Source organism: Coturnix japonica, chromosome 2, assembly GCF_054131305.1.
Source record: "Coturnix japonica strain WE chromosome 2, WE-NBRP24, whole genome shotgun sequence".
Lineage (NCBI taxonomy): Eukaryota > Metazoa > Chordata > Aves > Galliformes > Phasianidae > Coturnix > Coturnix japonica.
The window spans coordinates 31141647-31285825 of record NC_140664.1 but is presented as its reverse complement, the minus strand read 5'-3'; the positions used below and the strand labels follow the sequence as shown (position 1 = coordinate 31285825).

At 40.6% G+C, this 144179-nt stretch overlaps 4 protein-coding genes across 12 annotated transcripts; 1 reads left to right on the top strand and 3 right to left on the bottom strand.

The window, feature by feature from the left end:
• Positions 1-15496: 15496 nt before the first annotated feature.
• Positions 15497-44195, bottom strand: ARMC1 (armadillo repeat containing 1). Of its 4 annotated transcripts, XM_085539506.1 has the most exons (8): positions 44056-44195; positions 41262-41463; positions 41000-41025; positions 38353-38444; positions 21916-22105; positions 18520-18636; positions 18318-18392; positions 15497-17772 (listed from the first exon to the last, which is right to left on the bottom strand). In XM_085539506.1, the coding sequence occupies exons 2-8, from the start codon at positions 41326-41328 to the stop codon at positions 17581-17583; spliced, it is 759 nt and encodes a 252-aa protein (XP_085395632.1). In that variant the 5' UTR covers positions 41329-41463; positions 44056-44195; the 3' UTR covers positions 15497-17580. The 4 variants fall into 4 exon arrangements, with proteins under 4 accessions (XP_085395632.1, XP_015711173.1, XP_085395633.1 ...); XM_015855687.2 differs by lacking the exon at positions 41000-41025; XM_085539507.1 differs by lacking the exons at positions 38353-38444; positions 41000-41025; positions 41262-41463; positions 44056-44195 and adding an exon at positions 23696-23716.
• A 359-nt stretch (positions 44196-44554) lies between these two features.
• Positions 44555-64178, top strand: MTFR1 (mitochondrial fission regulator 1). Of its 2 annotated transcripts, none has more exons than XM_015855685.3 (8): positions 44555-44694; positions 48709-48851; positions 52838-52936; positions 57337-57455; positions 59527-59768; positions 61472-61733; positions 61907-62075; positions 62713-64178. In XM_015855685.3, exons 2-8 carry the CDS (start codon positions 48786-48788, stop codon positions 62770-62772), a joined length of 1017 nt encoding a protein of 338 aa, XP_015711171.1. In that variant the 5' UTR covers positions 44555-44694; positions 48709-48785; the 3' UTR covers positions 62773-64178. The 2 variants fall into 2 exon arrangements, with proteins under 2 accessions (XP_015711171.1, XP_015711172.1); XM_015855686.3 differs by lacking the exon at positions 44555-44694 and adding an exon at positions 45248-45268.
• A 1463-nt stretch (positions 64179-65641) lies between these two features.
• On the bottom strand, positions 65642-143796 carry PDE7A (phosphodiesterase 7A). Of its 5 annotated transcripts, XM_015855681.3 has the most exons (14): positions 143101-143796; positions 98854-98914; positions 93071-93103; positions 92493-92576; positions 80835-80986; positions 79088-79151; positions 76680-76775; positions 73634-73734; positions 73101-73232; positions 72724-72815; positions 71986-72130; positions 71092-71188; positions 70122-70202; positions 65642-67965 (listed from the first exon to the last, which is right to left on the bottom strand). In XM_015855681.3, the coding sequence occupies exons 1-14, from the start codon at positions 143236-143238 to the stop codon at positions 67754-67756; spliced, it is 1488 nt and encodes a 495-aa protein (XP_015711167.1). In that variant the 5' UTR covers positions 143239-143796; the 3' UTR covers positions 65642-67753. The 5 variants fall into 5 exon arrangements, with proteins under 5 accessions (XP_015711167.1, XP_085395630.1, XP_015711168.1 ...); XM_085539504.1 differs by lacking the exon at positions 76680-76775; XM_015855682.3 differs by lacking the exon at positions 93071-93103.
• LOC146761758 (uncharacterized) lies at positions 109396-112724 on the bottom strand. Its single transcript, XM_085539503.1, has 2 exons — positions 110649-112724; positions 109396-110612 (listed from the first exon to the last, which is right to left on the bottom strand). The coding sequence occupies exons 1-2, from the start codon at positions 112579-112581 to the stop codon at positions 109609-109611; spliced, it is 2937 nt and encodes a 978-aa protein (XP_085395629.1). The 5' UTR covers positions 112582-112724; the 3' UTR covers positions 109396-109608.
• Positions 143797-144179: the final 383 nt, after the last annotated feature.

Here is a 144179-nt window from a genome sequence, read left to right as displayed (position 1 = left end):
GGGGAATCAACCATTCTTCTCCCACTACACTGGCAAACCTCAACTATGCAGGTTACACACAAGGATGGGATGTTCTCCATCTTTACTGAAACTATGGCTGCTTGTCCCACTGCCTTCAAGATTCATATACCAGTAAACAAACAGTACTAAGCGGAAAACAGGGAAGGGTTCTCATTCACAGTTTCTGTCATACAGAGGTCAGTTCAAAGGAAAAACATGAAGCCCCCTTGTCTTTGATTAGCTGGTGTCCAAGAAGATAAGACAAGCAAAAACAAACAAAAAAACAAAGCACAAATTAAAAACAGCAACAACACAGACCAGTTAACAGATTGGAAAATGTGCTTAGAGTAATGGGAGACCCTCACAAGATGATCACACTGGCTTTTTCCTTGGGGATATACTGGCCTTCATGTATGAGTTATTTAGGGAACAGTCAAAGGTCTATACTATGCAAGAAAACAGATTAGATGGTCATAGCAGTCCCTTCTGGTCTTAAGCAATTAATCTCTGACATGATGTCAGAAGGTTGTTTCATCATAGCCAAAGATGGCAATTTCCTTGCTGATAAATGAAGAAATAAATCAGTTTTTATTCCAAGGCAAGGGAGGAATCCCACCACTCCCTGGGGAGATCTTTTTCTGTCCAGGCACTGACCAGCTGAGCAAGGGGCTGTTGCAGCAAACACAAAGGAGGGCATATGCTCCTACCAGGACCTCCGTATATTCTCCTTGTTTCCAGAAAAATATTGGCCACTAAAGGTAATTTCTGGCCTCTGATGACACTGATACATTTAGATGAGGTCTTGGCTTTTGAAGTACAGAATTTCCACTATATGCATCTAAATAAATGATGGAAATCAATGAGGAAAAATGGGCTGATATTTATGTAGCGCAAACTAGGAGAAGTGTACCCCTGAACTGCACACAGTTGTAGCACAGCCTTGGCCATGTCTCTTTGGTCCGCATTTCCATTGCTGATTTAGTTCCTCAGGTCAAGATTAGACACTGACAGACAATCTCCAAAAAGTTTTACTACGGTAACAGTGTAGATATTGAGTAATTAATTCTCAGATGCCTGTACTGCACTCAGGACCCTTTCCTTTTGTATCTCCAGTTCACCAGGGAGGGAAATAAAATGTGAGAGGAAATGCCCAAGGGCCAAAAAACAAGAAAGCCATAAAAAACTGCTTGAACAGTTCCCCGTTCCCAGTCCCATAATCCTACCACCGAAAATCTCTGCCTTTCAGAGGTCACTCCTTCCATTCCCAAAACTAATGTGTTAAAATTCTGAAAATTTACCTTGCATTTAAATAACATGGTTTCTTCTTTCCTGTACTAAGGAATAACTATGGGCAGAGTCTGACCTCTCTGAGTCAGGAATGGCTGTAACTCAAGATGGCAAAGGAAAGCAAAACCACCAAATGAGTTATGCACAGTCATCCACAAGGAATGAAAATAAGTACTTCACACTGCCTACCATTACATACTTAGTGATAGCACTGCCAAAAGGGATTTCTCTACAGCAAATGCAAATGTAAAATTTTCACTAACATGGTTGTAGAATTAATTTATTACATTTTTCTTCTTTCTCATTGGTTAGTTTTAGGTATAAGACAAATATATTTCTAAAGGGCTCATACAAAGAAGACACCCAGAAATAATTGGAAGAGGGGCCAAGAAACCTTTATTTTAGCCTTTATTTTGTATTTGAAGCATCTTCCCAGTCAACGAACCTTTGTGAAAGATTAATATAGTTTGAACTTTTATTGTGGAGTATCATTTGTGCACTGTCACACGTAGCACAAATGGCGCTTCAGTCACACTTCGGTAATATTCCAGCATATTATTTCCAAGGCATTTGAGAGTTTAGAGAATTGTTGAAGGGCACATTGTACTCATTTGGTAATAAAGCAGAGTGCAGTTGCAGTCTCCATATGATTTTGACAAATGGAATCAATGTTAATTTCATTGAACGTAGCAAAATTGTTGTGATAATAACCCTAGTGAAATATTCCACTAGAGAAAATAGATAAAATACTGTGTTACAGGGTTTTATGCCATCTCCACAAAGGATTCTGGAATCATCGTTCCTTTTTCACCAATGATACCTGCATTTAAGGCACTGTAGATGTTTCAGTTTGGCATTTTTGTTTGTACAGATACATGTTTTACTGATCCTGAAAGTAAACACTTCCCAAAGCTATGATTTGTTAGCACGGCCTTCACATGTTAAAGCCAATTAGTCAACAATTAGTCAAATAATTAAAAATATAATTATCTAGCATGTTGTCTTTTTTAAATGAAGAACTCATTCACAATCTGATTCCGCTTTTTGATTATCTGGGTGCTGTTGGTTTTTTTTGCTGCTACAGTTTAAGTGAATAAGCCTTGATTGTTTTTTCTCTCCTTTTGAATTAAAACAGGATTCTGTTAATAAACAGACAAGTGCTTATTAATATGCTATCACCAGTAAAGACACAAATATCCAGCTGAATACTTATTCAGCTCCCACCAGATGCAAATATATCTCCAAGAACCATCACTGATGTGCTGGAGACCTCTAGAGCTGTAGCTCTTCTCAGGAAACTACATTTGCTGATATTACTGGTTATCAAGACTACAATTCAGGTACTCAGTATCAGACTTAAATTAAAACAAAACAGAACAAAAATGCAAACAAGAAAACAAAAAAGCCAGGAGGTTCATTGTAGAACTGTCAAAATATCTCTGACATTTCATCAGAAACAGTATAACATCCTAACAATCACCATATTTTCAGTGTCTTTAGATAGTTGGAGCATAAGAATGCCAGCCTTCGGTAAGGACCCGATGCCACACACAGGTTCTGAGAAAAATGCCAGAGAAGAACGACAATGAGAAAGGTGTCAGTGGTATATGTTGGTACCCAGAAAAGTGGCTTATAAGTAAGACAAAACATTAGAGTCACAGGACAATCAAAATCAGGATTTCTGAAAAGTTTTAACCACCCTTAATTATCTCCTGTCTAACTTTACCAAGACTGTGTGATTTCCAGTTTGTAAAGTCTGCATGAAAGGACTGACAGACTGAAAGATATCTGTGGATCGAGGCAAATGCTTAATCACACTCCTCTGAGCTAAATGTATGTTATTAATTTAAAAATCAGAATATATAACATCAATACTTCCCAATGATGGTGCTCACACTCTTACATACCTACCTTTTGTAGTTGTGTTAACACTTGATGAAACTCTAATATTCTGAATTCTTTCATCTGGGCACAAATTCAGCAAAAGGAGTAATAATTGTATGTATGTTCTATCCCATGCTCTATTTCAGCCACTTCCTTCACGTGCATATTTTAGGGGTGAACTGCCGGATGGCTGTGTAGCCATCACAAAACCAAATAGGTGTTTTTGTTATTGTACAGGTATGGAAGCAGTAAAGAACAGCAACTATAGATGGAAATGAAAAGTAAAGGCAGGAGAAAATGTGCGATTTGAACAAAATTCACACCATTTATCTCAACTCTTTAAAAAATACAAAATATTTTTATTTTACCAGCTGCGAGTCAAAAATTCACAAAAAGCCTTTCAAACTTAACCCTTATGATTGCTTAAAATCTCCTGTTATAATCATAGACAGGCTGAATTAAATCTCCATTATTAACACATCCTAACACTGGAGAGTTAAATACTAAAGATGTACGCTTTTCAGACCAATTAGGTGAGCAAATTTCTTGCCTAAACAAGAGTGAATTAAAGAAATCAAGACTTTTAACTACAGTGATGAGGACCAGCATGTGATTCCGGTCAAGCATAACTTGAAACTTCTATACTAAATAACTTTCGTAATCTATCTGAGAGATTTATTTTGTAACAGTGTTGTTTTTCCAAGAAAATGTTTGACCATAATTGGTACCAAGTTGTGGGTTTGGCAGGTGTATAGAAAACTCAAATTTTGTCTCTTAATATGTAGTACTAGAGATGGGAAACATTTTTGCCTTCGTACAGGACCCAGATGGCAAACTGTGAAAGCTTAATTTCAAGAGCATTCAGGCTGACAGCTCTACAAGCAGCAAGCTGAATTTAACTTATGTGATTATGACACATACACAAGACTCTTCAACCAAGTGGTCCAGTGCTCCACCTATTAGAGGCATGCTTACAAGATCGCAAAAGCCTTCAACATACAGATAATATCCGATTGCTATACTAGAAACCACATGCAAACATGCATAGAACGTACTTCCATGGGCTGCAGTGGTCAACAAGGGTAATAATTCTGTTTCTGTTTTGCAAAGGTTACCACAGAGTTTCTACTGTCTCATAGGTAGAACCCCTTTTGCTCTGCATTTTGCCTAAAAGATTTCACTCATGAGCGCTGTGCCTTACTCAATTTCATGCTGGCACACCACCTACTGACAGCCCTGCACAGCTTTCTGTATGAAGTGTTTCTTAAAATCTTGTCACTATGTGAGCCCACAAGCTCTGATCTTGTGATGCCTGGCCGTGCACAGCAAGTGCAGCAGCATTTGTCAGGACTCTGAAAAGAGAAAGAAATGAGAAAAAAAGAGATTGCAGACCCTTAGTGATGTACTGATAAAAAAGAATAAGCTAACCCATTCAGTGTTTCAAGCCAAGCAGTGAAAATGAATTGTCTCCCAACCAAATGAGAATCAAGCAACCAGACAGCAGGCAAGTGCCAAAGTCACTTCAAGATTCTTTTGATTTCAAATTATTTTAAGGTGTTTGAGCATTTCAGTGGTTGCAGATTTTCTGTATTGTGCACAGTACACAAATGCAGCAATGCACCATTTTCTTTCCCTGACTTTTCTTTATACTGCACAGCTCAATAAGGTTGACCTTCCTACTTTCAGCAATGTTTGATTTTCTTTACAATGTACTTAATACTGTATAGGCAGCACCTTTGCACCTCACAGGTTACTCTACCAAAGAGGAAACCACGCCAAAAGAGTTAATCTTTGTAATGAAACTAAGATTATCTGAAAACAGTTGCCCACAGCACACATTTCTCAGAGTTGTAACTGCCTGCATATCAATTTAAACAAGTCTTTCTTGATTTAGAAATGCTACATTTGAGATACATGCCCTCTCATTCTGTCATCGGTTACACATCTGGAACAAGAGCCTACCAGGGGTGGTGAACTGCTAGACCTGTTCTTCCCTAGCAGTTAAGGACTGGTAGGAGATGTGAAGGTTGGGGACTGTCTTGGGCAGAGCGACCATGAAATTGTAGAGTTCTCTATCCTTGGAGATGTCAGAAGGGTGACTAGCAAAACTGTCATCCTGAACTTCCAGAGGGTGGAATTTGACCTGTTCAGGACGCTTGTAGCATGGGTCCTTTGGGAGTGGCTCCGTAAGGGTAAAGGGGTCCAGAAAGCCTGGATGCTTCTCAAAATGGAAATCTTAAAGGCATAAGAACAGACTGTCCCTAAATGCCACAAGGTGAGCTGTAGCGGAAGAAGACTGGTATGGATGAACCAGGAACTATTGTTGAGACTGTGAAAGAAAAAGAGAGAGGTCCCAGAGGACTGGAGGCTTGCCAATGTGACTCCCATCTACAAGGAGGGCCCTAAGGAGGATCCAGGGAACTACAGGCCCATCAGCCTGACCTCGGTACTGGGGAAAGTTATGGAATAAATCATCTTGGGTAAGATCTCATGACATGTGCGTGATGTCCAGGGGATCAGGCCATGGGTTCATCAAAGACAGGTCATGCTTGACCAACCTCATCTTCTTCTACGACTGGGTGACCAGACTGGTAGATGAGGGAAAGGCTGTTGATGTAGTCTACCTAGACTTCAGCAAATCCTTTGACATGGTCTCTCTCAGTATTCTTCTGGGGAAACTGGCTGCCCATGGCCTGGACAGGTATACCTTCCTTTGGGTAAGGAACTGGCTAGAGGGCCGTGCCCAATGGGTAGTGGTTTAGAAACCTTGAGGCAGCTAGTTGTCTCCCTGCCTGCCCTCCTGCCACCTCTGTTTGGACTGACATCTCCAGATCTCAGTCTGTCTCTTTTACCTTAATGCAAAACTTTCTTAAAAACCCTGTTTCTGGAATTTCTGATGCTAAGAGGACACCGGTAATAAAGCACAGAGTGAAAGGCTGTTACATGTCTGACAGACCTGAACAATCATGTGACCACCCTCCATTTTCTCATAACACGAAGTGCACTCAGTCACACCAGTGGGATTAGTGTTCCCACTGCAAAGACCACCAGTTGCTTGTCTCTGTTAGATGCTATTTATGGCAATATATGAAGGCACATTTGCTCTAAACATCTCTAGTGTTGCAGTCTCCCTAAGAAACCACTTTCTTGTCTAGACATTTTGTGTGTCTAATCATCTCTCGGGTCAATTGGAAAGGAGATTAAGGCTGATCTGATCCCATTACAGGGTATTTGATAAGGAAGCAAGAAAAAAGCTACAGATTAACCTTTAACAAGTTTTACACAGAAGTCTAAGGCATTTATACAGATTCTGCCTAGCTGTACAAGTAGGTGTTCATTTTATTATGTATGGTCTTAGTGGTCATACCTCTGCAAGGGGCTTTGTTCTCCACTGGCATTTCTCTATTTGGAATGCGTACATCAGCTCACAGCAGAAGATCCACCAAACTATCAACTCCCATTTTATCTGAGCAATGCCATTAATGTCCACATTCAAAAGGAAAACACAACAACGCCCTCTCTTGCCCAACTGAAGCATGAAAGGTTTGATGACTTCCCCAAGTCAGATGGGGACAGCAGAGAACAGAACTCTGGGATCGCCAAACAAAAATTGCTGCTATTTGATACCAACTGGCTGTTCTACCGAGAGAATGAAGAAACAGCAAGAGTTAATGCTAAACTGGCACCACAAAAACCAACAGCAAATATGTACAGGTTCCTACTGCACAAAGGCCTTGGTATTGGTAGGAAAAACACTCTCTTTACTTCATTTTTAAATGTTGCTGATAAAATTTCATGAAATCAAACCATAACACTTAAACTAATGAAGATCCAGCAGATGTTGAATCTGTGTTATTTTACAGCATTGTTTTATTTGGGGAAAGAATCCAGTTTTGCTGAAATATTAATGAAAAATGCTCATTTTGCTTCTGGATTCACTGAATGCCCATGTTCAATGGTTTGTTCCTGTTTTCAGCTCCCTCTGTGGCTTCTTAATCTTACTAATCAGATAGCAATAGCATACATTAGACATATAAGAAGAAATGGTAGTTTTTGTGTATTAAACTACTAGATGTGTACCATGAATAGGACAACACAGAAGCTGATATCTACCAGTGTTCTTTGGAAATTTGTTCATTTGAAGCCGAATTGAATTTAGGTCACTTTAATTTCCTTTCAGTGTTGTCCATACAAGACAGACAAAGGTCAAAGGAGATTTTCTGAGTCTTGAACTCCAGACTAAGAATCTCACTTTGAGTAAAATATCAAGAGTTTATTTGTTTTCTCTAGGTATCTTGGAAGTCTACATACAAATCATGAAATGAAAAAAAACAATTAAAACAATTTTAAAAATAGTAGTGAACAATGAAACTCATCATAAGCCAATGGTTTGCGACCATCTAACTTTACCATGAGTCCTTCCCACTTGGGACTTTTGTTAAGGTTGTGTCAGAATTCTCTGCCTGACTGATGGGAGAAAATGTCTTCTGTCCTCACATGAGAAAACTGTTTCTGCCATCTCCATAGCACACAATCCTATGCCTGTTTGTTTTTTTCTGAATCACTCTGCTATACGTGCCTCTCTGCTGTTATACATCTGTTGTGGCACTAGCTCATATCCCCACTGTCATTTTCTGAGTCAGTATTTGTACTTCTGTCTCATGCTGCAAAGAAAACATCTCTAGTGGCACTACACTTTAATTGGTATCAAAATATTTGATAGCATAGTCAGTAACACCCACAACTTCATTTATTGTTCCTCTCTGTAATGGAATATTGCTATCTTCATCTTTATGGTATAGTTATAACCATATTCTTTTATTTTACCAGTGGGATCCCTGGCTTTGAGCAGTTCGTTCTGGTAGTATGTGTCCAATCCTCAGAAAAATATCTAGATAACTCAGAAGAGTATTTAACTCTATTGATATTACATCAACATCTTCAGTTACACTGACAAGCAAGGTCAGCGAGTCTAATGCAAGGCCAGGTGGGGCCACTGCACAAAGGCATTCCAAAAATTACTGCATGGTCGATCTTCTTGGTCAATGGCTTTGCCCACCCACCAAGCTGACTTCTGTTGGAAAAGTCCCATGATGGAAACAAGGCTAAACACAGTCATGTGTCCCATATGCAGTCATCCTGCTAAAATGCTAAAAACATTTACTGCTGTAACAATGGGATAAAATTTAGCAATTTAATATATTGCATAGAACATGGTTGTTGAATAAGCACTGGAGGGTTGAAATCTATAAATAGGTTGATGTCTATATTGGAAAGTCCAGGTAACAAGAGCTATTTGAACTAATAACCACAGCATTTATCTTTCCAGTATGTACATATATTCACACACATGTGACCAAGTTAACTGGTTTTTCAGTTATACTTTTTAAGTGGGACCTTCAGGAGGAAAAAATATAGTTGTTTCTGCTTGGTCTCCTTTAGAATAAAATAGTTACAAGGCCCTGTGGAAAAAACAAAGGAAAACATCATTAAATCTCTTCTGTATCCCAAATTAAAATACATTTTGGAACCTTTACTACACTAATTTCATGATTAATTTCTCTATTTTCTGGAAGCTAAGCTACAAGCTGCAAGAAGACTGAACTTTCTGAAGGATAATATACAGCAGTGTAACTTGGATCTCAGATTTTGCCTACATTAACTGGGGATATTTACAATCCAAAATTAGACCAAACACAAACAGAACTGTGACCACTTTTTTGTGCCTCTCATTAATTCCTCGTTTATGTAGATGCCTCTCAAGTATGTACCTACTGCCAACAGGAACACTGGAATTAATGAAGAAGTGGGGCATTACTCAAAGTCATGTATTTAGAAGGCAACTAGAGGAGACTGAGAGGAGGCCTCACAGCAGCCTATAGCTCCTAACAGGGAGCAGAGGGGAAGTGCTGAGCTGTTTTTTCTGGTGGCAGTGACAGGGCAGAGGAAATGGCCTCAAGTTTCACTAGTGGAGGTTTAGATTGAATATGAAAAAGAGTTTCTTCACAGAAAAGGTGGTGAGACACTGGAACCACCTGGCAGCAGCACTGAGGGGCATGGCTTAGTGGTGGAGTTGGTAGCATTAAGTGCTGGTCAGACTCGATGCTCTTGAAGGTCTTCTCCAACCTAAATGGTTCCACGTATGTGCTAAGAGCCTGGGCTAAATTCTGATTTCAATTGTACCAGGATCATCTGTTTACAGAATAACACAGAGATAAAATCAGCCCGTGCTTGCAGCGCTGCCAGGTAGGTCACCTTAGGGCTAATGGCACTCACGCAGGTGTGCGTGGAACACAGATACACAGTCTGACACATGACCATACAGTTTCAAGTGTACTTGAGATTGTCTTATCAGTTACGAATCAATTAACTGCGAGAACAAACAGTTCCCTTTACAAAACCTCACCTCCCCGAGAAGCTTTCGTTTTAAAAACAAACAAATAAATAACAATACAGGCGACAGGGGCAAAACTCAACGCCAACTCTCTCCCAACTGCATGAAACTCAGCAGTAAGCGAGCAGCAGCTCCGACCCGCTCACAGCGGCACTGCCATGCTGCCATCTAGCGCCCGACTGCAGCCCGGACCGGCCTTCCCAATGAGTTCGAGGAGCCGTTTTGAATGAATAATAGAGAAAATGAAAGAAAAACCTCAGTGAGTCTAACTTCTATTCGTGGTTAACTACAGCTTCATATTTAATAACACCAAGATGGAATGATTGAAGGAGTATTTTAAAAGTATTGTAATGATAAAAGCCAAAGAAATGAACAAAACCAAACACGGTATACAGGAGAGGAAACCATTACCTGAGGACAAAGTATACATACCATTTTCACTAAGTGAATTTGACTTATGAGGGAAGTTTCTCATTAATACATGATGCTGAACAGCTCACAGACTTCTTTAGAGTCTGCTGAAGGAGAACACAGCAATCACAACAGCATTATGTGGGGGGCACTTTTGTCAGCATTGACAATTTTTATCCTGTACAAATGGTGGTGTTTAACAAAGACATATGTTTACACAGATGGAGGAGGGAGGTTGTAGTAATGGTGTGATTGAAAGTAAATGGGATTGGTTGAGTAGCTGATGCCAGCTGCCATTTCAGCCTAAGAGTAGGTGGCTACTCAAGATGGGCTGCAGATACCATGATCAGACATCGGAAGTTTGCTGGGTACTGTTACCATGCACTTCATCGATTCCTGTGTCATTACTCAGCAACTGCTGTAAACCCCAGTAGTGCTTAGTTGCTGTTTTGCTGCTGTCCACTTGGCTACAGTGCAACAGGCTGCCCAGGGAGCTGGTAAGTCACCACCCCTGGAGGCGTTCGGGAAAGCTGGCACTAAGTGACACAGTTAGTGGGCATGGTGGTGATGGGTTGGGTTGGACTAGATGATCTTCAAAGTCTTCTGCAACCTTAATGATTCTATGAATTCTGTAATTCTACAACCTTCTGCTTAGCCAGAAGAGTATGGCACTGATCTTGAATGAGAGATGCAGCTCTTGGAGCTCTAGTATTAAGGTTGGTCATAGGGGTCTTCCTAAAAACAAAAGTCCATTTTCAGGATTTGGCTCCCTGTGAGATACCGATACAGGAATATTAAAGCAGTAACAGCAGTAGACCTAATGGAAATAACACCTGTGGGCCCAACTGTTTTTCTCTTAATGACAGTCTTGCAGAGGGTATCATCCTACCCCACAGTCATCCAGCAGCATCTCACCTCTGTTCACAGGGCTTGCTGCAGACTGATGGGGACAGAACAAGGGACAAATAAGTGATGGGGCTATGCTGCATCCTAGCTTTTCTTTTGTGGCATTAGTTTTTGTCCTCTCTTCTTCCCATTCTGATTATTGTAAATAGTGAAGATTACTTTTACACATTAAAGGTCTTTTCTTCATAAGTAAAAATCAATTCTAGCTCTTAGAGTATTTTCCCAGATGTCAATCCACTCTACAGAGAAGTCAGCATCATGCTTCTGTAACGTTATCTTGTATATTATGAACAGTGTATCATAAAGCATTTATTTTAAATTTGGATGTATTACAACATTTAAAGTCCTAGAACTACTTTTGGTGGTTTTCCCCATTAAGTATAATTTCACAGAATCACAAGGTTGGAAAGGACCTACAAGATCATCTAGTCCAACCGTCCTTCCATTACCATTGCTACCACAAGCCACTAAACCATATCTCGTAGCTCCTCATCCAGACGCCTCCTAAACACTGCCAGGGACAGCAACTCCACCACCTCCCTGGGCAGCCATTCCAGTGCCTGACCACTCTGTGCAAGAAAAAGGCTTACCTTATGTCTAATCTGAACCTCTTCTGGTACAACTTGTGGCCATTTCCTTGGGTCCTGTTTGTTGCTTAGGAGAAGAGGCCAAGTCCCTCATCACAACCTCCCTTCAGGAAGTTGTAGAGTGCAGTGAGGTCTCCCCTGAGCCTCCTCTTCTCCAGACTGAACAATCCCAGCTCCCTGAGCCGCTCCTCATAAGACTTGTGCTCCAGACCCCTCACCATTCCCTTTCTGAGTTTACACAGCCCTGATTGAATTGTGCCTATTTAGTTAGCTATAGCACTAGTGAAAGTTGAGCCAGGGTTCTTTATCGTCAGTACAGTATGCATAAATGCACATTGAAAACTGAAGAAAAAAAGAAAACAGCTGAGTTTTCAATTCATCTTCCCCAGGCACACAAATACAGACTGCAGGCATAACCCCAAAGAAGTCATGACTCTTGAGACATTCCAGGTGAAGGATGAGCTTTAATTTGCAGGGCACTCACCTTGAAATGGGTATCGTGCATCTCTTACTTTGGTAATAAGCAATGCAAAGTTGGACTCAGTGATCCTTATGTGTCCCTTCCAACTCAGGATTTTCCATGATTCCATGAAAGTCCCATTTCTAGAAGCTGTTCTCATTGTGAAGGCTTATATACAAGAGCATGATTTTATCTGCTCTGGTTTATCTTAGAACAAAATTTATAAGGATGGCACAAGGTGATTCTGTTGTTGAAATTACTGCAAAGGAAGAGATTCCCAAACCAGCCATTATTTTACTTTATTGTGCCAAAGGGTCCAGGTAAAACTTCATTTAAAAAGCAACAGCATCCTTCTAGCTCATGTAATTTACTGTTACAAAAAGCAATGCATTTTATACACCAGAACGTCTACACATATGGAGAAACAAAAGCAGCTTACATTCACTATAATAATAAGATTGCTTCAGCAGCGTAAATGACAGCCTTAATGCTCAACTGTGTTAAATGGCAGCTATTTCCCTATTATAGCCAGTGATATATCTTCATCATTTCAGTAATGTGGCCAACAATTGAGAGCTAAGTAGTAGCCACTATTCACCTCCAGTAAGCTTTACAGCTATTTTATATGCAAAGAAATAGACTCCTTAAAATATGCCATTTACTACATCCCCCTGAATTACAGTGTATAAACAATAATGGCTATTTGCTAAAACATTACAGCACATATTTTAGTAAAGGGGTAAAGCCATGAAAACAAGGGACAGTGTATAAGCTTTTAGTTTCATACCAAGGTAATGAACATGAATGACTTTGTCAGCATTAACCATGGGACTTTCACATTAACAATACAGGCTTTTATAATAAAAAAAAAAAATAAAAAAATAAAAAAAATATACATTATGGTAGTTCAAGCCTTTATTCAGAAAAAAAATATATTAATTTTGCAATAATGTAAGGTAAACCATCACCCTTTGACAGTCTCATCTAATGTTAAATCAGCACTGTTCCTCTGGTAAAAAGGAACAGCTTTCCCCAAGTATAAATCTTGTTTTCCCTTGGAACCTGCTTCCAGCTTCCCCCTGCCTCGCTCCCACAATTCCCATAAATAGGATTCCCCATCCTGCATCTTCTCCCTGACCTTTCAAGTTCAGTACAAATTAACACACACTTTGGGTTCTTCCCTAATGAAGGAAACATCACCAAAAGTTCATAAACAATTGTGACATCTTTTTTGTGTTCAACCTGACAGAGGGAAGGAGAGGAGCTGAAAGAACAGCTCTTGGAAATAACTAAAATGAATATGTTCAAATGAGTTACCTGAAAGTGCGTATACAGGAAGTTAAAAGGGAGATGGCACCTTCTTTATAGAAGTGTTTAGGTATCAGAAACGGCTAACCATTAATTGTGGGAAAGGGAGCAAACACCACTGTCAGGGTCATGCTCTAGTATATGTGAAGACTGCTTACTGTGTGTTCGCTTGCCCTCCATTTTTGTGAAGGAGCAGACAGCTGGGCCCAAGAGAAGCTGTTGTGGCAGCTCTCCATAGCTACATGCCAGCACACCCACAGCCTGAGACTCCTCAAGTGGAGAAGGCCGTAGAGAGCAAGGCAATACTCAAAAACAGCTGAGCTGTACACCTTTGTCCTCATCATTTACTGGCCCTGTCTGTGGCAGAGGGGTCAGAACTTGCTGATCCTTGGGGTCCCTTCCAGCAGAAGCCATACTGATACTACTATGGCTGATCAGAAGCCATTCTGATACTGAGGCTCGGCAGGCCTCAAACATGAAGTGCTGTGAGCAATGGGCTGTGCCCAGCCTTCCTGCAGGCCGAGGCCCAGCCACTGGGAAGGACCTGGAGAGCATCTTTTACGTGCTAACTAAACAGAACCAACTCCTACCACAGCAAATGGCACAAAACCATGGTAAAAGCGTGCATTATCTCTGAGATACTTCTGTATTTCTGAACAATTATAAGCTGTTTCAACAGATCTGAATTGATTCCACAGCTCCAGCTCTTCCAATCACTAACAAACGTAGTGTAACGTGCACATAAATGAACATGAGGAAATTTTAATACTTGAATTCTGTATGCCTCAGCTTACACAGGTATACATTACTCTCTCTGTTTCAACCAATACACATGCAAAGTACTGACCACTTAAATCAGATTTTTTCAATCCTTCATGAAAAGCAGACAAAACAGGTGGTGCACTGCCTGCTCCATGTAAACAAGAAATAGGACAGCTGTACCCTAAAGCTTTAGAGAAGGAATGTTAACAGCAAGTCTCACCCCTGAGGCTAATTAGCTGCTGTACCTGACTGAAGAAGTCTCCAGTGACCCCATCACTGACCCCTTCTGCCAAATAACAGCCTTTTAACTTTTCCTAAGAATTACAAACGGAACATGAGATGATTGAGAAGATACTTTCATCCCTATCTTTATTTATTTGCATAATCCTTAATTTTCAGCAATAGATTTGTTCAGATTTTAGGAAATCGAAATAGACGGAGAAGAAACAAGACAGCCTTCTGGAAGAGAAACACAGCACAGAATGCTGCTGCTAATTTTTATTACCTGTGTTTTTCAACTCCGCTGGCTGACAGCTGGAACTGTTCACAGGCAAAAAGGAGCACCCACATTTTATTTTCCATTGCATGCAGTTATAGGAGTACTTCACACCTGCCACTTTGCATCTGCCTAGGTATTCAATGTTTTCTTCTGCATTAGCCCCACACAGTACGCTTGCCACCAGCTTAAACGGCCTATGGCAAAGCTCAACATCATCAGCTATTTCTGTACAAAATAAGCCATAGGTGTTTGTGGAGCAGGAAAGCAAGACCGCGTTGTATTTCATAATACTTCAGAATGCTTACAGTGCTCTGACAGCTGTTCACTGAGGCACAGCTATGAATCTCAATTTTGCCTCTACCTATCCCATCAGCATTTGTTCTTATTATGTAGAAACATGGTAGTGATTATTCTATTATGTTTCGCATTGCTATTACCTTAGGACAATTCAGGATCTTAAACCATCAATGCAAGGCAGTGAATTCCTTGGAAAGCAAGGAATAGCTAAAGCAACGTGAGCCCACAGCTGTCTCCCAGTTCAAATTCCTTCTGGAAGCCTCTATTTTATATTTACTTGTTTTGCATCTTTTTAAGTCAAAGTGCTTTCTTACCTTTCATGTGACCTCTGAAAAAGTACAAGCATAAAATCATCAACAAAAAGCTTTTCAGGACCAACTACCACAGTGAAGGTTGCTTATTTTCCCTAACGAAATACACACCAGATACCATCAAGTCATTGAAAACTAATGTTCTAAAATAAGATAGCTTAAGAATGAATTAGAGACAGTATCCTTAAGTGGTTTCTACTTACCTACTCTTTACAAAAGCTTTGTTTGAAACTAACGTACACTCTAAACATACAAAAAAACTCATTGTGATATGCAGCAAAGGTCTAAGACTGTTAACTTGCATTGCACCATTAAATAAGATAACAATGTCCTTTTAGTACCACAAAAAACTTGAATGTCACAACCTTTAAGAAGCCAACAGCAGTCAGATTTTTAGTTATATTATCCTTTATTATTTTACAATATATTTCAAAAACTTTTACAGATGCCTTAAACTGTTCTACAAGAGCTGCAATACTGTCATAAAAGCACACCTACAGACCGAATGCACAAACAAACTTAATACCTACTGGTATCGAACCATTAATATCCAAAGGGTGTAGTCTTTTAGTAAATAGATGTGCAGCAATGCAAATGCAAACAGATGTTAATGCAGAAAAACAAACTCTGCATTCATGGCTATAGAACAGAGGACTTTTTAAACACATTTGGTACTGTAACATTCTAGACAGCAATATGAGTAATATTACATATTTAAAGCAATACATGCTCTGAAAAGCCTGTATTTTCAATCTGTGCGTGTAAACCTGAATCAAAAATAAACTAGTTATATTAAAAAACATGAGACACCTAGTCTGCCAACAAGCTCTTGTTTTTGTCCTATCCGATAACTTGGGTGGGTGAACTCTAATCTGCGTTATTATTTTACATTACCATCCATTCTGTAGTATTATAGCAGCCTGTGAATTTCCTTTATTCCTTGTGCACAGGCACAGGGGAATAACTTTAATGCATTAAACTTTATCTCTGAGTCTCCAAAGTGGTTAAAAAAAACAAAAAACAAAAAAAAACAAAACAAAACAAAGGAAGTTAACATTATAGCAAATACATTACCACCAAAAAAAAGCATTGGATAATGAGGTTTATATTATTATTTAAAGTTCTCAGCTGTACTTCTCTAGTGCAACAAAGCTGTGGCACTGCAGTTTTCAAGCACTGTGTATTGTTGAATCCCCTCAGGCACACAGTGAGTACTAACAGCTCAGATCTATATTAGTCTATCTACAAAAGTTTTGCTTTTATTATCATTTCTGGTCACATAAATTACTAAGAAGACATCTTTAAACCTATACTGTCTGTAAATAACAAGGTAAAGCCCATTGTTTGCACATTTTTAAGCCTGTCCAAGCTGATGTACTTCTATGGGAACCTCATGAAGACACGAGGAGAGAACTTACATGTCGTGTCTGTTAGGTAAAAAAAAAAATAAAAAGGGTTATTAAAGTCTAAATTTATGAGTGGCACTGTGGCAAAAGAGGCATTCAATTCATTCAATCCTGCTTTATTCTTCAAGTTCATTAAGTTTCAGTTACCATTAAGTATTTCCTAACAGGGAACACCATTTCTCAACCAAATACAGCCTCCATCCCTCTTCAGACAGAGCTGCAATAGGCTGTCACTACCTCAGACCACAGCTTTTTTGCTACAGTCTTCCCAACTAGCCTGAAAAGCAGTCAGTGGTATTTATTATTTATATACATGAGCCAGTCACATCCATCATTACAAATATGTTCTAGTTTATTTACTGTACAATGTATGTACACATTCTTGTGTTTACTCAATCCCTTATTCCTTAATCTCGAGCACTCCAATGGTTAAATTCAGAATGAAAAGAAGAAAAAATAAGCAATACACATAAAATGGTTATAAATTTCAAGTATGTAGTGATGCCAGCTTAGTAGCAAAAAGAGAGCATCATGCTCATTGTGTGAAAAGGGTTGGCAAAAATGAAGGTAAAAATAGAGGCAGATATATATTTTTTTTTCTCTATAGTCAGAATACAGAAAATTGAATCAAATTAGTCCTAAGGGATGCAGAAATGAAAAGGGCATTTTACGTAATACGCATTTAGTCCTTACAATTTTCATTCACAGAGGCCCTGAGTCTTAAGTTGAACGGATTCTCCCTATCATGTGTTTTACGTGAAGTCAAACTTAAAGCTCTATACACAGAAACGTTTGGTATATAATAGTGGACCCATTTTCTTTTTAAAAAAGTGAAGCAATAAAATCTACATGGAAAACAAATAAAGGAACAATTTGATTGGAGGCCTCTGTCCTTTGACCCCTGTCCTATCAGGTCAAATGTCCAATAAAATGTAAAATGCAGCATACGTTTGCGTAATCTAAAATTTTTGTGATAATTTATTGCAAATTGCACTTGGCAGTTCACCACACCAATGGAAAACTGGCCCCCCTGTTGGCTCACACAGTCTTTTAACACCAAATACAAGTTCACCAGTAGAAAGATCTGGATAGAAAGTTTGCTGCTGTGCTAAGCCAGCTTGCTGCACCTTCTGGATGTGACCCAACACGAGACACTGCTTTATCCTGTTCCTTACTAGGGCTTTCGTCTTCTGGTAAATACTCGGGTAGATCTGTATTCTGTTCTACTTCCACTGGAGTATCTTGGAACGGAACGAGCATCTGATAAAACATAAGAGATTAAAATCACGTCAAGTGTTGCAACTTGAAAGAAAAGAATGGAAGGTCACGATTAGGCACAGATGCTGTGAGAATCCCTCTGCCCATACAGTGAGAACAGAAATTGACACATCTAGAATCTACCATGCTTAGAAGATATACACAAAAAGCTCTGGTTTAACATGGAAGAAAGACACGACTCCAAAGACATAACTCTTCTACTAAAGTTATGAAATTAAAACATTTCAGTTTCAATATGATCCCTTTCATATCAAGAAAACATAATTAAGGATATAATAAAATTACAGTATTTTTGACCTCTTTCTAAACAGTTCAATGATAAGATCTACAAAAGTGTTCTATGTATACGTGGCCTGACATATAATACTCTTTGTTCTCCTTACAAGTGGGTATTAGTCCCAGTTACAAGATTTTGCGTGGTTTCCAGTGTTATGGAAGCAGTGGTGTTTATATTAGAAACAGAGTGAAGCAAAGTGAAAAGGTTTCAAGAGTAAAGAAATATCTATTTAGAGAGAGACACATCCTACCTCCTCACCACTTTCACTTTTTACAACTTGCTGTGCCTTCATAACTTTGGTTGATGCTATCGCTGTTGCCAAAGCCTAGAACAAGCACAAAGAAAAATAATCAAGAACAAAAATGCAACAACATGAGGATAAATAACAAAGTGAAAAGAAAAATAATCATAACAAAAATACAGGAGGATCTGGAGAATTACTGAGCACTTACCTCCGCTTTTAAGTCTGAGCGAATTCGGACCACACATCTCTGAACAGCCATTTGAAAAGTAAAACTAATAACACCTTTAATTTTCAGCAAAGCTTCTTCACAAAGATTTCTTCGAGACTAGAAAGAAAAAGAGGCCCACATATGAAGCATTTACATAATACGCCGTGTAAAAGTTAGCAATTGCTAAGGAATTTCTGTACATCTGAAGGCAGGTAGTTATTCAACAGCAATTACATAACATAGAAAAGACTTATATTTATGCGCACAAATATTAGACTCTCTTGCCACAAAAAAGAAAGACAGAAAGAAAGGGAAAAAAAAAAAGAAACTGCTTACACTTTAGAAATCAAAGAAGGATGGAATCAACTGTAAATAATTAGAGAAAAATGCTGAAAAGCAAAGAATGTTTTTCTCCGTATGATCAGCTAAACAGTCCCCTCTGGTTAAGTTCTGATTGACTGAAGTGCTCATTGATGAGTAGTTAGTGTTTAAGTTGCTATTTATCAGACACCTTGCATCCATACTGACTGAAAGCATCAGAGCAGCTGTTGTATCTTGCAGTTGCTTTGTCTGTGGCAGCTCATGGACATCACTACATAGCGTTATTTCAAAAGGGAAAATATTTGGTTGATAACCCTAGGGAGGTTATGTTTAAAGCAAGTGACATCACCTACTGTGCTGTAGCATTACATCGATCTGTACTAGTTGCATCTGTTCTATATTATCTTAGAATGTTCCATTTTTCTCTCCTTTTTAGTATTTGCATGACAAGACGGTTGTAACAAAACGCAGCAAAATATATTTGGAGAGACTGCTAACACAGAAGGCAAAAAACTTAACGATGCACTGTATCAGAAATAAACTCACTGTATTACAAAGTTCAATGTAATGATGCATTTAATTTTTAGTCCAAGTTTTGGTGGTGTTTTAAATGATAAGTTGTTTCAAAGCATATTAATGTTAGTTCCCAAATACCTACTGGTCAGAACCTGGGACAGTTTCATGCAGAAAAGGTTAATAAACTTATTTTAAACTTTCCAAGAACTGACTGAAACAGTTTGTTGTCAGTAGTTTAACATACGCAATGAAACTATTCATTTGTGTAAGTTTATGCACTGAAACAATTGACATTTTTCACAATTAAAATTAACATCGCCAGATACGCTGCATTTATTATATACAAGAAGTATCTGATGCAAAGATCATGGCTGCCTTCCATGAGTGAATGTCTAAGCTACTTTTAGACACAAGAAGCAACTCATTTGCAGCTTCTTGGCCTAAATAACTAATAGTTGTATGGCAATGCTGTAATAGAACTTGACTTTTTAGTTTGAGATCCCAAGCTAAGTTACCTTAGGCACCTCAGTTTAATTCAGAACAAGGTTTTCAGTGATCAGGTACTCCATTCTCTTGAATAAACATCTTAAGGATAACCCTTACCAACATCCATTCAGAGCCCTGAACAAGCTGGAAGTTTGGTATCCTCCAGCTTTAATGCACAACCGTCTTTTGCAAAGTATGCCTAACTATAACAATGAGGCTCAAAGCCCATCAAATTCCTGAACAACTGCTTCTTTATTCTTTTGTTTAATCTTCAAGCTTACAATCTAATTTGGTAATTAGACCTTAAAACAAAAACATCCTGCCGCACACTAAATAACAACTGACCCTTCCCCTCTCTTGCTGCAGTAATCAATACTTACTATTTGAAGTTTCGAAATACACAGTAACGTTAGGACTTGTCACCTTTCCTAACAGCGGCTTTTTGTCTCTAATCCAAATAACTGAAAAACCCAGTGGTAAATTGAGAACACAGTATTTACTGCCCTGCATTTATTCACTATGCTGCCTGACACTCCTGTGTCTCAGATAACATTCTTCGCTGGTTAAGGTGGGTATAAACTGTTAAATGAAACTAAGCTGCTTTTATTGTTCACATCTTTCACCATTTTCCAAGTCCCCACCTTATTCCAACATTTTTAACAGCACTACAGGGATGTTTAAGTGTTGGATGGGAATCTGGAGCATCACTAGATTTCTTTAATCAACTGATGAAATACAGAGCTATTTACACTGCATATCGCCAGCAAGCACGCAGTCAGATTGTTCTTTTCTTCAACAATGAGCTAAGAAAGCATGCTGGTGTGCTCCAGGCAACAACAGAACCCTGCAGTTTTGCTCTCTGGATCTGAATATCTAAATCTCATACACTTTTTCAGAGTAACAGCAAATACCTCTGTCTCAACATCTGAAACGTAAAGCTCCAGGTTTTATGCTCAGGTTGCATTTATCAAAGTACACATAAAAAATGTTTTTAAGATAGAATTGGACTACAGTAAGCACAACTAAACTCACAGTCAAAGAGGATGAAATTTCTTTCTTGGAAAGACCTATGAATAAATAAACCAAAAAAAAAAAAAAAAGAAAAGAAAAAACCCAACCAAAAAAATAACAAAACAGGTCACAAACACTTCAGAGTACAAAAAAACAACAGTCTTGACAAAGAGCTGCCTTTATAGGCAGAGCAAGGGGTGGACAGACAAAACTGTAAAAAATATTTACTCTGCATAAAGTGAGCTAGAACAGCATGTTATTTCTAAAGCAATTAACTACGATCTTACGAAAACAGTACGGCGGGCGTTGCTGTTGATAAACTGGGCTTGTGGACACGCTTACTTGGCAAAACGTAAAGCAACAAAGCAAAGGATCAGGTTTGATCATTTAAAATGGGTACAAAACCAAAGATACAGAGTCCGGAGGGCACTTGTGGATAACATGCTTAAACAGTCTACATGCTGTTTGGCAGCCGTAAAAAGGCAAACATGGCCCTGGGGTGTTATCTACAGGGGTACGGTAGATAAATCCGTAGAAGTAATTCTGACATTATATAAAGACTCAGTGAGACCTCATTAACTCAAATGCCATTCTGGTCACTACAGTAGAAAAGATCTCACAGTCAATGAAAAGATGTAGCAAAACCAACCCAAAAAACCATTGTTTCCAAATTAAGGCAAATTAAAAAAGCTATTTTGATCTCTTACACATAAGTAAACTTCTCCTTTTTTAAGACTGCTACAAGCACAAGATACTGAGTGAAACTGCCAAAGGTACCTTGTTTATTCTATTCTTTCTTGAAAAAGAAAAGAAAGGAAAAGCAGGATCAAAATAGTTTTTACAGAAGTTAAAAAAGGAAACTTGCCTTAAAAATGTCCTTATACATTCTGAGTATGCTCAATTTATGCAAGATTTTATATCAATCCTGTGGTATGAAACATAATTCAAAGAAACTGCTGATGATTATCACATGCACAACTAGCACGACCACGTTACCTATGTGTGCAGAACACATCTCAGTACAGTACGCCTTATTTACAGAAGCGCAGAGGGTTTCCTTACCGAATCATCAAGGCCATCTATATGTAAAACCACTGTCTTAGCACGTTTATTTGTGCTGCCAAGGAAAAACTGTGCTTTCCGTCGACGATAATTCATTTCATTCACATTGTCCATGTCTGACATGTTGGAAGACTGCAGGATGTCATAGACTTCAGAAGCCAGAAGTTTAGTCTCTCCAGGAGTAGTGGTCCTTAAAGAAAAAGGGTTTAAGACGTGTAAAGATTTATTTTGACATTAGCTCTTCAGCTGTCCTAGCAACTGAAATGCTATACTCCACACGCTACAAAAATACAATTACACAGTCAATACATAGCAAAAATGTTAAACAGGACTTCTATAAAGGAAAACAAAAAAAATATCCAACAGCACTTGAGTCAATGAATGGCATATTCAATCGCTGTCTGTTCTCTGTATCTAGTTGAAAATGAGAGTCTTTAGGCCACTTTTGTACTTTTGAGTTCCTGTTCTACCATTCACATTTTAGCACACTCAACTGAACAGAACTCGGTCATGCTTGTTTTCACTCCTTACAAGGTGTCATACAAATGAGAGACCAAAAGCTACGACTGAAACTTCAGTGGGGCTTGGAATTACAGAAATCTATTTCCTTATTACTCACACTCCAAAGTTTTAAGCTGCTTTAATTCTTACATAACCATAAACAAATCATGGTTCTTAAACTATATGAATACAGTTTACATTAGCTGGACAACTAGAAACAAAAAGCAGTAGATTCTCAGCACACTAATGTTACTTCAGTCACACCAAGCCTTGTTTGTTTTCAAATAAAAAGCCTCAATAGTTTTGAGATACATTTTTTTTCCCCACTTCCATCATTACATAATAAAAATTATCTCTCCACGGAACTGTAACCTTTGCAAATGTTTTCTTCTCAAAAGTTGTTGAGCAACAACAATGAAGTAGAATCCCAGATTATCTTAAAAATCTGAAGGATATTCACTTCTTAGATAGAAAATGCAGATTTAGTCTGAACATATATTAGTTCCTTATGATTAATGAAAACTAATTTTAATAGAGAATATAAATCCATTGTCCAAACTCATCCTTATTTTAATTACAACACTGATTCAAATCCACGTTCAGAAACAAAATTAATATACCACGAGCAAGCAATTAATCTTAAAACAATGAATGGGAGTTTCACTGTTTTCTTTAGCAAAGGCCAAATAATTAACAAGTACATTTAGATTTTTTTGTTTGTTTGTTTCCTATTTTACTTTCTTAACTACCATACGTTAAACATCTTCTCCATCATAACACATGTTCAAGAAAGAACAACAAAACAAGCACATTAAGAATTGGTTGGATGCCAGGAAAAACTTCTTCTCAGTGAGTGATAATGCATTGGAACAGGCTGTGCAGGGAAGCCATAGAGTCACCATCCCTGGAAACGTTCAAGAACCATGTAGTTGTGGCAATGAGGAACATGGCTTAGTGGGCATAGCGGGAATGGGTTGAAAGCTGGAGTAGATGATCACAGCGGCCTCTTCCAACCTTAGTCACTCTATGAATTCATAACCTGTGGGATATCTGTTAGCCTTCTTCCCTTTTCCTTCTGTGCACACTGATTTAGGCAGCATGCCATCAGGGAAGAAAACCTGAGTTCTTGTGGTCACTCAGAACATTAGTGAGTATTAGAATTCAAGGAAAGAAAAGGAATAACAAGTCATTGCCTAAACCTAATTATAATAAAGAAACAACCAAGACCAGAAATAGCAAAGTACTTTAGCACACGTGCAATTTTTAAATACACACTTACATTCTGCCTTTCTACTGAGGAAATAAAATGCTTAAACCACAAGGGCACACTGCTTGTTCATGGCCAACCTCTTGTCCACCAGGATGCACAGGTCCTTCTTTGCAGAACTCCTTTCTAGCAGGTCAGCCCGTAAGCTGTACTGATGCATGCAGACATTACTACCCAGGTGCAGGACTCTGCGCGTGCCCTTGGTGAATCTCATCAGGTTCCTCCTCACCCAACTGTCCAGCCTGTTGCTCTTATTTGATACAAGTACTTTTAAGTTATTCCCAAGACAAGTCTATACAGGTAAATATGTATACAGACACAGAGCACTCAGATAATTTTCTGTAATTTTTACCTGAAAGATTAATGCCATCTATCACAAAGTTACAAATGATAACACAAATTATCCCTTCTACATTTAAAAATGTCCCAAACACAAGATTTTACTCTTAAAAAAGTAGAATCTGTTGAGCTAAATGAGCAAGTGTGAAACAAAAAGAGCCTGAAGTTCACATGCTACAAATAACATAAGAATATGCGAGGTAAGAATGTCAGATTGCAAGACAATCTCAAGAATAATAATAAAACAACACACAGTTCTGTTTTGCACTAATGCAATACAAGATTTTCAGCAATGCATTTGTAACAAAAATCAAGAAGATCTCCCACAAAGCCTTCTACAATCAAATGTACTAGTAAAAGGAGTGAATAGAAGTTCTGCATCAGTCGGTTACACATTCATTAAAGCAATATACACAACGGCTATGGAAACAAAAGAAGCCTTAATTTTCCTTAGAAAAACATCCATCTGTAAATAAGCAAGTCTAATAAACCCTTTCCTCTGTTAAACCAAAGTGGTACTCAACACTGTTTTTATGCACTATATATGTAACAAGATAAAAACCAACAAAACTTCATGTACAATTGAAAAATATTAGAATAACAAAAGCATTAAAAAAAAAAAACCAAAAAAAAACCAACACATGGGCTGTGGTTTTGTTGCCTGAAATGAGGGAAAAAAATGAAACTTTAAGAGATGAGTGTTTCCAAGACACCACTACAAGCCCCTCTCATCAATTGTGTTTCAGTGGTTTCTGACAGCCTTACTCATAGCCATTCAATCCAGCCTACCACCACTGCCAGAGCAGCAGAAGCAAACTCCTGCTTATTTTTCTGCCGTTTCTCTTGTACGGTACTTCATCACCACAGAAAGCTTAGGAACTTACTACTGAGTCACTATGCAGTACCCAGTTTTCTGCTGCTAGGGAAAATTCCAGTCCCTGGCTGGAGTAAAGTGAGAGTAAGTAAGAGTTGGCGGTAACATCTTACATTACTTCAGCAAGATTTAGAAGATGCCTGTCAGAAACCCAAACCTTTAATTTTAACTGTCTTCTTGAATTCCTGTCATCCTAGATTGCTGCCTGTCCTTCCATTATGCTCACTCAAAGCTGGCTGTGTAAGTATGATGGACACAGAATCCAAGTGACATGTGCTGTATCTGTGAGAACAGGATAAAAGAAACATTTCTCATTTTCTTTGGAATTAAAAATAACCTTATAAACGTGGTCCAAATGCTGCAGATGTTTTTAACATATTTTTAAAATCAGGACTCAGTATTTTAAGACAGACTTAACACTAATGGCCACAACTTCAAAGGTATATTTGATGTGCGTAAAGTATGTGTGCTTGGATAGAATGGGTAAGCAGCACATAGCATTATGGATGTATCATCAGCTTGTGATCTAAGCACACATACAACATCATAAGTGATAACAGAATATTCCCAACAGCCCTCCCTGTACAGTAATATCTGACATAAATGTAACGTAGACAGTTGTGCTTCTTCCTTTGGAAGTATAAAGGTTGAGGAAGACTAATGTAACAGAGTCTTTCTCCAAGCAGGGAAAACACAGGACACAAATATTTATTTTTATATAATTTTATGTATGTATTTTACGTATTTTCACGTATGCGTGTGCATGTATAGATGCACAGAAACCATTATGTGCATTTCCTTAATGGCATACATTATGCTTTAAAGAATAAACCAATAACAGAAATACTACAATGGAATTTTGTTAGAATATTCTACTGAGCTTATAGCCTATACACTGGAGAGCTTCTAGTTAGGGAGGGTTTGCCAGAGATTCAGTGACATCTCAGATTCTATCAAAAGGACTCGTGTCATTTAATTCCATACTTAAAGCCCAGACACACTTATACAATGGCATTGCTTTTGGTTGTATCTAACCAACTTGTGATGAGAATTCAAGGTTCCTGAAAGTCTCTGAATCATCACTGCAACTGGGATAGGTGCTAGGGAACTAGAAAAACTAGGAAAGCAACTGTCACATTCATCTTCAACAGAGGCAAGAAGGACAACCCACAGAACTACCAGCTGGTCGATCCCTGGCAAGGTGGAAGAGCAGCTAATCAATTCTAATCAATTTCCAAAAACATGAAGGAGAAGGTGATTAAGAGCAGTCAGCACTGATATACCAAACAGAAGACTTACTTGGCCAAGAGTGTGATGGTCAACACAAAGTCTGACTGCAGGCTGCATTCCCCAGAAGTTCATACCAGGTCCAGATCTGTTCAGCACCTTCACTAAAGGTCTGGATGATTGAGTGAAACCTCAGAATGTTTGCACCCTCACCAGAGGGTCGTGCTGCCAACCAGAGGGACCTTGACAGCCTGTAGAAAATGTGCTGGTGGACACCAACTTGAACAAGAACCGGCAGCATACCCTTGACAAAAAGAAAGCTAATGGTATCCTGTGCTGCATTAGGCAAATTCTTGTCAGCAGGTCATGGGAGGTAATTCTTCCCTTCTGGTGAGGGGCCACACCTGGAGTGCTGTGTTTAGGTAGGCCCAAAACTGAGACTGTTTAATCTAAAGAAGAAAAGGCTTGGGATGATTTTATGCAGGATGGAGCTTGGCTCTTTTTAGCAGTGCCCAGCGAAAGAACAAGAAGCAATGAGCACAAACAAAAATACAGAAGTGTCTGTTGGAACATCAGGAAACACTTTATTTCTCTGTGAAGGTGTCTGAGCACTAGCATAAGCTGCCTAAAGGGAATGCAGGATTTCACCCTTCTCCAAAAGCTGCTCGGACATGAGCCTGGGCACCCTGCTCTGGGTGTCCCTGCTTAAGGAGGATTCATACCAGATGGACCTAGAGGTCTTGCCAGCTTCAGCTGTTCCACGATTCTGTGAAAACCTTTAGAAAGTTCAACTGAATGCCATACTAATTTGCCTACTCATACACATCTAACATGAATTGAAAGTGAAAACAATTCCAAGATTTCTGTAATATCATTCATTGCAGTAAATGTGGTATCCTAAATGGAAAGAAAAACAAAAAAAACCCACAACAAAAAAACTTAATGGACTGCCTTGAATTCTTTCCAAATTTACTGGGCAAATGCAACTGTATTATGCCCTTAAGGCCACTGATATATTTTATTTCTAGGTGACCAATTTCTTTCAGAGTTCATTCTCCTTATATACAAAGGCAGAAACTGCTGCTACCCAAAGGAGAAGTAAATTGCAAAGAACTGCTATATTCCATGAAAAAGAAAAAAAAAACCACACCACTAATCCTTGATTCTAGAAGTGAGACACAATGATTGACACGGTTTTGATGAAAACTTTGAGCATGAATGACAAGCCTAAAGAAAGAGCATGGTATTAGAGAAAAAGCAATCTGTTTCAAGACAGTTATCTGATCTGGCTGTTTTTTCGGGCTGTTCTGCTCCAGTGCCAGGGCAGGATTCTTTTTTATCTCCAAGAATGTTGCTCTTTCTTGTGTGCTTTTTGTGCATCCCATGATATGTTGGTCTCACAAGCGTATGGCTGCTCTCCTGACTCATTCCAGGCAACAAGGAAGGCATTTGAAAGCAACTCAAAAATGGAGTGCTACTTCAGTGTACACTTTCACACAGTCCCAGGAAGGTGCTAGCACTATGCTGTCCCTTCTAGTCAACCACTTGTTCAGTTTCCTCTAGCCCCAAAACAGACAGTAAAAGCCAGATAACATCATAAAATAGTTGTTGAGGATAACCACCCACTTTCATTAAAATAAGTCAGAATTCTCAAGTATGTGGAAAGCAGGATGTTTACCTATCCAAAAGCAACATATCAGCAGGTTAACGATCAGAAATCATTTCATAAGGAAAACAGTAGAGTCAATAGGACTGAGAAGTCTGAAGTGACGCTCAGAGCTGCAACACTACAAGCCTCTACATCCAGAAATCAAGCAGCTACACTGCTCGATGTCTGAGAGCAGTTGTGCATGTGACAGTACCCTAATGGTATCAGCCAAGTGCCAGCTATACATCACCTTTATTTACGCCAAGGCTGGCACACAATGCAAACAAGGCAGGGACAGACAGACTTTCCTAGAGTGATTTCCAGACCTGTAAGTTGCTAATCTTCCAGTCTCTACTTGCACTACTGGCCTTGAGAACTTGACCACAAGATACTAAGCTGGGAAACGGCTGGAAAAGAAACAGGAAACCAGATGTCTTCAAGAGGATTTTGCACTAAAAACAAGAGATGCTTCACCAATGTTAGGGATGAGGACTGCATTTCCCAGGGCCACTTCCAGCTCAACTTAAATCTGATCTCAGAAATTCAGAGAAATATGTAAATATCGTGACCGATGGTCTCAAGACTGTTAAACAAAACAAACAAAAACAAAAAGCAAAATACTGTAAGTATTAAACACAAGTTGCAAATCTGAGTAAAATCGAAGTATAATTCATTAGCTACGGTGAAGTCAGTGACCACAATACAATCTTAAACATCTAGCAAACAGAATAATTACCAAGTGCTTAGACCATTCCCTTGATTTATTCTATTGTCCTCTGATCACAAGAAGAGAACAAACTTAAAAGAATGGGATAACAGATTTGAACATATGCCATATGCTTAACCCATCTATTCATCCAATTTTGTTTAACTCTTGCTATTTATATGCTAAATGGAGATCAACTTTTGATCTTCCACAGCTTGCTTTCTACCATATGGACATATTCTCCATCACAAGAAAAGAGGAAAAAAAAAAAAAAAAGGAAAAAAAATCCAGGCTCAACTAAACTCAAAAGGCTTTAGAGTAGCATTTGCTAGACAAGAGTCTGCATAACAGACACAAACTCCACTTCAGATTTCACAGTAGCTAGTCTTAACATCTTGCCTGCTAATGAACAGTAATTATTTAATGGCCTTATATGACAAATCATGTTCATTACATGGCTTCAGCAAATTGCATTGGCGTTAAAAAAGAATCTTAAGGGTAACATTGCTCTTCGGTCCTTTCCACTGCAAGATATCAAATGCTGGAATTAGAAAGGTAATCCTTCCCAATAATAATGCTGTAGCCATCAGGTAGAAATACTGGCAATACTGAATTTAGGCTTTGTCCATAAGATTTTAGGAAAATGCAAGAAGCCAAATGCCACTTGCTGTACTACCACGTATTCTAATTAAACTACAGCACCAACCAGCAGAGGAGGAAAAAAACCAGACTTAGTCTTCATGGGCTTATTTGACCAGAAGCTTTGTTTTTTATGTATTTGCTGATATAGTTAATATTTACCTATTCAGCAGAAACTTGAAGTAGGTAACTATGAAAGCAACGACTAATTTAGACATCTTGTTTCTGTCTCGAACTACCTGTTTGCAATTGTGAGGCTGTTTGTTATGTATGTTTTATAAAGCGAACCAGTATTACCAGCAGCTTCGATGACAGCATGTTTCTTTCTATTTCTTTTGTACAGACACTTTGCATGACGGTCAAAAGCCAGGGACAAGCATCATCTGCATACTGCAATCCAAAAGCAGACATCTGATACTGGCAAGAGAGATGAGAAACCTTGCAGAGATAAGCATCTACCTCCTCCCTTTTCACAGATAAATGGCTCTAGACTACAATACTGTCAATCCACACCTGCAGCACTAAATACTTGACAATAACATTTGCTATTTTCATTTCAAAGCACCTTAAGCTTCCTTTGCTCTTTATTTTAGTGAGCTGTCAGGAAAAGTCAGGGTATCATTGAAGAACCCACCTCAGCACTTTTCCTTGTAAACTCAATAGCAACCAGCGAAGGTCACTGTTTCTAAAACACTTCGACATCAGCTGACTACAAGGTTTATTGAGTGTTAAAGGCACCCTGAGTTGCCACTATTCCTGTCTCTTCTGCCAATCCACATAAAATCTTTTCCCTCCCACCTCAGTAATGCATCCCACTACAAAAACAGAACATTCTCCTTCTGGCAATGCCACACCAAGTTTTGATGCACTTAAATTCAACACAATAGTAATTTTTTTTCTTGCCATAGTTTACACAATTTTCAATGTAAATTTAGATCATACTGTTTACCACGGGGACTCTTGCAAGATTGCAAATAACTTCATTTTTTTAATATTCAAACCCACAGCGCTTCAAGAGACCATTATTTGTTTAAATACAAAGTCTGCAGAAAAAAATATGAGTTAAAAAACACCTTAAGTTCACACTATGTCAAACAGTTAACTTTATGCTCCAGGAAGTTTCTAAGTAAGGAAGAAATTGGAAAGAGTACAAACACACAAAAAGCCTGATTTCAGGACTGAAAACCACTTCAATGGCTGGAGAAGACACAGTACTGATTGCGAAGAGCACAGTAAGCAAACAGGCTGTGTAGAATAAATGATGACTTGACTAATGCCACTTTGACTGCAAGAAAGTCCCAAGATGAAAGGAATAATGTTGAATGTAAACTAAGTCCACTGCATGTTATAGTGCACAGAGTACAGATCCTTCCATTTGGTCACACATTCAGACTCTTCTGTGACCAACTCCACACACACATCAAACGAAAATATCAAAGCGACACACCTTCCCCTGAACTGCATCCCTCAGAATAATGGTTGAGAGCAGGTTTTTAACTGCCAACTTCCATTAAACCCTGAAAAATATTAGTCCATGCTTTGATATTTAAATGACTACTTGCATCTGAACCACTGGCCATCAAGTCTTTGACTGTTCTTACAAATGACACTCAGCTACTAAGCTTTTACACTGTATTTTGTTAACACCACAAAAATAATTAACGTTCTCTCCCACAAAGTCCATTACACCATAGCTGATGTCCAAGGTTTTGGATGCCGCATCATTTTAATACCTAATGCTTTTTGTGTTTTATTTGTTGTGTATATTTTATTTTGATACTGTCCCCCATGACATCCTTATAACAAAGCTGAGGAAGTATGGGATAGATGAGTGGACGGTGAAGTGGGTTGAGAATTGGCTGACTGGCAGAGTGCAGAGGGTTGTCGTTGGTGGTGCGGTGTCTGGCTGGAGGCCTGTAACTAGTGGCATCCCCCAGGGGTCTGTACTGGGTCCGGTCTTGTTCAACATCTTCATCAACGACCTTGATGAGGGGATCGTGACCACCCTCAGCAAGTTTGCTGATGACACGAAGTTGGGAGGATTGGCTGACGCCTGAAGGCTGTGCTGCCATTCAGTGAGACCTGGACAGGCTGAAGAGCTGGGCAGTAAGAAACCAGATGAGGTTTAACAAAAGCAAGTGTAAAGTCTTGCACCTGGGTAGAAATAATTGCATGCACCAGTACAGGCTGGGGGAAGACCTGCTGGAGAGGAGCTCTGCTGAGAGGGACCTGGGCGTCCTAGTGGACGACAGATTGACCATGAGCCAGCAGTGTGCCCTTGTAGCCAAAAAAGCCAATGGCATACTGGGGTGTATTAAAAAGAGCGTGTCCAGCAGGTCGAAGGAGGTGATCCTCCCTCTCTACTCTGCCCTGGTGAGGCCTCATCTGGAATATTGTGTCCAGTTCTGGGCTCCCCAGTACAAAAAAGACAGGGATCTCTTGTAGTAGTGCGTGGGGATAGGACTAGGGGTAATGGGATGAAACTACAGCATAGGAAGTTCCGCACGAATGTGCGGAAGAACTTCTTTACGGTGAGGGTGACGGAGCACTGGAACAGGCTGCCCAGGGAGGTGGTGGAGTCTCCTTCTCTGGAGATATTTAAGACCCGCCTGGACGCCTACCTGTGTGACGTGGTGTAGGGAGCCTGCTTTGGCAGGGGGGTTGGACTCGATGATCTCTAGAGGTCCCTTCCAACCCCTACAATTCTGTGATTCTGTGATTTGTTACATAAATATTTGCATCTGTGTTTGGATCTGTGTTCATAGCTCCCTATGCCTTTTGTAACACTAAGTGTATTACAAGAATACAAAAATATTTTAAAAGCATTTTAAAAACAACTACTGAATTCTTCATAGTTTGCCACGACTCAGACTAACAGAGAAAAAACTTGACTACACATACACACACACACATATATATATATATATGCCATAGTGAGGTTGGTAGCCTATGACATTGAACCCATCTGCTCCCTGATCCCTCCACTCCATACCTACATATAATCTCCAAATACCAGGAAGTTGTTTAGCAAACAAAAGTAGTATTCGACCACTTAGAACAAATATAATGGTGTATTTATAGAGGACATATTGATTTTGCTTATAATACTTCACTGCGTGTAGGACTGTGGGTTTGTTTCTTTTTTGGTTTTGACACAAGATGCTTCTCCAAACTTCTGAAAAGTAAGATTAACAAAACAGGTGAAAAGCCATTCCTTAAGGAAACTTAGACACAGAGGAGTGAGATATTTGGCCACTTTGCTTAACAACACTGAATGAAGCAGCCTGCAGACGTCCTCCTGCTGTGACCATCTATTATTAATAAGCACATTGTTACAGCACTGAATAGGCTGGAACCCCACAGCCCAAAGAGATGCACCAACAACCAAGGATATCATTTTCTAGAAGCACTTCTAATAGACAAAACAGAGCATGTAAAGCAAATATGCTTGGAAAAATAACAGGAAAGGAAAGATGAGGAAGGAGAACAGGGAATAGAGCATCTTCCAGGGCAGGAGTGAAAGTATGGAAGAGACAAAGTCATCCAGGCGATGCAATGTACATTAATTTCTGGAAACAAAATTGTTTAACCTTCTGATCAAGAAATATTTCAGACACATGAAAACAATGATTTTCAGGGAGAAAACAACTCAGAATCAAAAGTACAGAACAGTTCAAAAACAATCGTGCAATAGAACCAAGTGTCACACTACCCAATCCTCAGTCATTTCTCCATTTCAGTGTTAAGCAAACAAAAAAAACCCCGCACAATAAATGCCAAGAATGACAAAACTACCAATACACCTACAGACAATTAAAATCTCTCTAATCCATAAAGAACAATTTCTTTCTTATTTTCATATTAGAATTTAAGTACTCCAATCAATAGCATAAATTCATAAATGTAGAATGTGAGAAGTTGTCACCATTTTTTTAGCTACATTTCCACACAAAATATTATCCTGTGGCCCATTAGGATATGGCAACATCCCCTCCACCGCCACACATCCCCTTAAAGACGTGATTTGTTTTGTTGTTAATTAATACATGGCCTTTACCCTGTCCATCCAAGCCATTCTTTCTTTCTCACAAAGGAGACAAAGCATGTCATACAACTACGATGGCAAAGCTGTTGTGATGCTACATTCCTACTGTTTTCACTTCAGCAAATACTATTCTGTTCTGTTGTGGTGTTTTTTTTATTATTATTTTCACATCATAAATTTAAACTTGGCTGCTTTCAATGAATAATTAAATTTTCAAAAAGTATAGGTAATTAAGACAACCAGAAATTAAAATTGAGTAAGAAGTCAGCAATTATAGACTGCATGTATTTTACCATATCTGCAAGGGACTCTAATTAAGCACATATTAATTGCCCTAATCTTCTTAGGCAAGTAATAAATTGAAAGAGCTGATTAATGCACTGGATTTAGTTCAGCTTGTTAAATCTGACACCCTGGCAAAGGAAGACTATCTTGAAAAGCTCTTTTAGCTAACTAATTGGAATTTTACCCTCAGTAATTTCCTATTCCATAATAAGAGCTATTCAGTATCTACTGACTCATTGTTTTTTTGTGTTTTTTTTTTTTTTAAATACACGTTAGTTATATTTATGTTCCATTATGCTCCTCATAAAGATCAAGAAAAACTATAAACTTTGACCTTTACTGTCCATGAAAAGTCACTTTTGTTCTGAACACTAATTAGTATATTTCCTTGTAGGCTATAAATCCTAATTAATTTTAATTCTAGAAGCTGCTAATAACATTTTATAAAGTCCATACGGACACATTAACTACTCCATACAATTCATAAAGCCAGCAACCAAACCAGTTTTCAATATTAAATAACTGCTGATGACTACTAGAATGCAATGAAATGCATTTCTTCAATGAACTTCCACCTCTACTCTCCATTTTATTTATTTACACAAATGTTTGTACACATACAAGTTCTCAGACAAACGCAAGACAAACATTTTTGATAAAAATGGAATAATTAAAAAAAAAGAAAAAAGACATTTGGAATCACAGAATCGTAGGGGCTGGAAGGGACCTCTAGAGATCATCAAGTCCAACCCCCCTGCCAAAGCAGGTTCCCCACACCAGGTCACACAGGTAGGCATCCAAGTGAGACTTGAATATCTCCAGAGAAGGAGACACCACAACCCCCCTGGGCAGCCTGTTCCAGTGGAATCCTCTACGTAAGGATTGTAAAGGTCTGATTTCTCTCCACCACACTTCTTACTCTAGACTGCAAAACTCAAAGATGCATCAAACTTCACCTAAAACTAAGCAGATCTGGATGCACAAAGAAGGAACTTTCCCAGATGAGAAAAGCAGCAAGTTGGGCAGTTACTGAAGTTCTGCTGTAATGTTAGAACAAAATTAATTAGCAAGCCAGCTATTTTCTAGTTGATGGCATCAACCATTTACATTTTCAGATCTGTTAGATCAGTTTGGTGTAGATGGGATACACACAGCTGTCAAGAAAATCCACTCATAAACCTAAAATCCCACTACAGAGTTACAGGGCTTATCAAGAGTCACTTAAAATTCAAGACAAGCATAACAGAAGTGTAATTCTAAAACTCCTGACATCCTAAACTCAGTGTTTGTTAGTTCAGTGCTAAACTGGATTAAGTCTAACTGCATAGTTGTCAACCTGACTCTTTGTGCAAGCGAGCTACACCTCACTGCTTGGGAAGTATTAACACCATCAGTGATGGGATACAGTTCATCACAGCACTGAACAGGGAAAGCCCACGAATATTATGCACATAAGAGAGAAATCAATGAAAGTAAATGGTGACAGTTAAAAAAATTCTTGATAAAAAGGCACAATTCACACCACTGGATGCATTTAACCTGTCAAGAGAAATGAGCCAGTGGCTACAAGTGCTGCTATGGAAAACAACAGAAAAAAAATCCTCAAAAATCCAAATCAAGTTATGGGTTAGAGTGATGAGTTCAATATTCAGATTCCAGAAAGAACACTGGAATGCACAGAATGAAGTCACCAAGACCACAGCATTTATTAGTGCATTTATTAATGTTTAGTTTCAGTTCAAAGGACAATATTTTTTGAGAAACTGAAATCACGTTAGAAAACAGACTTTCCATTTTCTAGAGCAAAACTGAAGAAGACCTTGCTGTCTCCCCTACTGACTTTCTAACAGAGAAAAAACACAGACTTTTCTTTTTTGTGACACATTTTTTTTTATCTAGCTTCTCAGCACTTTTTACCATCTTTCTCCATATTTCTCCGGGCAAAACAAAACTTAGCTTCAGCATTTCTTGTCAGCATTACAACCGAAAATCCTGACAAGCACATGACAAAGTCTTGTGTTTGAAGATGCTACATATTTAAATTTTCATCATATCACACATTCCAAATGTTACAAGCACATAAATCAAATGTATGTTCTTGCACTTGCCAAAGAGCCTTCTAGAAAAAAATGAATCTACAAGATACCCAGTTTTTAACCGTCTTTTCTCTCCTCTTCAAGCTTCTGAACTTTATACCCTTTTAATCCCTGAATCACAAAACCGTTTGGACTGAAATTGATCTTACAGATCATCTAGTTCCAACTCTGTGTTGGAAACTCTGCCATGGAACCTCTAACTATATCAGGTTGCCCAAAGACCCATCCACCCTGGCCTTGAAAACAGCTTCTCTGGACAGCCTGTTCCAGTGCCTCAGTACATTCACAGTTAAGAATTTCTTCCTTATATCTGATTTAAATCTACCCTCCTTCATATTAAAGTCCCCACCCCATGTTCTGGTCCCACACACAGTCCATCCCCACCTTTCCTCTTTCAGGTACTGGAAGCTACATACAGGCTCTCCCCAGATGCCTCACGTCCAGGAGGAGGAAGCCTAGCTCCCTTAGCCTGTCTTCATAGCAGAGGTGTTTCAGCAATCTGGTCACCCTCATGACCTCCTCTGGACTCATTCCAACAGGTTCACATCCTTCCTACACTTGACGTCCCAGAGCTGAATGCAGTATTACAAGCAGCACCTCACAACAGCAAAGCAGAGAGGGAGAATCACCTCCCTTGCCTTACTGGTCACATTTCTTTTGATGTGGCTCAGGATATGGTTTGTTTTGGGGGCTGCAGGAACAATCTGCCTCTTCAAGTTGAAATTCTCATCTACCAACAAGTCCAACTCCTTGTCCTCAGGGCTAGTGTCAATACTCTCTCCACTCAGCCTATATGTGTGCTTGGGGTTGCAGCACATTGTACCTGGCCTTGTTGAACCACATGCTGCTCACACAGGTCCACTTCTTGAGCCTGTCCAGGATCCTCTGGACAGCACCTCTTCCCTCCAGCATGTCAACCATACCACGCACCCTGGTGCTGTTGGTAAACTTGCTGAGTGTGCACTCAATCCCACTGCCAATGTCACTGACAAAAGTGTTAAATAACACAGGTCCTGGCACTAACCTCTGAGGAATGCCACTTGCCACTGGTCTCCACCTGGACACTGAGCCACTGACTGAAACTCTGAGTGTGACCAACCAGCCAATTCCTTACCCATCAAGTTGTCCATTCATCAAACCCATGTCTCCCTAATTTGGAAACAAGGACTTCATGTGAGACAGCGTCAGAATACTTTGCACAAGTCCAGGTAAAAGACATCAGCTGCTTTACTCTTATTGCCCAATGCTGTACTACCATCGTACGAATCCACCACATTTGTGGTGGACATCTGTCATTTGTGAAGCCAGGCTGGCTGTCATTAATCACCTCCTTGTTTTCCATGTACCACAGTTACCAGGACAATTTGCTCCATCATCTTGAGTGCTGTCATTCTCCCAGTCTTCCTTTTCTCCTTTTATAAAAACAAGAGTTTTTATTTTTCCCCTTTTTAGTTGGTAGCAACTTCAACAGGCTGTTACTACTTCTCAAATACAATGGATAGTGGGGTTAGCAGCTTCATCTGCCAGTTCACTCAGGACCTGCAGATGCATCCCACCAGGTTCTGGAAGATCTGTGCACCTAAGATCACCACAAAGCCTTCTACAGCGGATAGCTCTTAATTCTCTCCCACCCTGCCTTTGTGTTCTGCATCTTGCCAGTGTGGCTAGAGAGCACTTCCTGGTTAAGAATGAAGCAAAAAAGCCATTGAGAATCTCAGTCTTATCCATATCCCAGATAATTAACTCTCCCATTTCTAATCATAGAGAACACATTTGTTTTCCTTTTACCACTAGCATACTTACAGTAGCCCTGTACTTATAGTTGGCCATGATTTCCAGGCCAGATTTAATTCTATCAGGACCTTAGCTTTCCTAGTCCAGTCCCTGATTGCTCAGATAATTCTTCTGTGCTGCTCCTGAACTACCTGTCCTTGTTTCCAACCTCAGTAGGCTTGAAGTTGAAACACAGAAGAAATGATGCCTAAGAAATTTCCATAACGTTATTTAAACAAAAATTTTAATTAAGACTGCTTCCTCAGTACTATTATGTAAGCTACAGAAGCCAATAACAAATACTACTCCCCTTTTGCCATCTTTGTGTAGATTACATAAGATGCTAAGAAACTTCTTTAAATAGACAACTAATCTGCACTAAAGGCAAACTGGCCTGCAAGAAATGCTTCTAATACTACCTACACATTCCAATTTTACTGTTACTATAAAGTAGCAAGCAGAGACTCCAGTATATTTAACTTAATTATTCTTGTCCTTTAAAAATGCCAATACTGTAAGATTTAATTTGATTATTTTTATATACACCCAATATAAAAACCTGTCACTTAAACCTCACTAACTTCTCCATCAGCAAAACACTTCCTGAACACAAACCTGTAGATACAAACTTTCTAAAACATATCAAGACAAATACATTGAATACACCCTTTCCTAAAAGAGGGAACCAAAGAGAAACACGACAGATTGCAATCATTACCATTAAACGCACTAGAGCAAGAAACCCTTAAAAAATTATTTAGGTTACAAAAGAACCTGAAGGGATGAGGTAAAATTACCTATTTGTAATAACAGCCAGAAATCTGTGGTGTGGCAAATGACTTTCAAAGTATTATTTATTCTATTCTTGCTTTGTCACACTACAAAACAAAGAGCATTAATTGCTTGCAACTTCAACATTGAAAAGGAAGAATGCAATAATAAAAATTCACTACACAAAATGATAGTTGAAATTTTACTTTGCGATACCATGTTATAATTTTACTGTCCTTGGATACAACAACTCAACATAAACTTACTTTTGTATAACATTCTGTAAGCTGAGCATCATACCCAATTCACCTTTCATCTTTTCTCTGTTGGCACGGCACTCTGCCAAATAACGGAGAGCCTAAAATAAAAAGGACATATCAGCAATATTTCCAGTACGTTATTATTTCTTTTTATCACTGTAAAACTGCAAAAGATTCACAATGCCATTTCTAGTAAAAGCATTATCGCATGCTGTAAATATTAAAAGAATTGTAATATTAATTGTAAATATTAAAAGAACTCTCAAATATACAGAAAGCAAGGACTATCCAATCTACAAGTAAAGATCAAGAGGCCAGGTTTGCTTATACTAAGCGAATGTCTACAACTAACCCACAGAGCCTTTACAAAGATGAAGGAGACAAACTTTCCTCTACAGCAGCAGAAAACATAACAAAGAGAAGGAAAAATTACAGAAGTTCAGGTTAGACATTATGAAAACTTTTTTTCCCTCTATGAAGGCAGTTCATGAAGTGGAAGCAAATGTCTTCCAGAAGTCCTTTCCAGCCAGCATAGAGTATAAAAAATTACATTAGATCTTGGAACATAGTAGTGTTAGAGAATCACAGAATTATCAAGGTTGGAAAAGACCTAGAAGATCATCCAGGTTCTATGTTCCTACTATGTTTCCAGTAGTTCTGTGGATTCACACCACCAAGTTTCTACTGTCCACAGAAACAAAGGTCTACTACACTAATAAGCTTCTAAAGATCAATTCCAATACTGGAAACAATAAGAGCAAAAAAGGTTTATAAAATTTAAAATACATCTAACACTGAAGTAATTAATCACTCCATGTAAGTACAGGAACGCAACAGCAGTAGTCAACTGCTTAGGTTGCTGTTACCTCAGCTTGGAACCAACACTTGCATGTTGCCCAAGGCTTTGTTTATTTGTTTTTTGAGGTAAACTTTGAAGAACTTCACACTGTTGACTCCAGCCAACAACTATATGGTTACTCTTAATGCAATACTCTTGCGGTTGAAATTTCAAGTCCTATTCATAACGCATCTCTCAATTCTCAGTGCTGTCAAACTATTCTTAGAAGGAACCTCTAAAGATGTATTTTGCGTTGTGCTTTTATCTGTTTTAGTCACGTAAGTACAACAACCACATACAGAAAATCCTGCAATTCACAAATGCAATGGGCTATCAAATTAGTTTTGTGACAGCAAGATTTAGAAGTAAATTCTAATTCTTTACATAAAGTCATATAATAACTACGCTGCTCACTAGCTGCTTCAAAAATAACGTGCTCCTTATTCCCTTCAGAGATAGCTAATTAATCACCTATCTTTCTTTCTAAATTGTCTTCAGCACAGAGTAGGTAAAATTCAAGATCATCCTATTACCTTTTGAGGAAGTCTGGCTCTTGCCTGACGTGGTACAAACATTTCAGAATGATAAAATATCAAAAAGGATGACTAAAAATCTGTCAGCAAAGAAATTAAAAGCTATAGTACCTACGAGGTGCGGGAAGTCACAAGCACAAATAGTTTGGGTAGCAGACAAAAACTTGTTTTCATAGCAATTTCTGATTACAGTCAGGGTCTCCTCTAAATCCCTCCCCTTAATTCACTCTACCTGTAGGCTGCCACTAAATAAAACAACACAGCTGTCTCTCACCCATCAAGATGCCTTTACCATAACACTTCAGTAATATTTGGGTTTGTGGAACCATACTGCATTACCCTTCATTGATCTGATAAATTCAGTTCTTTTAATGTAGGGTTAATTTTTGCAATGTGATCACAGAATGATTACTAAGTTTCACGCAGGCTGTGAGAATACGCAGCCCAAGAAAGCAAAGGAAGGAAAAGAGGGATCCAAACAAAACCCTCCATGACCTAAGGAACCTACAGTAGAATGAAAAACAGTGCAGCATATTCCCAAGAACTGTAACATCAACTCATAAGTCATCCAGTTGAGAACATTTAGTCTGGCAAATGCTGTGGCAAAGCTGTTTTGAAAACCAATTAGCAGGACATACATCTCCTGGATTATGGGATGTCATTCCCTGTGCCCTGAAGAGCACTGGAGTCATTCCAAGAAATGCACAAATATTCCTTATGGAAGTAAAACAAACAAAAAAAACACATAGAACTACAGTACAGACTAAATATTAATGATACAGGAAATAATGAAGAATTTAATGTAAAAAGTCAAAGCTCTGCTTATAATTTAAAATAAAGAAAAAATTATATGAAACGAAAGAATGGCAGTTTTTACTAACTTAAAAATCCTATTAGGAGAACTGAATCAGGGTTCTAAGGAAATCTTCATTTTTGCTTGCCCTGTTTCTATGAAAGAAATGCACTTTATGACTTCGAACAAGAAGAAATGAAGAGAAAATGGAAAACATTGGCTTAGACATCAACAGATTTCATGACGGTGGGCAAATGCTGGAGCAGGGTGTCTGAGAGGCTACAGGGCATCTAAACAAACACAGTCCTGAAGTGTGTTCTAATTTGTCTCAGCTTGACCATGAGATTAGACTACATGACCTCGGGAAATCATCTCTAGCCAAAACTGCCCTATAATTTATGATCTTTTTCTTACGCGAGCATTTTATCATTGAATATATTTACCAAGTTCCAGGGCTTCATCTAAAGAAAAAGATTTAAGCATGCTTACCTCCCTCCACAATGAAAGTGAAATGGCTGTATTAGAGAAAAAACGCAAAGCAAATTAATCTCTTCCAATTACTGTGAATTCCCCTGGAATAATGCTACATGGCTAAACAACATTTGAATTGTGTGCTTCTTTTAAGAAAGTGAAAATTAATTGTGATTTACCATAAAAACAGGTTTTATCTTCTACATTACTTGATTAAAGACACAGAAACAAAGGAACAAAGTGTCCTAATGACATACAAACTTATCTCTGGAATACTTACTAATAAAGCTGAATGAACAACTGGAGGGCTGGGATGGTCCAAAAACAGAATCAGACCTGGCAGACATCCTTGATCCTGAACAATGGCTCGCCTATTCAAAGGATCAGCTGCTAGATCTCGGAGTTGATTAACTACAGATAGTGCATCAGGCTCCTCACTCATAGTGGAATTCATTTTTTCCTACACCACACGTACAAAATACCTGTTAAAAAAATGTATATGGTATTAATGTTCGCTATCAATTAGAGCAGAGAGAAGGTAAGAACATAAATGCATTGATTTGTTACAGGCATAAGAGTACAAAAAAAGAAGCCTCAAGGAACAAAATTTCTAAGGATAATGATCTTAGAACTTTTCAGCTGGAAACTTAAATTTCCCCTGTGGAAAGCAGATAGGGTTTGGTTAATCACATTTTCTCTTGTTTCCTTCAAATACATGCACCGATATGTATAACAGTACATAGTTTATAGCACTGATAAAGATGATCAGAAACTCCATAGTTGTCTCACACCCAATATGCAGACTACAAGTCTACAAACATCCTTCTGTATAAACATGCAAAATAAAACCTGAATTTTCAGTGCCTTTAGCAGTAATCAAATTTCACATAAAAGTGAACCAAATAAGCAGCAAAAGATTAACCCAGTGTCAAGCATGATCATAGAATCATAGAATTACCCAGGTTGGAAAAGACCTTGAAGATCATCAAGTCCAACCGCAGCCTAACCAGTACCCTAACTCTAACAACCCTACACTAAATCATATCCCTGAGCACCACATCCAAACGGCTCTTAAACACAACCAGGGATGGCGATTCAACCACCTCCCTGGGGAGCCTATTCCAGTACCTAACTACCCTTTCTGTAAAGAAGTTCTTCCTAACATCCAACCTAAACTTGCCCTGCCGCAACTTGAGGCCATTTCCTCTTGTCCTGTCATTTGTCACTAGTGAGAAGAGACCTGCCCCACACAGCTTGTGTAACACCATATCCATTTAAAGCTACAAAATACTTAGAGGTGTTGTGATTTTTTTTGAAACTTCTGACTAGTTTGCATTCAATAAAGAAAAAAAAAGCAGGTCACACCTTGCTTCAGCCAAAGTGCAAGCCAATATTAATTTCAAATGAGACGTGTCAGTGTCTGATTCCACAGTTGTTTTAATGAGGGGTAACTACTTAACAGGCCACAGAAGCATAAGCTTAGATAAAAGAGAAGGTCTGCAGCTTGATAGTGACAGAACGATGGGGAATAGATTCAAACTAAAGGAACGGATTTCAGAAAGCAATTCTTACTTCAGAGGGTGGTGAGACACTGGCACAGCTACCCAGAGTAATTGTGGATGCCCCATCCCTGTAGGTTCAAGGCCACATTGGATGGGGCCCTGGGCAGCCTGAGCTGGTGGGTGGCAGCCCTGCCCACAGCACAGCGGTTGAAATTTATACGGGTATTTATATATTATAATGGTATGGGTAATTTGTAAGAACTCTTCCAACTCAAACCATTGTATGATTACTTCAAAAGACCGACTGTGTGCTTCCAAAACTATGGAATGTGGTCCTTGGTGCTGCCACTAGAAACTCATGTAAGTAGCTTTATTTTAAGGCACAAAAGCATGAATAATGACATATTAAGTTGCATTCTTTTTCCCCCTGTATAGAAATAAAACTGAATTTGTAACTGGTAACAATCTTTTACCATTATTTCCCAAACAAATAATACCATTCATATATTATATTGTTCTCTTACTGCTGGTAGATGCACGTGTAGAAGTGTCCAATAGTTTCTCACATTTTCACATTAAATAAAAACCTGCTAATTTCTCTGTCACTGGTTCTTCCTTTGGGAAAGGAAATGTGAGAAGTCAATCATTCCCCTCCTTGTTCTTCCCTTTGACTGTTTTAGCGAGATCGACTGGGAACTTCAGACCATAATTAATACTTATATTCTCAAAATAGATGGCTCTAAATTGGTAAAAAGTCTCTATGAAGTTCAGTGTTATTCGGTACATTCTTTAGCTGATCAACAAAACTTACTCAAAGCCTACAAATGAAATGAGTTGAAGTTAATGTGAACAAAAGCCTCTGACTTCCAGTCGCGTCCTGAGCACCAGATCCCTCCTCCAGCTCTATTCATCCTTATCATCCTTATTGTTATTCTTCTGATCTCACACACAAGAAACAGGGGTGACCTCATTGCAGCCTTTCAATACCTGAAGGGAACTTACACCCAGGAGGAGAGTAAACTCTTCGAAAGGGCTGACAACAGCAGGACACGGGGAAATGGTTTTAAGTTAAAAGAGGGAAGATTTAGGTTGGATGTTAGGGGGAAGTTGTTCACTAGGAGAGTGGTTAGGCCCTGGAACAGGCTGCCCAGGGAGGTTGTGGATGCCCCGTCCTTGGAGGTGTTCAAGACCAGGTTGGACGGGGCCCTGGGCAACCTGATCTAGTAAATGTGTATGTTTGGTGGCCCTGCCAGGCAGGGGGGTTGGAACTACATGATCCTTGAGGTCCCTTCCAACCCGGGTCATTCTGATTCTGTGATACAAAGTTCTACCCCTCCTCACCATGTCCCACTCTTTTCCTTCCACCCCCTTCTGTCTTCTCAGTCACAACCAAAGCTAAAACCGAAGTTCCCATCTCCTCCACCCCCAACAACACCGTTATTACAGCCGGGAGCCCCGTGGCCGCTGACCAAAGGCCGGGTCCCCTCGCCGCACCTCCCTCCCGGCCAGCCCAGCTCCTCCCGCTCCCACCCCTGCCCCCCGTAGCGGCCTGCACTGCTCCCGGCCTCGTACCGCTGAACGAGCCGTCCTCAAACCGCCACAGCTCAGCCTCAGGCCCCCATCGCCATCAGGGGCCACACACCGGGACACACACAGAGCTCACACCTCTCCCGCTCCGCCACCGGGCCCGCTCCGACCCCACACATCCCTCCACGCCGCAACGCGATTGGTGCGGCGCCGCCCTCTCCTCTCCGCCAATCACAGCGCGTCTTGTTGTCGGCGAGGGGGGATTGGACGACGGCTGCGCCGCAAGGTACTCTGGGAACTGTAGTCCGCCGCACGGCAGGAGCACAACGACGCAGCCAACGGCGCCTTCTGCAGCGCCGCCTCTTATTGGCGGAGCCCGGTCACGTGTCCGATGGACGCAATCAGACGCGGTGGCTGCCGGGTAAGGTCGCTGGACACCCAGCCGAAGGGCGGTTGAGGTCCCGCCTCCCCTCAAGCCGGCCGCCTATTGGTCGGGGAGGTGCCGGCGCGGCCGCTGATTGGCTGCTGGTGGGGTCGCCAGCTCAGTGAGAGAAGCGGGTGAGAGAGCGCGGTGCTGGGGGTGGTTCGGAGCCGGCCGGGCTGCACACGGCCCCACCGGGCGGGAGCGGAGCGTGAGGGGACGGCGGCAGCGGGAGCCGCAGCGCGGGGTGACACTGCAGCGCGGTGAGAAACAACGGGGGACATGGGGAGGAAGTGGGGTGGGGTGAGGTGGGGTGCGGGTGCGGGTGCGGGGAGGCCCCGAGAGGAGGTGGCGGGTGTGACGCGGCTGTTTGCGGATTGAACGTGTCACAGAATGACCCGGGTTGGAAGGGACCTCAAGGATCATGTAGTTCCAACCCCCCTGCCTGGCAGGGCTACCAAACATACACCTTTACTAGATCAGGTTGCCCAGGGCCCCGTCCAACCTGGCCTTGAACACCTCCAAGGACGGGGCATCCACAACCTCCCTGGGCAGCCTGTGCCAGTGTCCGAAAGCGAAACCCGCTGATGTTGTAGTGTCAGTTATGGGAAGCAAAACATGGAGTTTTAAAGCTGCAGTTAGCTGCCGCCGGATCAGAACCAGCCCGGTCGCCATTTACATTGTGTGGGAGCCTGAAGTTGTTACTAAGAGGCATTATGGCAGAAAAAAGCATAGAACGTTCGGAATGCTTTTCCAGCCATGGACACCCTTCTGTGAATAGAACCTTTCTCAAAGGGGGAGCAGGGATGACGCTGACAACAGCAGCTGGGGAGCTGTGTAAGTCTGGCAGCAGAGTGTGGCTGTACGGTTCTGTCTTTATAACGCCTCACTGCCTGGCTTAGAAATCGGGGAGCACTTCACAGATGGGACCTCAAGGATCATGAATCCCCAACCCCCCCATCACAGACAGGGCCACCAACCTCCCCATTTAATACTAGAACAGGCTGCACAGAGCCCCGTCCAGCCTGGCCTTGAACTCCTTTTTTATGTGCTTGGTGCTTCTTTGAAATAAATGTACTTATTTATCACAGAATCACAGAATGAGCCGGGTTGGAAGGGACCTCAAGGATCGTGTAGTTCCAACCTCCCTGCCTGGCAGGGCCACTACATACACTATTGTATAACGTTTATGTTATACAAACCTTTTCAATGTAGAGACTAGACCTTTCGTGGTCTTGTTTACTCTCCATATGTAGCTGATCTGCTGCACCAAGAGCGTTAAAGCATTCTCTTTCATTTTGGCTTGGATTTTAAGTAGAGAAACTTAAATACAAATATCACGTTTCTTTTTAAGAGAACTCATCATTTGAAAGGGCCTTGTATTTTCCAGCGTTGTGCTTATCCACCTAGAAATATTTCTATTTGAAAGTGCTTGCATCTACCTTTTCTTTCTTTTCATTTGCCATGTGTATCATCCACTTGAAAGCCAAAGGGTTTCATTTCCATTTCCTATTAGTTGACTGGTCTGCCTGTGTGTGCAGCTTCCCCAGCCTTTGTATTTACCTCATGAACGTTTGATGAGGTGGTGTTATCTGTCAGCCTTGTAGACTGATAACTGATATGAAAAGATTGAGTGGAAACTACAAAAGCGATTGGGGTTGTACTTAGAAGCATTTTCCTTTTAGATTTCTTTATAGATGAGTAATGATCTGGAGGTTATTAGCACACAGTTGTCCGTAGTGCTGTGCTGGTATCCAGGGGGGTACTTTGCACTCTCACAGAGTGAGTTCTGGGCTGACAATAGCAGGACACGGGGAAATGGTTTTAAGTTAAAAGAGGGAAGATTTAGGTTGGATGTTAAGGGGAAGTTCTTCACTAGGAGAGTGGTTAGGTCCTGGAACAGGCTGCCCAGGGAGGTTGTGGATGCCCCGTCCTTGGAGGTGTTCAAGACCAGGTTGGACGGGGCCCTGGGCAACCTGATCTAGTAAAGGTGTATGTTTGGTGGCCCTGCCAGGCAGGGGGGTTGGAACTACTTGATCCTTGAGGTCCCTTCCAACCCGGGTCATTCTGTGATCTGTGATCAGGGTAGAAGGAGTCATCTCTGCCCTTATGAGGCCCCACCTGCAGTATTGCATCTGGATGTGGGGCACCCAGCATGAGGAGGGTGCAGAGCTGTTGGACTGGGACAGGAGTAGAGCCACAAGGATGGTCTGAGCACCAGAGAGCCTCTCCTACAAATAAAGGCTGAGAGAGTCGGGCTTGTTTGGCCTGGACAGAAGGCAGCGCTGGGGAGACTTCATGGTGCTCTTCTAGTACCTAAAGTGAGGCTGCAGGAAAGCTGGAGTGGGGGGCTCTGTCAGGGACTGCAGCTTATAGGCAGCCCATTATTCTTTTCTGTTGCTTTTCCATTTAATCTCTTAGAGATTAGTTCATTTTTGTCTCCTTTTTTTTTTTAATAAAAATACCCTAATGTTAGTCCTCTGCAAGCTGGTAGAATAGTGCTTTTTGCCTGGTTTATTTGTCAATAAAAGTAAGTCCTGTTAGGAAACTTTATTCTTCCTGTGATGATGAGAAACAAGCAGTTTGGATGTGGTACTCAGGGATATGATTTAGTGGAGGGTTGTTAGTTTAGGTTGGATATTAGGAAGAACTTAGTTACAGAAAGGGTAGTTATGTACTGGAATAGGCTCCCCAGGGAGGTGGTTGAATCGCCATCCCTGGATGTGTTTAAGAGCCGTTTGGATGTGGTGCTCAGGGATATGTTTTAGCGGAGGGTTGTTAGAGTTAGGGTTCTGGTTAGGCTGCGGTTGGACTTGATGATCTTTAAGGTCTTTTCCAACCTGGGCAATTCTATGATTCTATGATTTAAGCCTCACTGGAAAGAATAACGCCAAAAACCAAACCCTGTAAGGTTACGTGGTTCCTGCCAAGTTTCCACAAGAAGTAGATTCTCACTAAGGAGCTGCTGGGGGGAAAAAAAAAAAATCTAAACAACAACCCAGTAACGTTTGTAACGGAAACAGTGATGATTGAACTGTAATGCTCGTGGGCACTTTCAAACTGCACAGCTTTTCCATCCCCTGACTTTGTAACTTCCTAACTAACAGTTCCTCGCTGCCGCGTTGCCTTAGTCATCCTTCTGTCTGTCATGGCTTTAGCAACACGGTTGTTCATGCTGCAAATATTTGGTTCAGGGCGCTTCAACAGAGCGTTGTTTGTAGCCTCATACACAAAACAAACGCAAACCCAAAGCAATAGTTATTTTTGGTGTTTATTTTGTTAGTTTGTTTGTTTTTAAGATGGCACACAATTCTCAATGGCATCCAAGCTGTGACTGTTGTAGAACATGTTTAAGCTGAAGATACGCAATAAAAGCATCTTTAGCGAATAGTAGCGTGTATATAAATAGACGCAGTTTGAAATCTGGCCAACTTTATAAGTCACTTGAGTATTTTCAGGTCCCACATCGCCACTGTTTCCTGTTTCTTTTCTTCTATTAGTCATATTTCCATGTTTCTGTTGTGGGAAACAACAAAGCTGTCAGAGAATGTAAGTGAGGAGAGGGGCTCTGCTTTCTGCAGTTTGTTTTTGCATAGAGAAGAGTTTCAGCTAAGAATGTGGTCCTTGAATCACAGCATTGCAAGTTGGTTGCAAGTGCTCCATTCAAGTCCCAGTATTTTAGTCATTCACTTTGCAACAGCTTTGACTTCTTAAAAATCATACTACAAAACTCTCTTGCTTCTACTAGATGATTTGTCTTTGGGATAACTATACTTTGCAGTACTAGGAATTACAGAATCACAGAATGACCCGGGTTGGAAGGGACCTCAAGGATCATGTAGTTCCAACCCCCCTGCCTGGCAGGGCCACCAAACATACACATTTACTAGATCAGGTTGCCCAGGGCCCCGTCCAACCTGGTCTTGAACACCTCCAAGGACGGGGCATCCACAACCTCCCTGGGCAGCCTGTTCCAGGGCCTAACCACTCTCCTAGTGAAGAACTTCCCCCCAACATCCAACCTAAATCTTCCCTCTTTTAACTTAAATCCATTTCCCCGTGTCCTGCTATTATCAGCCCTTTCAAAGAGTTTACTCCCCTCCTGGGTGTAAGTTCCCTTCAGGTATTGAAAGGCTGCAATGAGGTCAGTTCCAATTGCCTGGAAGTGTCTTGTTTTCAGCAGCTGCCTCAGAAGCTTGTTTTGAAACACATGGAACAATTTTCTTCTCTGTATGACCACTGCTTCTAAAATGTTTGTTTCATGTTTCTTCTTTCAGAAGGACTATGGAACCTCTGCAGCCCTGTAAATTTGGAAGGCTTAAATCCAGGTTTGGAAGAACCCTTTCCAGTCCAAATGATTCGCTGGTTTAAGTGCTTAATGAGGATGATTTTTGAGCAAGTTGGACTTAATATGGAATCAGTAAGTGTTTCAAACTTGATCATTTTTTTGCCTCCCTTTTTTTCAGAAAATCAGGTATTGAAAGCACTTCATATGTTTTAGTTCACTGTTGTCCATTCTAGCAGAGCACTTTAAATACACTCAGTATCTGTATGATTCTGCATTGCTGAGCAGTTTTACAGTTCCCTACTGAAGACATTGAAGTACTGAGTAATGTACGCATTAAAAATACCATGTAATTCCTTCTAGCTCTAACAGCAAACTGTTTCCAGTGTAGATGATGCTTTTCATTCTCCTGCTTTAGGTGTATTTTGAAGATGAAGGAAAACTTTCAACTGACTTTTGACAACTGAATCCATTCTTAAATGTCCTTCCTTCTTTGCTCTTATCTTAGAGAGATAAAGAGCCCCATGAAACTGAGATCATAGAATCACAGAATTACCCAGGTTGGAAAAGACCTTGAAGATCATCAAGTCCAGCTGCAGCCTAACCAGTACCCTAGCTCTAAAAACCCTACACTAAATCATACCCCTGAGTAAATCCCTGAGATGACGATTATTGTGGTGTATCTACCTCTCCTTTCCTCCTGAACATGTTACTGTATAGGAGAGCAACATGGCTGTGTGCTTCACTAGGGAAATAGAAGAATGTGCCTGCATAGGTTTCCTCCTGAACAAAAGAATATGGGGAGCTTTTTGTCAGTGCTTAGACAGGTTTGCTACATATCACCTACTGTCTCACTGGGATCTTTTGGAAGCTGTTTTGAGTAGAATTGCTGTGTCCAATGCAATAATCTCTTTAAGTTACATATTTTAATAAGATGGAATTCCATACCAACTACGTGCAGTATTTATCTGGGATGGTTCTTACTTTACAGATTGTGATAGATCACTCAGGCATTTACAGACAGTACAACTGATACTTGTTGTAGGTTACCCGTAAGAGGTGGTATTTTAGGATTTTATTAGAACTTAAATCTGAGATTTCATGGATACGTATAACATGGATTTCATAACACTGAAAATCCAGAGCACAAGAATGTGGTTACTACTATGGGTGCTAGCATGGTTATTGTTAGCAGCATCTTTAGTCTGTACTTTAAAACAAGTTTATAACCTCTGTTTCCCCCTATTCTCTGTCTCAAGCCTGGGATAATGTGTTTACGTTTCCTAATGTCAGTCATCCCGGAGAACAGTAAAACACTGATGCAATAAGAGGGTATTACTAAGTAATAGTCTGCAGACTTGCTCTGCCAGTGCTTCAAGTCAACAAGAAGCTGTGCAAACAGGACTAGAGCAATGCTGAGACTTACTAGCTCAGCTGGGCAGACCTTGAGGCACAACTTGTGTGCAGTTTGCTGAAAACACCATCTAGGCATATCTTGAATCGCCCAAACTGAGTCATTCTAAACCTGAAACGCATTTAGGCACCAGATATTATGGAGGATATCGGTCCCAGTCAACCTTTTGCCTGTGGTCTGAGCAATCCCTAAACAAGTTTTACCACTTGTTTGAAGTGTACTGCACTTAGGTTGGCAATACAACACACAGTCCAAGCTCTTTGCTCTTGTGGCAGTACTTCCATAATTAATCAAGCATTCTTTTGACTAGTATTTTTTTCCAGTGCAACATCACTTTGAGGCTGTTGTCAACCATTCTGCTTTTAGTAGCAGAATCTACTATGAAAGCTGAGACTGTTACTGCAGTACTGCTATCAGTGGCTTATTCTTGAGGGCTTCAATCTACTTGCATTTTGTTCAACTGTATAGATTGCAATAATGCGGTCGTCACAAATGGGAGGCTGTTCTTTGTGGCATCTAAAATGCAGTTCCCAGAGAGGACTCCGTAGGTTAACTTAACTTAAAGGGCTGACAATAGCAGGACATGGGGAATGGTTTTAAGTTAAAAGAGGGAAGATTTAGGTTGGATGTTAGGGGGAAGTTCTTCACTAGGAGAGTGGTTAGGCCCTGGAACAGGCTGCCCAGGGAGGTTGTGGATGCCCCGTCCTTGGAGGTGTTCAAGACCAGGTTGGACGGGGCCCTGGGCAACCTGATCTAGTAAATGTGTATGTTTGGTGGCCCTGCCAGGCAGGGGGGTTGGAACTACATGATCCTTGAGATCCCTTCCAACCCGGGTCATTCTGTGATTCTGTGGTCTGTGATTAACTGCATATTAAGCAGGAGTTTGGATTTCCTATAATGAAAAACTGAGTCTGAGCAGGTCGTTGGCAACGATGAGGATCTGATGTGAAAATCTATCATACCATATGTGTTGTGCATCTGTGCATTTATTTAGTCAAAATGTATACGTTCTATTAAAGCCAGAGGAAAGAAAGATGCTTTAGCGTGGAACTAAGCAAAATGTTTTTGTGAAGTTTTTGAAATAATATAATCTGGGGATAAATACTGTGAAGCATAATATTTTGTTCTTAATAGAACCTTCTGAATTTGAAGAGTAACGATTTTTGTGTACTATATCAAAGTGTTATTCAGTGGTGTGGTGTGAAACTCCCACAGCTTCACTATGCAAATCACACAAGCAATACAGCCATGCCCTATCAGGGTTGTTTTAATAAATCCGATCCATGCTATTCATACTTAGATTAGAATTAAGATGAGGCAGCCTTCTAACAGGGTGTTGAATTCACTTAAAGCCATAAGCCTTTAAAAACTAAGAGCTGAATAGTCAATTTGTACCTACAGTCAGAAGTGAATACTGTCCAAGTATTTTTAATTACCAGACAGTGTTCTAATTGTTTATTAACCTCATAAACATCATTTATGAGCCTTCCCCTCACTCTTTCCTTCCAGTACCTGAAAGGTTCTTACAGTGAGAGTGGGGCAGGTCTCTTCTCACCAGTGACAAGTGACAGGACGAGGGGAAATGGCCTCAAGTTGCACCAGGGCAAGTTTAGGTTGGTTATTAGGAAGAACTTCTTTACAGAAAGGGTAGTTAGGTACTGGAATAGGCTCCCCAGGGAGATGGTTGAATCACCATCCCTGGATGTGTTTAAGAGCCGTTTGGATGTGGTGCTCAGGGATATGATTTAGTGTAGAGTTAGGGTACTGGTTAGGCTGCAGTTGGACTTGATGATCTTCAAGGTCTTTTCCAACCTGGGTAATTCTATGATTCTATGATTCTGTCTTTTCTCCCTTTGCTTCTGTTGTCATTCTCTCTACTGAAATCTTTCCTGCTTCTGTCGCTCTGTTCTTCTGTTCTGGCTCCTTTTGTAGAATTCTTCTAGGATTAAAGTTTCATTTCATGCACCTTTGGTAAAATAGGAGAGCAAACATTCTTGTCATTAAGTAAAACTGTTTGCAGTTTTCTTTACTGTTTCTGTATGTTGGGGCATTTTAACTTTCAAATGCTTCTTTTTTCCAGTTTTCATTTCCACAGTTGCATGTTCTGCCTTGTATTGGCTTATCGTCAGTTTCTATTAAGACTGGCAGACGCTGTTCCTGTGTTAGAAAAAGCTCTTAATTAAAAAAAAAACAAAACAATTTGGGGAATGTGGAATTTCATAACATCCTGGAGGTGTTTAAGGCCAGGTTGGGTGGGACCCTGGGCAGCCTGGTCTAGTATTAAATAGGGAGGTTGGTGGCCCTGCCTGCGATGGTGGATTGGAAATTCATGATCCTTGATGTCCCTTCCAACCCAGCCATTCTGTGATTCGGAATTTTTCATGATTGAGTGGATTTTCATAAAACGCCCTAAAAAGCTGGGTGTGACTCAATGCAAATTCCTCATTGTGTTAAAAAGAGGCAAATTATGCTTTTGAAGATCACGTCTTGAATCCTACCACAGTACTACATTTATTGCTTTGAATTTAAACTTAGTGTAAAGGCTGTCTTGAACTTAAACATTCATAACTGTATATTGTATTCCTAGCGAGAAAAGAATAACTTCTAAATCATATGTACATTTAGCACAAGCATAGTACAGAAGGATAAAGGAAAACTGTTCCAATATTTTTGTATCTAATTCTGACTATTTTTTTCTTCCCAATAGGTACTTTGGTCAAGCAAGCCTTATGGTTCATCTCGGAGTATTGTAAGAAAAATTGGTACTAACCTCTCTCTAATACAGTGTCCAAGAGTTCAGTTTCAGGTAGGCAATCTCAACTGTTTTAAACACAACTTTCGCTATACAGATGAAGAGATTTACTCTCGTATCAAAAGATTTTAAGGAAACGTACAGCCCACTTAAGTAAATTGCCTTGAGGGTTCATGAATACAGAATTAGATAAACCTGTCGCATAGGAGAATACTTCAGTTCTTCCCACTTCCAATTCAGATTTTTACCTACTATGGGTTCTTTTCTGTACTGCCTAAAATGCTGACCAATGTTGCTGTAAACACATTAACAAAACTTGAATTGTTTCCCTAAAGAAAATGGAACTTCTAAAATCATAGAATCGTGGAATGGCCTGGGTTGAAAAGAACCTCAATGATCATCCAGTTTCGACCCCCCTGCTATATGCAGGGTCACCAGCCACCAGACCAGGCTGCCCAGAGCCACATCCAGCCTGGCCTTGAATGCCTCCAGGGATGGGGCATCCACAACCTCCTTGGGCAACCTGTTCCAGTGCATCACCACCCTCTGTGTGAAAAACTTCCTCCTAATATCTAACCCAAACGTCCCCTGTCTTAGTTTAAAACCATTTCCCCTTGTCTTATCACTATCCACCCTTGTAAACATGTGTTTCCCATCCTGTTTATACACTCCCTTCAAGTACTGGAAGGCCACAATGAGGTCTCCCCAGAACTTTCTCTTCTCAAAGCTTCTCATTTGTTATCTTGTATCTTTCACTGCATCTAGTGGGAGGCTAAAGAGTGAGGGCAAAAACTTGAGGAGAAACCCTTGCTTTTTATAACAAGTCGGTCAGGAACAGATGGGAAAATGGAAGCTGTTACACAGGATCTTTTCAACTCTGAGAATGCTGCGCATAGGGGGTGGGCATAGAATTACAGGGATTTAGTGCTTGAAACTTATGCTGAGAAAGGAGTATTTCTTGGCTTGAACGAGGGTGGAGAATGCAAAGATGAATGGTGGGAACCATCGGCCATACTAAGGCAAGGTAATTTTTACACAGCTGATTTTTTCACTCTTACATTACTCTCTGTATCCTGTATGAGATGTATGAATAATATTGGAATTTAAAATAAGCCTAAAAACCCCAAATAACTCAGATTACCTTTCTGTGGTGATAGTAAAAGCCATGCTAACATTACCTGGGGGACAAAGTGGTTAATGCAGGCTTTTTAAAGATTTATATTTTTTTTTAGAATAATTATAACTGTTTCAGTTCATAGACTGCTGAACGTGTAGAAGTGTGATGCTAACATCTCTCTTTCTCTTTATATCTGTGTCAAGATTCTGTAGTGAAGTTCAGTACCAGCCTTGATCACGTTTATGCTGTTGCAACTGAGGCTTTCCTACAGCTGTCTCTTCCTTTTTCTTTCTTGCCAGCTTTAGCTCTTTTATGAAAGGACCGTGCACTGAACTTTGCTGTAAGTCACTTCATCCAGAAACCAAAGCAAACCATACTTGCCTCACCTGGGGGTGCATGCATACCACCAGTGCTTCTAACTTTATCTGAGACCAATAAACATTCTACAGGCTTTCTTTTTGTTATGATAAATGGATAAGGGGTATTGAAAGACTATCCCTATTTATGTTCGTTCTTCTCGCATGCTTGAGGTGTGTGACTGTTGTATTTGTCTCTGTGTTTTTTGTCCTCCTCAATATTTATTGCTAAGTGCAGCTCATGCATTTAGTAAGCGGTGGCAGAACTTTGCTATATATGGCATGAACAAATGAAAGTGGTTCATAAAGCTTTTTTGTATGTCATACTTTACCTGTGTTCTTTAGGGGAGAAAGAGTTGAGCATCAATATAGCTGAGGTAGGCTCAAACAAACTAATAAATGCATACAGACATAGTGCAACAGCACATCATCAGTAGGGTAAAACTAACCTGTCTCACAATGGTCTAAACTCAGCTCACATTCCCTATTAGTGGGTGAACAATCCAACGCTTGGTGAAGATAGGAGCCTTCCTCCTCCAGTGTTACCAATCCAGTGTCTTCCAGATACAACATCTCCATTGTAGTCCCGTGCTTCTGTTTGTCTGATATACACTGTATAAATGAATACAAGCCTCCTAAGGAATTGATGTGAATGTAGCAAACGTCAGTGCTCATCTGAAAAACCACAGCAGTTTTGTCCTGAAGAAGGATTTCAAAATGTTTAATACACAAGTCTATTAGTAATTTGAAAGCTGAGGCTTTTGTTCTTTCTTAAATGTGTATAAATATTTGTTCTACTTTCCGCTTCTTGGAGCCAACAAGAGGTAGGAACCCTACTTTGACACCATATAAAAGCAGTTCAGCGTGTTTTTGTTTTTCAGGCATTCTTTGTCTGCATGCACACATGTATATGTCAAGCACACACACACTAAAATAGGGGAAGAGTCTGTTAAGGAAAAATATGGGGAAACTATAGTTCTACTTAAAGAGTTCTATAAGAGAATAGAAAGAAAAGCAAGCTAATTCTGCTCCTTCATCCTATGCCTGCAATCCAGTGTTTAATAGAACTGGGCCTGTTTTCAGCTGTCATTTCTCCATTTCAGGCATTGCAGAGCAGTTATCTGAATGTTCCTCAGCCAGGATGGGCTGGAGCCCATTCAGCAGGGTTCTTTAAACACCGTTCTACAGACAAGCAGAAGTTCTAAGAGTTGATTGCTGGCTTTTAACTTCTAAGTTCAATGAAAATCTTGCCTCAACTTGAAATTCAGAACCCGCTTCTGTGAAGGCCTTGTCATTTATAGGGACAGAGAAAAAAAAACATCTGCATATGGAACAAGCAGATTCTGTTTACGCATAAATATGACTTAATAAGTAAGAAGAAACTTGCATCACAGTGTAACAGACGGCTTGCTACTAGATATTGGATTAGAAGTTACTTATCTCATGATGCAAGAAACCTGGCTGTGGTAAATGCATTCCTTACTGTTGCTTTCTAAAGTGATTTCTGATGCAAGCACATGTAATACATTTATTTAAATGCACCTTCAGACTTTTGTGGTAATAGTTCCTCATGTGGCCATTACCATTAGGAAAATTCCTATGGCCTGCAAAAAGATGTTACAGATGTTTTTAGTTACCATTAGCTTTAATACAGCTGCAGTGGTCACGATCATTCTATTTTTAAAAAGAAGAAAATAATACAAGGAAACCTCAAACAATGACAGTCCTACCATGCAACATAGTATGCTCCAGGCTGTTCTGAAGAGAGGCAGGCTGTGATGGTATTAGGCACAACTGTTAATGTGATAACATATTGCCATCTGTGCTGATGCTACCTGGAAAAAACCCTGTTGTTTCCAAATGCTCGAGTAATGGCAATATATACTCCTGGGAGCTGCGATAAAGGCTCACACGCAAGTTGCAAGAGTAGTCATCTTCACCTCATAATCTCAATTTCCAAAGCTGTTTGTGACAACTCCTAGGGGAAGAAGAAATAAAACAACAACAGAAACAGAACTTATATATACTTCTATCTGGAACTTGTGTATCAAAGGCTACAACTAAAATATGTGTGCGTGTTCTTCATAAATGGTTTTACTCAATCAAGATTACAGTCCTACTGTGCTAGGTCAGCTACAGATTCATTATACTGCTAGCATTTCATGGTTGCTGCTACATTGTAGTTTCTTCTTAGAGGAGTGGGTTGCATTTGAGTGCTAGCAGGATGGATCAGAGCAGTACATAAGAGACTATTAAATGATAGCACCATCTTTGCCAGTGTTTGTAGTTTCCCTGCCACTACCAGCACTTAAATACCTGCAACACTTCACGTGCAAATTTGGCACATGGATTATATGTAACATATGCAGTAGAGGTGGCGGAGTCACACTGGAAATAAATAACTAAAGGCAGCAAACAGAGCAGGAGGAATTACAGAAGGATCTTTCAGTAACTTTCATTTGCTAAAGTACAGAGATCAGGCTGTACTCAGTCACTGGACTGAATACACATGCCCTTGTGTAGCATGAGCTACAACAGTTTCTCTCACAAGATTACTAAGTTAGCCTAAAAGATTAATAGGTAGAAGTAGTAATTACTTTCTAACTTCTGGTCATGAATATCATTAAAACATTATTTAAGTTATTACAGCAAAGTACTCCAGAGTGTTGATGTTTGTCATTAAGGTAACAATTTGCTTTGGACTTCCAGTGCTGAGTGTTGTGCCATAGTACATGTAGGTAGTCGTGAATCTCACAAACCAATATGATTTCTGCAAAACATTCAGGAGATAAGATTGAATAGTGTGTTAGATTTTACACCAAGCTCAGGACAGTAACAAGTGTACTGAGTCTATTGATGCACTTCATGCATGTATGTGTTAATAGTTATGTGCAGCCTCACTAGAAGCATTGGATAAAACAACTGTGAAATAGGCTGGGAATAATGTTTCTAAAACTTTCAATCTTGCCTTTAAAATGTAGCTTACTTCTCAAGCCATAGAAGGAAATCATCCTCATCAACATAGAGAAGATGCAGTGGCTTCCTTTGCAGATGTCGGATGGGTTGCTCAAGAGGAAGGTGAAGTCTCTACAAGGCTCAGGTACGCACTTAGACTTTCTCTTTGAAATTAAAAGCTGAGCAAAAGAACTGGGTTCTCTCCAGTGAGAATACACTGTGCATTACTGTTAATGCAGGGCTTTGCGTTCTATAGCACATAATTTAAAATTACAATTTATATTTTGTCTTCATCTTTATAATGAAGACTGGCAGGGAAACGTGTGAGTACCTGTGTCCAGAATTATAGCACAGATACTTCTGTGTTGGACACGGAGTGCTGCGTAGCACTGTAGCTGCATGAAACAGTTTGGCCAAAGTGATGAAGTTCTATTTTCTAACCTATCCAAATTACTGCTGACACCAGCCTGAACCAGAGTACAGTTCTGTAGCACAGGGAAAACCTTAGTTCAGACTAACCTTCCAGAAACTGAAGGAGTGATGTACTGCTGAAGTACCTGCATGCAAACGAAGGGAGGGGTGGGACAAGTGGGTGTGAGATCAGACTAAAAGAATCCTCTAGGTAAATAGTGAGCTTAAGGCAATGTAGGCTTCTAATGAAACATGCAGGTGAGTTATTTAGCAAACATGAACATTTCAGTGTACACTCTGCATTCCACCTGTGCATGATGCTGTGTAGTGCAGCATACATTAGGTGTGTCTCATTTCACAGAGATCACATAGGTGATACTGATAAATATATTTTCACTCTAATTTAGTAAATAGCATTGCAGACAATTTTTTAAGTGAATGCAGTTCTGTAAATGAAGCAACTAAATGAAAAGCCACGCTTCTCCTACCCCTAATCAGAGCAGTACTGACAACTCAGGCATAATATTCTTACAGGGCATTAAAATCCAGTGAGGAAATTTGCTTAAAATGCTATTGCTGCTCTGAGCTAAAGATACTCTTTGCTTTTCAGCTCTTCTGCTCCTTTGAAGAGGTTGTAGAAGGTGCATTTTAGAGTGGAATGACTGCCAGCCTCCCCGCTTTGCTTTTTTAGAGTGCAGGGAGCTGGTTCCTAAAGGAAGCATCCTATGCTTTTCTCAATCTTAGTTGCTATTTCCAAGTTAATAATAGTACCTGCATTTTAAAATCCTTGGTAAAATTCAGTTGTGCTTAATCAAGCTGTGCTGGTCATAGAACCACAGAACGCTTGGGGTGGAAGAGTCCTTCAGGACAATCAAGTTCCAACCCTGCTGCTTTGGGCAGGGTTGCCACCCTCTAGGGCAGTAAAGCTGGGGAAGGGGCTGCAGCACGAGTCTTTTGGGGAGCACTCAAGGGAACTGGGTCTGGAGAAGACTCAAGGGAGACCTTACAGCTCTCTACAATTAACTGCCTGAAAGGAGGTTGTGGTGAGGTGGGGGTCAGCCTCTTCTCCCACATAACAGTGATAGGGGGAGAGGTGATGGCTTCAAGTTGTGCCTGGGGAGGTTCAGGTTGGATAGAATGGTCAAGCACTGGAACAGGCTGGAGGAACATGGGTTAGTGGGCATGGTGGTGAGGGGTTAATGGTTGGACTAGATGATCTTAGAGGTCTTTTCCACAGCTCCTCCAGATAATGTTTGATATTTTCTGTCAGTGTTGTGAAAGACTCAGTTGTGTATCATCTAGTGCTACAGTGAGATGATCTGATTTATGACAACCCATTATCATTAATCTGTGTCAGCTCTACTCAGCCTGTTTTAAAATGTTGTTGTCACCAATGAATATAAACTGTTGGTGACTGCAGATGTTCAGTAATCTCTGTGTTTAACGTAGCTTCTGCCTTCATGCAGGAAAGCAGCAGAGTTGAATGTTCTTGCTCTTTGTGAGTAGGAAAGCTCACAGACGCTCTTACATTGTATGAAGCTTTATTTCTCTATAGTAGTGTTTATTCTTAGAAACCTTGACGTAAGATCCCTTCCTGTTTATTGATAAGCAGCATCAAGCTCCATATACTCCATTCTCCTGGTAAAATGGAGGGCAGAAATGGAACAGAAATCCAGAAGTTCAAAAACAGTATAAAAATGCGCTGTGGATTTTTGTCAATCCTTCAACTTCTGTCCTTGGTTTGCTTCAGTTTTTACTGATTGGAAAACCTTTAAAGAAGAATTTTCTGATGTTTTTTCTTACAGGTCAGAAGTGTGGTCAAAAACATCCCAGCCCCATTCAGGTGAACTACATCAGCCTGGAAATTCCCTGGGCAGACAGGACTCTGTTCCAAACCCATTACATGAAGAACCAGCACCCAGGAGTGCAGTAATTGCAAATGAAGAAGCTCTGCAGAAGATCAGTGCTCTGGAAAATGAACTAGCCACTTTAAGAGCACAAATAGCCAAAATTGTTATCTTGCAAGAGCAACAGAATCTGACAGCAGGTATGAGATCTACTGTACTCTTAGCACAGATTACTTAATGAATTGTCCTTTTGATGTTCGGTGCAGCATTAAGTCATTTTTGTGAGATATTGCATTACTGGACACTCTGCATATTCCTTTGCTTAGGTTGGTAGATGGGCATAGCATCTTAATGGAGGGATACAGAGTGTTTCTTAGAATCACGGAACGACCTGGGTTGGAAGGGACCTTTAAGATCACGTAGTTCCAACCCCATGGAAGGACACCTCCCTCTAGACCAGGGTGCTCAGAGCCCCCATCCAGCCTGGCCTTGAATGCCACCAGGGAGGGGGCATTTCTCTGAAGGCTCATCCGAATTCCAATCTGCAGATGAGAAAAGAAGTATGAGCAGCTTTCAGAGCAAAGCTAATGATAAACAGCTGGGATTTAACCAAGTTAAATAATTACTAACACCTGAATCTTCCTACCCAGAAATAGACCATCTCATATCATGATATAGTCATGTAAGAGACTGATTAAGCTTCTGGAAGATGTAGTTTGTATCTAAATCTTATGAAATAAACAGCAGAAAAGGAGATTGTTCATACAGAACCAGAAGTCGTTTCCTGTAGTAAGCACCATAAGAGCTTTTCCTTCTTTCCCTTACAACTAACCACCACTGTCCATCCAATTCTGAGTCTCCAGTCTGCAAGGGTTAATGGGTTGCAGACCCATTGCCAATTACAGATAATGGCCATTCAGTTTTCACTGATTCCCACAAGTACTTTGTTTAACCTGTGCTCATGGTATCGATTAGTTTTTGCCTGTGAACTGATTCTTCCCGACCTGTTCAAATACAAAATGGTGAAACAGCTTTAAAGGTCACTTGGTTACATTCTTGAATTGTAGTAATTTTAATAATTTAATTGTAGAATGTCCCACAGGAACTTAAGTTTTCCTCATTTTCCCTTTTTCTTTATGTATTAGGAAACTTAAATTCTGATGTGACTTTATCATCTTTACCTCCCTCTTCTGGTAGAATGTGGTAACTCAGTTGTGTCTGAGTGCACTGACAGAATATTCTCCTGTACTGTCTGTGTACGTATTCATACTAGATACCATAGGCCTCAAAATTCTGCCTTAGCCTGGTTTCAGCAGTTTCATAAAGGTGCATTTAAGCAGAGGTTTCTTCACGTTTTGATGATTTCTACTATTGTATTGAGAGAGGGAATATCAAGTCAGGATAGTTCAGACACGATTGGCTGTCCTAAAAAATCCCTATCCTCAAAGAGCTGGCATTTAAGCTTGAATTTAAGCACTATTTAAGCTCTGAAATATACATTTTAAAGTCTCATATGGTAATTTCTGTTTATAAACTGGAAGAATCATAACTCACATGGCAGACTATGGGAGAGTTGGACTGGATGACCATTAAAGGTCCCTTCCAACTCAAATGATTCTATAACGTCCAACCTCTCAGAAGAAAGTGAAATACTGACAATGTTAAAAGCAGGGTTTGATTTGAAAGCCGTGGTGCTGTCCATCTCAGTGCAGTTTGAACTAGGAATTCAAGGAAGGATTTTGATGTGGTTTTTCAGCGATGCCAACTTATGAAGTTATGTGACAATCTAAAAAAGGCAGAGAGGAGACAACTGAAGCTGTTTTAATCATATTCTGCTCAGACTGTTTGTGAGGTATAAAGGGTACTTAGAAGGAAACTGACGTGGCACATGTTTTGTTTGCAGCTGGGCTAAGCCCTGTTGCCTCAGCTGCTGCCCCTGGTCTGCCGCCACCACCACCGCCGCCACCTCCCCCTCCTCCTCCTCCGCTCCCTCCCCCACCTCTGCAGCAAAACCTGTCTGCCATCGAGCTCATCAGACAGCGGAGAAACAGGAAAACAAACGCTGGCCAGATTCCGACAGAAAATGGGCCGAAGAAACCTGAAATACCAAACATGCTAGAAATCCTCAAAGACATGAACAGTGTGAAACTACGCTCGGTGAAAAAGTAAGATGTTTATTTGTATGTACTAACTTCTGCATTAATGGTTTGCTTTTATGACTGTGAACTGTTTTAGCTTGGGGGAGATTACGATGTAACATTTGACAAGCAAGAGTAGAAGTGAATTCACAGCTTCTGAATCTTTGGACTAAGCTGAGGTTTCTCTTTTACCTTTCTAGATCACAGGGAGATACAAAACCAAAAGCAGTTGACCCCACAGATCCTGCAGCTTTAATAGCAGAAGCACTCAGAAAGAAGTTTGCTTACCGATACCGAGGGGATAGCCAAAGTGAAACTGAAAAAGTCATTCCCAAGTCTGAAGCTAAGACAAAGACTGAAGTGGTGCTGGTGAGTTGTGCTTCTGATTGCTCGGACAGATTATCATTTGATAGTTGCCTGGTAAGCCCAATAAATCTTCCTGCCAACAGGTAGAAATACCAAGGAATTAACAAACCTATCCACAGAACCCCATGAATTCCTTTGAATGTAGGAAGCAAATCACATTATAGGGAGTTTCTTCTAATAATTGGCATAAGTGAGTTAACAGTTTTTAGTATGATTTTCTTTCTTTGTTCCACATCATGGGGGCGTTAAAATGAGATTATTCTTAGTACAGGTTAATGGCTTCTAGTTTATTTCAGATTGATTTGAAATCCAAGGGCTTTTTGGAGCAGTGGATATTCTGTGTGTGAGTTTCTGTCAATACACATTTACTCACAAAACAAGATAACGTAGATCAGTGAGGTTAGTAAACAGCCCTCAAAGCCTTGTGCCATAGAATCAGAACAGGAAAGTGTAGAACTCCATCATCTAAAGCAGCTTAACCAAAAGAGTTAGTTGTGTGCTGAAGTCTTGTGTGGCAACATTTGCGGAGGAACAAATTGATGGAGGGAATTACCGCTAGTTTTGTGTACAGCTTGGATGGGTAATAGTTCAGCTGGGTCTCTGCTGAAAGCAATCAGTGCCTTTCTGGTTTTCTTCTCAGTTTGGACCACACATGCTGAAGTCTACAGGAAAAATGAAGACTTTAATTGAAAATCCTTAATGTTGTGAGAAAACTGCATGAAAGACTGTCAAGCTGCTTTGTCTTCAATCTCCTGTGTTGCTGGTAGCACCGAGTGGTCTCACGCAAAGCAGAAGAAAAAGTGACATGAAACATAGATTTGAGGAACTAAACATGAAGTTTGAGATGCATGTTTGCTTGTGATTTACCACAAGGAATAAATTCGGCCTTATACTCAGGTATTAATTTTGTTTGTAAACCTGGCTTTCTGTGTAGACTTACATGATGGTATTTGTTCGGTAACACTATGTTATCTCTATGACATCCCTCGTGTATAACTGACTGCCTTAAAACATTGTGTATGTGTTAATGACAGCAACATTCCCTTATGTTAATAACTCATTTGAGCTCTAATGGTAACTTGCACTACAGTGTTTACTTTGATACCAACTTTTTCCATGTCGGTGTTTCTTTTAAACTTCATTTTAGCAAACTTTTACCCCCTTCAAGAAAACTGAATACATTCCCCTTTATTGCAAACAGAGAAAAAGCTGAAATCTGCTGCAGAAGTCACGTGGTGTGAGGTTTTTAGTAGCAGCACAGAGCTGCAGTGATAAGATAGCAATACCTACCATCCTGTGGCCAACATACAGAGCGCTGTTGGGGCCCTCAGTGTTGGGATTGCAGAGAACATGAACTGAGCAGGAGGTAGCAGCAGACTGAAACCATTACTGCCAGAGCAGGTGTTAGCAGTGCAGCATGGTGTAGATAAAAAGGCAGAAAGTAGCAAGAGGTGCAAGTTGCCAAAAGCATCTTGCTCCTTTCAGCGGTGCTCAGAGATGGTTACAGACACCTTTCTATTCCACCTTTCTATTCCCAACTGGGTAGGCTTTGTGCTGTTGGGGATTGCACAAGCCCTCGTGGTCCTCTTTGCGGGTGGCCACGGTTGAAGCTGTTGCACATACTGTGTTTTCACGGGAAGTCCTTGGAGATTTCCCATTGCATTTCTTTGCTGCCCGACCTGCACCGAGCTACTCTGCCTTCCAACCCTGGCACCTCTGTCCACAGATGCGCAGGGCTGAAGCCTGTCTGCTACTTGAACAAGTGCCTTTTAGAGCTGCTGTTTTCTAGGAAAAGAGAAACAGCACATTAGAAGTAAAAACAAGTGAATGGCTCCTGATGACAACTGAAGCTTTGCTGCTGCTTGTAACTGGGACGTATGATTGTATGATCAAGGAGGATGTTTTCTGGTGTGAAACTTGACAGGATGTTAGTATGTACACCATATCAATTCTTTTCAGAATGCTCTGCCATTGGTTTTAATGATAAGCCATTAAATATTCATGTTCTTTTAAACGCCTTCACAACACCTTTTCAAAGGTTAATTTGGGGTGTTTTATATTTAATGCTCGATTCCCGTTATATAAAATTAAAGGCATTTAAAATAAGTACTGGGTACATGATTTGTGGTACTCTACAAATGATACCAGCCCAATCAAGTATAGTCTACATTCTATGACAGTGACTCAGAACGCATTGGCAGCCTGCACGTGTTTCGGAACAGGACTGCTTACCTTGCTGTGCAGCACAGTTAGTCCTAGAGTAGCACACGGCTGGTAGTGCGGAGGGAGGGAGGAGGTTCTGCCTCCCCCAGGCTTACCCTGAAACTTCTCCTACACTCCTGGTACCCACCTGGAGGTTCTGGCCTGTCCCTGCACACACTGCTGTCCCCACAGGCCACAGCTCCACAACAGCTGGCCCAGAAAACCTCTGCTGAAGTCACACTAGTGAAAGCATTTCAGCCAGCTTCAATTTCACTCTGTCATTTGCGGTAACGTAACTCAGTTCAGTTGTATCATTAATTGTAAGCTTCAGGATATCGACTGACCTCTTAAATTGGTCTGAAACACGAGGAAAACACGCGTTGAAACCTCTCTGGTTTGAAATGTTGACATGAGTGCAGGTATTTGGCACCCCAGAAATACAGGAACACGGCAAAGCCTTATCAGTGACATAAAGCCATGGTAACGGAAATGCCCTCTGTATAGAAAACAGCACAAAGCTGCCGTCAATTAATTTACTTCATGCTTTCATGTACCTTATTTTGCATCTTTCTGCCTTAAATCCTTCCATTACATGCTGCCAGTGCGCACAGAGAACCTCCCAGGCAGCAGTACTAAAAGTGGGGACAAGCACACAGGACAGACACCCACAGCAGAACCCAAGGCCTGCGCCCAGCTCTCCATCAGCACATGGGGTGGCCCAGCAGCACATCTGCAGATTAGAAGTAGTTACAGTGGGAACCTGACACCCATCCCATAATGCATTCCCAGGACCCAGCTGGGCTGAGTGACTCTCAGCAGCTGTAACGCATTACAGATGCTCACAGCACATCGATGCTCTCAGCAACACTAAACAATTAATGCTGACATTGAGCATAGATTTTAGAAGGAATTTCTGGACAATGCTTTGAAGAAAAGGGATTTTGTTTTTCACTTCAGTCCAATGTCAGAGGCTCCTACACACATTCATAAATGAGATCTTCCTCAATCCAGTGTGGGAGTGAGAGATGGAAGCCCCTCCCTCCCCAGGAGAACTGGCACTCAGCACTGGGACCCACTGCGTTGGTTCTTATCCTACCACAGCCATCTGCTTAACAACAAACGGCACAGGTTGTTGATCCATGTTACGTTTAAGTGGTGTTACACACATATTTGTAAATGCATTGGTTTCCCTCCCCATTAGAAATACTGGTGCGTATCTCAAAGCCTGCAACAAGCGGCAATGTTGATAGAGCCAGTGAGGCCCTGCCTTTAACAAGGCCTCCCAGAGCCAGCTCAGCACCCATGCTCACGCTGCCTGGACTCAGATAGATAGTGAAGGAAGGAAGCTGACACGGGGTCAGAACAAATGGTTTCATTACAAATTTATTTCTTTAAACATGGCCACCTCGAGAATTACAGTATTACTTCAGGGAACATGAAAGAATAACCAACAACTTAATTTTGGAAGGGAAACGAACAGGCAAGTCAGAAGTTGTTTTCCATACGGTAAGAGGCCAAGCCAATAAATCCCGGAATCTGAGGACCGTTTCCAAATCCAAAGCTGGGCTCAGCGTACAGTGGAAGCCGACTGCAGCCTTCGCTGCCTTTCCGTACTGCTGGACTCGGTCGTAACTTAAACGTACGGGAGCAGAATGCAAAAAAGCTCTTTGTCATCAATTAAAAGTTAACAGCAACAGGCACGTATTGAAATGACCGCGGCCAAGCCTTACAAAGGGCTTTATGCTGAAGCTCTCTCCCAGAAATGGCTGTTGCGACAAACTGTAAACAGAATCGATCAACAGTCTTTTTTACAGGAACAACAACAGGGGGGGAATACAAACGAACTGAAAGAAAGCACCAGTTTCTCCAATCAGCTGACGGTTGTGCTTACCGGACTGAAAACCACGTCAAAAACGAACTACAAAAATGGAATGTTGGCAGTTTAAAATCAGTCCTTTCGGTTTGTCCTTAAAAAAATAAAAACAACAGAAACCAAACAAGCAAACAAACCAACCAACCAACCAACCATCCAACCAACCGGTTTTTCTCCTTCTCCCACCCAAACCCCACCAAAGGGCGCCGTTTCAGCGGAGGGGAGGAACAGGTAAACAAATGCACTTGGTTGGGGGGTTTTGTTTTGTTCGGAGGGGGGATGTTTTGTTGTTGTTTTGTTCTTTAATTTTCTTTTTTCTCCCCTTTCAAATCGCAAACAAATTTGGTCGCGTAGCTTTATTTTTTTGTGCATAGTTTAAGGCATCTGTAGCGATCCGTTACAGCTCCCTCCCCGATGTGGCTGTCCGTCAAACTGTCACATTCTAAAAGAATAAATTAAGAAGAAGAAGAAAAATGCTGCCTTTCAAACCCTGCCCGATCGGTCCCTCCCACCCCCCTCCCTCCCCTCCCACCCACCCCCCCAGAGACTCACGCACCCACACATACACACACTGCAGCAAAGGGGCATCTGTACCCTTGTTTGTGAAGGACACGCTTTCCCATCCCGCTTTATTTCAGATTGGCAAATACCCTGAGCTGATGATGGTGTTGAGACATTCCACCTTTTTTGTTTTGTTTTCCTCTTGCATGTGCAGTTCAAGTGTACAATAGTGAAAACAACATGCGATGTTTTCACTGCAGAATCGCAATGCAGTTCAGACACCCCCCCCTTCCCCCCCATTCCCTCCCCCCATTTCTCCCACCCCATCCCAATTCTGAAGTGTTTTCTGCTTTATAAAAACCGCATTCCCATACAGCACTGGAGTAAAGCTTGGCTGTGCTCTATGATGAACGCTCAGTTCCCAGTGCACAAACAAAATTATGGCAAATGGGAGGCTTTTCCGGCATCCAAAATAAACAAGAGCTGCAGTCTCAGATTTGATCTTTTTCTTTTAAAAAAAAGAAAAGAAAAAAAAAGCAAAAAAAAACCCAGGTTAGTGGTTCCTTCACAGCCATGCGCAAAGGTTAAAGTCTAGAACCCGCAGTTTCAGAGTACGTTTGTAAACATCAAGTCTTGCCGGAGGCGGCAGAGGATGGGCACTTCACATTTCCGTATTAAAACAGGGGCTGAGTGGAAGGTACGCTTTGAACACATTCATGCAAGTCTCGCTAAATTCCAAGGAAGTGGAACGATCCATCTCAAGTCTTAACGATTCAAAGACTGTGTTTCAGATTTCACCCAGGAGAACCAAAAGCTGTGGCACAATGAAGCCTTTGCACTGTTCCTCCAAGGCTTGGTCACCACTGTGCTTTGCATATTCAAGGTTCCGAACAAAAACCAACTGAGGCGGATGCATATTGCTCTATGTTCAGATCTCGCAGTTATAAAAAGAAACAACGTCAGGTTCAACTGTCTGTGTTGAAGGAAAACTTGGAAATAAATAATGCTGGCATCATTTTACCAAGACCTCGGGTGGGCAGGTATCTCCTTTAATCCAGCTGTGCAGACACCGAGAGAAGAGGCAGTTTTGTCATGAGGGCTGAGGTCAGGACAATCGAGGTTCCTGAGGTAATATGTCTGAGTCCATCTCCTCGAAGGCAGGGTCAGTGTCCTCCCCGCCGCCGGACTGTTCTCTCTGCACCCCCTTCCAGCTCGCCTTGTTCAGTCCCAGGTGGCCGAGCATCGTCTGCGACAGCCGCGTGTTGGAGAACCGGGCCCACTCTGCAAACAGTGGCTCCACCAGGTAGGTCATGAAGCCTTCAAAACAGCAAACACACACAGCCACGTCAGAAAAACAGGGGAAGACCAGCTATGTTGTTTAAGTAAGACATAATAATAAACTAAACCGTGCAGAGTATCACACACAGTACAAGTTCGGGGATGACCTGCTGGAGAGGAGCTCTGTGGTAAAGGACCTGGTGGACAACAGGTTGTCCATAAGCCAGCAGTGTGCCCTTGTGGCCAAGAAGGCCGATGGAATCGCGGGGTGCATTAAAAAGAGCATGGCCAGCAGGTTGAGGGAAGTGATCCTGCTCCTCTACTCTGTGGTGAGGCCATATTTAGACTACTGTGTCCAGTTCTGGGCTCCCCAGTTCAAGAGAAGACAGGAATCACCTAGAAGGAGTCCAGTGGAGGGCCACAAAGGTGATTAAGGGACTGGAGATCCTCCCATATGGGGAAAGGCTGAGAAAACTGTTCAGCCCGGGGAAAGGAAGGCTGAGAGGGGATCTGAGAAATGTTTATAAATATCTAAAGGGAGGTGGGAGGCAAAGAGATGATGCCAGTCTCTTCTCAGTAGAGCATAGCAATAGGACAAAGAGCAATGGCCTAAAACTCTAATGCAGGAAGTTCTGTACTAACATGCAGAAGAACTTCTTTATGGTAAGGGTGACAGAGCACAGGTACAGACTTTCCAAGAGGTTGTGGAGCCTTCTTCTATGGAGATATTCAAGACCTGTCTGGATGCCTACTTGTGAGACCTCTTGTAGGGTACCCGTTTTAGCACGGGGGTTTGACTCAATCTTGAGGTCTCTTCCAACCACTGCAGTTCTGTGACCATTCTTTTCCAATGCACATTTAAAAACTAATTTTCATATTTAGGGCATCTTTACAAAATATAAAACATTATACTGGTCAGTCAAAAGATCAACACTATATTGAAAGACAGAATGGCTTGGTTGGAAGAGACCTTCAAGATTCCCTAGTTCCAACCCCCTAAAGGGGCAGGGCTGCCACCCACCAGCTCAGGCTGCTCAGGGCCCCATCCAATCTGGCCTTGAATGCCTCCAGGGATGGGGCACCACAGCTTCTCTGGGCAGCTGTGACAGGGCCTCACCAAGCTCTAAATGAAGAAATTCTTCCTAACACCTAACCTACCTCTCCCCTCTTTTGGTTTAAAGCCATTTCCCTTTTCCTTAACACTATCAGACTGTGTAAAAATTCAGTCCCCTTCCCCCTTGCAAGCTCCCCTCAAGTACTGGAACGCCACAGCAAGGTCTCTCTGGAGCTGTCTCATGTCCAGTATGAACAAGCCCAGCTCCCTCAGCCTGTCCTCATAGGAGAGGTGCTCCAGCAGTCTGATCATCCTTATGGCCCTCCTCTGGACCAACTGATACCGGATTACAAGATAACCTTATTTTTTATTATTATTATTTTCCAGAAAAATGAGCAAATAAAGAAAAATAGTCGAGAACAGGGAGAGAGAATCTACATCTTAATTATCTAACCAATAACTAAAGTCACATAAACTACACAATAAATCTTCCTTTTACCAGTCTAGTTTTTCTAACAAATTACCCCATAAGTGATCTAATCATGGGTGGAAAGGAGAAAGAAAAAAGCTGATGCTTATGGCAACATAAACCATGGCTTATATTTTTGCTGCACGAATTTGCAGTATCCGTACATACAAACAAATGGTGCGACTACCAAAGCTGTGCTTGCTTCCGTCTGTAAATTACAAACATGGATGACTTTTCCAACACTCTAAATTAGACTTGCAGCTGATTGAACAGATCAGATCATCTTAGTCTCTAATTTCAAACACCAACTCATAGTATGTTCATGGTTAAATATGGTACTCTTTAGAAGGATTGCAAAGATTCCTATTCAGTCTACGGAAACTACTTAGTAAACAAATCAGCCCTTCTTCTATTTTAAATCCAACTCAAGTTTGCGGTAAGGAATATCAAGTCTCTGTGGTTCTCTATCAGATCTGTATCTACTGCCCTTCCTAAGGCTGTACTTAAACTGACTGCTAACGCTCCAGGAAGCTAAATCCAGAGAGCTGGAATCCTCCTGTGAAGTGCCACATGGAGAGACCAGGCAGAGCTTCCAGCAAATGTACGGGTATGGTATTTTCTTCAATAGACATTCTGAACGGAATCTACTGAAACACACAGAACTGCAGTTACCAATCTGGATGTTGGCAATGGTCTCTGTCTGTCGGTCACAAAGTGGACTCACACCCAAGTGATATTTTTTTTCAATATCTCCTAAAGAAACAGAAGTACAATACAATGGTTAACACAACAGATCCAATTACACGCTTCTTGGTTTGGTTGGGTTTTTTTTTTAAGTCACACAAGCAGTAACAAATGGAAAGCATTGAATCAATGAGTTCCTGATCACACTTCCTTGCAAAAACTCCTGGATTGCTGTAGAAATGACAAATTAAGACCCCCTCATCCCACTTTGTTACACAGAAGAGAACAGTTTGGCCTTGAGGTATTTCTCACTGAAGGCATTTTACTGTTCCACTTCCACATATCTTCCCTTGACAATAAGTTCCACATGCTCAGCACTCAAGAAGTCAGCTCTCCATCTCTCGTCGCTGTACACATTAGCATTTCTTAAATCAAGGTAAACCAGCATTGAAAAAGGAGAAGCACTCAGTAATAGTGGGCAAAATTCATGCCTTCCATTTGTCAATTAAAAGCTTCATCAACTTTTGACCATGTAGTTAAGGCTACTGAGTTATCAGAATGGCCTTGCCAGCTTCTTCCTGCACGCCAACAGACCCTCATTGCCAGAGAAATTTCTAATACAGAAGATCTGGAGGGAATATAATTCTTAACTTCCTGAAGGCAGCAGGAACACGTAAACTGAACATGATTATTCATCTGATGCACCTTTCAGGATGGAGGATCTACTGAACCTGACATTCCGCGTTCAGAATTCTAAGCGGTGTTCACCAGGTGTCAGCAGCACCAACCTTATGCAAGAAACACAACCCAGTAGAGAAAAAAATCCCACGCTATACCGTGCATCTGTATTAGTCATAAATATAAGTCACTATTAATTTGCATGCAGCTATGACTCACGATTGCTTTCTCCACACTATAAATACATCATCTGCTATCTGATACCCGCACTCTCACTTGCCTTGATGGAAGAACTCCTCCGTTACTTTTTCACTCCACTGCTTACTCAGCTCCCAAGTCCGACAGGGATTACAAATATCAGCACACTTCAAAGCCATCTAGGAAGTTAATACACAATGTTAGGCCACCCGACTGACCCCTTTCCTTCCAACTGACCCCCTACCTATTCCCCAGCAGCAGAAACTTTGCAAACAATAAAACCTGCCTGTCATTTGTGCTTCCCTCTGGCTGCATTCCATAATCACACTTAAACACTTGAGAAACAATTAGATCTTGTGATCATCTCCGAGCAATACCAAAACTAAGGCAAGTCAAAGCATTTCAAGGGCATTACATGTAGCATATTCACTAATACAGGAGGCAGCACCAAATTCAGGAAGGTATCAGTGTATGCCAATGGTATTTTGTGTTTCTAGTTTTTACATATACATCTTTCGTAATGGTTCGCACAGGACAGAACTTCTCGTGTTTGTCCATCTTCTTCTGCAGTCCACAGACTGGATCTAGTAACACAAATCTCTGTGAAGCTGAAGCTATGAAGCTGATTCACAACAGCTGTACTTGTGGGATTTTTTCCCTGAAACGTGTTCTAACAAAGCATTCCAGTTCTGAGACTGTGCTGGAGTCATCAGAATGCAAAATCTCGTTCTTAGAAGTGCATCTCTCCTTGTCTTAACAGCTCCAAGTTTTCAGACTACCAACATGTGATATCCCTGGGGCTACGCTAGGAGGGGAGGGGAGGCAGAAATGGAAGGAACAACCTTTTTGTAATGAAACAAAACAACTGAAGGTATTAACTTCATTTTGAACATAGCCCAGAGGTAGTTGTATTTAGCACGTTTTTTAGTTTTGAAGTTAAAATCACGTTTTCAAAAAATATAATAAAAAAAATCACCTGTAAAATGAAGTGACGGTGGTTTGCGTCCTCTAAACATAGGTCTCCTCTGTCCAGGTGGGATCGGAACATGGACAGATACTCATTTTGCTGACTGATGTCTGTGGCAAGAATGAGATCACCTATCTGGCTTTCCATCAGCTGCCTGAAATTAGTGGTACCGAGCATTCAGAGAAGATAACAATGGAGAACAATACCTATCATTAAATTCACATAGGTTGTGGGTGGGATTTTTTTAATCATATTCATTATTATGCAGATGCAAGTCACACGCTTTCTGATCAGCATTTTCACTACGGTTTCTTCTTTTGTTTCTCCTGCCACTTCCAAACTAATATTGGGACACTCCATTGGCAGCTTTCTGAACAACAGATTTGGATTTTTGTTTTTTTGTTTTTCCTTAAATACGCACAAATTAATTGTTCAAGGTGTACTGATTGTTAACATAGGTAAGAAGGTTCTATGCTAAGCTACAGATGCAGTGACAGAATGAAACGAGGTTTAACATAACCAGGTGCTTGACTACACCTCTTCAGTGTGCTCACACTGAATGCTGTGTTCCAAGTACTACATTGAACACACTGGCAGCAAAGTATCCAGGAATCATTAGAAAGGTACAGATACAAAATTTAGGTGATGAACTGCCATGCAATAATTTTGTTTGCTTTGTAACGCTCTTTCTTAAGAGACAGCTTACTTTCACCTTAAACTAAGACAAATTACTCTGTATAAACTTACCTGTTTTCTAAGGACATATGTGCAAATAAACCAGACTCTCTCAGCAACCCCACTGCTGATCGCCAGTGATGGTTCTCCAGTACTGAGGTATTCTGCAAATGACAGTGATATTACAGGTATCAATGACTGTTTCGTAATTGAATGCCTTACACTAACAGCTGTACCACAGAGCGCTTCTGTCTGTTTGTTTGCTTATAGAGAGAACTGAGTCTCTCACATCCTGAATACTTCATCAGCTCATAGTTTTATCCCAGTGGCATGGGAGCTCTCAATTCACACCTACAACAAGTTTATGACACCACAATTTATATTCCTCTTCTGTTCTCCTCAGGAATTCTCCAACCTGATTTCAACAAAACAACTGATTTTCTCCTTACCTTATACAAAGTTGCTAAGTAATGGTTTGTTTTAATTAGGAAAGGTTGGTTAACGCCTGGGTGATCCAAATCGTGTGTGGCAGCTGCAATTAAACTGAGCAGAACATCCCACGGAGTTAAGGATTCGGACAGCTGCAAGGTAACAACAAACAGAATCCTGTCAGCAATACAAGCGTGGCCATAAGCATGGCTACAAAAGGAGCTTACAGCGAGAGTGGGGTTGGTCTCTTCTCACTGGTGACAGGACAGGGGGAAATGGCCTCAAGTTGCACCAGGGTAAGTTTAGGTTGGATATCAGGAAAAACTTCTTTACAGAAGGGGTTGTTAAGCACTGGAATAGGTTGAGTCACATCCCTGGATGTGTTTAAAAACCATTTGGATGTGGTGCTCAGGGACATGATTTAGCAGAGGTGTTTAGAGTTAGGGTACTATGGTTAGGCTCTGTTGGACTTGATGATCTTTAAGGTCTCTTCCAACCTGAGCAATTCTGTGATTAAATACATGTATTTCTATAATTGAGAATGCTTCCTTACCTTAGGCTCTTTTAAGTAACAGTGCATGGCCTGAGTCACATCAGCAGCATGAACTGCATTATGATAAGGGTTTTGACTGTGATAATCTTCTTGAACCATAACTGCAGGAAAATAAGAAATATCTAAATTTAAATAAAACAGCAATTTTTTTTCATGTATCATTTTACATGTCCTTGTTAGGCACAGAAATATGCAACATCACAAGCTACACGCACATAAAAGTGTCAAAGTCAGTGAATTGCCAGTTGAACCGAAACCAAGTGTAAAAGATTTTTATGTGAGGAAACTTTTCCACAAGAAATGAGCTACATGCAAAGCCATCTCAGAGAAAGAATTATACAACTCGAAATCAATATGTTATCTGAGATGCTCTGACTTGAAGAACTATCCAAGGAAGTCTCCCTTTGAAAACCTATCTTGCCTGAATGTTGAGGGAACCTAGAATACAAAATGAAGATGATACTATGAACCAAAGCATTGGGATGACTTCATTTCATGCCTTGAAAACAGACAAATCAGAGGAAGCAAGTAGTGTTTTACTGTCTTAGGAAGTGCTTTTCTTTCCTATTACAACAGTGGTCATGAGAAGCCACCTCTATACAGTGTGGACATTTTCTAGTACTTCTGTACTTAGGGAATTTTAAGCCTACATGCAATTTAGAAAAGAATCTCGTTTAGATGATGGCCTGACAAGCCACTCCTAGATCAACATTTCCTGTTTATCTTCTTTCTTGTTTTTTTCCTCCATCTTCCTGGCTATCTTTCAACATAAGTACAACATTGTAAAGGACATCCACGTTAGCTTGAATACAAAAGAACTGTAACATTTAAAAGAATGCAGGGAGAGAAATCTGAAGAGCAGCAATTGAACTATACTTTAAATTGCAAAGTTTTGCCTGATGACACATTAGTTCTTCCAAGCAAACCTCCGAAGAACGCTTTCCTGGCTGACTACGCTCTGTCATTCCCATACAAACATCTTTTGCTACTCGGTTTACAAGCCAGCACCCTCCATGTGATTGTGACTGTAATGTTAGAGCAATGCGTGGTATTTGTGAAGAGTCATGGCTTATGAAAAGCCAAAAAACTGTAGCCACTGTGTAATCTTGATGGCATTCAGCACACTGCTGAAACCTCTTATGGACAATAATAAAGAAAATAAGCATCTTCGGGCTCTGTTAACCTGAGGTAGAACTCCCTTTCACATATTCCTTATGTCTACTGCATGAGTGAAGATGTCCATCATTTAATCCTCTGTTTTTATGGCTTCATAAGCTGGTCCAGATAATCAAAGTCTAGACTTCTAACCTATTTTAATAAAGTAGAACGAGGACAGTATTTTGAACAGTTTGCCTTGTGCTTTTGTAAAATGCACTACCTTATGTTTTCTTTCTCTTAGAATGTGGAATAAGAAATTGAAAGCAAACAAAAGGAGCTGGTTGATCTCCAGATAACCTCTTGAAATCGCAGAAAGACAGTGTGTGCATACAAGCAAATACTCGTGTTTATGTATATATACAAATACATAGATACACACACATGCACACAACTAAAATATTAAGGTTCCACTAAGGACTAAAACCAGATTTCTCATCTTCTTAAAAAAATAAAAGATTAGAATATGTTCTCAAATAAGATGGATGCTGTGGAGTACATGAAGCATCACAGCCTTCAGATTACTACAAACTGGGGTAGAAAGGGCAACAAAAGAAAAGAATGATTTAATGCCAAGAAAAAAAAAAGCTCCTTGATTCAACAGATGAGGTGGGGCAGAGCTAAGAAATGTTTTGTTACTGCTTCTAAGTAGAAGGCACTTAAAAAGAAAATGATGACTGATTTCAATGCTAGAATAAAACGTTGCCTTCTCCCACAGCCTAACGCCATTTTAGTGGCTTACAGTTTTGAATTCTGATTACCTAATCTAGTTATTCTTAACTAGAATTTCATATCAAGTTAAATACGCCTTTGATAAATCTCCACTAGCCAGAGGATAAGCAAGGTGACAACCAAGTGCACTCAGTTACAACTTCAGCAGCTCAAAATAAGACTTCTCTTAACTTCCTTCTCCATGTATCTATCCAAATTCCAGTCCTCTAGGTCAGCTTCTGTATCTTTTTAATACTGGAAGGAGCTGAGTCCATTTTAAAAGATTAAACTCATGACAGAACAGCTAACAGTTCTCAAGTAGAAAGAGAATTCAGTGATGAAAACAAAAATACTCCCTTATTTGAAAGTGGAGAAAAGGCTGCTGAATGTGGTTCCCCCTCCCTGTTAAATGACAAGCTTCAGAACCATAACACTGTTTTCTCTGAAACTGAGAACCCTTTTTTTCCTGCTCCATTAGAAATCAGCACCCCATTCCACAAAATCACATAGGAGGTACCACTACAGAAGAACTGAATGATGGAAACCTCACGCCAGGGTCTGTGCCTGTGGCACGGGGATGCAGCTCCTTCAGTTGACCAGTGGAAGTACCACCTGGTTTGAATGGGCCACAGTTGTATTTACGGTTCTTCTCAGTGAAACCTTCCAGTGCCACAGGCACACACAGCCCAGTAACGGTCTCATGCCTTGCTTATGGAGACTGTATGTCTACAGCACAGGGAGTACACGCACAAGAGCTTGAGCAAGCAAGACATGGCATCAAATTGGCCAACACAGTATGATCGGTATAGTTGTGAAATCATATGGAACAACTTCAGAAACAAAAGCTATAAGAGAAATGAAAATGGCACCAAATAAAGGAGCAGTCTATCTTAATCAAATTGTCACATGAATGAATTCACATTCATTCCCGAAATTTAGATTTAACACAAACAATAAAGCATCTGCCACAAACGTACCAATACTCGGTTGGTTTTAACGTGGAGGCGACTATACTCACAGAAACTTACTGGAGAGATTTTCTCTCAATTGATGTAGTTAAAATTACTGTACGGGGTTGGTACTCTTCAAACCTTATTGCTAAACTACAACCAGCACTTCAGTTAAGGCACAAGAATTCGGATAAACAGCAATATTCATCATAATAAAAAGCTGTATTTACCCAAAAATCTACGGAGTTTCATCGTATCTAACTGGAAGTGTTCAATTAGTCCATGAAGATTAAACAGATGAAAGGTTAAGCTGACTAGACTGTTTCCTAAAAATAAGATGAAAATACTAATTCATTGGAAGTCATGAAATCAGTGACTTTCACAATAAACGTACTTCAAACAAATTGGACACAAAAATTACACAAGCAAATTTCTCCACACCATGATAAATACTTAAATCTTCTTGCATGACAAGATCCCATTAGCTGTCTCCTTTTAGTGACTGCCAATATTGTTCGCTGCCAAATGACAGGAGGAAAATGTTACCAACATTAGCAAAAAGCAAGAAGTTTCAATGTGCAAATCCTTTACAACAGTATTCAGCTTCGTGATATTATCATTATTTTTACAGACGGACACACAGCTCAGAAAGGAATACAGAAACCATCAGAAAAAAAGCAAAAATCATAGAATCATAGAAAGCTCCATCATGTCACTTTGTGTAAGTTGCACATACGTTGTTATGCATTTTCATCTTTTTTTGTGTGTGTGTGTGAAATTATTTCTTATTTCAGACAGAAATCTAATACAAAGTTGTACATTTCTTTAGGAAACGTATACCATTGAAAGCCTGCACTACATTTCACCTGCTCACAGCAGTAATACTGCAATCATGTACAGTGATAAAACAAATGAAGCTGTAGAAGCCAGGGAAATAGCAGCATGTTTATTGTTTACCTGAAATAGCTTGCAAATTATTCACTCTGCAAACAGTGCATAGTGAAGGATTACTCAGTGTTGGTACATTTAGTCTGACAATCTCATTTAGCAGGAATCAGATAATCTAGCAAACTGAGGCACAAAAGGACAAACAATTCTGCTAAATCGAACTTATCACTGGCTTGAAGTATTTAGTGGTGCCAGCCACTTCTTCTCCATAAGATATACAGTTCTTCAAACAGCATTTACTGAGCAACTCATGGCTTATAGGTTTGCCCAGGGCAGTTCACCAGGTGAAGCTGCATGTACAGCAATGTTGTATGTTCTGCCCTTAAGAACTCTCAAGAACATCACTGTTCCAAACGTGCTCCTAAAACAACAGAATTAGGATGCAAACAGGATGGTTCAGAAAGGCTTCCACAATAGAAGCTGCACAGTATACTGGAAGTATATCTGAAAATAAAACATGCTTATGACAGAGAAGGCTCTGTATCAAAAGGAGGACTGCAGATTACTCCCCTTCCGCTAAACTAATCTCTACTAAGCTATGTTTACAAACAAGTTCCCTTGTACAAACAGCTTTTTGAGCTAATTACCTATATAATCATTATCTTTCTAAGAATCCCCACTTTTCCAACTTTTATATTCATGCTTTGCTTTACATCAAACTGTGAGTATACTACTTTTACTCTAGGTAAAGCATTTAAGTCAAGCATTCTTTTAGCAAAATAGCAACGTGGTGCCATATTTTGCTTTCTGAACTTAAGTTTCTATGTCTTCCTGCCAAACTGTAAACACACTCACTGTATCTCTACTACCAACTTCACCCCACTGATGGAAAAATGGCACCAGCTTCTTCTTGCTCACAGTCCAGGCTCCAAGAGCTTTCCGCTGGCACAAGTGCCAGTCTCCTTGGACTCACCCATTTCTTTCTTCTTTCCATTGCTCCATACTAAAGCACAAACATTCTCTTTATCCATGACAGCAGTCCACCTCCTTTCCAGCACACTTACAGATCTCCTTTCCAACTGAATGTCCATAGCTTCACAATACTTCATTTGATTTGTTTTTAACCAACTCCTTCCTACTGCCACTTGTAATGGGTATAGCAAAACCACAGCCATTTCTCCTTGTGTATTTTGTGCAAACCATACACACAGCACTTTATGTCCGCTCACCTCCTAATTCTCTAGGTACTCTACCAGATGTCATAATTTCAACGTGCTCATCCTATTTTGTCTTCTTATTGTGCTGCAAACTGTTCTACACAAAATTCAAGTTATCCAGAAAAGTAATCATTCACTGCAACCGATCTTTTGCACACAGATGTATAAATTAACACCATTCCATTACTGAACAATAGATTAAATGAGCAAGATTGTCAACTTATATTAAATACTACTTACGAAAAAAAAAGAAAAAAAAGAAAAAAAAAAAGAAAAAGAAAAAGAATACTATATATAAAGCACAAGGGCACCTTCTATAAATCAGTGATTATTATCAGTACTGACATCAATGGCATTGTAACACAGTGTCATGGCAAATCAGAATTTAGATTGAAGGCTGCTAAATCAAGAAGTACTACCTGATGACATCTTTGCTTTTTAGTGATCGAGCTACCACATAGCACAGTGTCAGAGCAACAGCTAACTTATACTAGGGGATAAAAACACAAGAGAAGAGGAAAGAGCAAACTCACCATTTGTCAGTCTATCAAAAAGAAAGATATCGAAATTCCAGTTTCCAACCTTCTCCAACATACACTGAAACAAAACACAACGGCTTTAATTCTTTTTCCTCTCAGGATATGGCTATCTTCCTATAGGCCAGAGAAGTATTTAAACTTTTAAGGACTTGAATCAATCTCTCAATTTCTATACAGAAAAACAGCATTATAAATATTCGATTTGTCTGAAAATTGGAAAAACTTTAAAATATACACTACAAATTAAAAGTCTGAAATATGAGAAGTGTCTTGATGGTAAAAACTGAGATTTCCCCTTCATCCTGTAATCATTTCCATAAAAGAAGTATGGCAATTTAAAACAATCAGGTTAGAAGCAGAAGCAGCATGACAAAATCACTGTTCAAACTCAGAACATAAAACTGAGACACCTTAAGAAGCCCACGCTTGACATTTCATGCAATCATCTTAACAAAGGTATCTGTCGATCACAAAACTCTGTCAGATGACTTCCAGCCTTTTGTCTCAAGATCTCTTCCAGATCTTTCACTTTAATTTTTGCAACAAAGTAATAATCTGTAAGAAGTCTTTTAATTTCTCACTTTCCCTTTTTGTTTAAATAGGGAAAATACTGCCTAGGTGTTTTACTAAGAAAATAAGAAGAGCCTGTAATTTCTTCATAGGAAATCTTTTTACTTTCCACCTTACTGGACTACCACTCCACAGCTGCTGCACTTTCTTTCATGAACACGGATGGACAATAACACAGCACTTTCAGGGCCTCAGAGTTTAGGTCACCACCTTTGCCACTCTGCCTCCATTAGAATTACCTGCCCAGCACATCTTACAGTGGATACGTGCTTTCTCAGATTCTCATTAACTTTGCAGTTGTTTTGTGATCCCAGTACTACACGCTACCTTTTCTCTACTGGCCACTAAAACTGAGTTACTGGAAGAAATACACAACAGGGTCTTTCTGCTGTCAAATTACACGTCTCTTTTTAAATCCATCCTTAAGGTTATCAGATTCTTCCAACATTGCAGCCTGATCACATTCAGTATCAGCATGTTGTATTACAAGGATATTCCTTTGTGCATAAAGGTTAAAGATACTGTCTTTGGGCTCTTAACAACCTATGAACTTTGCCTACTCATTCTCTGTCAGCACATCCATCCTGTTTCCAAATACACTGGCTCTTCATCAAGCTAACGTTTACTATTGCCTGTCTTACCAGTATGCTCTAGAACAGCACAAGTACATTACAGCTATCATACTTTTCTAGAAGAACTGCATACAAAGATACCATTTTGGTATAATCTTCTAATAAGTTAATACGTTAATTATACGTTCTATTGAGCTTTTCGTAGTATTTTGTCACTCCTTCAGATGTTCACTAATGAAAATTAGATCAAAAAGGAAAAGGAGAGTGAGGATAAGAGGTTGCCCAAATTGCTCTACCCCATTTCATTCACTTTTTCTTTAATTACCACAGCGTACTTGCCATTCAAACAACTGCAAGCCACGTAAGTACATAAGCTCTAAAAATTATCCCACTAAGCTTGGAAGAGGTGAAAGAATTTTGGCTGGATTTTATAAAAGTATACAGACATATATGCACACATACATATGCATATGAAAATACATGCTTAAAACCTGCATTTCCTTGCACTGCCTCTTAACACAAGATATTTACATGTGAGTAAACATAAAGAAACATACAGGATAAAACGAAGGTAAAAGAAATTAAATTAAGCAACCAACCTTTGCTTGTCCATTATAATCATCATCTAAAATGTTTGAAGAATTTGGAACAGTGATACCACGGAAAAAACGGGAAGATCTCAGGTAGCGCTGGAAACTAAGCAACCTTCTCACATTTCTCGCAGACACAGACACCTCAATTTCAGAATTTGCTATAAGAAAAAACAAGAGAATAAATACCGTCTCTGAAAAACCTTTACTAAAAAGACACTGCTCAAGGAAGGTCGGTACAACTGCACTGTTCCTTTTCCTTTTGTTGGCACAGCAAATGTTTCATCCACAAAGAAAGAGCATCATAAAGACTGAGTGCAGAAACAAGGCTTGGAAAAGAAAGTTTGGCTATTTAAACACCCTGTGAAGGAAAGCAAATATTATAGATCATAGTCGAGATGTATCTTCCTAAGGAACACCGCTACAGCTAGGAAAGAAATGTTATGGAAATTGGGTAAAGACATAAACAATATTGCAAGCAATTCCTTTTGAGAGACTGCTGTCACATACACATACACAGTTCATGACCCTAGCAAATCACATAAGATACGCACACCAGCAAGAGAATACCAGAGTATTGATAAAGTAATTAAAAAGAGCATCTACAAATAACTGTACACGCATGTTAAAGCTCCAGGGGTTTTCTTAGCTTTCCTGGCAGAGTTTTAAATACAGCTGAATGATGTAGGTGCTTGTGCAGGTAATTTTACCCAACACAGACCCTCAAAACCCAGATGAGCCAAACGTGTGCAGTACAGGCCTCTCGCCATTCCACAAAGACATCAGTGAAATAAACAGCTGCAATATCTGTTCTAAAAGCCAGACTAAAATATGCTACAGGCAAAGGCATGGACTTATTAACAACCTAAATTAAAAGTCTGTCCTATCTTTATTCATTAATGTATTTACTTCAAGTCTACAATAACAAAACTTGGGAACAATTAAACTAACCGCAAACTGACAGTATCTAAAGTACAGTAGCATTTTGCATCAGTAATCCTCGTTAACAGCGACTGAAAGAACAGAATTGGAACAATCTTTCAGACCTGCCTGAAAAGCATCAGGATACCAAAGTTCCCATTGCCTTCAAAGAGCTAAAGCAGACAACTTCACAAGAAATATTTTCCTCCAAGTCATCACAATTAAGGTCAAGGGCATTTCCTCCACTGAGGCTGATACATGTATATCTTGATTATGTAAGCAAATGTGCTACATATGAGAAAAGATGCTTATAAAACAACATTCTTGTATATATCAGGCAGATGAATGTATACTGTATTATCAGTATTTATAAGACAGGGTACAGTCTGAGACACTGTCAATCCTGCAAAATACAGAAGCTTCTGCTTATAGAAGGGTAGGCTTTGAAGATCTTCTCTTTCAATATTGACTCACTCATAACCCAAATTTCAGACCTGAGGTCTTCAGGTTTGAAGTAATACAAAATGGTTATCCTTAGGTCATAAATGTATCTAAAATGTCCACAAATCCATATACACAAAGTCAAGGAACCTCACTAAATCTGAGTAAAACAAAACACCTCCAGGAGCAGAAATCTGCACTCTTTAAAGGTGTAGTTTTCTTGATCATAAGCAGTCTTTTACAGCTCTGTAGTTAACAAAAAGCTACTTCTGATGTCATGCTACAAATAACCCTCATAGATGCCACTTATTAATCTTTGCTAAAACAGCACACTGTAGGTAGCAAAAGTAAAACAAAGCATGATCATTCAGCTGCGCTTGCCTAGATTCCACCTACTTTCATGCTTACAAGTCATGTGAGGAGTTTTGCACACATTTGTTTTCATGTTTTTCCTCATAACATGGGTACAGAGGCAAATCAGTTTTTCAAAGGAAATGCAGCTTCCTGTGAAGCTGAACATTCATGTCTTTACAATGCGCCACTGAGATTAAGCTTAAAAATAATCACCTCTCTGAATTATCACATTTGCACAGCTCATAAAACAACCAACCTTACATATTAATCCCACTTTTTTCTTCCTTTCCCAAAACAAGATAGAGAAAAAGTTCAGCTTCCAACTATTTTGTGGTTCTGCCAAGCACAGCTTCAGCTGATGTAATTCAAACAAGCTACAATAAAGCCAACTTCAATCGAGCTTTCTGGGCAGAAGTAGCCAAAGACTGGAAGGGGCTTCTGGGTCCATCTGCTCAAACAAGGACACCCAGCATCCTGCCCAGGACCGCATCCATATACCTTCTGATTAACTCCAAGTAACAAAGCATTTCCCTGATGGCAAGAAGGAACCTCTGTGGGAAACTTCCAGTTTGTGTCCATTGCCTGCTGTCCCATCACTAAACACTACAGTAACGGCTGATGACAGCCTCCTCCAACCCTCTCCTGCAGGCTGAAGCTCTCTCAGCTTTCCTTCAGAGGAGAGGTGATCCAGTCCCTTCATTATCTCAGGTGCCTTCACTGGATTCTTTCCATTATGTCCAGCTGTCTCTTGTACTGGAGAACCCCGAACTGAAAATACAGCTCCAGGCATGACCCTAAGAGTGCATACTACAAGGGAAGGATCACATCCCTTGAACTGTTGCAATACTGTCCCTAAAGCAGTCCAGGATATTATTAACCTTATTAGTGGTAAGGGCACACTGCTGGCTTATATTCAACTTGGTGTCCATTAGGATCCCCAAGGACTTCTTAACCAGGCTGCTTGCCAGCGGGGCAGCTGGTACCTGAGCCCTTCCTTCCTCAGGTGGAAGACTTGGCATTTCCCTTTGAACTACTATCTATTCCACATAAAGTTCAACTGAAGGTTACAACTTGACCAAACACCTAATCATTGAAGATCTAAATGATGGGAATAATTTCCAAATGAGAGATTTTGAGCCCTTCCAGAATACTTTACTCAAGAGGACTAATACCAGCCCAGAAAGTGAATTATTCTATGACAATTAAACATTTGCCACAGGACATTCTGGGATATGTGAGTCACATGTGGAGGTTTGACAGATAATTTAAAAAGCAGACTATAAAAGAAAATTGCTAGCTTTCATGGAAGGGGGAAAAAAAATGTTTATAAGCCACAGGAACAATGATGGCACCCATGACTGCAGTTTCCTTTTCATTAGAAAGAAACTGACCCCTCTGAGTTCAGGCAGATCAGCAAAGACAACTTCATGGGACAGTTTGTAAAGCAGGAAAGATGTAGTGGTGCAATTGAAAATTTACCTCCTGGCACAGGAAAATACACAAAACACAAAAAACCCACCTCATTTTCCATTTATATATGCGATCAGTAAGCGAATGTCAGCCTACCCTCTTCTATCATTAGCCATTAGAGAACCAACAAAAAACTGAGCTGAAAGTATTCACAATGGAAAGAAGGTGAGTCAAAAACATATCACATTTGCTCAAGATAAAACATACTACAAAGACATTCCCCCCCTCCTAACCCAAGTATACTTAATTTCATTTGTAGCCTTCAGCGTGTCTTCCTGAAGTCTAATACTGACCAGTTGTTTTTAAGAGATAAGGACAGACTGAGGACAAATTAGAATGAGAAAATAAATAAGTATATATGACAGGAAAGTACAGTCAGGATGTGGGAACCGTTAAGAAGGAAGTTTCAGCATTCGTAAGTGGCTTGGCTACAAAGAACCCAAAGACTGTCTAGCTAACAGTAGCTCTATGACATTTTTTCTTTCTTAAATCTTCATTTCCCCACTTCCAAGTCAGAAAATCATTCAATGACTTTTTCCCCCAATTATTTTTTTCATTATACTCTTGTTTCTAGGCATCTTAGAGAACTGATATAATAAAAAATGACAAAGTACTCCAAAACAGAGAAAAAATGAACTCTTCTGTTTAATAACATCAGTTATGTTACCTTATGTATGCGTACACACTAAGAAAATAAAGTAATACAAGTTGTCTTCTTGCAACAGATTCACCTGCATCCCAAGAAGCTTATTTTACACTTCTCACTCCCAGTCTTTCAACTGTGCTGCACTTGATGAGAAGCTGAAGGCAAATAACTCACATTTCAAGTGAATAATCGGTATTTCCCCCCTCACACTTAAATAAGATTACAACATTAATATGGAAAAGTCAAAACTACCAACAGACCAGTATATATTTTCATCATGTTTGTATCTTTTGTATAGTAAGGAAGAACAGTAAAAGGAAAAATGACAACTTCACGATGGTTTAGTTCACTTTTTATCTACAGAAACATTTCAGCTTGATTTTAATGCAAAAATAAAGATTCATGGCCTCTGATCTGGTTTTGGTCAAAATAAAACTATCAAACATATGAACTTTACCTCCATGTCTTCTGTGCTAGAGCCCAAAATATCAAGTTATCCATGATAAAAATTGAGTTTTACTATTACCAAAAGAAAAGGCTTCACTGGTTGTATCAGTTATACACTGCCATTAACAGCAAAAAGAAATTAAAAAAAAAAAAAAAAAAGAAAATGAGAAGATGGATCGCTCTTAGGTTTGAATATCAGGCTGAAGTTTGACATGCACAGAGGTACACCAGAGGAAATTCTTTTTCTTAAAAAAAAAATGACATAAATTCTCTTTTAATGGAATTAACCTCTCGCAGTTTTTCCATAATAAAGCCAACACACTTACTTAAATGTTCACCATTTTTTACATGGCAGATACTATTATCAAGCCTGAGATAATATAAGTTTCTACTGCTTGTGACAACATGCATTTGGAACAATTGTAACTGTACTTCCAAGGCCTTCCAGAATACAAATCATTTTATATTTATCGACAGTTTAAAACTATCCCTATCTAACCCTTACAGCCACTAGAGGGACCCATAAGCTTTCTAATTTCACATCTATTCCCCATCACACTATTAGGAAATGCACTATATTAGATCCCTGCTCTTTCTTTCAGTCTTGTTATTTAGTCGTTCATTTTTGCACTGCCATGATCTGCCTTTAGGTACTCAAGACTTTTAATATCAAAATCATTAATAAGAACTATGACTCAGATTGTAAGATACGAATTCAGGAAAGACTTCAAAATTTATATGTAAAGATTACTGGCATCTAAATTACCTCGTAATAGTTCCTGCTTTCCTTACAACTATTATCAAGTCCTGTCGGTATCATTATAAGGCAATGTACTCCATCTTAAAGTTGGGTCAGACTGTCTTCATGTCTCCTACATATCAATTTTTGTACCATATTCATACATTCCCTTTTAAATAACCAAGATCACTGAAAATTAAGCTCTGAATTAAGGTTTACTGAAAGAAATATGGCTTTGCAAGTGTCTTTCAACTGACTGGAATCAGAAGAGCTTTTTAATACCCACAAAGATCTAGCAGTACTACCAACCTAGTAGAAACCCCAGCAGGCATCCCCTCAGGTCAAGGACCTTACACAATAAAACACCAACTTAAATAAGTACCTACATAACAATCAGCATTCTTCAGGTCAGAAGAGACAGATGTGATGTCTGACAGCTCTTTGGTCCAAGCCTCTCTCCAAAGCAGAGATAATTTGAGATAAATGACTCAAAGTACAGAGATCATATTACTTCATCAAAATAGCATAGAAAAGAGAGAATTAAATGCCAATTCTCCTATAGCACTGCACAACTTTAAATAATGCAGCACCAAAAATATAAAGAAAATACTATGAAAGGCCACCTATAAGGACCGTAACCATAAAATTCTTTTGAAATTTGGCTCCTCTTAACCTCCTCAGACACCCCAGGAATGATATAACATTAAGTAAATTCAATAATAGAACTCTTGTACTGAACTGCATAAATATTTAACCATTATTTGAGTACTAGGAAACAGTATATATAAGATACACTCTTTCCCTTCTGATTTATTCAGTCACAATCCTGCAATCTTGTAGTTATGTACTTTGACCTGACTCCAACTCCTGCAAGGTAAATCTATAGCTCATACCAGTATAGAGTAAACTAAGCTTCACTGAAGCAAAATACTTAGGAATTATAGTCAGAAGACATTGATATTCATTGAAATGATGTTAATCAAGACAGCGTGGCTCTCAGATAGAAAAAAGAACCAAGAACAATATAGTGATTTAAGTCTTCTCCCATAACAAGGATAACAGACTCCAGACCAGCACCAGTTCTTTTTCTTGATGTCTTCCAAGAAAACATCACTCCTCTGTGTTCTAGAATTCTTCCATTCTATGACACTGGAATGAAAGAACTATAAACAATTTTTTTTGGCCTTTCTCACTGTAATAAATCAAAGAAAAAAGAAAAAAAAAGAAAGTAGCACACTATTACTGAGAAAAAAAAAAAAGAGAGATTATTCTTTCTTTAGAAGGCTGTGCGTGTAGTTAGAAAAATCAAACTGGAAGCAGAGATGCAAAGAAAAGAATGCCCATAGTATGGCAGAAAGTAACACTTTCAAAATAAACTACTTGGAGAAGAAACATACTAAAAAGAGTTCCAGTTAAATGAAGAAGAGCATGGTTGTACCTTCCTCTGAAGACAAACTTACCTCAGCAATAAAACACTGTGTTTATCAGTGCAAGACTCTGGAGCACACACGCTGTTTTACAGAAACTTGTGAGGGTATTTGCAAATAATTTCTCTTAGGATGGTAAAACAAACAAAAACTTCTGTCCTGTATTCTCAACCAGAAGCTTTTACCCTGAAATGTTCCCTAATCAAGCTCACATGCACTTTGACTTCATTGTTTTCTTTTGACCAAAGCTGTATTGGGAAGATTTTTGTTTGACTCGGCCTTTGCAACTTCCCTTGTGTGACTGCATCCACTGCACTACATGAAAGTAAAACTCTCAACTGGAAGAGAAAAATTATTTTAACAATTCAGACTTTGAATAATTAGATGCTGATTTCAGAATGTGTCCAGTGTAGAAACACAACATACAGAGAAACCCCTTGAGTGCAAGCTTTTTAGCCTTTGCTGTTGCTATCTTCACAGGTAAAGAAACTCATCATTCAATCCCTGACCATGCGTATTCTTTAATGACTTGATTTGTTGTGAAATTAGCCATTCTTCACAGCAGAATGTTTAAGAGTAGCTCCTTTCTTGTTCAAAGGATGCAAGGATGCAGCTAGGTAATTCCTCTGTTTTTTCATGAAATAAAAGCAGGCATTCAACTTGATCTGGACTTTGCTCATTTTTATCTCAACCTCTAGATGGCATAATCAAAAACATGAACAAGTGTTGTTAGGGAAAGATACTCAAAACTCATACAGGCAAATAATTTGGACTTGAGCTCTTCTTTCTTACATTACTTTTGATCTTTCATTTAAAGCAAGCCTAAGTTCATCACCCAAAAGAGGTCTTTTTTAGTGCTTTTTGAACAAGTTCTAAACACCACTGCAAGCAGCAGATTATAATACTGCCACCAGATCTCAAAATAGCAAATAAAACATTCACTGAACTGCAGATTCCACATTAACAGTCTGAAAATGGTAAAGCTAATGAAAACCCCTGTAATTCCTTCATGTTTTTGTACTCTTAAGAAAGAATCAGATTCATCCATCACCAATGAAAGACACCTGGGCTATTCCCTTCTTTCCTTTCCACTACAAAGAAAGGCTCCATATCCAACCAGAGAGAAAGCACATTCGTCTACACATCAGTGAAGCCAGTGAGATCCAATCACATTTTCTCTTCCGGATGCAGAGCCCTGTATTAGTGAGCACAATTTGATTCAAAACTGGGTCACTGCCAGATGTTTACAGAAACATATTAATTCAGAAATCCTTTCTTAATTCCTAGATACTTTAACTTATCTGTGGAATACAAAAATAGAGCCACACACTGGCAGTATCACCATCATCCCATACAAGCAGGCTCAGACTACAGTGGCAAGAGAATTTCAAAAGCCTATTGACAAGATCTTATCTGTTCCGCTGCAGATGCAAAAAGGAAAGGTAAGAAGAAAAAATGCTTCCTCCTCACAAGACCTAAGTACTCTTTTCTATCCTGTTCCTCCAGACTATATTCAACAACCCTTTCCTAAAAAGGAAGTTTGGAGCTATTAATTCAAATTATATCTGCATGTGACACTAACCCAGTATTTTGGCTGCTATCTTATTTAATTATTTTGGCTTTGCTTCCCCATTGTAACACACTGTACACATCGCTGAGCACGATTTTTTTCCTTGGACAAAGCAGTGAGTGATGGAAGCACACAGACTCTTTTGTTCGTGCATGCCAGAGAAGCTTCGCAAATACAATCAACAAAGCTTAAGTGTCTATACGTACACATAAACATGAATACATAAAAAGATAAACACTGCCTACAACCTTTCGGTGACAGGAAAACAAAACCTTCAATCTTCATTTTCGGTTCACTACTTTTAGAAAATTGAATATTTGCACACTGTCATCCACCAATTACTCCAGCAAAGGTTTTGCATTCCAGGAGGTTTTACTCAACAACCTGTGGACGTTACAGATTGAATTACTATTTATGATATCTTTAATGATTTTCAAACAATTTTAAAAGTAACTACATTTACTGTAGCGTATTTGTAATGAACTGCAACCGCTTTTCAGTAACTTTCTCAAAAACCCAACAGTACATGAAGGTTATCGGATAGTACAGTGCCTATCATGTTACCTGAGAAGTGCTATGTATACCTGGCGCTACATATTCAATTCAGTAAAAGACCATTAAAGTGCATGCAGTTCACTATGCAACTGTGAGAAAACATACCCATTGAACAAAACCAGGCCATTTTATTTAAAGCATAATTTGCTTTTGAGGAGTAAAGTTATGTGGCTGCTCTCTTCTCTCAGCATCCATGGCTTTTAGCTGCTAACTTGAAGTTATGTCCATGGTCCCAAAGAAACATAAATCAACCGATCACGGTAACAGAAACTACCAATTGATGTCACAGTGTTCATCAATCACCAGCAATCACAAGGAACACAATCCTGCCTTTCTCTACAAGCAGGATGCAGTCTTGTTTTAAAAGCCTGTTTATTAAACTATTTTTTCTGATAAGTTCCTGCAAAGAGCTATCAAAATGTGATTTCTGGAACAGAGAATAGTATAGAAGAAAAGCTGCCACCCAAAAGACATAGTTTAACAGTCAGTCAGATCTTGTATTAATACTCCTCATGTATTTCTTTCACACTATCATCTCAACAAAAAATATACATATATACTTTTCCAGCAATCATTTTAACAATCAAAGAAGTTATAGTATTCTAGCCAACTTATGAACCTCAATATTCATGTGACAGTTACAGAACTTGGGGATAAAGATGCAGGCACTAAGCTTACAACCTGTAAAGAGAAACAGGAGTGACCTTAAGAACTAAGTGCTAACAAACTTTACTTTTATATTTAACAATGTAAGTGCAAGTTGCAAATAAAAACAGCATTATGAACCAGAATGGATTATTATTTAAAAACAAAGCAAAAGAATAAAAACCAACAGTAGCTCCCTGAAAACAAAGTCACACATTTAAAATTCACTGCTATTTAAGCCTATCAATAAAATTTCAGATTAGGAGTCTACTAATAAAATATTGGGGGGGAAAAAAAACAGTCACTGGTTCATTAGCTCAACTTCCTGAAATACTTTGAAGTTCCTTCCAAAGACATGACTGAGAAAAACAAAAACAACGCTCGAGGACAAAAATGAGGTAAGCAAAATGTAAGATGGCAGTAACACTTCAACAACTGCGCATGATAAGCAGCACGTGTGATCTGTAAAAAAGGCAAGCAATGATCATTTCAGTAGTTTTAGAATCACAGAGTAATGTCAGTCAATACAGATGAAAGTTACAGTGAAATTTTACAAACACCATGAAGAAAACATATCCATGCAATACTGATGTTCAGTGTACAGCTGTTGAGGAGAGAAAGGGAGAACAAAAAAAGCCCAACACTCATCAGATGCTTTAGTCTGCTTCTGTGGTAAAAGGGAAACATTTCAGCTCAGTTTTTGCTCCAAGCAGAGCATGGTAGCTAAACTGGCTCCTCTGCTACGGTGACTGCTTTTCTTCCACAGGTGTGGGGGAAAAGCCCTTCTGGAGTTACAAGAAAATAAGCAAGGATCCTAAGAATCAAGTCAATCAAGTCTTTTGCTTAAAACTATTAGGGAAACACTGATAACAATTAGCATTACAGAGAAAAAGAAAGCACCTTAAGGTTCTTTTTTTTTAAAAAAAAAAAGAAGTCTGTAAGTAAGTAGATAATTTAGTGGTGTGGTAAGATTGACTCCTAATTCACTTGGAAAGAAAACTCTGCAGCAAACCACAGTTCCTAAGTTAAAAGCACGTTCTTAAGTAAAAAGAAAAAGAAAAATCTGACTCTAATACGGCAACTCTGAAAGCTGCCACAGAAGCTGATAGGAGAGAGAAGTTACAAACAAAGAATTTTTGGGCCTCCTAGCAACATTCCTTGCTGTCATCAGACACCGCAGTTGATGTTGCTAAAAGTCAGTGCCTCTGCTGGAACAAGTAGGGGCAAGAAGAAAGCGTGTGAAAAATCCTTTTCCTGATCTGTGTGATGCACAACTGTCAGGATGGAAGCAGAGTGAAAACACATTTGACAATGGTGCAAATATCTCCTAGTATTTCTGTTACTAGTTTCCCATATCAGCATGAAATGCCACATAACTGTGTTTATATATAATATTCATAAATAGTATACTGTTTTTATGGAGGTTTATTATCATTTTTTCCTCAGTAGAATTATCAGGATTTGGTGATAGAATCCTTATCTTCTTCAAATACTCTTCAAACTTTGTTTTCTCACCTATTTTATGAGACTAACTTTTGAATGACACTTTAGGAGTTTAAAAGTTTCAGATTTAAGTAGTTGTGTACTTAAAAATGAGCAACTTAAAGTAAGATCAGAAAATTAGCACAGTTTCTGCCACTCATTAATATGATAATTACAACCACACTTGTTACTGGGAAATAATTTTCCTAAATTTCACCACCGCATTCAGATGACTCAGAATTGTGATTACACAGTGTCAGTGTAGACTAGTAGAATACAAATAAATATTATTTGTGTACTTTAACATTTGAATCTTTTCCACTTTGCTGATGGTGTGATGTTTGTATGGTGATTACTGCAACTTTTATGTTACAAGCTTTTATATATCAGGTTATTGCAATACAGAGGGGGGAAAAAAGTGAAATTACCAAAAAATATTATTCTTCTAACAGTTCTCTGAGGGGAAAAAAAAAAGTTTCCCATAACCCATAATTAAGAAAATTTAGTCAGGTGTTTTCTTGCAACATTTTAATATTTGGATCTGTCTTCCTATGAGAAACTAAGATCTATCTGTATGTTTGAGTAAATGAAACACTGATTACGATTAGGTCAAGAATACTGAAATCTACTGGAATTCTTTTCAATCACCATCCTACACCAGGTAAGCCTGATAAAAGCAGGAGAGTATTCTTCTCAAACGACTGGGTCTTCCATAGTTTGCATACCCATCACTAAAGGTATGCAAGTCTTCTTTCCCATATGGATTCAGAGGTGAACTCAATAAATACAAGTTTAAACTGTTTTTAGAAATAGTAATTCAGATTTTCTTATTCTAGTTTGGAAGTAGAATGAAAGGTTTTCCTAGGCAGCGTAAGGAATGGTCTTGCTGACTTTTATTTGTATGGGCTCACTAGTTAAAATTAATGGAAGCCTTTGTTTATTTGTCATTTATCTGCTTTTAAATACTTACAGTGAAAAATACGGAAATCAATGTATGGATGAGAACCTCTTCTCTCTGTTTCAAATCCTGCCCGACTTCTTACTCGCACATCTCCTAGAAACAGGGTCAAGAGTGAAATAAAAGTGTGGAAGAGTGGCAGAGATATAAATGCAAATGAACATAGCCTGGAGGGGTAAAGATTCATGTACTTAATGGAATAGGGTTATTCAAACAATAGGCCTATTTCAATGCTTTTCCTTTTAAGGTGAAATTCAAAACAAAGTTTGAAGATTTGTTAAACATGCAACTGCATGCTTTCTTGTCAAAATCTCTCCTGCCTATGCATACGTTGCCAGAAGCATGTGATAAGCATTCAGATGAAATTAAGAACAGCTTGCTACACCAGTATGGTAAAAACACACCTTGATATGACAGGAAACAATAACATTAAAGTTTATTTGTTCCTCAGTAACACACACGAAACAAACACATTTTGTATAGTACAAGAAAGATTCAGCTTCTAGAAATGGTAGCTTTTAGCAAAGAAGCTAGTAATAATACGGTTTTATATTACACAACAGAATGTTTTCCCACTAGCATTTACTTACTTGTGCTCAGCTGTTTGAATATTACACAAGAGCCTATTAAAATACCAAAACTCAGTATTAAAATTTTATAAAACTATTTTACACTGCAGTTTAGATTTAACCTGAATCTTTTAGCATGCTTGCTGATTTCTGTTTAGGCATTTTAACCAACTGAAAGCTGATCAGTATTCTTTCGTAACGTAGTTACATACATTACCAGAAGTAATTCACTTAATTAAAAACTTTCACTTGGAAACCTTAAGCAATGACAAATTTGGGCAACCCTCTGAGGATCAAACAACGGGATTTCCCTCTAAGATCCTAACAAAAAAAAATAAGTGAAGTTTCAGATGGGGAAGTATTCTGGTTTCTAATTATGAAAATCCTACAAGGGCATCGTGTTCCTCTTCTCAAACACAGTTATTTTCTTATTAATCAAAAGTATTTAATGCAAGAAGTGGATTGGTTTTAATAAGAATAAAAAATAGCTACTTAACATTCAGCAACTAGTATTACTGTGCTTTCTACTTTTCTCTTTGCCAACTCACTCATTTATAAGACGGTCTAAATCAGAAAATACATGGAGATGCTGACCAAAATGTTAGTGACATGTTTTTCACATTTAACAAATATATTTCCAGAGATAAGTATCTATAAACACAGAAGTATCTGTAGCGACACACTTCACATGAATGTTATCTCGTGAGGCATGCTGGAAGCAGCACAAAAGATAAGCAGCAGGCTCCCTGGTAAGGAGTCCAGAGTCTCTGTTTAGGTAAAAACATACCAAATACAAGTCATTTGCTTTGTCTCTTTTGCTTTGCTTTCTTCCCTTTGAAACTGAAAAACTTAAAAGAGCTGCAAGGTAAAGTAAGTCTATTACTACCTGTAAAAACTATCATTTAGACCACTGACAATATAATGAATTATACAAATTTCAAGCATTCGTCTGATCAGAGATCAAGAGGCTCATCTTTTTTCAGACAATACAGAGGCAGCAAATTGTAGAACTCTTCGGTCAGGCTTAAAGACAGCTGGTGAATGTTATTTGAGCAATGAATGAATAAAAAGGAAAAGACAGGAAGCTTAGGAGAAGAAGAGGTGAGCGCGTTAACAGTTGTGTAAGGAAATATCAGTTTATACAAGAAAATGCAACTTTCATTACCCATCACATCTATTTATCTGACAAATCAGTCACAGCTATAGCTGTGTGACCTTTCAGCACACCAGCTGCACTGAGCAGTTGAACTGATTTTTAACAAAATATGATACAGCTTTTGTGAATGGCACTTATTTTTCAAAGCATTCTTAACCTTTGAAATTTTACCAGCTTGCATATTAACTAGCATATAGTTTCAGGCAGCATACAAAAGGTTTTGTGAATTATTTACTTGTTAGAAGTGTTGAGAATAGGAAAGGCTCACAGAAAAACACTTGGAGACTTAATACAGAGCTCTGCAAACTATAAAGCAAGTTAAGTTCATTTGTTCATCTGACAACCAATACCCAGAAAAAATCTGCTTTTTTCTACTTGTTTTATTAGCTACTGCTTCATTTAACAATACAGCTAGAATAACAGTACTCCCATTTCTCCTGAAAAGACCACAGTGTTGTGGACTGTGAGTAGGAAAAGGGAGGAAAAATAAATAAATAAAGAGTACGACTATTGCTTTTACTAGGAGTTACATTCAGAACACACTCGATTTTATTCTGGCATTCTGGAAGAATTATCAGCTCTCCAGGACTGGAATTTATCACAGTACACCAAGTGGAAATTCCTACTGGGTCAAAACAAAAGCAGAAGAGCACAATGATACTGATCTCAACTGCATATATGTAATTAGTCCCAAACATCCAAAAGTACCTGACTATCATCATGCATTCACAGTTCAACTGACCCGACCTGCTGAGACCAGTGGATGCCAAATGTGCCTACTTTATTGTGCTTGTTCAGAGTCTAACACATTCACACTGATTCAGTGGAGAAATTCCGCAAAGATTTTGTAACCCTACGACTTGGAAATGAATTTAAGAAAGACACGATGATCATCACAGGTAACTTTAATAAATAAATGTGGAAGACATCTCAGATTGAAAATGACTTTTACCAGATACAAGGACACTATTACGAAATTCTTTCAAACAGCAACAGAAGTCCAACATAAATGCTGGTTATTATTATGGCAGATAAAGGATAATTAAACTCAATACACAAACAAAGATAACTTATCAAGTTTTTACTTATTTAGGCCTTTAAAAAATACATATAAAAGTGGTTATGAAATGCTTTGATACCATCAGATCACAAGGTAGATTTCCTTGATGGAGCAGAAGTGGTATCACGATAATAGCTCTTATGTTAAGTGACTCTTTATTTCAGCCACTCTGAAATAACTCCTCTGTTTTCTTAGGGAACATATTCAAGTCCAGTATTATAATGATAATGGACTTCCAGGAACATTTTTTTTTCTTCTTTGCAAGTATCAGTGAATTCAAAGAATCAGGAGAAAGATTTTTCTTAATATGCTTCTCAGCTTTCTGTTCAAAGCTCGATTTTGCAGGCAGAGCTGACACGCAGCGTCTGCTACTTGAGTACTCAATTAGAACTTTTTCCAGAACATTTCTATACAGATTTTTTTTCATTCCTTCCAAAGACAAAAGCCACACAGGGGAAAAGTGATTTGAAGGCTGAATAAATAATGGGAAGAAAGAATGCAGAAGAGGGAAGTTGACAGATACAGCTGAAAAAGAATCAGGTCTTTAGCAAAACTTACCTGGAGACAGCTCGTTTAGCTCCTAAGCCCTCTCTCAGACTCTTACTCACATTGCAGTGACAGCTTTGAAACTCGCAAGGCAGCTGATACACCATTGTTTACATCCCTGCATGTTAGGGTTACACAACACGTATTTCATGCTACCCTAATCTTCCAGTCTGAACCAGTAACCATGCAGTAGCTGCTCAGGTTGCCCAGGGCTTCTGGAGAAGGGGCAGAAATCTCAGATCACGGAGGACAGCTGGGAGCAGAAGCCACCTCAAGGTAAACCACCCTCACTCAAGTCAAAGGCATGAAGATGTGCAGCGCAGAATTTCCAGAAAGAATTACTAGCTTCATAGATCCAAGCTGCTACTAAATGTGCTAAAGAAACAGGTGACAGGTCAGCTGAATATGGTGGAATTAAAGCAAAAAGCAATACAACATAGCAATTGCTACCATAGGAGAACATGCCCTGAGTTACTCCTTTGCTTGCTTCCACTGATTTCAAGTTAAAGCGATCAAGATTTTTTTAAAACAGGGCATATTGTTCCAGCTTTAGTTGAGATGCTTGTTCCCCAATACAAGCAGTCAATGCCCCACTCTTATCAGGCCATGCACAATAGCAAAACCTTCAGGCAGTACAAAACAACTATAGAGAGAAAAGAAAACAAAAGCAGAGGAAAAAGAGGAAAAAACAAAACAAATCAATAAGTACCAAGATTACATGGAAGCACTTAAAAGAAACAGGGGATTTCTCATAGTTAATGAGAGAAATAACTAACTGAGGTGATGTACGTAATATTAACCTATTCAAGTCTTAAAAGAAAAATTCTACAAAGCTGCATCTGTATCTATATTTTAAAATAGCAAGTCAGCCACTCAGGAATGGCTTAGAATATATTTTGGGAACAGAATATGGAATATGACAGATGAGTCATTAACAACAACGTTGTTTGTTTATATTGACACTCGTGGGACTTGTTAAGATTATTTCACGTGCCCTTAAGATTTGATCTTTTTAGTTGAACCTGGAAACACTGTCATACTACAGCACTTGGTGCAAATGAATTTCCATCAGAATCCAGTCACAACAGCCATAGGACATTAAAGGAAGCGACTCTTTGGCCCAATCAAATAAACAGATGCCGAAGGAAGCATCCTAGATACCCTTAAGATTTCTACCTTAGTCTGCTACAATGGACACCTTACTCAGGTGTAGTAGACATGGTCTCTTTGTAAAAGCAACCAATGAAGTACAAAGCAATACCTCTTAGGACTGTGTAACTTTCCATACAGTTACAGCTGAGGATTTCTTACAGGTCCACTGCTAACAGGAGTAAAATTTGAAAAGAAAATCTTTACTGTATTGTACAGGGAATCCAACCCTGTTTTTTATAAAAAGCCTAGCTGAATATAATCATCTTTCAATCTGTTCTGATAAGAATATTTCTAAATACTGATGCATCCAACTGTTCAGCTTTCAGGCTGGTCTTTTTTTATAATCTGTTTATGCATACAACAATACCCTGATAAACAGCTGCTATTTTGTACAGTACAGTGTACTTTATATTTGGAGAAACAAAGTGATCACTAACAAGTAAATAATAAGAGTGTGACACACTGGTTCAAATATCTAATGAGCAATCTTTTGTTTGCTTACTGATACCATCCCCCAGCAGAAGTTAGAGGAGGTCTACTCCTTTAAAAGACACACTGCTTCTGAGTAGCTGTCACTATTAAACAATAGTGTCTGCAAGAATTAGGTGCTTGTTATCAATAGCATTATCACATGACCTAATAAATTAATTCAAATTAGGGAACAAGTGAAATTCAATCTACTCAACACATTTGCTCACGTTCTGAATATATTATAGTCCTGCCTACTAGTACAGCTTTGCAAACTTAAAATGAAAATAAATAAATCAATAAATCAAGAACAAAGTAACTGAAAAATGAAAAGGCACTAAGTCCAAGCTGCATTTTACATGCGCACACATATTCGTCTACATGGGTAGAGTATGACTATAAATTCATAGAGAATATAGTCTTGATTTCTGGAGACTGGGCTAAGTGCAATTTCCAACTGAAATGAAACGACTCGGCACAAAAAGAGACACGTTCTGGCTGATCTAGTCGGAGCAGGTTAAGAATGTATAATCACCAGCTGTTTGTGTTCATTGAGCTGTGCAAGACATGTAAGCATTCACAGTCCATTTCAACACAAAATCGTAGCTGAAGTTGGCTTAAATTAAGCGCTGTAATTCTGCAGTGAAACAGACTTAAGAGCATATAGAGCCCCTCTGATCATCTACACGAGCTTCGCAGCTTGCTCCTCTCACCTACTAACCTCAACTTAGCCCTCAGTGCACTCAGTATCATGGAGGGTGTTCCCAATGCTCGCTCCTCCCAGTGCTGTCCTTTCTTTTTAATTTGGCTTTATCTAGTTGTTACTCTGGAAACATTCTTCAGAAAGCTGACTAAGCTACCAGCCCTGTCACGCATCCTTTCCCTTCTCAAGTCCTCTTCTAGAATTAATAAGAAGTAATTTTTAAAACTGTGCCATTATTTGAAGAACACCCTGAGCACATCACAGCCTCAGTAATGAAATTTTCTAAAGTTTATGATAATTTCCACACGTAAATATTCTCTAAGATAGAGTTTTAACCAGAAGGGCACCACACAGAGGTGAAATTCTATAACAAGAATGAAAGATGCGTCACAAGTAAATTAGAGTTATTTGTAAAACTAAAACTTCTACCAAATGCTTTTCATTGATTACAAGAACCAGAATTTGTTTTTATTTAAATGCACAAAATATTCAACACAATGGTTAACTCGAAGATTAAAAAAACATTTAAAAGCCAAATAACCAAAAAACTCAAATCAACACAGAAACACTTTACTAAAGAACTTAACCAGAATATTTCCCAGGAAAAGGGGAATTATTAAGCTTAGAAGTACAATGCTCAAATATATACATTTAATTTTATATTTTTCTGAACGATAACAACCGTAAAATCCCTGCAATACAGAAACTGAAATGCTTACCTAGCATACGAATGTACAGCGCAGTCTGATCGGAGCTGTCATAGGAAATGGCTCCACGTCTCTACAAAAAAAAAAAAAAAAAAGGATATTTAATGCATGTTAGAATGAAATTACTTCTCTTTCAATTCAAACATGAAGTATGAATCGTCTGTATACAAGTTAGCCCTCAAAATTTATTTCCCAAGTTTGAACATGCATCCTTCAAACATCCATTCAGACTTTGTTTTAGGAGGGGACAAAGGAAGGACAAGAGCTCTCATCAAAGAGATAACGATAAAACAAGAGAAGAGTGTGGAAGAAATATACTCCTCTAGCTTTCTTTCCAGATGTTCCCCTATCATTTCAAAAAATAAATAAGACACAGAAAAAGATAAAGCAGATGTAAAAACACACTTCTTAGTAGTCTTTTACTTCAAATACTGGCAGTTCCTTGCTTATTCACTTACCCATGAGCTAACTCAGTTTGTAAAGCTACAATAGTTTCAGAAGAACAACACTGTCAGTGTAATTCCAGGGATAGTACCTATTTTCTGCAGGGCAGGATGCAAGTGGCACATGCTTCCTTTCTTCCACCTAGCACTTTCTGTAGGCCAAGCAATGTACCCATTTAAGGTATTCTGAAGAAACATCTAAAAGAGTCACAGAATCACAGAATCACAGAATTGTAGGGGTTGGAAGGGACCTCTAGAGATCATCGAGTCCAACCCCCTGCCAAAGCAGGTTCCCTACACCATGTCACACAGGAAGGCGTCCAGGCGGGTCTTAAATATCTCCAGAGAAGGAGACTCCACCACCTCCCTGGGCAGCCTGTTCCAGTGCTCCATCACCATCACTGTAAAGTTCTTCCGCACATTTGTGCGGAACTTCCTATGCTGTAGTTTCATCCCATTACCCCTAGTCCTGTCCCCATGCACTACTGAAAAGAGACCAGACTCATCAAGCAATCTGTACACAACAGAGAGACTCCCAGCATGTGCAATTCTTAACCTATACAAAACTGATTTTAGAGCTCCAGAAACATTAAGCTGACGTGGTAACAGTTATAGTTCAGGAATCACTAAGAATGTGGTAAACTGGACCAGCAATAGCTAAGAACTGGGGGAAACGTTCATGTAGTTACACAACACCAGTATCATGTAGCCTTTAGAACTTGGCACAAGCTAGCACTCAGCCTCATGTCTTTCCCTTAGTGTATTTCCACCATCTTCTCCCATTTGCCAACACAGGGCCCAAACCTTCTTGACCCTAGAAGCAGAGGATTGCATTCCCAGTCAGAGTTCAGTTTCATCAGTTACACAAATGGGTTTTAGGTGGTTTTGTTAGGTTGCTTTTTTTTTTTTTTTTTTTTTTTCCCTTGCCCAGCACACTTAATTACATTCTGAACAGTAAAGTCCTGGGTGTCCCAAAGGGTCGTATCATATCCCTTAGAAAAGTTCAGATAAAATCCAAACTGTAGGCAAATGCAGGGACCTATTTATTCCTTCCTTAGTAAGAGAACACTACACCAGGGCCATGGGTCCAAAAATATTCAAGTCCAGAAAGTGAGAAAAAGCACAGAAAAACAGCACTTGCCTGTTGAGAAGAACTACAGGAGAAAGAAAAAGAGGTAAAGAAATTATTGGGAAGTGGAAAAAGGCAAGACTGCTTATAAGAATCTATCTAAAGTGCAAACTGAATGCACTCAAAGAAAGCCCTGAGATTAATAACCTCTATCGGTACAAATTCTATAACTGATGTGTTAGGACTCCAAGCCCAGAAAATATTAAAACAACGAAGTAACTTCTGTGCTAAAAGAAGGAAAGATAAAAAAAGCCATGAAACTTTGCACTTGAAATCAGAGAAGTTTCTTCCCAAAGGTAAGCTTAATATTTAATTACAGAAATGACCAAAGACCTACCTCCAAATGAGGTCCAATTATACCAGCTATTATATAAAAAACTACAAGGGAGAACTCTCTGTACAGCACTTTTATACTGTCTTCACTTTTGTCCCATGTTTCCTTGGAAGACCGTAAACAGTGCAAATCATCCTTCCCTCGAAATATGTTTGTACAGCAATTCACACAGCAGTGCACCTTCCTTGACAGAGAAGTTAGCAATACAGCTCATCAGTCAGAAAACGACACTGATTTCCCACTACTGTGTTCAGATTTCTTCCCATGACCTTAGAATTTCAGCAGATCTCAACTGGCTGCATTTTCATTAGCCTGAAGCATTTCATATCACTGACTAAGCGCAGTCGGGGATGGAATTTAGTGCAAATCTGCAGTTTGCACTTGCCCATCACATCGATTCCTGGACACGTCCAGTACAATCCTGTAACTTAATACAGCAGGAAGGTCAGCACAAACGCAGCTAGAAGAATCATAATTAATGGGAGCCTTAGTCTTTGAGACAGAAAACAACGCGAAGAAATTGATCAAAACAGAAATCCTTTTTAAAGCATTATTTGCTAACTAAAATCTAAAATAATATTTGCTGGCTAAAATAGCAGATCAAACACATGAGCACTCTTTAAGAACATAACCCACTAGCTTATAATGAGCTTATACAAACAGGTGAGTTCATTCTGTGGGGACAGTAAAAGATCTCATAGGAATCTTTATGCAACCAAACCTTTTAGAATCACCTTTCAGAGTTCGGTTTCCAAATGAAAAAGAAGCAATGTATTATAAACCTCATTACTGAGACTTCAAACGTCGTAGGATAGTCTCAACAATCTCAACTAATGTTATTGCAAGGATAGAGATCCTACTGATGCTTCATTCACTGAAGTTTGTTAGATACAGTAGGTAAGAGGTCAGACCTCACATCTTTAAGCCAGGAAAATAAGGGAGGGACAACGCCAGAAGTACTGTGGTATAGACAGACAGAAGGGGAGTTAACAGTGCCCATGTTTATAGAAAACAATAACTCAAGTCCAAGCGTACTGTCAAATTATTCTATCAAAATTACTTTCTTTTTATCCTGATCTTGCTCGATTTTGTAAATAACATGAACTCGGTAAAACTATTTCCAGAGCTCTGTCACACTTCTTTGGTCTGCCTGAAGCTTTGTATCTATTAACTACAAGAGAACTCACTGAACTCCTTGACCCTCTGTGCATTTCTCAAGCAGATAAGCCTCATTCCAAGAGGCAGACTGAACTGCTTGTGCTGAAACTGAAGACAATCCTAATGTGTTTAGGTAGTTCTTTTCAAGCACAAGGATAAACTTGGTCCTGTAAGAATACCTGCTGGCCTCCAAGTAATTCAACAAACTCCTCAAATAATTAGGCCAGGTTATTCTCCACTCCTTTCGGTACATGAAAATGACATGCTAACTGGGTGGGCTGTTCTGCTTCAGCAGTGAAGACATCTCAAAAAGACAACTGGGGAGATGGAGGATTGTTTACAATGCGCTTCCACATTGAAAACTTCACCTTAAGTTTCAGTTTCCTATTAGAGTGTTATCTCTTTTTCCAAAGGACAACACAGAAAAGCGGTAATTTCTCTTACCTTTTTTTTCACATCTGTCTGGAAAAGGAATGGAAAAATAAATAAATAAATAAATAAAGTGGAAAACCACTATTCCTATAATGACACAAAAATGCCAGAAAAAATGGGTAAAGGGGCTGAAAGTCTTTTCACACACAAACAGAAAATTATTAGGAGTCATGCCATGGGAATGATGAACCAAAACAGCACATAGCTGCATCTTCATGAAAGGGAAGCCACTTCACTGGTGCTACACAGCATAAACATTTAATAACTGGGAAAAGAGCACCACTCTTTTTGGAAGAAGTTGAAGGGATGGAGTACAACTTCAGCAAGTTTTGCTGATGTTGCTAGAAGGACTGGCTGACACACCTAAGGCTGTGCTGCCATTCAGCAAGACCTGGACAGACTGGAGAGTTGAGCAGGGAAGAACCTGATGAGGTTTAACAGGAGCAAGAGTGGAGTCACACATGGGGAGGAATAACTGCATGCATCAGTCCAAGTTAGGGGGTGACCTGATAAAAAGGACTTCTGCAGAGGACTAAGGACAACAGGTTGGCCACGAGCCAGCAGTGTGCCCTTGTGGCCAGGAAGGCCAGTGGGATCTTGGAGTACATTAAAAAGAATGTAAACAGCAGGTCAAGGGAGGTGATCCTCCCCATCTACTCTGCCCTGGTGAGGCCACAGTCATATTACTGTGTCCAGTTCTGGGCTCCTCAGATCAAGAAAGAGAGAGATCTCCTAGAAGGCCATAAAGATGATTAATGGCCTGGAGCATCTCCCATATGAGGAAAAGCTGAGTAACCTGGGTCTGTTCAGCCTGAGGAAAATTAGACTGAGAGGAGACCTGATATATGTTTAGGGACAAAAAGGGTTGTAAGGAGGACCCGGGGAACTACAAGCAGGTCAGCCTGACCTTGGTGCGTGGGAAGGTTATGGAGCAGATTGTCTTGAGGGAGATCACACAGCATGCACGGGACAACCAAGGGATCAGGCCTAGCCAGCACGAGTTCATGAAGGGCAGGTCCTGCTTGACCAGCTTAATTTCCCATGATCTAGTGACCTGTCTGGCAGACGAGGGAAAGGCTGTTGATGTAGTCTATGTAGACTTCAGCAAAGCTTTTGGCACTGTCTCCCACAGTATTCTCCTGCAAAAGTTGTCAGCCTGTGGCTTACACAGGTATACCCTTGATTGGGTAAGGAACTGGATGGAGGGCCAGACTCAGAGATTGGTGGTGAATGGAGCTAAATCCAACTGGCGACCGGTCACGAGCGAGCGGTGTTCCCCAGGGGTTGGTGCTGGGGCCTGTCCTCTTCAGTATCTTTACTGATGACTTGGATGAGGTCATTGAGTGTACGTTCAATAAGTTTACAGATGACTCCAAGTTGGTTGGAAGTGTGGATCTGCCTGGGGATAGTGAGGCCCTACAGAGGGATCTGGACAGGCTGGAGAGCTGGGCTGAAGCCAATGGGGTGAGGTTCAACAGGACTAAATGCCAGATCTGGCTCTTTGGTCACAGCAACCCCCAGCAGCACTACAGGCTTGGGGCAGAGTGGCTGGAAGACTGCATAGAGGAAATGCAGCGTGGGGTATTGATTGATGCTCAGCTGAACGTGAGCCAGTAGTGGTGCTCAGGAGGCCAAGAAAGCCAATGGAATCTTGGCTTGCATCAGAAACAGTGTCACCAGAGGTGACTGTCCCCCTGTACTCAGATCTGGTGAGACCACACCTCAAGTATTGCATCCAGTTTTGGGTCCCTCACTACAATAAAGACATTGCGGCCCTGGAGCGTGTTCAAAGGGCAACAAAGCTGGTGAGGGGTCTGGAGCACAGGTCATATGAGGAGCAGCTGAAGGAGCTGGGACTGTTCAGCCTGGAGAAGAGAAGGCTCAAGGGAGACCTTATTGCTCTCTACAACTACCTGAAGGGAGGTTGTAGTGAGCTGGAGGTTGGCCTCTTCTCTCATGTCATTAGTGATAGGACTAGAGGGAATGGCTTCAAGCTGTGCCAGGGGAGGTTCAGGCTGGACGTTACAAAATACTACTTCTCAGAAAGAGTGATCAGGCAGTGGAATGGACTGCCCAGAGAGGTGGTGGAGTCACCAACCCTGGGGGTGTTCAAGGAACGTTTGGACATTGTGTTGAGGAACATGGTTTAAGTGAGAACTATTGGTGACTGGTGGATGGGTGGACTGGATGATCTTGTAGGTCTTCTCCAACCTTGGCGATTCTGTGAAATATCTAAACAGATGTGGGAGGCAAAGGGAGAAGGCCAGGCTCTTCTCAGAGGTGCATAGCAATAAAACAAGGAGCAATGTCCTAAAACCTGAACACAGAATGTTCCATACTAACATGCAGAAAAACTTTCTTATGGTAAGGGTGATGGAACACTGGAACAGATTGCCCAGAGAGGTTGCAGAATCTCTTCCTATGGAGATATTCAAGAACCGGCTGGACACCTGTGTGTGCAACCTATTGTAGGGAACCTGCTTCAGCATGGGGGTTGGACTCAATGATCTCTTGAGGTCCCTTCTAACCCCTGTGATTCTGTGATTGCTTCATTCAAGCCAAACAGAGAAGTTTCCATGGACAGATCAGTTTTGTCACAGCAATTCCCTCAACCGGTTCAGAGCAAAGCACAATAATTAACATCAGGCACTTAATGTTGGTGACGGTTCAGGCTGCCAACTGAAGCAATTGCTGGTCTCATTCCATAATGGCAAGAAGAAATTGAACAAGCTGTAGGTCTTCAAATATCAGTATCTCCTACCCAAATGAAACCATCTATACTTTGTGATGGGGTGCACAACTTTCATTTTGCAATTCAGTTGTTTATTCAGACTCTGGAAAAAAAAGCTAGAGGACAGCAACACAGCCAGTCAGATATTTTTTACCTACTTGGCTTTTCTGCCAAAGATATTTGCCCAACTGTCATGGTTTAATAATTTTGTAATTTTTGCTATCAGTATTCCACATCATAACATCATATTAAGCATGAATAATTTTACTGAATCTGCAACTTACAGAAGAAGACTACATCTCCCAGGGAACAACACGATAGGTCACGGGACCTGGACTCTATATCAACTCTGTCGCAGAACAGACTGACGTCTTTCGTTGCCGCTGTTTTCTTTTCCTAATTAACTTCTTCTTTTCGGCCTAGGGCCCCTCCGGGGCCCACGGCCCCCTGTCACGGACGCAGGTAGATTTTTAGTTCAAACCGTGACAGATTTATACATACATACACACTCATATGTATAATTGTGAATAATCAGCAACCTTATTTTTTCTCAACAATCTATATTTATTCCATACAAATCCCTAAGTTGAGAACAAAACTCTATAACCTAATTTACTATTTATTAATTTTGAGAAAATGGCAAAACTGCCAGAAAAAGGAAAACATGTCAGCGGTAGAGGGGAAAGGCAGCGCTGGTAGGGCGTCCCCCACATCAAGGTGCACTCATCCTTTCCCAGCCACCACAGCAGATTTCCTTTTGACTTATACTTCTTTCCATGTGTGCTCTACACATGCATGGCCAGTGCAGGATATAGAGTCCAGATGGAAAACTTGCTTACAGAATGCCTAATTAAGGTATATAGAGAAAAGTGTTTCCTTAACATTGATCCACTCTATCTTAAGTCCTATACCTAATTGAACTATTCTGTAACCAATTGAAATATTTTCTGAGACTCTACCTATATATCTACAGGAAAATCATTGGCTGCACTCCCCCAACATCAAATTCCCTTGTGGTACACATTGAACATTCCCATTTTTGTCCATCACCCACCATGTGCACCCAGGTCCCTGGGCAAAGACAGTACCCCGGAGAGGTTTGCCCTTTCCAGACGCTGGAAGGACCCAAACTGTTTTTCCCAACACACTCTTTATGTGTACTACAGGAACCTTATCTCCCTCCACGGTACGTAGGGAGCTGGATTGGTTAGGACCATTACGATTACTAGATCCTCGAGTGTTGACCAACCAGGTGGCTTCTGCTAAATGGTTCTCCCAATTTTTATACGTTCCGCCACCCATTGCTTTCAACATAGTTTTCAATAACCCATTGAATCGTTCAATCTTACCAGAAGCTGGTGCATGATAGGGAATATGGTAAATCCACTCAATGCCATGATTTTTGGCCCAAGTGGTTACAAGGGAATTTTTAAAATGGGTCCCATTATCTGATTCAATTCTTTCTGGAGTGCCATGCCGCCACAGGATTTGCTTTTCCAACCCTAATATGGTGTTTCGGGCGGTAGCATGGGGTACTGCGTATGTTTCGAGCCACCCAGTGGTTGCCTCCACCATGGTGAGTACATAACGCTTACCATTGCGAGATCGTGGCAAGGTGATATAATCAACCTGCCATGCCTCTCCATATTTATACTTTTGCCATCGCCCTTCCCCCCAAAGAGGTTTCATCCTCTTGGCTTGTTTAATTATGGCGCATGTTTCACAATCATGAATAACTTGAGCAATAGCGTCCATAGTTAAGTCCACCCCTCGGTCTCTGGCCCACTTATATGTTGCATCCCTTCCTTGATGACCTGAAGTCTCATGGGCCCACCGAGCTAGGAATAATTCACCCTTGTTCTGCCAATCCAAGTCTATTTGAGCCACCTCAATTTTGGCGGCTCGATCAACCTGATGGTTATTTTTATGTTCTTCAGTAGCCTTACTTTTAGGCACATGAGCATCTACATGGCGCACCTTTACAACAATGTTCCTTATTCGGGCAGCAATGTCTTTCCACAGTTCAGCAGCCCAAACAGGTTTACCCTTTCGTTGCCAATTATCATTTTCCCACTGTTGCAACCACCCCCATAAGGCATTTGCCACCATCCATGAATCAGTATAAAGATGAAGCATTGGCCACCTCTCCCGTTCAGCCACATCTAAAGCCAGCTGAACAGCCTTTACCTCTGCGAATTGACTTGATTCTCCTTTACCTTCGGTGGCCTCTGCAACTTGTCGTGTGGGGCTCCATACAGCAGCTTTCCATCTGCGATGCTTCCCTACAATACGACATGATCCGTCTGTGAATAGGGCAAATTTCTTTTCGTTTTCTGGTAGCTCATTGTATGGTGGTGCCTCTTTAGCACGTGATACCTCTTCTGTAGGTGGTTTTTCAATTTTTTTACTCTCAGGCCAGTCCATGATCACTTCTAGAATTCCAGGACGGCTGAGTTTTCCCATTCGAGCTCGTTGAGTAATTAATGAAATCCACTTACTCCAAGTGGCATCAGTAGCATGATGGGTGGAGGGAACCTGTCCTTTAAACATCCAGTTTATTACTGGCAAGCGAGGTGCTAGAAGAAGTTGAACCTCTGTCCCAACTACTTCAGAAGCAGCCCGAACCCCCTCATACACGGCTAAGATCTCCTTCTCAGTTGGAGTGTAGCGCTCCTCAGACCCTTTATATGCTCGACTCCAAAATCCTAGGGGTCGGCCTCGGGTCTCTCCTGAGGCTCTTTGCCACAAACTCCAGGTGGGACCTTTCTCTCCAGCAGCAGTGTAGAGGATGTTCTTCACATCCTGTCCCGTCCGTACTGGCCCCAAGGCCACGGCACGGGCTATTTCTTGTTTTATCTGCTCAAAAGCCTGCTGCTGCTCAGGACCCCATGAGAAATTATTCTTCTTCCGTGTTACCTGATAGAGAGGGCTCACTATGTGGCTGTAGTTTGGGACATGCATTCTCCAAAAGCCCACTACTCCCAGAAAAGATTGGGTCTCTGTTTTATTTGTGGGCGGAGACATAGCAGTGATTTTGTCAATCACATCTGCTGGGATGTGACGACGTCCATCTTGCCATTTTATACCTAAGAACTGGATTTCCTGGGCAGGCCCCTTCACCTTGCTGCGCTTAATGGCAAAACCAGCTTGCAAAAGAATTTGGATTATCTGTTTCCCTTTCTTGGAAACCTCTGCTGCTGTATGGCCCCACACCACAATGTCATCAATATACTGCAAGTGCTCAGGAGCATTACCCTGTTCCAAAACAGCTTGGATCAATCCATGGCAAATTGTTGGGCTGTGCTTCCACCCCTGGGGTAAACGGTTCCAGGTATACTGAATACCTCTCCAGGTAAAAGCAAACTGTGGCCTACATTTTGCAGCCAATGGGATGGAAAAGAAGGCATTAGCAATATCAATGGTGGCATACCACCTAGCTTCTTTTGACTCCAATTCATACTGGAGTTCTAGCATGTCTGGTACAGCAGCACTTAATGGAGGTGTAACTTCATTCAGGCCACGGTAATCTACCGTCAGCCTCCATTCCCCACTGGTTTTACGCACTGGCCATATGGGGCTATTAAAAGGCGAGTGCGTTTTGCTAATCACTCCCTGATTTTCTAATTGGCGAATTAGCTTTTGAATGGGGAGCAATGAGTCCCTATTGGTGCGGTACTGCCGTCTGTGAACCACTTTGGTGGCAATTGGTACCTCTTGGTCTTTTACCTGGAGCAACCCCACAGCAGAAGGATCATCTGACAGACCAGGTAAAGTTGACAGCTGCTTAACACCATTTGTGTTTACAGCAGCTATCCCAAAGGCCCATCGATACCCCTTGGGATCCTTGAAATATCCCATCCTAAGGTAATCGATTCCCAGTATACATGGAGCCTCTGGACCAGTCACAATAGGGTGCATTCGCCAGTTTTTACCAGTGAGGCTTATTTCGGCCTCCAACATAGTCAATTCTTGGGAACCCCCAGTCACTCCATGGATATAAATTGGTTGTGTCCCTTGGTGACTTGAGGGCATTAGGGTGCATTGTGCACCAGTGTCCACCAAGGCTTTATATTTCTGTGGTCGAGATGTGCCAGGCCACTTAATCCACACAGTCCAGTATACTCTGTTGTCCCTTTCCCCCCCCTGGCTGGGGGCAGGGCCCCTCTATTGTTTACCTCGTTGACTTGCAGCAACTGGAACTCTCCCCCGTTTGGAAGAGTTCACCTTGGTGGTTGTTTTGGATTGTAATTCTTTCACTCGTGCCTGAAGTGCAGAAGTGGATGAGTTATACCACTTCTTTATATCCTCCCCATGATTACTCAAGAAATACAACAAAGCAAAACGTATGGTCTTATCATTGTCGTTTGCTTGAATACGAGGTCGTCTCTTTTTTATGGTTGAGATTTTCGATGATACAGGTCGAGAGGAACTCATGTTGTTTAGCTCTCTCAATAGGCGATCGTGGAAATCCTGGTTTCCATCATCTGGTACCACCGTGGATTCATCTACATCAGGCACATTAGCCAATTTGTCAATAATATCACTTTGTGTTTCCTCCACTTTGTCTAACCTTTCCACTATTTTTTTTTCCCATTTGGACAATGGCTGAAGTATAAAGCTTAACTTCTGTAGCGCTTATAAATAATTCAAGCTCCTGAAGTCTGCTAATTAGCTCATTTACAAGGGGCTTTCTTTCCCCTTTGCCATATACCAATGCAAGTGCACTGGCATGCTTTTCTGGAGCTGCCTTTGTAAAGTCACGCCACATTTGTCGTGGAACGTGGACTGCTTCAGGATCATGTAATTGGTTTGGATTGTTACGATTGAACTGGGGGCTGTAGAGCATTTCCACCAGAGCCCTTTCTCTCAAAAATTGGATACCTTTCTCCATATCAGTCCATTTCTTTTTCTCAGGCTCCAAGTCCCGTTTAAAGGGGAATCTATCTCTTACCGCTATCAACATCCGCTTCCAGAGGGTGTAGGACCGATTTTGGCATGTGCCTATACCTCTGTCCACACGTGAGTCCCTGGAAATGCTACCCAGTTGGCGAGCTTCACTGCCATCGAGCCACGCACTGTTGGCACCATTGTCCCAGCAGCGAAGTAACCAAGTGACCATATTTTCTTTTGGCTGACGTGTGAAATCCTTTCTCAGATCTCGAATTTCACTCAGTTTAAAAGATCGATCAATAATGGTCGTAATACTTTGCTCACCTTTTGCTCTATCAGGAGTCCCAGGTGTTAATGTTGGCAGCTGAGTTGATGAGGCTGCCCCATCTATAAGTTTGGACTCGAGAAATTCTCGTAAAGAAAATTTAGCTTTTGGCTCCTCGTCTGACTCTGACCCTGACTCTGACGCTTGTGTTATTTCCTCCAGGCGACCTTCCTCCTTCTTCCTCTCTCCTAACTTTCTCTCTCCTAACTTTCTCTGCTCCTCTGACTTCTTCTCCTCCTCTAACATCTTCTTATACTGCTCTAACAACCTCTGCTCCGCCGACTTCCTCTGGTCTTCTGACTCCTCCTGCTCTCCTGAGTCCCCCTGACCTCCTGAGTCCCCCTGCTCTCCTGAGTCCCCCTGACCTCCTGAGTCCCCCTGCTCTCCTGAGTCCCCCTGCTCTCCTGAGTCCTGCTCTCCTAACTCCCTCCGCTCTTCTAACTCCTTCTGCATTTTCTCTATCTGAGTTGAAACTCGTTTTGTTTTTCGCCCTCTTACAGGGGCAACCAACATTGTATCTGGTGCCCCCGGTGGTTGGTTAAGTTGGAGTACATACGGTTCAGACTTGAGGGTGTCGCATTCTGCCCGGAGGACGTTATAACTAGACTGGAGGGCGTCGTGCTCAGACTGGAGAGCGTCGTAGTCAGACAGGAGCTCGTCGTACACAGACCGGAGGGTGCTGCGACTGGCTTTGAGGGCGTTGTAGTCGGCCTTGAGGTCAGTGTACAACGAGTCAATAGAGTCATGTTTGACCTGGAGATCGACGCACTTACACAGGAGGGCGCTGTGCTCGGACTGGAGAGTGTCGTGCTCGGACCGGAGGGCATCGCGCTCAGTCTGGAGAGTGTCATGCTCGGACCGGAGGGCATCGCGCTCAGTCTGGAGAGTGTTGAGCTTGGTCTGGAGGGCATTGTGCTCGGTCTGAAGAGTGTTATGCTCGGACTGAAGAGTGTTGTGCTCGGTCCGAAGGGCATTGTGCTCAGTCTGAAGAGCGTTATGCTCGGACCGGAGGGCATTATGCTCGGACTGAAGAGTGTTGTGCTCGGTCTGGAGGGCATTGTGCTCAGTCTGAAGAGCGTTATGCTCGGACTGGAGGGCATTATGCACAGACTGAAGAGTGTTGTGCTCGGACTGGAGGGTGTCGCAGTTGGATTGGAAGGCATCATGCTCAGTCTGGAGAGTGTCATGCTCGGACCGGAGGGCATCGCGCTCAGTCTGGAGAGTGTCATGCTCGGACCGGAGGGCGCCGTGCTCGGACTGGAGAGCGTCGTGCTCGGACCGGAGGGCGCCGTGCTCGGACTGGAGAGCGTCGTGCTCGGACCGGAGGGCGCTGTACTCGGACTGGAGAGTGTTGAGTTGGGATTGCAGGGAGCTTTTCTCATCCCAAAGTTTTTCTGCGTCAGCTCTAAGACTCTCTTTCTCGTACCAGATTGAGTCTCGTTGGTACAGGAGATCTTTTCTCTCAGCTTCAAAAACTTTTTCTCTCTCTACCTTCTCATCCCAAAGTTTTGCTGCGTCAGCTCTAAGACTCTCTCTCTCGTACCAGATTGAGTCTCGTTGGTACAGGAGATCTTTTCTCTCAGCTTCAAAAGCTTTTTCTCTCTCTACCTTCTCAGTCCAAAGTTTTTCTGCCTCAGCTCTAAGACTCTCCTTCTCGGCCCTGAGACTCTCTCTCTCAGCTTCTAAAACTTCCCTCTCAGGAATGGTATTGACTAAGGCCCGATAAGCATTAGCTAGGCCCAAAATCATTTGTGCCTCCTGAGATCTGCCTGAGCCACAACATTCCTGCCTCAAATATGCAATCAAACTCTCAGGATTCTTCAAGTGTTCAGGAGTGAAACTCCATAACACTGAAGATGTCTGTCCTTTGAGAATCTCTTCAAAACCTCTCCACACTCCCTGCCACTCAGTATTCTCTGGTTCTAGGGAAGACTTCCTCCGGATGTTATAAATCCAGATACTGAGTGAGATTATTACAATAATCAACAGTAAGATCAGGGAGATTAAGAGTGTGACCCACTGATCATTCAAAAACTGCATAAAGGATTCATAGAAAGAAAGAGGAGCACGCTTAAAAATCACCATTTCTGTATAATTAGTTGCATTAGTTGCTCCCTCTGGAGCTGTATACAGATACGAAGTGAGCATTGCTAACCATGCTTTCAATTCATTATACAATTGTATAGCTCCATAAGAAAAAGTGGCTAGCTTAAACATGGCCCAATATGTTCGGAGCGTCTCAAAAAAGGAACCAATGGCACACAGTCCCTGGTAAAACAAATTTAGTAGAGAAAACATCTTTTTTCCTCCAATAGAGAGAAAAAGTAAAAGAAAACAAAGCTCAGCAGTGTTTATAAAATATACCGGAGTATTGGCAGTCCGCCTGGACTTTCAAGGTCAAGCTCGCAGGTGCAGAATCGCAAACACGAGATAGCTCCTTAACAGGGAAAAAAAACTCGTAGCTCTGTTAAAAGCTAAAAGAGCAACAGAAGAAAACACAGAAAAACAGCAACTCAATTTGCCCGCATTCTCCACCAAAATCTGTCACGGTTTGAACTAAAAATCTACCTGCGTCCGTGACAGGGGGCCGTGGGCCCCGGAGGGGCCCTAGGCCGAAAAGAAGAAGTTAATTAGGAAAAGAAAACAGCGGCAACGAAAGACGTCAGTCTGTTCTGCGACAGAGTTGATATAGAGTCCAGGTCCCGTGACCTATCGTGTTGTTCCCTGGGAGATGTAGTCTTCTTCTGTAAGTTGCAGATTCAGTAAAATTATTCATGCTTAATATGATGTTATGATGTGGAATACTGATAGCAAAAATTACAAAATTATTAAACCATGACACCAACAATAAGAGAGACTGTTCTCAGCAAAAGAAATTGAGAACAAGTTCAGAGAAGTTACTGTATTATGGTAACTGCAATTTGCTGATCATGCTGTGCCTATGTACACCCTTGGAAACAATTTAACACTCTAAGATGGTTTTTCAACTAGAAGCACCTAAAACGACAAACTAATTAGACTGGATTTTTTTTACTGTTATTGGATTTCAAAAGCAAGACTGTCATTTAATGCAATTCCTATAATGATTTTGGTAATTAAAAATTCCTGAGCGTTCCACAAGATACCACCAGTTTCACTCAGTAAAGCACAGGAAAATGCTCCTTAAAACCAGCTAAGGAGTTGTCATTAACCAAAGACAAGCCACTGCAAGACAGTCCAACTACGATTCTGTAAATTGTTCATTGAAGTTCAAAGCAGTCATGTTGAAAGTTTATCAGACCAGAGATATGAAAATGTATTTAATTTCAGGAAGGCAATGCTAATAAGCAATACGATTAACTGTATGCGTGTATATATCAAATATTTGAATGTGGCTACTTCAATATTTTCTGCCATATAAAAGCTACTTCATATAAATATCAACCCAAGACAAACAGTAATTGAAGCTGCCTTTCCTCTCATCATTTTCTTCTCATCCACCTCAGAAGTACAGCAACTGGAATAATAATAATACTTTCCTTAAGAAGCTTAAGATTTTAACAGAAAGATACAAAACAACATTTATCAGTGTACTGTGGTCTCTTGCTTGCAACTAAGCTTGGCCACTTTTGCCTTAGTAAACTTGTCACTGCCTTGCTAGTAGTGACCGACAGCTCAAGGCTAAGAGACTTGACAAAGTTTGGTTTGACAACAAATTCACATTTGTCAGATTCTCCCGCTGATTGTGCAAAACAATTAAAATTGAGTACTAATAAAAATATCCATCTGTATAAAGATAAAGGAACTCTGATTTCTTTCCACGTCCCCCATTCTCTCCACTGATTCCAGCCCTCCTTCATGACATAAAACTTAACTGCGTTGCTCCTTTTGGAATTAATTTCAGGCTAGGTAGTGAGCTGTGCTGTAAAGAGTCTGCTCTCAATTTCAGACACCCATTCCATCCTCATTTATTACCATCATATACATCATGCAGATACTTATTTTCTTCAGAACAATAGAGTAGGAACTCCTAAGTTGGCCAAACATTAGCCCACATTTTTCCTAACACAAGCATCTGCAGCTCAAAGTCTACAAAGTGAGAGAAGTAGCCGGTATTTCACCTAAGCAAACAAAACTGGTATTTCCACTCCCCCAGCCTTGAAATCAACAACACAAAAAGGATATCCTGTCCAGGAAGCAAAACACTAATCTGAATTATTCTCACTATGTTTAAAATTGTTTTTCCTTATTTTCACAAACTCTTTTAAAGTGCTGTAAAACTAAAGACCAGCAAATCAAACCCTGTCCTTTGGAAGGCATTTCAGATCATTTTGCAGTTTCCTAATTGGCATTGCTGCAAACATACCCTGTCTGCTTGAAGCAAGGAAGAAGTCAAGAGCCATAAAATCATGTTTGAACACTTAAGAAATGTAATTTCAAGTCATGAATGATGTATTTCCAAAACAGATTAGAGTTTAAAAAAAAAAAAAAGAAAAGTAAAATAAGAACTTATGAAGTTCTTAATGAGTTGTTTTCTCTCAGGCTACTACTTATAAAACCATTTAGTCAAACCATAACAATAAAATCACCTACCTTAGAAGTAATCCATTTGATAAGGATCAGAGTTAAACACCAGACTGATGCAATTCCCATTGGATCGCCCAAAAGATCCCAAGTGCAATCCCCTCCCTGACCCTCGTGGTGCCACCGGCTGAATGTTTCTGAGCCTGTAGGACCGCATGCAGCGGAACAAGAGGAAGCAAGGCTGTGCTGCAGCCCAGCAGCTGCAGGAGCACTGTCACCTGACAGCCCAGCAACATGGAAGTGCTGCCCCACGCCTCCTACCAAGAGCTCTGGATGAGAAGGCATGACAACCAGAGGACACGGGCAACATTAAAGCCTTATAACAGCCACAGGATTTAGTAAAGGAGATTAAAAACCACAATTACACTTATTATATGTATTTTAAGGCAGTAAAGCTAGCTAGACTCGGGCTCAGCCTATTACAAAATAGCAGTTCACCAAGCACTGGGCTTATTTTATGAAGATCCCATTTCCAACAGATTTCACCCCAGCTGAAGGCCCCCTTTAGAGAACTACAGTGAACTGAACTTCAAAACATATCTCAAAGACCCTTTTGTAGCAAGTTACTATAAATAAAGTGATGAAAAGAAAAAAAATTAATGCACTTAATACACACAGTCATTAAAACCAGTTGTAGTTCTCTGATCTCTTATGTCCACTCAATCCCAAGTTACCCTTTATAGCACCCCATCACAGCTATCTGTGTTCATCCCTCAACGATGAACTAACACATTTTTTCAGCTTAACATTCAAATAGATGAACTTGCCCCTCACGTCGTCTCCCACTCAGCCACTTTTCTGGGTTGGCAAGTAAAATCAATTCCTTCAAGAGCACTGATTGCACATCTTTTGCTCCTACCTCTCTGCTTGCCTCCAAATACCAGTCAAACCAAAACCACAGGCACGAACGTTCAATCAAAACGCACCATTTGGTACCCTGCCTAATACATACAGACCTTATCTAAAAGGTATTAACCCACCCAAAACATAATCTGTCATGGATGTAGATTTACAAGCATTATCGTCTCCAAACACTTCATCTAATTTAAGACACGCTGATGATTAATAATCGCCAATCTGGTGTTAGCTAAAAAAAATAAGTCAATAAATGGCATTAGGCTGTATCTGCATTATCAGTTTGACACAACTAGACCAGATATGAACACAGTGGCTATGGGCAACTTTACACCCACACTACAGGAAGCTCAGGAAATGTGTGTGCACTTAAGGCCACATCTAGGCAAATTCCCTGAATTAGACCCTGCACAGGAGGCTAAAAGCTGCCCAAATTCAAATGCTTTATGAGGCAAAATTTCCAGTGTATAACAAATATTGCATACAAGCCAGCACCTAGTTCCCCCCACTGATAGGCCATCATGATTTGCCAAGATCTTCCATATATGCATCTAGGAATCTGCAAGGCTCTTTTATTCCAAGGACTAAGTACAGGATCACAATTTTAATGGTATATTTGTAAGTATTCATTTGTTCCATGATTTTTCAATGAATTAAGCATAATTCATTATCTTCCAAACTTCTGTAACCACTACATCTACAGATGCTTCTTTAAATGCTTTTCACCAAAATAAAATAAATGCAGCAACACCTACAAGAAACTCAAAGTTGAAATAAATGCATCCTATTTCATATACATTACTGAATCTGATACGATACTCCTGTCTAAATGCAGCAGGGTTCCTCATATCTCCACCTCCATGTATTTTTTTAACGCAGAATTTTGAAGCCTGCCTCAAATCACTCCTACTTTCCAGAGTGACCTGATTTCACAAGCACATACTTGTACAGCTGGCCCAGAAATTAAATCTCTGTGGGGTCTCTGCCCTTTAAATGTCATCTTCTTAAACAAGCACGGAAGAGTGACTTGTTGCACTTGGATTTCTAGGATGCAGTCTCATCTGGTCCATTACTGGACCGGTCAGGGAACTTAACCACAGAAACATTAACATGTAAATAACAGCAAAGGAACATACTTATCATTTACCAATTAATCAGCACATAAGTAGCAAAACGCACCTCCATTAGCACACGTAAATAGCCATCAGTACCCAGATTACGGCAACCAAACTCAAGAGGACAGCTGATCTTAAAGCAAGGCTTACAACTCCAGAACTTGGCCTTCCAAAAGCCAAAAACAGCTACTGACCCAGAAGGTTGAATTTTCTTTAAACATGTTTTCAAGTTTCAGACATCTTCCACCACAGCCTTCAGCAAGTAAGAGAAAGAAGGGATCCAATGTAAGTGAATGAACAGAATCCAACAGCTTTTATTTTCCTCATTCATCAGCTACCTTAATGTATTATGAGGATCACCCTGTGTGCACTTTGGACATTATCTCCAAAAAGGGTATTATACATTTTGGTAGAGAAACACAAAGCTTTGCCAAATTAAGCAGGCTACTCAACATTGCATTTTTCTGATGGCTGTTTTTAGCTCTTGATCTTTTTGGCTCAATATCACATTTGCACAGGTTAACAAAAATGGCCTCGAGTAACACAGCTAAAAAGCATGCATGTCACTTTAGCAATGAATGCATTTTTACTTTCTAAACATCTAGAAACAAGCGATTCCTAAAATGCTTCTTTTGAAATACAAATTAGAATAAGCTCTTAGTTTCAGCTCTTTCATATCACAAACTGTAATTAATCTTTTGGTTGTTTCTCCAGTGTAGTATGATTCCATCTCTAGGAATACAAAGAATATACTATTGGAAATTTAAAGCAGCTAAACTGGTTCATCTGTCACTGGGCCAGTTTGTACCATACAACCTTCATTCTTGTAAAAAACATATTTAGCCAAAGAACATAAATTCTATAGCAGTATTCTCACTCTGGCTCCAATTTTTTTGAGGCTATTTACTTACAAAAGCATTTTAAGGGACATTCAAATGATAATAATAATAATAAAGTAGAAAAAGCAGCACTTAAGTGTAAGTAAAGAAGGGAAAGAGTGTTGGAACTGATTTTCCAAACCATTCCAGCATTCATTTTCCAAAACAAAGATGAAGGATTTGCCTTTTTGAGTAAGTAACCTCTATTACTGAAGAGTTTTTGTTTGTTTTGGTGGAAGGAGAGGGTTGTTTTAACGCAGCATTCACGACAGAAGATACTTCTGAAGATTCTCAGCAGAAAGAAGCATGTGCCTGAAGTCTGACTGAAGCCTCAGTGACCTCTACATTCATGATGTAGCATAAAGAAGTACTTCAGTTGCTTATAAGCTTTTTGTGAGTATAAACTCTTCAGCAGATTCTTCTCTTTGATTTGGAATGGTTGGGGTCAGAGGAGTGATATGGGAAGGCAGACAGCCACCACAATAAAATAACAGGCTAACATACAGTCAAATGTATGCTTACATACATTTGTCAAAGTATTATTTACAGTGTATTATCGTTAGGTGTATTCTCTCTCTCAGAAAAGCAATTATTTCCAATATTGGCTTAAGTAATCAAGTTCATTTACTGCAGAAATGTCAGCAAGCACTGCCACATCTGTGTGAGTATTTCTCAGTCCTCATGCACAAAACTTGCACTGTGAATTCCCACACCTGTTGGATCAAATCCTCAGCCAAGGGAAGAATCGTGCCGTTTTTCAGGATTCATTTAAGGCAATTCCCTGGTTTTTTTTGCTTCCCTAAGCCCTACTTCCTTCCTACAAGCTTCATGAGGGCTGCACAAAGGAAGCATTGGCTTTGTTTAAATCCTCCAAACTTAGGTTTCTGCTTCTCCCCAGAGAAGAGATGATGGCAAGAAGTTCTACTCCACTTCTACAAAGTGCTCTTGGAAGAAACAACAACAGCAAAGTTAATTAAGAAGTTATTAAGATGACTGTCTACGCCTAAGTATTTTCCATGTTCTATTTGGGGGAAACATATTTTCCAACTGTCTGCAGAACTCAGGCTTATTACCTTGGACAGAGAACGACCTTAGAACAGTTGTACTCAACCAGGACTGGTCTACATCTGTTTGCATCTGTCTGCACCCGTTTGTGGACACCAGCATCTGCTGACTCACAAAAGGTCTATGGCACAGCAAGAAATTAGGCTGTTTTCAGAATACAAGATGAATGCTTTTGTCCATAATGTAGGTGAAGAAAAAAGCAGAACAGTTATTAAAAAACAAGTGCTGTCAGTGCCTTCAGCTTGCAACCCGGTCACTCAAGACAGACTGCACTCAGAAGGTAAGGCATCCAAAGGCCAAATTTAGCTGCTCTGAGTTACAGATCTACACTATTAAATGCATCTTCACACAGATTGAGTGCTAGCTTACAGCAAACTGAGAATTATTTCTTATTTCAATTTTAACATGCTTCCCATTTTGCAAGTAACCTGGCTATGTAAGTGAAAGCAGATGAACAGTAACACGTGACAAAAAAAGCTAACAGTGTTTTAGATACTGTAATGAAACTGCTACATTCTGTTTCTAAAGCACGTTCTTTGAATGGTGAAAGACTGTAGCGCTGCCTGTCTTATATTTAACTAGAAGCCTAAATCCGAGATACTGAGGTTGTAATCTCACAGAAGGACAACATCAAAAATATGTCAACATATCACAACACTAGAAAAGGAACATAAGGAAAAAAAAAAAACCACAAAACACAACCATAGTAGTTGCATCTCACTACAGTCCTTCATGAAATATCTACAGAAGTTACAAAGCATAGAAGTCTGCCATTTAAGTTCAGTGCTTAAGCTGTGAAACAGGGAAACACAGGAAGCAGCCAGGGCCCCCACAGCACATCTGTGGAGCCCATGAATGCAAGGAGCAGAGCCAAGCAGTGCCACAAGTGGATGCAGAATGCCAAGGGGGCAGAGCACAATGAGAGCTGCTGCACTCTGCTCTTTGACTTGCTTCCTGGCTTCCCTCTCGTTCTGAAATAGACTGAACAAGAAAGCCAGATAGCTTGTATGTTAATCCCAAGCAATGAGTAGTCTCCTATTCCAGATAGTTTCTATGTGGATCCCAATTGATGGGTAAGCTCCCGTAACCATGTGTGGGCTCACCTCCCTCAACATTATTATAGCATCTCCCTGCCCTGTACTTAGTTTCCCCAGCATTGCTAAAGGAAATGCTTCTAATAGCCCCAATCCATGCTTCAATTCACTTCCTGTTGAGTATTAAGAGTTAACACGAAATTTACTCTTTTCAGTAGTGCGTGGGGACAGGACTAGGGGTAATGGGATGAAACTACAGCATAGGAAGTTCCGCACGAATGTGCGCAAGAACTTCTTTACAGTGAGGGTGACGGAGCACTGGAACAGGCTGCCCAGGGAGGTGGTGGAGTCTCCTTCTCTGGAGATATTCAAGACCCGCCTGGATGCCTTCCTGTGTGACATGGTGTAGGGAGCCTGCTTTGGCAGGGGGGTTGGACTCGATGATCCCTTCCAACCCCTACAATTACCCCTACATAGAGGTCCCTTCCAACCCCTACAATTCCGTGATTCTGTGACATCTACTGAGACTCCCCAGCTTCCATTTATTATAACCAGGAGTTTATTCAAGGATTTTAGATAACATTTTCAGATTCTGTTAAAAATAAGTAAATACATAAGGTTCCAACAGGAAAAAAATAAATAAATAAAAATTCAGCATTTCTTTAGGCATGTACACGTTCAGTAAAGACCCAAAGATATGCCAAACATGTAAAAGGTAGCAATAAAAGCAACATTTCTGGTTCCCTGCTACAGTCAAACAGAAATATAATACCATCATGATGTCAAAAAAGATGAAGTTTAATGGGGGAAAGCTGAAATTTCCAGATTAATATATTAAGCAGAGCTGGCAACTAAAATATTCAGATGATTTATTTGAGAACAAAACTAGCCTAGCTTTGTTTTTGATCATTTCCATTAAAACACCAAAATGACTACGTGGGTCAAACACTGAAACTAGTTATTACTGTGTGCTGTCAAATCCACACATCAGTACAGTATTTTAATAATATAATGGCATTACAAATGAAAAAAATAATTAACTGAAATAGTCACCACAGAGTTTATAAAGATTAAAGAGATTCAAAGAGAAATCGCTCTGGCCGTGCTCAAGCATTTCATTAAAAAAAAACCAAATCACTTGACTAAGGAGTGACATATACTATCTGAAATGCAAAAAAAAAAGGTTTAAGGTACATTAGCAGACTACATTCAACTTCTTTCTCTTCAAAAATGTAACTTTTTAAGCTTGTGAAAAAATATAGTTAGGGAGTGATACAATTATTTACGGAGAAAATTCTTCTGGAGACTCTTCCCACTGAACACTTATTTCGGAACTTGCTGATGCACCATATCCAAAACGCTTGTAGTTTTCCATGAGTTTTCCCAAGAACTAATTAAACCTACACCCATCCAGGCTAAGCTGACCAATTTCAACTGAACTGGTTAAGCAGACCCATTGCAGCTGAACTGGTTAAACTCAGAATAGCTCTAATGAGACTGAGTGCTGAAACCCCCAACCTTCCCCAGGCCAGGTCAACACCTGCCATTGCAACACCTCATCTCACTCTCTGGGCTACACTGCACTACTGCCAGCTTACCACCTTTTATTGAGCTACCCGTACTTCTCTGTCTTACCTACTCTCAAATTCTCCTTCTCTGACGCATACAGGTTACAGATTTCGCATGGGAGATGCATTAAAAATGTGTAAATAAAGTTCAATAACGGCATTTTCATACAATTGACACGTTTTATACACATTTACACATTCTTAAAGCAGTCACTGCGCTAAAACAATATTCTGTTGGCATAAGGGTACCAACAACACATGCATCCAAAGATTTTCCACCAAAACACCATCCACCCATTACAGAGAAATATTGGAGAGCTTCTCCCCAGTGCCTTACCTTAGGTCTGTCAGTCTTAGACTGCACTGGAGACACTGAAAAATGTCAGCCTTTTCTTACAGATAGGTCAGCATAAAATGCTCTCTCTTGGACATGGAGAAATTTCTTTTGTTTGGTTTATGAACATCATTAAAGAAAGAGCTGACAAAGTAACAGCGGAATTACAAGCTCAAAGCTAAACTAACCCAAAGAAGCCACATGAATGCAATCCCAGATTAACTTAAAGGAGGTATGGAAACAGACATGCAAAGAAAAGTGCTCTATAAAGCGTCTATAAATATATTAATGAAATTTTGATATACTTCACAGCTGGTACGCTGACACAGGAAAAAGGTGAAGAGCTTGGATAAAGGTTTGGGGACTTGCTGAACTAAGGCTAATATCTGTGCACAGCCTTCTCGAAAATATAATATACTTGTATACAATTCTTATTCTACCTGGATGACCATTTTATCATATTTATAAGATTCCAAGATCTCTCACTATCACAAAAACTAGCAAAGGTTAAATAATCTTTTTCCTGGGATTTCACCTCTGTATTTAATACCCCATTTTTGAAGGTAAAGAGATACATTCATTGTCAGGCTTTGACAATGAAATAGAAATTGAATTTTAAAATCTAGTATATATAAGATCAGAAAGTAGGATTTAAAAGAGTAACCTTCTAAAATTTCAGTTCCAGTTATAAAGGCTGTGCCAAAAGTAATGCCTCCTACTTCACTGTGTTGGCCCACAGTGTCAGAGGCAGATGTTGGTGGTACAACAGTGACAGCTGGCAGCAGAGGGGCAGTCTGATAAAATGGCATCTGACCTGAAGTGTGTATAAAGCAAAGGTATGGAACTGAATTCTTCCATGCAGGAAAAAAATGGCACCTACTGATACATATCAACTCTTGCTGAATATTGATGGAAACCAAGCAGTGGATGTGAGCACAGTGAGGCAGCAGGTGATGCATTGTAGCAGTGGTGACAGCAGGTCGCCTTTACGAGCGCAGCATGCAGGCTCTTGTTCATCACTGGTGAAAATGCATAGCTAATGGTGGTGACTACTTAGAAAAATCACATTTTGTAGCTGAGAATTTGTTGTATCAAACAGCATTGTTGTGCTTTTTGTACCTGTTGTAGTTTCCATGGAAATAAATAGGAGGCATTACTTTTAGCACAACCTAGGTAGCTAATCCTGCCGGGATAGTGGAGTGGAAGGAAATAAAAGCAGTAGAAATTGTATCCTAAAGAAGCAAGAATTGTAGCAGCACTAACAAGAATATTTATCTGTGAAGCTCCTTGCCACCCACTGGACACCTGTCAGTCTTGGCAGAGGCCTTTATGCGCCCATGTAAAGAAGATTTTTGCATGGCATAGCCCTCTCCTGACCAAATTAGGCTAACCTCATCTGCATTGACATCAGTGCCTATAATTTTGGAATCTCATCGACAGAAATAGCTTATCACAGGGCCCAGCATACAAATTAAGCATCTGTACAGGGCACGCTGAACTTGTGGAAGCGCTGAAAAGCTGTAGTGGAAAATCTTAGCATAGGCTTTGAAGTGACACCTAATTACAGCAACGGTTAGGTACTTCCCTATTTGACATCTTGGGTTTAGTCCACTTGTAACATTCTTTGCTTGCACGGACACTAGTGTTAAAATCTGTCATTTTAACCAAGAACTCTGCCCAACAGTTAATTAATTCAGCACGTTTGAAAGCTCCTAAAATTTCTGGTCTATAGATCACTTGTAAGTTTATAGCCAGATCCCAGTTTTGGCCTTCAGACTCAGTTTCATTAGTCAACCCCATTTTCGGTGAGAAGCCATTTCATCTTGCCATGGGATTATCTCCAGTATTAAACCTGTGCTGTGTGTCACAAACTAAGATGTAATTAATTTTATAAATATTACATGACTTAGGCAGCGAGAGGAAAATGTAATATATCGGACCATCATTATTTCCTTATGAACGTATTGCTCCAGTATTATAGAAGGATTAAGGAAAGAAGCAAAATGCCAAGACAAATAAGCGACATAAGAAAAGCATTTGGAAAATGAGGGAAAAGGAGAGGAGTAACTTGCATGACTGCTGTCTGACTGCAGGCTCAGAGAGAAGCAGCAGCTCAGCACTGTCAGAGCTGAGAGATGCTCATCGAGAGGCGTACAGAAGCATTTGCACTGTTCTCCCAGAGAAAGGAGGATGTGCTGTCAGTTACTGCTCTGCAGATGATGGAAGACAGGCTTTAATTATACTAAGAGTCACGTCTTTCTCACCTCCTGAAGAAATTTTAAGGCTCATGGAAATACAGATGAGCACACAGAATTAAATACCAGAAGAAAAGAACAATAGGAAACACTAAAGCTATTCTTTCCTTTAGAATAGTTCTTGAGTATGTATGTCATTGCTCCTGAAGAGAACAGGACGAGAAGCTCTGAGCCTACCCACAAAGGCTTACCCACAAAAAACAGAAAGAAACAACCCACCCCCTAGTCGAAGATCTGGAGTGGTCTTTTCACTCTTTTGTTGGCTTTTTTTTATTATTATTTTTAAGGGAGAAATTAATCTGTCAGATACACAGAGCCTTGTTTCTCATGCTGTAAACCAGTATACCACCATCACAATTACCCGCAGCATCTTCCTTCCTATTTCCTAAACAAAGCTACAAGTGTTCCATCATGCCTCTAACAAACATTTTGAATGTGCAATCAGGTGACTCGCTCATCCTACCTAACCCCCTTTTTGCATCATATTCCATCAAACAATGCTGCAGGAGAACAGGAAAGTAAAGGTACCATGTGCATACTGTGGCTGACTCACCAACCTGGTTCAAGTCCTGCTGCACCCCAAGCCAGAGAACTGGAAAGCACCAGTGAAAATCCCAGCTCACAGCCCTTCATTCACTTCCCAAATTGTGAATTGCAAATACATATATATATAAAATGTATATATAAAATATATATATACAAATCAATTATTTTTAAACACTGAATTTTTAGTCTACTTTGAGAGAGATGAGCATTTCTAATAAATGGCTTCTGTTCTTCAAGGAAATGTCAGATATGTTCTTCCAGACAATTGAAAACATCTTTTAGGAAATATCCTGCTCCGAAAAGTTTTCATAGCAATAAATTATTACCCAACATGGTCACGTGTTTATAACCCATAGTTACGATGTTGTTAATTTTATGTCCCCTCCCCCCAAAAAAGAGAATGCTGATGTAGCTTAACTCTTACAACATACACTTTGTTTCTTTTTAAATAGACCAAGAGTAAAATTACATGCTGCTTTTCCAAGAGCTCTCAGATCAGTATAAGCACATAGGTTGGTGCTCCCATAAATAAGTCATAATTATTTATTTAAAAAGAAAAGTGAAAGGTCTGAAATGGCAACAGGCCTCACGTATCGTCAAGTGCTCAAACTATAAAGGCAGAACTATGATTTTCTCAGTGGCTTCTCTAAATCATTCATCAGAATGATCAGAGAATTTCTCAAGAATTCATTTCAAAACCCCAGCCCAACACAAAGGTCACAGTCCAAACCTCAGTCCTTCTGGGCACCTTATTTCAGACTGTTAGGACTGTATTCCTCCAGTTTGTAAATCACTACATCCCTCCTATAAGCACAGCTCCTCCTGCAAGCGAATACCATTAGAATTCAAATTCCTCAATGTAAGAATGTTAATGCAGACTGCAAAAATAACCCAAATGCGTATTTCCTAAATGCATGGCTGCTCTTCAAAATTACATCAATAAGGGAAGTAAAACATTCGATCACAGGGTGGTTTTTGTGTTTTCGAAAAAAAGTACTATGGAAATTTCATTAGGTCAGAACATCCCTCATCCACATGATCAACCAAAGTTGCAAACCAGATTCATCATAAAGGCCATGTCAGTAGCTCGAAAACATGAACTAAATGCATCAATCACCAGGTTTTAATAACAAAACCAAAATATGTCCTCAAAATTAACCTCAGAAAATATCTGTCCTTATCAGTAAATAAGCTGTCCTCAAAATTATACTCAGTAAATATATACTTATATAATTGCCTGGACAACTGAACTTTCTACAGTGGATTTGCTGCTTCTATTATCTATAAACCCAAAAGATAAACAAAAATCTTTAAGATTCCGAGGCTTAGAAATTGTCCAAAGTTGCTTCCTCAAGGCAGGTCAGTTGAACACCCAATGCCTCCTAAGTCCCAGGCGTACAGAAACAGGAGCTAAATGGGGAGAGGGAGCTAACTGTAAAGCAATCTGCCCTTAGTGATGAGTGAGTTTTCAGGTACACGGTTCAATCTGAAATGCCTTTGACCCTGAAAATGTAACATCAAGCAAAGCTTTGAACAGGTTAGCCACAAGAGCACAGCACAGCACTTGAGATCCTTCTAAGAACCTTTGCAATTATTCCAATGAGACTAAACGTAACTATAATTAAGTTTCCTTGTTTAATAAAAATAATTGTTTGGTTCAAAATTAACAGGTATAGAGCAGTTTATTCGACAAACTCAAATCATCTGATTATTCCTTGGTACAGGAGTACTATCCTAAGTATTTTGCGAATACCTTAACTGAGACTGCTGTGCTATGTGATATGGTAATGTGCATGTGGGGGTACCATATACAGGGCTGGGGTGCACCCAAACACACCCACGTTATTACATATCTCTCTTATTCCCTGCTTTTGCAAAGCGGGTTTCAGTATAACACAAAACTTGGAGGAGGAAGAGGAAATGATACAAAAAAAACTCGACTCATGTGGTTCCAGCCCCCCCACATGCTGTCCTGTCACCTCCATCCAGGTGCAAAACCCCTCAGTCTTCCATCACTCTTCTCTTCTATCCAACAATACAATACTTATTTTACTTTCTTCCCCAGCCATTTTACTACATCTGTATCAAATATACTCTTACAAGTTTACCTGATGGACTTCTTACATCTTTCTCCATCCAACGTCTATAGTTTGTTCTTTTGCAACACTGAAATTCTTTAGAATTGGAAGAAGAGCAGTGATTTGTAGAGCTGACAGCATTTAAAGTAAATAAAAGGAAGGAATGTAAGGAACCCAATGGACAGCTGGACTGAAACCACCGCCACTGCACTTCAAACAACACTAGAAATGACTTGGAGCCAAGAGTTGCACTCGATGATCTTTGTGGGTCCCTTCCAACTCAGGATACTCTGCTATTCCACAAGTATCAGAACTACTTACTTTCATTTGTTCTTAATTTAGACAGGAAGACTTAGGGGGCTCCATGAGACAATTCTCAAGGAACTGTACCTTTTTTCCTCCAATTTACAACTTGCTACGATTGCTCAGTTTCACCTTTCACAAGTTGCAATGCCACCTTCCACTGCCTGCCTTTCTCTTGCACTATATGTACAACCAACCTACAGATTCCTGAGAAACACACACGAGCATTGCTGAAGCACCACAAAGATCCATTCAGCAGCACTGCTCAGCTTCTCTTGTCTTTAAGCTTTCATGCTGCAGAGAAACCTTTTTTTAATCAAGGTCTCCAAAGCTCCCAGAAAATCTGACAGTAAGATAGTTTATTACCCAAGCATGTGAAAAGGGGAGGCTGGGGAAACTCGCCTCAGGCTTGGAGCAAGACATAAGAGTTTGTCCTCAAATGAAATGAGCAAGCTTCCTCGAGTCAGAAAAGTAAATTATCTGCAGGACCCGAAAGCAAAGGAGTGAATCCATGAATCTGTAAGTTTACACAGCCCGTGAGCTCTAAAAGCAGGCAGCATCCACTGGCTGTTTGCTAATTGCCAGCCGCCACAGTTATCTAACTGCAGGGAGGAGCTAAGCCCCTGACACCCATCACCACACCAGATTAATCAGGAAGAGACCAGGCTCCACAGCTCACACTAGCAGGGAACCAAAGGAGAAAGCAGGCATGTTCTTGCTTCCCTCAACAAGCAGCAGGCAGACTACTTTTCCCCATCCTGTTTCCATTTTGGCACGTCTATGCAATAGCACATCTGCTAACTTCACCAGTTTGGACAAAGTTCTTAAAATTAACCTATCCAATTTCCATACATTCATCAATCTGGGCTGCCAGAGATCTGGAAATCCTTCAGAGAGCAACTTGGTATCACAGAAAATCAGCACGTTCTGGGCACTGAGCTCATTTTCTATGATAAAGTCTGTTACAAACTAAGGGAGCTTATGAATATGGGAACAGCCTACACATATGCACTAAATCTGTGCGTGTCAAAGCCTGCTACACACGTGCAGAAGGCTCCTCAGATTCCTATCCACTTTCTCCAATGAAAACCAAGGAAAATATATACTAGGTGACTCATTTCCTCAGTGTGTCCATGCATCATCAGTAGGTAAGAGACTTCTATTTTTTAAACTGCAGGTGTTGTCAAATCCCATCAGATCAAATCAACATCATACCAACAGTATCACTTGAAATGACAGCAGTCCTACTAATAATCCCTTACTGTCTCTGATCTTGATGAAAAAACTGGCATAGAGGAGGGTTGGAATCTGGTCTTCTAGTAAGAAAAACAAGCTTGTTGTGCCCGTGGTCAAGATTGACAGGCGAGCTACCAAGAAGGATTCAGCACTAAAAGCATCATCAGATCAGAAACGAAGTGATTAACTAGAAACAGCATATGATGTGAAACAGTACACAGAACTCAAACGTTTCAAACAGCCAAGAACTTTAATACATCTAAAAGGCATATCAATTCTGTAGAATTGTTATCTCCAGAATATCAGCACCCTGCAACTTAATTTGTTTAGCACAATGAAGGTCTCTGTAAGGTATGAGAACACCAAAGAGTGGATCTATGTGATGACTGTGGACTAAGGCTGTATATTGGGTTCTGTACTGTGATGGCAGTGACTGTGATGGCAGTCGACGGAGCCACAATCATTAATCCACACAATAAGTTTGTTGTAGAAGAAATGCAGTCCTGTACAGCAGACATATAACCAACCTAAGACATTAACAGCAAAGACCTTTCCTTCCCCTGCTGTCACTGAAAAAGCAAATACTTAAAGAGTCTTAGAAAGCCCTATCAAGGGACTGCTTTCAGGAATAGCAGTAACCTGTGCCAAAATGCTACAATTTAATGGCTAAGATAAAAACTTACTTTGTAAAGCATACAGAAGTTGAACATCTAATACTCACCCTCCATTTTCCTGACATTTTAAAGACACTAAAAGTTTCACTTCCCTTTTTCCCCATCAATAGGAGAACACCAGACAAAGTTAATTGTTACAGAGATACTAAGAACTTGGCCTTTTGCCTTAAGAGTTACTGAAAACACGTACTCTTAAAATGAAAGCTGAAAACAGAGGAGCTTAATAAAAATAATGAGAAAGCATTCGTCTTAACTTTAATGCCCTCCATTTACATGAATGAAAGCCAGGGAACAAAAAAGCACATGAATTCCAGGAGCTGTAACTGCAATGCTTCACCTATTGTACTTGAATGAAAGCAAGAGGATACAAAAATAATTTTTATATGCAGTGACGCACAAAGTGTTGTTAATCAAATTATCTAAATCAATAGTATCAGCAAAATCATAATAAATTCAGCATGCTTATATAACAATTGACTTTTAAGGAAAGAACTTAATCACGTGAACTTAGCAACTGACACAAAAATATATTCAGGTTGCAAGTGGAGTTGGTCACGTTTGTCAGTACAGATAAAACTTCTGGAACGTTGCTCTGTAAGCTTTCAATGCACAGCCCTGGCAATATCCTAGGCAACACTGAAGCAGTTTGTGTTACCCATATCATCATTTACTTGCAGAAAGGAAAAAAAAAAAAAGCCTAGAAGTTCAGACAAGAACAGCGTTGTATTTCGCACTTAAATCTTCATACCCTGCAACCAGTTAGCACAAAGAACCACGATGCTGACGACATTCTGTAGGTTCCATCTTCCAAAAGGGAATGGCAGCACCAACCTCTTCAGCTTCCACACTCTTCCTTCTCAGCTTCTTACAACTGCAGTTTCCCTGCCAATACGTGAGGTACACACACATTCTTACCTAACTGACATCATTTCCAGAGACAAATCACCTTGATGGCTGGACAAAGCTGATTAAGAAGATAGAACAGCCGTACCAGTTTTATCTGAATGTGTGGGAAGAATTGACATTGTTGCCAACACGTTTATGTAATGTGGTTCCTGCAGATGTTCTAACACTTTCAGTTGTCAGCTGGCTTCAGAGATACACATCACAAAGCCAAAGCAATTTAAAGTAGAACCCTCCAGGTGGTGTCATGCGGATTTCAACACGGTAAGACGTCTTGAGAAACAAGCTGGAATATCTACCTTATAGAACAGAAAGTTTCAAAAACCTCAATGACACATTCCACCATGGGCTAATTAGAAATTACTTGTGCCCCATGGCCTCAAGAGTGGCCCTTAGCACACTTAAAACCCATTCCTCGTCTTCAGGAAGGCATAGTTCTGCTATAATATGATCTGTGCTGATTCCAAGACAAGAATTCCGAGCCCTGTTCATCCACCCATCGTATATCTTTTTAAAGCATGCATGCTTACACTTAAACAAGAAATGCATGTGAAAGAGAGAAAGAATGAACCAGTTTGGCATCGGAAAGCAGTAGGAGTTTGCACCTGGGACACCCTTTGTACCTACATAAAAGTCAAGGGACAAGACTAAAGCATACTTCTTTTGTCTCATACAACCCCATCTCTGGAGAGCACCAGTACTCTATTTCAACTTTATTAGTTCATCTCTGACCACTAACTCTCTTCCTCAGTTACTAAGCAACTTAACAGCCTTGCTTAAAAAGATCTTTTTACTACCAGAGCACAAATTCTTTACATGTTGCAATGTAAATTGAGCCCACCTCAGGTCAGCCTGCAAGACAGGGCTTTTGAACCTGCTGGTAAACATGTGCCCAGCCCACTTACATGCAGCCCCTATAGCCCCAGTTTGCATGCAAATAGCACCCCTCCAGGACCTGCTGGGGCTGAGGCAAAGCAGCAGCATCTGGGCCCTAGATTGGGAGCACCTAAAGTACAGCTGTGAGACAGCACTTGTGATCAGATGGATGTGAGGCAGTTAGTTCAAAGCCAAAGCAGAGGCCCCAAGAGGCCTAAAATGGCACTGGCAGAACCTAAGCTGAAAAGTAAGACCTGCCTGACTGCCCTGCAGCACGGTAGGCCATTATATGGTTTTTATGAGGCAGTCGAGCAGGAGTCTTAATGCTAACCAGTGTTTTTTCTCCTGCCTTCACTGGAGACCTCTTCACATTGTGTTCACACTGCCACATGCTCTACAACACACTCACCTGCAGAGAAACAGGGGCACAGCAAAAACCTCCTCCTCATAAGAAGCTCAGAGGAAAGCATAGACTAATGGGGGACACCATACACAAGTACTACAAGTGTCCAGGGAAATCCTTTGAGTCCACAACTTACTCCTCCTTCCCCTGAGGTGCTGCTTTTCCTCCTTGTTCCCTAAAGCAATGAAATCAGTGGAATTTACTGAGCAGGGATCTGCTCAAAACTTTAAGCATATTGATGTCATAAATATCCCATATTACATAAATCCATTTTCTTAATTTACCATGACTGCTTTCATTAGCACCTTCTAAGTAAAAGGAAATTCAGGGTCCTCACAAAAGGTCTGAGGAACTGTATCTGAGCCATCATGTGAGGGATGTTATGAGAGCAAGGCCACAAACAAGGCGGTGCACACAGAAAACGCAACAGATGAAACAGATGGAGATCAATGCGTGCATTAAACAAAAATGTACTGCTTTCAAAACAATATTATGTTCTGCCATCAAGCACTTCATATCAATTATTCTAGCCTTCTTTTAACAAGCAGGACAAACCCTAGAAAGGGCTGGTGGCACGAGCCTGGGCACAGCACTTAGCTTACCCTAGTGCTTTGATCTCACAAATGTTAGAAAGGGAACTTCATGGAAAACCCTGACACTGTATCCCCTGCAGCCAGCAACACTTCAAAGGGATTCAATGTATCGATTGCTGCAGCTCCCTGTTTTTTCCTCTGCCATCTTCTATCATGATGCATTTATTTCCCATGCATCGACGGTTCCTAAATTCCCCTGTACACCAACATTCCCCTAGTGCTGTGCATGGTAGGCCTGCACAGGGCATCCCCAAAGGCACTGCTCCTAGCACAAGATGTGTTCCACAAAGGCCCCTAACAACCTACTCGCATATACCTCCATCGAACTGGATGGACTCACTGCAGTCTGGGATTGGAAATAATTCTGCCAGTCAACATCATCAGCATGCTGCACGCTCTACTAACTTCAGCAGAAACCAAAGGCTGAGCAACTGTGAACACATGGAATGAGTCAATCCAAATTTGTTCAGGTTGGCAACTCAGTAACACAGGGAATGGCTATTATGGTATGACTGTAGTTGGTCTAAGACACACTTCAGGGCAACCTCCACAGACTCTAAAGGAGATACACAGATACACAACAGCTACAAATCCGGGAGGGGTGGGGGGGGACAAAAAAGGATAAATCAAACAGACACCTGACATACTGAAGCACTAACATATAATGGCATAAAACCAATTTGCCTTTATATATAGCTCATTCCAACTAAGTACTTCTAAAACCTCACTGTAAATGATTAAAAAAAAAAAAGATAAATCTAATAAGTATAAGCTTATTGTTCAGAAATACAAAATGAAAGCAACAGATCTTCCAGAAATGGGTATTTTTACAATATAGTTTTGTCCTGTGACCTGTCAGATGTAAGACAGCAACTCTGCAAATGGCAGCCTGAGAGCTGCCTTTTATCTTTCTGAATCTATGCAGCACCCACCACACCATCATCTAGTTATCACATTTTAATGTACATATATTCAGTCAGACACTCACAAACCTTTTAAGTATTCTCAGCACTTCTCCAAAGACAAAAGAATGATTCTCCTGTTCTGACACATTTCATTTATAAGCTGTAACAACCGCAGCCACTTTTCAGTGCAAGGTGCAGAAAGGAAAGAAGCTTTCAGTTTCATGAGAAAATAACCTTTCATTTGTACATTATTTCTAAACGCAGTGTTCATATATAAAAAAAAATACCCCCCACTTTTTTTTTTTTCCATTATTTTGCCAAGTCTATCATCCAAATTTCCAAATTGGGTGTTTTATTGTTAAAAAGGGGGAAAAAATACACATTCTTTAGACTAGACTTAATGTGGTCTGTCAAGCACTTGTTCAAAGGTTAATGATAGCCTACCTCTTAAAGCATTCTCATTACCAAGTCAAGTCTATCCAATACCCAAACTGCACAGAAACGCGGCCTCATCTACTAACGACAAAATTACAGATGTGGAAGTTATCCAAATACTAATGTATAAGAGCCACGGGGTGCAGGATGCCTTTTCACAAATACTAAACAGCACAACACAGTGCATTAGTTGATTTGGATAACAATAGGGCATTTATTCAACCCACTCCTTTGGGGAGAAACTGAAACAATCACGCAGTGTCAGCTGCTCTGGACATTCCTCCAATGCTGTGCACACAACTCGGGTCAGTGCTGCCTCCGCCTGCAGCTCCCGTTCCTTGCCTCACACCCCGCAGAAAGCCAAGCAGCGCAAAGGAGGCAGAAAAAAGGGAAGGGCTTTTGCTGCTTTAGCTGTGCGAGCCAGGACTCTGCGGGGTCAGAGGAGTGCAAGAGTCAGCACAAGAGAAGGAGTAAGGATACGCAGTGAGAAGCAACACTGTGACCCATACTGCTTAAATTAACAACAAAAAGAGCCCTGAAATTAAGACTGTGGACATTAAATACATCTATCATCTGAAAATGGAGACATTCTGTTTAAAGGAATACCACTTAAAAAAATAATACCACCCACGGCTCCAATAAATGTTCATCACCAAACACTAAGCTCAGCATTGGAGAGTGTCAAACAGCACAGACTTAAAGAACTTGCCTCCATTTTATACAACGCATTAAATAAATAAATACCATGCTCAGCTTCTAATACCTTATCTTGAGGAACAACAGAAACAACATTTTTCTTTAAGATTTTCATCACTTCATTAAAAAAGAAAATGCACATAAGATGTGTTCTTTAACTTCTCACCATCTCCCCTCTCCCCCACCCACTCAGACCCTCTGCCCCATTCACTATAAGAGAAAAAAACTGACCTCCTGTCTCCCAAATTGATATCAAAGTCTGTTTTTTATTGTTTCCTTTGTTTAAAACATGGCCTCTTTCCTACACTGTTATTAATACACCAGAATCCAAGAGAAAGGAAAACAGTCTTAAACTTAATTAGCCATACTAGCCTTCCCTACTTATTCAACCAATCACGAAAAACAACTTTTTGTCTAATTCTCTGGGATCATCCCTCCTAAAAAGCTCGTGAAAATGGATTAGCATTGTAGTGCATGGATTATTTCACTTGAATTCTATTGTATCAAAAGGCAGTAGGGGAAGACTTCAATCAAGGGCCTCTTATTAAGACACACAACATTCCTTCACTCCTCAGCTTAAGCTGGAGGGCACTGGCAAAAATAATGCCAGAATATTACAGGAACAAAAAACCAAAAAGCAAAAAAACCCACCAAGGTAACCATAGCTTCAATCATTCAACCCCCCACAGGAGGTGAAGCCTTTTTTCTCTTTAAAAGAGCTCAAGATTGCTGAGTACAATTCCACTGCACCCCCTGCAAGAAAAAGGTAAGGAATTTAGTACCTGCAATTTGCCATGTTTACTTTTGTCTTATGGTAGGTTTGCTAAATTATCCCACTTTTTGTGGCAGGAACATAAATAGGATGACCGAACTCAGGAGAATAACAAGACCCTTCTTGAAAGGGGGACAAAATGAATGGGGGACAGTCTTTCACAAGTATGTGAAATATTATGCAATTCTCAAGGTAAAAAGTTCAAGTTGGCCTTCTTTAATTCTACAGGTAACAATCAGGGAACTGTAAGCACTCCAGATTTTTTGAGTATTAAGCGCATGCTTTTATCGCTCCAAAAGAAAAGTTAAGATGGGGCATTACTAACAAGACTCCTTTCCCGTCCATATTTCAAGTGATGACCAAATGCATGAAAACTTCACTATGCAGCTGAAAAGTCTTTGGGGTTGTGGGTTTTTTTGGTCTTTTTTTTTTTTTTTTTTTTTTTAACGGAAGTGCTGATTTATGAGTGACTAAACATGAAACCTTCTCAGTGCACCTTCAACTGCGACATCAATATATTAGCTGGAATGAATTCAGACCAGCATCACTCCTACCATGACAGATGTGTGCCCTGAAGAGAAACTCCAGCCCACTACTGGACTGCACTACTAAAACACTATATTTTGTAAGAATGCTCAGTTACCGTGATCTAGATTTATGAGCACATCTGTCAGGAAGTCACTTGCTTGTCCGCACCCCGACACAATATCTCAGTTTCCAAAACAACTGAAGGCAGCCACATGAAAAGGAAACTGCATGCAACTGTGTCAAAACATCCCCATACTGAGGCTGATCCACCTACCCAAGTCCCAAGCCATCAGCCATCATAATCTTCTTCCTCACAGCCTTGAGGGAGCCTGTACCTTCTCCCGTGTTTCTTCTACCCTTGGGGATAGAATTGATGGGCAGCACGTTGTCTTTCACACGTAATAAATATCCCATTTGACTAGTCAGTAGCCTCCAGCTGCTTGCTACGGGGAGACGAGGGGGAAGAAGACGCACTGCTCATAGAGGAAGCAGCCGCTTTCTCTCCACGTATCTCATCTGGCAGCAAGGAGCAGGAGAAACAGTCAAGTCTTCTGCTGACACAGAGCTGTTCTCATTATTCTCATTCCAGCACGCTCTTCTTAATGTTCAGGCAGGTCTACTGCACATTTTGGCTCCCTCACACTTCCAGTTAGAAGCAGAGAGAGGAATTTGCCCCTCTACCTCGCGATGAAAAGCTGACTCTGGGAATCTGTTTTAATTATAATTATTGTGGGAGTGTGGTTAGGAAGATAATAAATCAGATTGCTGGATCACAGGTGTACAAAGTGGGGGAAAGTGAGAAGAAAAGAGGAGTTGGGCTGGTGCAACAGAAATAAAAAAAAGCTCAGTGTGGGTGGGAGGAGGGCAGGAGAGGTGAGATAACAGCCACAAAAGTTATTCTAGACCAGAAAGAAAACAAAACATTTGGCTACACATTTCTTACAGTACACCCAGGATATAAACATACAAATAAGCAATTCCCCGACTAGCTTTTAAATTCAGGTTTGTAGAACTGCATTTTTATAATAAAATACTTTCTCTTTTTTGGCAGGCTGCCCTGATGGATTACACTGGCTGCTTATTCACACCGCAGTTACTTGTTAATGACATAATCAGAGCAAATCAAGGAAAACTTCACGTCTAATGAAACTCAAACTCTTCCAAGTTCCACTGAGGAATTTTGTGCGTGACATTGAACAGGAATGAGAGAGGCCCAGGTTCAGCTCCAGGTCCCAGACACACATATGTAAGGCCTCACACGCATGGGCAGACACAAAGCACCCGTGCTTGCTCATACAAAACAGTTTTTTCAGCAGTGGAAGCCATTAACACAGAATTGAATATTTTATTTAGCTTTGAGTGCACACAAAGGTCTATTCATGCTAAAAGCGCTCCTTAGCACGACTTTCAAAATTAACATTAAACTCTTTACTTTTATTTTTAGCGCGTCCATCCCAAATCCTGCATTTACAAGGAAAGGACATTGTAAAGAACAGAACACACTACATCCCTTAAGTAATATCACAATATATATGAATTTATCTTAGACACCCAACCGTACAAATTCACACACAGAAAGCATTGATTTGTGTTAACAAAGATTTGCACAGCAAATGAGAACTAAATGACTTCAGATATTTTTTTTTTTCCAGAAATGTGAAACCAATCTGAGCTGTCAAATTTCACACTGTCTGCATGCAAACTCAGCAGATTTTAAAGAAAGAAAACACAACATGCTTAGTCCAGTCAGAAGGTGGTTCTTAAATGGGAGCCATAGCCTCGCAGTACCTAGAAATAGCCATGAATCAGAGATCCTCCATGCTAGAAAGTGACTGAGCACATTTGGAAACCTACAATTCAGCAGAAAACAAGTGGAAACTTGCAGATGCAGAGTGATGAGCAAAACGCAAGGAAGCAATAAGCCCCTGGTCATCAGCACGATGGGGCACTGTGCCAACAAAGCGCATTCTTACTACCGCCATGTTCGTTTCCACCCCCATAGGCTTCACAGACAGCAGGTGAACTGTAGAAATAAGGATTCCATCCCAGATGTGCCCAACAGAGTCACAGAATGACCCGGGTTGGAAGGGACCTCAAGGATCATGTAGTTCCAACTCCCCTGCCTGGCAGGGCCACCAAACATACACATTTACTAGATCAGGTTGCCCAGGGCCCCGTCCAACCTGGTCTTGAACACCTCCAAGGACGGGGCATCCACAACCTCCCTGGGCAGCCTGTTCCAGGGCCTAACCACTCTCCTAGTGAACAACTTCCCCCTAACATCCAACCTAAATCTTCCCTCTTTTAACTTAAAACCATTTCCCCATGTCCTGCTATTGTCAGCCCTTTTGAAGAGGGCTCCACACCTGGACACAGTACTCCAGATGGGGCCTCACAAGAGCCAAGTAGAGAGGGACAATCACCTCCCTATCCCTGCTAACCACCCCTCTTCTGATGGAGCCCAGGATCCCATCATCACCTTCCATGTGCCACAGCATTCGGAGCACGACAGAAGCATCTGAAAATTGCATTATTTTTTTCCCTAAGAGTTTAATTTCACCTCAACACTGAGCATATCACCACGCTGAGTCAAAATTAATCCAAGGTGAAACTTTTCTCCAGTAGCCTGAAAGAGACTGACTTAGCAAACACAGGTTTTTAAGAAATGCTTCTGAAACAGACATCCCAAACAAAGCACTTTTAAGACCAACAACCCATATTTGCACTACATCGCTACCTCAGTAGCTCCTAATTTAGTATATGAATAATCAAAACGAAGCCAAATCCTTGCGAAATTGTTTTAAGTTTTTAGAAAATTAATTTTAACCATGCAGGGCACAAGGCTGAAGTCTCGTATTTCAAACCAGTTCCCTTTCAAAAGCAGCACCAGAAAGTTGACATTGATACAATGCACAAAGTATACTTTGTGTATGTGTTACACAATCTAGACAAAGAAGTAACAAAGAATTGACTTGTGGCGATCCAAGACAAACTAATTAATGACCATTTTAAACTATTATTCTGCTTAGATCTTCCACGGCAATTACGGGCCATGCAATAAGCTGCCGTGACCTTTTGCAGAATAAAGGTACCAAGGCTGCTTTACATTCCAACGTATGAAAAAAATTAATTGGTCATAAAACTCAGAAAGCGTTTTAAAAATGAACTGCCACATAAAATTACTGCCGCGCACAAAAGCCCCAATCTGAACTTGTCCGTGCTGCACAGAGCCAGAGTCAGTCTCTGCCTCTCATATGAATAGATGCAATCTCAGCAACCAGACACAATAAATACAAGATGAATGGAATGGCAAGCATAGCAACAACACACAGAATTAATTCCAGAGGCTAGGAATCACATCATGAAAATTATTTCATTATTTTCACTCGTTAATTATTCATGCAGTAGAGATACGGGAAATGGTAGGAGAAAGCTAAATAAAAGAGCAAGAGGCTGCAAAACACTGACGGAGAGGATTGGAACCAAATAAAAGAGAAGTTATGAAAAACAGAAAACGTGTAAAGAAAGGAGCTTGGGGTAAGTTCCACATTCAATAGCAGGCCCAACATAAGGCATTCCTTCTGTCTCCACACTGCTCGTGACTCCTGGTCTAGCACTGTGACATGCTGCTTCCTCATTACTAACAGGCACGAACGATCATTTGTGAAGCTACACTATGAATCAGCAAGGGCTGAAAAATAACCTGATAAAAAAAAGTTGACACAACCAAGAGGAAAATGCAGAAACGAGCAGCTCCGAGGAAAAAATAGGTCACGTCAATGTTCTCATTGCAAAAAGGGGCAACTGTTGGATTGAAGACCAACCAGTGCCTATGTCCAGACCATAAAAACACACGTATGTTTCCTAATGCTATACGCAGCAGGAAACATAGTTGGATCTCACACTTGGTATAACGGACAAATCAGCAATGTTAGCAAAAGCTGTCCAAGGCATTGGGCTGCTGCTTGGAAGCCCTGATTCTCATGGACCTCTCACTGAAGAGCTGCCCGGTGCCAGGCACCTCCAGCTGCTCTTTCTGGCTTTTTTTCCTGCTGTGTCCTCTTGAAGTCAAGCTTAGGATTCCACATGCATGACCTACAGTCTATTGTTCAGATGCATATAGCGTGCACAGACACAGAGCTTGATGCTACGCTGCTTAAATGCATAAAATTAAGATGCAATAATGAAGGATCACAAGCTAGGTTATTAGGGAGCAGACACTAAGTTACAAATGACCTGGTGAACAATTACACCAAATACTTCAAGTAAAAGTTCAGTGCCTACATTTCTGAGATTCCATTGGAACCATTTATTACTTGCTCCTCTCCCTCTCCATGGAATTTCATACTTACATCTCTTTTGTTTCCAACCTTTACAGGCAGAAAGGCAAAAACTGGATCTTTACCTCTATTCCGACTCTACCATCAGCCCCTCCTAATGTAATTTTTGGAGGCAATAAAGCCAGTATGGAACCAAAAACAAGGCAGAAGGATAAAAAGGAGGCAAAAATGACAGCCTAGGCCAAAGTTTTCTCTTACTCACTTATGACATGTTTCCGAGGCTGCTTCTTATGCCATGCAAACATGTGCTGACCTCTCGATTCAAGTTTTTTTGTTGGTTTGCTTCTTGTGTGCGTGTGGAGTGCAATGCCGGGCATGTCATCAAAAAGTGCTCACAGCTGTGTTTCTAAAGTGGTTTTCATTATAAACCCTCATTCATTAAAGGAAAAGAAAAAAATGAGACAAACATTTCACACTAAATAAGCAGTGCTCCGGTTTTAGCAACTTTTTAACTAATATTAATAACAGAAGTTAAAAACAACGTGAGGCAAAAAAATCCAGAACTAACATCTGAAAGGTCTCCTTTAATTTTAAAAACATCCTTTTGTAGCAGTGGGAACAAACAGCCCTAGGGCACGATCCAAGGTAATACTTAACATCCACCTGACCTCGCACTGAACCCCAATTTAATATCAGCAGTGTGAAATACCTCATCATTTCAATAATCACCAATTCAGGTGCCCTTAAAACCAGCTTATGACACCAGCATTTAAAACCTAAAAAATAAAAGCAGTAAAAAACCACACAGTAGCAGTTCTTTCTTTGACTGGACTGGACCAGCAACTATCACAAATAACCTCCAGGTAATAGATGCCACTTCTGCTTATTAATACTTTGAACTTAGAGAAGAATACAATGAAATAATTCATTCATAAAAGAGAACTGCAAAGTGAAGTAAGTTTTTTATCTACATTTACCTGGGACAGAAACAGGTTCAAATTGCCACAAGGAAGATCTAAACTCAGTATTACGAAAGAACTCTTAAATGACAGAACAGTTAAGCACTGTTAACAACAGTTAAACTGTCTGCTAAGATTGCATAATTCCTATTATTTGAGGCTTCTATGGGTATGGTTTCAAAAGCCTCATGGTACCATCCTTTTCTTTAAATCAATTGTGATGATCTTGACCAAGCCTATGGTACTTTAGGAGATGGCAGGTCACCACCCAGCCCTCCCAACCAGGTTGGCTGTTCCTTCACTGAACTGAATCAGGAATGCCTGACAAGCATCAGAGATGGTATAAAGGAAGCAGTAATAATATATGCCTGGTGTCAGGACTTTAACCTTCAGCTGTAATGAATTATGTCAGCTCACCACATCTCATAAGACTCTATCTTCAAAAACATATTAGACAAACAGATTAGACAAACATCTACTAATAATACTCTAAGTACAATTCATCCTTCCTGGAGCTGATGAGAGTAGACCACAACTCCTGAGGTCATCTGCAGCAGTGCTATATACTCACACTGTAAAAAAGAAAAACAAAAAGAAAACCAACATGCACAACCCTATTGGAACCCAATCAGTGAAACTTAAACAAAACATTAAACCAAACTTAAATTAAATGAGATAAATATTTGCAGGCTCCACGCTGTCATGATTAAAATCTACACTTAACATAGTACGTATTTGTCTTACCACTGTTTCCTACCTGAATGCTTCCTTATCTAAAAGGTAGACTTAAGTCATTATAGGCTTAAGAAATTTCACATTTTAAGGGAGAATTCACTTTTCAAGACCTTACTTTTTGCCAAAAGCCTAACAAGTGCATATTTCATCATAAGATATTGGTCTGTTTGCACACACTGGCTTCCTGCGTAACCTACTGTAGGGAGCCTCCTCTAGCAGGGGAGTTAAGCTGGATGATCAGCAGAGGTCCTTTCCAACTTGTACTATTCTATTTCTTAAGCATTCTAGCACACATCTTCATCTCCTATTGCTCAATTCCAGCCCAAACAGAAGAAAGAAAGCAACAGACCAGGATTCACACCTCCTGAAACAAAATGGAACCGGAATACCTGGAGTCTTCCAGGAGACTTGCAAGGTGAAGTTAACCAGAAGTTACACAGATTTAACCTCTGGCCCATTATTTATGTTTGCCTACAATAACAGCAGGTTTGGGAGAGATTCAGATCCTATTATCTGTAAGCAAGTCCAAAGTGGGAGAAAAGGGTAGTCCAAAGACAACAAAACATTGTTGTCCCACAATCAGCCTGACAGTGTGTAGAGTTCCTCCCTTAAATATCCAAGCTCCCTTTTAAGTATGCATAGACTTATCCATCTGACTTACCCAAAGGAAATACTACTTGGTCAAGCATAAGTATGGTTTTCACTTTCTGACACGTTACACAACCACCCCTCCCTGTAAGCCACCCTAATATACCTGCAGCACATTGGGCAGGAAGAAAGAAATACATCAAGAAGCTTAAAAAAGGGGGGAAAAATAGATAAATGCCATTTAATTTGTTAGGTTTATACGTACTAGATCCCTCACTTGCACTGGAGAGTAAACGGAAAAGGAACAAATACATTGTGTCACTTTAAGGAACAAATACATTGTGTCACTTTAACCGCTTTTCCCATTCCTTCTTCCAGAAGACCATGAATTCTTCTAACAAGAGACCCTTCTCTCACTAGCACGGGACACACGCTTGGTTAGACTGGACCTTCAGGAAGGTTTGCACAGATAGGAAACTCACCATCATCAAACAAAAATCAGGTGAAGGAGTGTAAATGGAAAACACCCTAACCCAGTCGCCATGTGGAAAACTAATTTGTCATAAGAACAGTTTTCAGCTATTTAGTATTACATTCGTACTTGGTGGAAGGAAGGTCAACGGATGCTTATCTTCACCCCCTTACTAATTCAGATTCCTGGTAATTAATATGGTATTTATTTGCTCACTCTTCTTTCCCAAACGCTCACACCCCTCATGCTAATACAAAGAGCTTCACTACTGCTCCAAGAGGAACAACATCAAGCCCACCAGCTCCCCATGCTCCACTTATGTGTGTAGCACAGTAAGTCATGAAAGAGGAGAATACCTTAACGAAACACCAAAAAACCTTTAGAGAAAGAAATGACCGTCACAAGCACGAACAGCAAAGATTGCATCTTCTGTGAGGACAACATCATGCAGAGTCCCAAAAGAGACCTTCCAAGAAACACTCAGGAGACAAAAGCTGCCTTCTACCAACACGCTTTCTTCCGCAATTCCACGTGTTCTCCAGAGGTTTATACCAGAACATAACCCTATTACTGCTCTCTGGGAGGCCTTGGCCATACCATCACGTATCCCAAAATTCAGGACAGTGCCCTCAAGAAAACCTCCCTGTTGTCCCGATAGTCATAACGCACGTTTCTGTAATGTTCCCATCACGATCGGAAGAAACAAGATACCACGGAGCTCATCTTGCGACTGATGTAATGTGGGCAGGGAACAACACCATGGCAATGCGAAGCCATGGAGCTTTGTCTCCTTCCAGACGGATTGCCAAGTCCTCATAGTTGGAGGGAGGCACAGCTCGGCATCCCAAACAGAATGCTGCAGTGCACGTTCGTTATTTCAATAAAATCACTTCAGCTTTAGGCTGCACCATCGGAAACTCGGCCTTTTTTGGAAGGGCCCGAGCTGGATGCCAGGAAGCATCCCTGCCTTAGGAGCCGAAGGCGAAGCCTTCCGCCGCCGGGGATAACCCCGGGAGGTCACCGCCCGCACCGCAGCCGAGGCTGCGAGGCCGGCTCCGGCGGGCACGCACAAAATGTCGCATTCTCGGCCGGCGGGGCCGCGAGCAGCCCGGGCCCCGTGGGAGCCCATCCCGCCGGCAGCCCCCCCGGCCCGGCCCCAGGCGCCTACCTGCGAGAGCTGCCGGGGGTTGGGGCAGCCGAAGAGCGCGGAGCTGGAGCTGAAGCTGATGGCCCCACGGCGGCTGAGGACGTGCTGCGGCACCGGCCTGTCGAGGGGCAGCACCGGCAGCTGGCAGCATACTTCCATTGAAGAGGTCTCGGGACGCCGACCCGCCGCAGGGCAGCGGCCTCGCCCGCCGCCGCACCTGCCCGCGCGGGGCTCGCCGCAGCGGGGCGGCGGGGGGGAGAACGCCCGCGGGGGCCCGGCGCCTCCTCACCGCCCGCGCACCCCCCGGGGGGCCGGGCCGGGCCGCGCCGGGCCCCGCGCCTTTGTCCGCCGCCGCCGCCAAAGCCCGGCAGGAGCCGCCGCCGGCAGCGAGGGGGGGAGGGCGAAGGGGGGGGTAGGGGGGCGGAGGAGCGGGACGGCGCTGCGGTGCCCGAGGCGGCGAGTCCCGGCCCGGAGCCGGCGGCCGCTCCTTCGGCCTCGGAGGGAACCGCTGTCAGCCCCGGAGCCCGGCGCCGCTCATGTAAGCGAGGCCGGGGGAGACGGGCGCCGCGCTCGCCCCTATTGTCCGGCACGGCCGGCAGCAGGAGGAGGCGCCGCCGCACGGCCCCGCTCCGCGGAGGGAAGGGGCCGGGCCCTCGGCGAGGGGACCCGAGGAGGAGGAGGAGGAGGAGAGGGAGGAGGACAGGGAGGGAGGAGGACAGGGAGGGAGGAGGACTGAGCCTTCGCCCCGCCCGCCCCCGCCCGGAGCAGCCCCGATCGCGCTGGCCCAGGAGGAGGCACGCGCCCGGCGGACGCTGCGTGGGTCGCGCGGCTGGCGACACGCAGCGCGTCATCACGGCCCTCCCCGCGCCAAACGCTGCCGCCCGTGCGCAGCAGCAACGGCGGAACAGAGCGCAGCGGCGGCGCCAAAGGGGCCCGCTCTGAGACTCGGCGCATGCGCGACACGTTTCGCGCCTTCGGCGGATGGGGCCGGCGGCGATGCCGGGGCGGGACGGGGATGGGGATGGGGATGGGGATGGGATGGGATGGGATGGGGATGGGATGGGATGGGATGGGATGGGATGGGATGGGATGGGATGGGA

What these genes read in the sequence shown, in the direction of transcription:
- ARMC1 (XM_015855687.2), bottom strand. Translation starts at nt 41,435, where the DNA reads ATGAATTCCACTATGAGTGAGGAGCCTGATGCACTATCTGTAGTTAAT. An exon ending in GCTCAGACTTAAAAGCGGAG is followed by an intron (nt 18,393 to 18,519) that starts GTAAGTGCTCAG and finishes TGCTTGTTCTAG; the next exon opens with GCTTTGGCAACAGCGATAGC. An exon ending in AAAGTGAAAGTGGTGAGGAG is followed by an intron (nt 17,773 to 18,317) that starts GTAGGATGTGTC and finishes ATGTTTTATCAG; the next exon opens with ATGCTCGTTCCGTTCCAAGA.
- MTFR1 (XM_015855685.3), top strand. Translation starts at nt 48,786, where the DNA reads ATGATTCGCTGGTTTAAGTGCTTAATGAGGATGATTTTTGAGCAAGTT. An exon ending in TTGGACTTAATATGGAATCA is followed by an intron (nt 48,852 to 52,837) that starts GTAAGTGTTTCA and finishes TCTTCCCAATAG; the next exon opens with GTACTTTGGTCAAGCAAGCC. An exon ending in GTCCAAGAGTTCAGTTTCAG is followed by an intron (nt 52,937 to 57,336) that starts GTAGGCAATCTC and finishes TTTAAAATGTAG; the next exon opens with CTTACTTCTCAAGCCATAGA.
- LOC146761758 (XM_085539503.1), bottom strand. Translation starts at nt 112,581, where the DNA reads ATGTTTTCTCTACTAAATTTGTTTTACCAGGGACTGTGTGCCATTGGT. An exon ending in AGAGCAGGGGGACTCAGGAG is followed by an intron (nt 110,613 to 110,648) that starts GTCAGGGGGACT and finishes GGGACTCAGGAG; the next exon opens with GTCAGGGGGACTCAGGAGAG.
- PDE7A (XM_015855681.3), bottom strand. Translation starts at nt 143,238, where the DNA reads ATGGAAGTATGCTGCCAGCTGCCGGTGCTGCCCCTCGACAGGCCGGTG. An exon ending in ATTATAATGGACAAGCAAAG is followed by an intron (nt 79,152 to 80,834) that starts GTTGGTTGCTTA and finishes GTTTTGTTTCAG; the next exon opens with TGTATGTTGGAGAAGGTTGG. An exon ending in GTTACTTAAAAGAGCCTAAG is followed by an intron (nt 73,233 to 73,633) that starts GTAAGGAAGCAT and finishes GTTACCTTGCAG; the next exon opens with CTGTCCGAATCCTTAACTCC.